Here is a 144,179-nt window from a genome sequence, read left to right as displayed (position 1 = left end):
TTGGTACCAGATGACTTACTAAAGATATTTGGGATCAAAGAATAATTTTGCAATTCTTGAACAGTTAAAAGTGCAGAACAAAAACATCCCATTCTGAGTATAAACTCCAAAGCCAAGGATTTGTATGACATTGGTCTGTCCATTATTTTAATGATGGTGCTAACCCCTCCACTAATATCATCACCAGTCATTTTTAGTCTCGCATTCCTAAAGGGACATTGTTGTGGTAAAGTGACTCATGTATAATTTTACTAGGTTTGTAAGCAGAGATGCCTAATCATCAAAAAGGTTGATGATGTAACCTTGTCACCAATCAATTTTTGCACCAAAAATAATGTTTTAAAACTGTCACAATAATGTGCATTGTGGTAGAATCAGTATCTATTGGAGACTAGCTTTCTTGGTGGCCATTTTGGTGACCACTGAGTCGGAAATTTCAGAATAGGTCATTTCTGGCTGTTCCATGAAGTTAACCCATCTGAAAGCTCCCTGACAGGAAAGTGGTGGCCTTTTAACAAAAAGAACATAGAGTCTGAAAAAAACCCTCAAAATTCTTAATTGTAAACATGAGAAAAGCAGATCAAAAATTGAGAATAAATGTAAGAATTCCTCAGCCTGAGCTTTGCATTAATGGCTATTGAGAACAATTGGGCATTTTCAATGTTCCAGTGCACTCCTGGCCCATGCTTAAATTAGCAACCACTGCCTAGGTCAGGATAATACCCCTTGGATCATTTAATCATGTCTTATAACCATCTTTTACTTGACTTTTAGTCACTGTCAGTTTAATCCAATAACAACTTTAGTTGTTCTAAAATTGAATATAGAACTCTGAGCGCACTGCTGTTTTTAACTGTTCCAGCAGGACTGAGACCTCCCTAAGGAGAAGGTCTCACAGCGAATTGGTGTTGGTTGCAGTCTAAGATGAAGAGCCAATTTGATGCCCCAGAGTTGATTGCGCATCATGAAGTCACAATGTTATGACATGCATCAATACCACTGTTATATTTACATGGCAGAAGTCGATCTCCTCAAGTTAACAGATGATCCATTTTTAAGTACATATTGCTTGTGTGGGGCTGGTAATACCGGATGCTTCAGCATCATCTAAATTGCAAAGCAACACAATTACTATCACTGTGCATACGCTTGTGCAATGCACAATATCATTGTATGTGCGTGTCTATGTGTGTGTGCATGGATGTGGATCGATGCATCTGTGCTGTAGTGGCAATCCTCTGCAATTCAGAGGAAGGAGTATTATCTGGACAGCACAAGTGAGCTATAACTACGATATTAACCTGATGGGTTGAGATTCATGCTAGATACAGTCATGATGATCATAAGAGGCCCTGCATATAGTGTTAGTCAACAGGAACTTTGGAATAGCTGCAGGCCAAGTGATTCTATTAAATGCAGCACTATCAAACATTGCCTAGAATATCCGGTTTTGATTATTATAATCACTTTATAAACCATATATTAATTCATTCATCAACTTCATCTGCTTCCCATATCCTTAGTGTGATAGGAAAGTTATCCAAATGGAGGTGTAAAATTAATAATTTAATAATTATCAAATTAATAATTTAGTAATCATTAACACTTAATAATTAACTTAATAATTGTATTAGCTCTTTACAATGATGTAGATTTATTTATGACATCCTAAAATAGGTTGAAATTCTGCTAATGATTTATTTATCAAATAAGTAATTTGATAGGGAGAAGAAAATAAGCACAGGAATTGAAATAGTCGGCCTGATTTTTCTATTTTCTCATAAATTTCAACATCGACTTTAAAAAACAAGTTCTGGAACAGTGACACTGCAACTTATCTTTTTGAAACAGGAAGTGTTACTTTTTTAATAGCTGTATATGTTGAACTTGAAATATAATCAGGATGATTTGCAATAACTGATGATACAAGTTAAAACAACTGCTACTGCTTTTACTTTATGGGAAGGGAGTGTAACTGGGGATGGTCTATCTTGATATTTTTAATTAGATACTTTAGCTAAATTAATCGCAAAAAATGTCATCCCCTGTATTCTGAATGGCTTTTCTGAAGCTAACTTAAAGCATAATTACAGAGGTTTACTGCAAAATGTTAAATCGTGATGTGGTTGTTTCAGAAGATTCTTAGAATTATGAAGTGTGCTGTCATGCCACATTCACAAATTGCCAGGTTAGAAACCTTGCACCAGCTCGATCAGTCCAAGGTGGGCAAAGGGTCTAGGGCATTATTGGATTGTCTTTCTGACCTTTATTTCTGGAGATTTAAGTTCAATTCTAGTTGTTTGACAGAAATCACTGTTTACTTGAGATGATAAAGATGTGAAGTAGATCCTATCTGTCTCTATTCAGTATAGATAGCACAGAGCAGTTTTTGTGCTGCTGGACTCTGTGAGTTGGCCTAAAGCAGCATGTGAATGAAATTGGTGCCCAAAATAATGTGCCAGTGTCTTTAGGTTTCATATTCCATCTACTATAAACAGTGGCAGCAGTGAAGAAAAAGCCAGAAAGAACTAATAAAGAAAAATGGGTACCAGCAGCCCAGCTATTCTGAGCCCTTTTTCCTTGCAATGCAGCTTGCCCTCATGCAAATGCAAGTTTTAAAAAAAGGTTCTGATCATTTTCTCCAACCCAAACTTTGAAGAGTCATAGAGGAGTCACAGTAGGTCCTGATAAATTGTTACACAACTAACTTGGAGAAGACAGTTGAGGTGGAGGTGTCCATGACCTTTGGCCCCACTGACTTTACTTCAACACTTCCATTATTTGCACTGGAAGGAAAGGAAAGTCTGAAGCCATGTCTGACATCTCTGATCATAACCCTCCCCCTCCCCCCCCCCCCCATCTTTAAGTCAAGTTATTGGAAATTGCTCTATTTACTGTGGCAAATGACAACTGAAGTATGAGTTGATTTGACTCCTGTTTACTTCTATAAATGAGATTATAAACAGGTTGGTCTATGGGTGACTTCTGTGGGGAAGCTTGTAATTAGAGGTTACATCTCTCTTTTTCTTTCTCTCCTTGATTATATGGCTACTTTGTTTAGAATTATTTTCTGTGAAGTTGTTTTATATATTTTAGGATTTATTTTAAATTATGACAATTTTATTATTTTATTTCTGGAGTATCTATTTTCTTTTTGTCTCAGATACTTGAGCCCCGATTTTAACTCGGAGTGGGAATCGAGCAGACGGGAGCCAAGGCAAAAGCCAAAACTCCCCTAAGCTCGGCAGCGTGACGTTCAGGAGATTTTAACTCCCGGGCCTCATCTAAATGTCCACGGTCAATTTCCTGCCCAGAACTGGTGGGATGCGGCTGCTGGCCCACAGGCTGGAGCTGAAGGTTGGGCGGCAAGAGGCCGCCAGCTAGAACCGAAGGAACGGCACTCGTTCCTCCCGCCTCATTTGCAATGGATTTTTGATATGGGCATGGCCATTCTGCTCTGTATCCCTCTTTAGGGATTCCCAAGAAATCTCTGAAGACTGCAACGGGTGCAGAAGGCTGGTGTAACAGATCTTTGCCTCTTTTTCCAATGCTTTGTACTTGGGAACTGAGTGTTTCTTAGACACACAACTGAACAGAATCAGAGACCCAAGAAGTTTAATAGCCAGGTAAGCCAGAATCTTGCACTAAGCCTATCGCAATACAATGTTACAAGTTTTGTCTGTTACAAGCTGGAATGAAGAATAATTGAAACCTAAACAATGCTGTATGATTGGTTCAGTTTGTATATGACTGACAGTTCCTTTTTAAATTTGAAGAATGGGATATTCAACATCCAGGAAATCCTGGCAACTGTTTCCTAGGATATAAAAATAGGGATTCTGTTGGAATCAGGAGTCAGTTTGAAATGTCTGAGAAGGACCCTGTCAGTTTGAAACTCCTGAAAGAGAAAGGAAATTGGTTTGAATTTCCAAGAAACAGTTTACATTAATTAGACTCCCACAGTGGTGAGAAATTCAATGGAAAGAAACGCTATCACCTAAAACCCATCTACAAAGGGTTAGTTTACTTCTTAAAGTTGTGATCCTTTTCTTATTCGGTTCACTCGAGGAGATAGGTGGAAGGATATCTTCTGTAAATATATAACTATATGATATGGCTATTACTTATTTGCTTGTTCATCTTTTGTCAAATAAATGTGCTTAATATTTTAAACTTAAATCTAGGCCTGATGTGATGCTCTACTGCTTTCAAAGACTGGAGTGAGATCTTATTGGAAGCATAAGATAAGTACAGTATCTAAAAGAAATGACCAGACAGCATCTGCTGTTCAGTTGCTGGGCACATTACCGAAAGTAGATCTCAAGGCACAGATAGGCACTTAAAGGTTTGAAGAATTGGGACGAATGATAATGATCTAAGATACGAGAGCCAAAGTAATCTAGAGTAAACAGGTTAGAAAAGACCCAAAAACTTAGCAGGGTGTGTTTTTAAGTCAATACGATACAAAAAGACCCCTCTGCTATCACACTACAAATAGCGTCATTGTTCTCCATTACGTTTACCTGGTAGAATGCCTCACAAGACAATTGCCTAGCCAACAATTCCCCTTTCAAAGCGTCTGGTCATTAAGGTTTCTGCTTTGTGCAAAAAGAGGGTAATGACAACATTAATACTAGGCTTTCAAATTCCTGCTGAATTATATGTACATATAAATACAGCATTATTTTCTGTTTTCAAACAAAATATGTTATTTGATGAAATGATCTAGCACCAACTTTAGACAGAATTTTTGGAGCACAGCTTATTACAGATAATGGGGGCAATTTTAATTCATACCCGCCTGAGCGGGTTCTATGACGGGCGGGTGATCCCCTCTTCAAGCTTACTGCCCAAGTGGTGAAGGTGAAAATGATTCCCCATGAGTCTGTGTTAAATAAATATATATCCTCCTCAGGACTTCGATCAACACACTTCTGAGGAGAAGTAGTATCCAAGTGCAAAAATGACTATAATTTTACACTACCACAAATATGAGGTTTTCTGTTACAATTGCACCTAAACAACAAAATACCCAGAAGGTGTAGAAATGAATTATAGTTTCACTGATTCTACTAAATGGTTATTTTAAGAGCTAGGAATAGAAGAAAAGACCTTGGAGAGTTTTCTTCTTGGTAGTCATCCCAATTTTAAGAGAAGTGCTTGCAATCATGTAGTGAAAAATTTGCAGTGAATTTATAAACAGCTGTACAGCTGTAGACAACAGTCTTTTGGAATGTAAATTGTTACTTTAATCATAATAACAGAGTTAGGGCTCAAGACTTTTCTGCGTATTGTTTTGTAATCAGTGACAATGAAGACAATCATATTGCAGGTGCCCAGATCTAGGGCTCACTCTCATTGCTGACCAGAACCCCAGCGCATTTGCAATATTGGAAAACTGAGATTTGGCACTTCAAAGAGCAACAAAGATATTTTGAGAGTTCTAGAAAACATAAGATAAGGCAAAGTAGTTTACCAAGCTTTCAAAACTTTCTGATCACAGACACATCACAGAACTATTTCTCAATTCCATATATGCTGGTTGACTGCTACAGATAAAGCAATTTAATATTTTTTTCTGCCAACATCTTCCCTATTGACACAACATTAATTGAGATATTTTGCAGAAGGATGAGTCACTGACTTTTAAGAAACAGAACTGATGCATCACCCCAGAACTCAGTACCTTGGAAGAATTAAAGGCCTTTTCAAGTGTTTTCAATTAAGTGTCAGAAAAGTTAACACAGTATGTATGTGCTTGTATATATGTGCATGTCTGTGTGTGTGTTCATGCAGATATATATGTGTGTTGAGCATTAGTATGATTTTTCTTCTGCATGTTTCCCACACAAATGTGTGGTGAAAACCAAACAATTTGAAAAAGTATGCCATATGTCATCAGACAGTGCAATCTACTCACCTTCTGAGTTCAAGGGAGTGTTCTGGGCCTCATTATTACTCAAAGGTGCTTTATAGCAAATCATTCCTTACTACTGTTTGTTCTTATAGACATATTAGCAAAATATGAATAGTAAGGTGTGGGGTCTACAAGAGGAGAAAAGGAGGAAGAAAATAATAAAAGGTAAAGTTTCAAAAGTGTATTTTCATGAAACTTACTCATTCCAGTGATTATCAGCAATGAATATGTCTGCTACTTTAATCTGGATTTTTTAGGCAGTCAACCTTCTTGCTTTAAGTGCAGCAGCCCTTTAAGAGCTGCTGTGCTTCAGATTCCCTGCCCTCCTTCCCCACACACCCCAGATGAATTAGTGTTCCCTGCTTGTAAAGAACATACAGGTCCTCCTGAGTTCCCTCTCACGTCTTTTTTTGAGGGGGGGTAAGGTACATATTATTTTATTTCTATTTCTTTTCATATTTTGTGCTGTCCTTTTGCAATCAATGGGGGTTAAATTGGTTAACCCCTGAATCTAGATGCAGGCACATGGTGCGCGATTAACCTGCGCCCGGTGGTTCCGACGCAGGCAGCACGTGAGATTTGTGCTGCCTGGTCATTTACCTTATTGTAGCGCAGCAGCCAGGCCTGTCTGCGATGTTCTCACCAGCTTCGCACTTCTCACCAGCAGGGGAACCCAGATATCACGTGAGTTGCTCACACCTCTTAAAGGCAGCCTGCACCTCTTAAAGGCAGTTTGCACCTCTTATGTGCAAAATATAAGAAATGGGTCCGCGCAGAGTCTGAACGGAGATCAGACATCGCATATGTAAAACACAGATGCAGGTCCTGTCCCTAAACTGATGAGTTATGCTAAAACATTGAAAAAAGATTGCGCACTACTAAATCCCACATCCTCCAATCTACATGCCAGGCCTCACCAACCTGCCGATCTGAGTTTGTACCAGGCCTGTGAGAAAGCGTGCACCAAGGTTCTATGCTGATGCACTGGAGTCCTTAATGCAAGAGATGGAGAGAAGGAGGGGTATCCTATATCTGCAGGGGGACAAGAGGCCCTCCAGACATATGCTCAAGAGGCAGTGGGAGGCAATAGGGGAAAAAGTCAATGCCAGGCGCATAGCACCATAAACATAGATGCAGTGCAGGAAGAAGTTCAATGCTTTGACACAAGTGGTCAAGGTGAGTGAGGGCAACTGTCAAGTGACATCACCTACCAACCGCACCACTAGCCACATCCACTGCTCCATGCACTACACCCCTCAACACCCACTTACCAACAAACTTTTTCAATCACTACTCAACTCTTCCAATCAGATGCTTCCTCTCACCCTCACCATTACCACTGTTGCAAGCTGCACACCCACAACTCACAGGTCACACATACTGGCAGTTATTTAACCATGACAGACACATCACCCAAACATCCTGCAAATTACACCGACACGCCCCACTTTCTCGCAGGAGAAGGTGGTGCATAATAGGAGCCAGCAAGCGGCAGTGGCATTTAGCCCTCAAGCTTGTTCCTCCATTCAATGAGATCATGGTTGATCTGTGACCTATCTCCATATACTCGCCTTAGCCCCATATTCCTTAATATCCTTGGTTAACAAAAATCTATCAATCTCAGTTTTAAAATTAACAATTGAGCTAGCATCAACTGCCGCTTGCAGAAGAGCATTCCAAGCTTCTACCACTCTTTGCGTGCAGAAGTATTCCCTAACTTCTCTCCTGCAAATCCTGGCTCTAAATGTTAGGCTATGTCCCCTAGTCCTAGTATTGAAGTGTAGGAGACCTCCAAAAACAGGTATAAATGCATCAGCAGCCAGAAGCAATAATCCAGCAACTAACCTGTAAATCAAATGCATGGTCCCTTTAAATAACACTGGTGGGGGGTCCTCCAGGTTGTCTACGATATGTTCAGCTGGTCGTGGTTAAGACAATGTGTTGGCTGGAGCATTGATTGCCAAAGTGGCACCTATTCCTTTAAATCAGCGTTGCACACTGATCTAACGCATATTCTCCTTACTTTTCATGCCGCCAATGTTCGTTATCTGTGCCCGTGCGAGCCCCTTTACCAAGATGGCATCCAACGCACATCACGTTAGAAGTGTGCGCGCGCATTCCGGACGCCATTTTGGGACCTCAGGAGGCCACGTACACGGCCCAATTTCTAGCCCAATATTTTGTGGCTGAGAAGGCAATACTTGTGACATTAAATCATTGATATTTCAGTGCTGTTTTAACGTTTGCGGTTCACAGAGATAGACAGGAGGGATAGAGAGATCATTTACCTCTTTCTTTCCCTCCTATCCACAACAGTCATCTATATTAAAACAATGGTGTAAAATCAACAAAGTGTTAAGAAAACTGCAAGGCCTGGAGCCGGGAAAGGGGCGGGGGTCGAATCACGGACGGGAAACCCGGAAGTATGGGTTTCCCGGATGTCCTTATGATTTTGATGTAAAGACGTCTTTTTTTTTGTCGGTTTGCACTCCAACAGGCCAGCCTGATTGACAGGTTAGTCTCAGTCGGACAGGAGCAGAGCAAGGAAGAGGATGTCTTCAGGTAAGTGTTCAGGTACATCTTAGATTGTATGGATGGGGGGTGGGGTGGGGGCATGGGTGAGCATAGGGGCATCAGAGGGCATGGGGGTATCGGCAGGCATGGGGCATTGGGGGGCACAGGACATCGGCGGGCACGGGGGTCACCGAGGGGCATGGGGGTCACCGGGGGGGGGGGAGGTCGGGATCGGGGGTCATCGCGAGGGTAGCGATCGTTGTGGGGGGGGTCGCTGCAGGTAGACTTGTTGGGCCTGGGGAAAGCACTCCTGCTCCTCCGGGCCCACAAGCTGTGCTTAAAGGCACTTGCCTGCAGTTTCGGGCCTTCTCGCCTCCTCTTACGTGAAGGAGAAGGCCCGAGAATCGCGAAACCTTTCAAAATGGAGGCCCGCAGCCTCCTTGAAAGGTTTAAGTGACCAACCCGCCTCCTGAGAGAGGGTTGGTTGCCCAACCCTTGTCCCGCCCCAGTGAAAACCAGAAATGGGCGTGTTGGAGGTAGGTTGGAGGTGGGTCTGAAATTGTTGCAATTTTCAATGCCCCCCTGCCCCCAACCCACCCGTTTTTCCCATTTAAAATCCTGCCCCAAGTGACTTACTCTTATCTGCCACTATTGCACCATAATAGGCCACTAGGAAGTATGCAGTGGTCTACATTACTGATTGTTCCTCCTTTTCTATGAGGGAGCATCTCCACCTGGCCCCTGCCCCCACTAAATGTCTTCCCACAATGCCACTGCTGAGAACCTATGTAAGGAATCAAGCTCAATCTAAGTCCGACCATTCTTTGGCACAACATATTTGAGCACCAATGTGCTGCCCTGCTGTGGCATCCTATAACACACCAAAATAACTTCTAATCATAAGCTTTGGGACTGTCTTCATTTCTTCCTTCTGAAGCTCTTTGAAGGTGATTAGAACTGGGGGAAATTTTCTTCCTACAGGTTCCCATACTGCTTGCTTAATCTGTATATTTAAAAAAGGAAAAAAGTAACTTTCTTAACCAAACACAACTTTCAGTAGGTTAAAGTCAAAGATCACATCTTCCTCAAAAATATTCCCACCTAAAATGCTCTTCTCCGCTCATGTTCTCAATTGAATGTGGGCTAATACTGTGTTTTAGGTTGGGGCTGTTCCACCGGAGTGAATCTGGGGGGTTGGTACAGATTGGACTTTGATGTTCATGTCTCAATTTCCCAGACATCATTATGACTCCACAATAATAATAATTATTACAATCATATAATAAGACCTGTGATTTATTGGACAGGAAGGACACAATTAATTAAATATTAAGGCAAGTGCCCCATAAGTGCTCATCATTTACATAGAAACATAGAAAATAGGAGCAAGAGTAGGCCATTCGGCCCTTCGGGCCTGCTCTGCCATTCAAAATGATCATGGCTGATCGTCTAACTCAGTACCCTGTTCCCGCTTTTTCCTCATATCCCTTGATCCCTTTAGCATTAAGAAATATATCTATCTCAAATATATATATTTTGACCCATTGGCAGATTTATTTTCAGCACAGAGATCCAGAGGGCTGGAGTTTCAAAACAAAAGCAGACAAGGATCCAAAGGGTGGTTTAGTTTGACCTTTGACTTCTTCTGTAGGTAAACAAATTGGATTAAATTACCTAAAATCAGTCTTGGGGTGGTGTGTCAATCAAATTCTTTTAAACATCCTCTAAAACAAAAGGAGGAACTTAAGGCTGGGTATTTAATATCAAATAAGAATTATGCTATTGTTTTTGATTTCCTGCTAATAGCTCAGACAACCTGAAAATTTTGGACCTCCTGACACCACCCCCCTCTCCCCACAGCAGCCAGGGCAACTAAGGAGCAGGTATGGCTTTTCCCTTGTATACCATTATTACTATGATGTGGAGATGCCGGTGATGGACTGGGGTTGACAATTGTAAACAATTTTACAACACCAAGTTATAGTCCAGCAATTTTATTTTAAATTCACAAGCTTTCGGAGGCTTCCTCCTTCCTCAGGTGAACGATTTCACATCGTTCACCTGAGGAAGGAGGAAGCCTCCGAAAGCTTGTGAATTTAAAATAAAATTGCTGGACTATAACTTGGTGTTGTAAAATTGTTTATCATTATTACTATGGGGAGGAAGAGCAGCACAGGTTGGAGGTAAGGAGAATCAGGCAGCCTGTCAGAAGAAAGCAGCTCACCAGATATTACCCCCTCAAATGATTTACAGGCAGCACAGGTCCTCTCTGAGGAGCTCTGCTTCAGAAGAGTTGGCTTCTCAAAAGCTGCAATAAGGTATCTCTGTGACCTGCTGCATGAAGATCTCAAGTCACGCTCATCTGCCAGCACAGCTCTACCTGTGGCAATAAAGGTCACTACTGCCCTCAACTTTTATGGCTCAGGCTCCTTTCAGGCAGCTCCGGGAGATCTCTGCAACATTTCAGGGTACATGAGGGCATGCATATACCAGGTCATGGATGCCCTCTACAGCAGAGCATCCCACTTCATAAGTTTTGGTATCCACACTTCCCCAAGGTAAAGGGTGCCACTGCAAGCTAAGTATAAGCATAGTGCTCTGAAAGGGAAGGCTGGAGTCCGGGCATGTGCCGCAGTCCTGAGAAATGGCCGTATCAGGCAGATGGACACTAGCCACCACTATTCCACTGGTCCCTGGATCTGTGGTTACACTCATCAGTGGCTGTCTGGTCTAATGGCAGCTATCAGAACCTGAAAGCCCTAAGCAACGGTCTGGAAGCTGCAATCAATGCTGTGCTCCAATCTTTTCCCTACTGCCTCCAGAGCTACTGTCTGTGCTTCCATGGAGGTGGAGGCACCGACTGGTCCCTAACTGCTATTTTGCTGTGGATCTGCTGCCGATTTCAGTACAGCTGATTTTTGCTGCATTGGTGCCTGTAAGGAAGATAAAGGTTCTGTAATGTTTCAGCAAAGGAGAGCTGTAATCACACCTGTCAGTTCCTATACATCCTGGGAGATTGTCCTCAGTGCCTGCACTTAGGTATGATGTTCCTCAAGCATCTTTCTTTTCAGGTGAGTACCCATGAATTCTGGGTTCCACAAATCCAATGTCATAGGCAACCTTCTCCTCAGTCTCCACTGGGAAAGGAGCACACCCACCCCACTTCCCACTCCTCTAGTCCCTCATGCTTGGTGGATCACTAATTCCTCACTAACACCATCTAATACCCCCCCTCCCCTCCGGGTGAAGACCTCTGAGCTGGTGCCTGCGAAAGTGGAAACAAGTGCTGCAAATGGTAAGTTGGTGGGAGTTGGGGCAGAGGAAGATGGACTAACAAGAAACAGCTGCAAATGGTGAATGGGCTGATCTGCCTCCTCATCATCATCATCACTGCCACATGCTATAAAAGAGAAAATACTCCCTAAGTCCTTCTCCTCCTCCTCATCATTATCATCTTCCTTCAGTTGTGGCTCTGTTGCTATGGTGGATCTGCAGGAAAGGATGGTAAGAATGGGTGCGCATTATTCCCTCGGGATTAAGCAGACATAGAAAAGGGGTGGATGGTTGTGTCTGTGTGGTGCTTTAGAGGACTACCTGGTGCTCAGTTACTAACCTGATATTGGCAAGATGCCACCAACCTTGCCATCCGTCCCAGCAATAGTTGAGTAAGTGCCCACGAGCTGCAGGGACGTCCTCAAAAGGGGTGAAGGAGCTCCTTTCCATTGCCCTGCCTTTGATGGGCATTGTGCAGTAATTTCTCCTGTAAATAGATAAGTAAATGAGAGTAAGGCTGTCAGTTGAGGAGTGTGCGCCGAGTGGCATGGGGGAGGTGAAGTAAGAGATGTAAGGGTATGGTGTTAAGATGGAGGAAGAGATTTTTGGGTTGTGCAAGACACTTCTTGTGTGTTAATAGAACCGTGTACCCATAATGCAGGATAGGGAGTTAGAGGCACCCTTAACCAGAATGTAGTGTGAAGGGTTCATTGTGTAAGTGTGTAGTTAGTGTGTTACCTTTCCAGCTCCCTCCAGGTGGCATAACTGACAGTCCTGGCAGGCTTGGTGAAGCGTGCACCCAGGAGTATTTACCAACTACCCTCAATCAAAAGGCTTGGAGGTCTGCATCAGTGAATTTCTGTGTTCTTCTCTTGGATGGCACCTTAGTGGTCATAATTCTGTCCAAGTATAATCAAAATCTTAGTGAGACATACAGTGAAGTAATTTGAGAGAAAAATGAAGAGTGAATCACTGTTGCTGTTTTACCTGCTTGTCCCCAGAGTGCTGCTGGACAATGCTTTTTAAAAGCTTTCCTGGAGGTTCAGTTGCTTATACCATTTTGCACCGATGGGTATGCAAATAGGCTTGCCCAGGAAACTTGTGTGTAATCTCCCTCTATTGGCTACCAGCGGGTGCAGCCATTTTCTTAAATCACATCTAGTCTATAGCATCAGGAAAGTTGCAAACTTACAACTTGGCGTTTCATCAGAGTTTATACATTGACAATTTATAATTAACTCCACAGATGTGAGGGTGTTAAGATGGAAGAGGAGATTTTTGGGTTGTGTCACAGAAGCTAAGTTACTCACTTCAAAAGTTCTGAAGTTATCACATAAAAATTCCAAAGGTATGGCAATGAATGAAAAGTTTACTTAGAGGAAATGATTCACTATATCAATTCCTCCTCAGGGCCCTGGGCTAAACAATACTCATATCACATTAGTCATTATTTATGAGCTGCCGTAAGCTGAAAGAAGCTCTGAATATGTTTTTCAGACTGGTCTGGATTTATTTAGAATGGTTACTTTTAGATTAATTTAGAGAACACCTGCTTTGATAGCACAGCACACTGGTGCTCCCATATGTTGTGCCATGCAATGGTTTATCAGGGTCAGACCCGTAATTCCACATATTATTAGTCCCTGGCCCAGCCATTTGAGAGAAGCACAGAACAAAAGGTCAGAATGTTCCTTAGAGTGAGGGCGGGAAATTCAATGTGATAAAGGCTCACTCTTGCACGTTCACTGGTGTTCAACTCAAAATTGGTATTAGCAATCGGGCGATTGTTTGGCTGCCCTCTTGATCAGGGAATTTTGTTGAGGCCTAAAGTGGAAGAAAAATAAAATTGAGTCGACTCCACGGATGACAGCTAATCAGAGTCCTGTGCTAAGTTACATTGACCAGTTAGTTTCCCAACTCCGTTACTGGTCTGTGCCGAGTTACTTAATATTAGTTGGGCTGGTGGTAGGGATGCTTTAATTGACCTCAGTGTTTCTGGTTTGGAGAGGGGGAAAAACAGCCAGGGTTTCTGCCTCTTTCGCTATCCAGTGGCTCCCTGCTGCAAATGCAGGTGTGCGCACGTGAAGACAGGATTTGGCTTGGTAACGATACTCCTCATGGGAATATAGCTTGCCAAAAATCACTGTCAAGGCTCAGACATGGATAATGGAGGGCAACTGACAATCAAGGAACTTTTAACACTTTGGGGTATGGGGGGGAAGAAAAATGGTAGAGGGAAAATAAAGAAAGAAAATTGGGAACCACCACAAAAAAATTTACCCCCAATCTTCACCCCCAATTTTCTGGAGGTGAACAAGTTAATGCCTCCATTAAAGTAGTAGACTACGGAATTTATAATGAACCCATTAATGTCAAAATTGTTTGACTAAGCAAGGAACCTTATCTGCTACCAGCACATATCAGATAATTACAGGCACGCTACCTATAATTTTCAGTCCGCAGATTTCCAATAGGCACCAGCAGTAGACAACGGAGTAGATTTTAACTTTTGGAGGGCCGAACGGCGGAGTGCGTCAGCTGCCCGCTCGTTACATCAATGAAGAGGCCAGAGCCCTTTTAAGGTCCGAACCCGATTTAAATAGAACCGACGAGCTGCGGGCACCAAAAGGGCGTTTTGATGCAACTCCCTGGATTTGGGCTGGTGCAGTATTGGGTGGCCTGGAGTCCGCTTGGCCTACAGTGAGCTAAATGCGGGGTGGGGGTTGGGGGGTGGTGAAGGGGGTGGAATCGCAATTGTTGAGTGGGGGAAGCCTGAAGTCACAGCGACCCAGATTATTTGTGTTGGACCTGTTTGGGGGACAGGAGAAGAATTCCTGCTCCTCCTGTCCCCAGAAAAATAATTTAAAACATACCTTTTTGGTGCCTCTTCGGTTGTACCACCAGTAAAACTGGTCAGAACACGCACAATGCACACTGATCTGTCCTAAAATGCTAATACGAGCCCTATACATGGCATAAGACCACGATTTGCATATTAAAAGGGGCCTACCTCTTGAAACAGGCAGGTGCTTCGGCTGTCCGGTGGTCGATCGCTGACATGATGGCAGCAGCCAGACTGTTGGCGTTAACGGGGCAGTAAGTCGACCAACCCCATTTTGAGTCTGTTACCATCCCGTTAATGCCGATTTTGGTGAATTAAAATCAGCCCCAACATCTTCAGAGATAGTTTAGAGGAGTGCAGAATCTGCTTATGAGATTTCTGAAAATCATGAGATTCTGGTAATTTGTCAAGTTTTAGATGAAAATAGGTAGAATTTTAAAATCTGGGAATCTGTGATAATTTATAAAATCTAATAACGAAGAACCTTATTCATTTTACATTTACTTGAACAATTTGCGCAATTGTCCATAGAGCATTGGAAAGAAGTTTTCTAATGTGAACATCAAGATTATGGGGGTGAAATTGGGCCATTTCGTGCCCGTTTTTTAGGTGCTACGCGGCCAACTAAGCCTCAAAGGGGATCCGAGATACGTGCTCACACTTCTGACGGAAAGTGCGCAGGTCGCCATCTTGATCAAGGGTTTGTGCCCGCGCCTAATGACCACTGGTAGCACGTACAGTAGGGAGATTACGACGTGAATCTGTGTGCAACCCTGATTTATAGGGACCGCTGCCATTTTGGAACTCCACACTCCATCCAAAGCACTATTTTAACCTCACACTGCTGAACATGACTTAAAGGGCATGAAAGACCCCCACCAGCGGTATTTAAAGGGATCATGCAGGAGTTACAGGTTAGTTGCTGGATTATTTCTTCTGGCTGCTGGTGTTTTTGGAGGTTTCCTATACTTGGATAAAGTTTCAATACTCTACAGGGAGTGGGCTGGCTGGCTGACAGGCAACAGCAAGGACACTGGTCGAGAGGCAGGTGTGAGAGCTGTCATCCTGAGAAAGGATAACAGGTTTATGTTCCATGGAGCCACGGCCACTTGCTGCCTCCTGTTATGCGCCACCTTCTCCTGCAAGAAAGAGTGTGTCAGTGAATGTCCTGCAAGATGTTTGGGTGATATGGCTGCCATGGTTGAATAGCTACCAGCGTATGTGAACTGTGAGTTGTGGGTGTGAGGCTTAAAACAGTGCTAAGTGTGTGAGGGTGAGATAAAGCATATGATTTGAAAGGTTGGATACTGACTGAAAGAGATTGTTGGTAGGTGGGTCATGGAGGTGTAGTGAATTGAGCAATGGATGAGGCTAGTGCTGCAGTTGGTACAATATGCCACTTGAAGCTTGAACTCACTCACCTTGACAACTCGTGTTAAATCATTGAACTTCTTCCTGCGCTGCATCCATGTTCTTGGAGCTATGCACCTGGCATATACCTTCTCCCCTACTTCCTTCCACCGACTCTTGAGCATATGTCTGGAGGGCCTCCTGCCCTCCTGCGGATACATAATGCCCCTCCTTCTCTCCACCTCTTGCACCAAGACCTCCAGAGAACCTTGGTGCACTCTCTCTCCCAGACGCAGCCATTCTTCAAAGTACCACAGCATAGATTCGGTTTTGAAACGACTCCCACCACTTCTTGCAGCCACAATGCACCTCCTCTTTAAGAGGTGCAGGCTGCCTTTAAGAAGCACAAGCCACTCACGATATCAGGGCCCCCTGCTGATGCGTGCAGCCAATCAACAGCGCAGGTAGTGCTGGCTGCACGCAGCAATCATTTAAATCATCAGGCATTGCAAATGTAATTTGCTGCCTGCATTGCAACGACCGGGCGCAGGTTAATCATGTACATGCTTGTTTTCAGGGATCATCCAATGTAACATCCTACATAGCAAAGCATGTCCATGTTACCAGAAATGAGAGAAATTCCTCATATATCATGAAGGGTTTCACCTGAAACATGAGCCTGTCTTTTCTCTTGAGATGCTGATCAACCTGCTGTGTATTTCCAGTTTTTTTTAAGTTTATATTTCGTATTTCCAGCACTTGTTGTTTTCTTTTAGTGTCCTTAACACAGAGTTGTTTATTAGGTGCCTTTTAATCTTTTTTAGAACTCTGCAACTACAATCAACCCGCCTCACTGATCGTAAATTGTTACTCATCAGATCACACTTGTGGTAACTTTTATGAACTGATGACTAAATGTGATTTCCTGTTAACTGAGTGAATTATAAACTAGGCCTGACAGATGCCAGGCATAAAACTAAAAAATCCCAGCAAGTGCCGCAAATATGAAATAAAAACAGAAAATGATGGTAATACTGAAAATAGATGAGTTTGCTTCGATGAATACTTCGTGACTGACAATTAATTAGAGAGTGAGACCATCATTTGCCGACACCCAAGCCTGGATTTTCCAATATCGGTGAAATTTTGACCCGATTGATTAGAAGGCGATTTTAGATCTCCTGAAATTGAAGTGTACTGTTTGCACTCAATTTTCCAAGATTAACTTATTAACAACATTTTCCATAGGTCCAGTAGCAGATTTAGACAGATGCAAAGAACACACCAGAGGTGTAATGGAAAATTGTATGCAAGTGGAATTTAAAAGGGAGGTGGTAGAATAGAGTGACAGAAATTCTGAAAGCTTTTGGAAGGCTCAAAAGGCATCTCACCCCATTAGCAGCCTTTTCCAAGTTGGGGGTGGGGGGAAGCTAAGGAGCAACAGGCAAAAATGAAGGTAAGGGAAAATCAAGGTTCAGGCATGAGTCTGCAGACAAGTGATGGTGCAGCTCAGAATCCAACCCTCTTGTTTGATGACAGCTGAAGTGGAGATGGTGCTGTACGAGATGGTGTGGAGTGCTACTTTGCTATTCCATGCCACTGTGCCCATAGGTCAGTACTGTGCTCATAACTCAGAGGCCATGGGTTTAAATCCCACCATGGAAATTGATTTCAAGAAATCTGGTAATTTGTGTGTTGTTACCAAGAAAAAACTTAACGGCCTGCATGTAACACCAGTCCTACACCATGTAGTTGACTCAATGCAACATGAACAAATATTTTTTTAAATCCTTGGCTGTGAAGTGCTTTGGGACATCCTGAAGAAGCTGTGATCAAACTGCACACTGCTCTAGTCAGACTGTATTTGAGTACTGTGCCCGAGTCTGGTCACTGAAAGAAGAGGGAAACATTCAAGCACTGGAGACAGTGCAGAGAAAAGCCACGAAGCTAGTATAAAAGGTCTGAGTTATGAGGAAAGACTGGGGAAACTTGGGGTTTTCTATCTGGAAAGCAGGAATCTGAGAGGTGATCGTATAGAGGTATAGTAGTTAACAGAATAGAAATTCAATTGTGAGAGTAAGACAAGGGGAGACAAGTTCAAACTAGTAAAAGGTAAATTTAGATCTGATGTATTCAAGCTCTTCTTCACACAATGGGTGATCAATACATGGAATGGACATCCTGATAGAGTTGTGGAGACATAACCCTGGAAAGTTGGGAAACAATAGGATGTTGCAGTGGGGCGACTGTAGGGTCTTGCTTGATAGATGAATTAAGATGGCCTTCCTCATCCATAATTATCTTGTGATTGTGTGTTACAAATTTAAGTTCTTTCTTTTCTTTAAACCACACAGAAAAAGTAAACCTTGAGCATCATTTCAAAATAAAAAGGGGGATGGTGTGGTCAACAATGTCAAAGGTTGCAGACAGGTCGAGAAGGAAGAGGAGGGATAGTTTACCATCATCACAGTCACATAGGATGTCATTTGTGACTCTGATAAGGGCCGTTTCATGACTGTGACTGGGGTGGAAACCTGATTGGAGGGATTCAAACATGGAGTCGCGGGAAAGTTGGGCACGGATTTGGGAGGTGACAATATGTTCAAGGACTTTGGAGAGGAAAGGGAGGTTGGAGATGGGGCAGTATTTGCAAGGATTGAGGGGTCAACGGTGGGTTTTTTGAGGAGGGGAGAGATGACAGCAGATTTGAAGAGGAGGGAGACAGTACCTGAGGAGAGGGAACTTTTAACAATATCAGCTAACATGGGGGCCAGGAAGGGAAGTTGGGTGGTCAGCAGTTTAGTGGGAATAGGGTCGAGGGAGCAGGCGGTGGGTCTCAAGGTAAAAATGAGCTAGGATAGATTATAATATTATGAGTTGAATGGTCTTTCTCATTCTGTGATCCTATGAAGTGAGCAAATTAGGTAAGTGAGGGCTGGTCTTCCCACTCACTTAATTATCCTGTTGATATATTGGAAGAATTCTTTAGAGAAGAATTTGGAGACAGATTGGTGAATGCAGCCATTTAGATGGGGTTCAGTTTGGAAGAACTGATCTGCTTCTTTGTAAACAAATATTTTTCTATGTTCTCAACTAACTAAGAGTAAACTCAATCAGTGCCGGTTTACAAAGTTGAACCACGGTTAAGTCTAGCCTGGGTAAATCCTTATCCAGATTAATTATTGCAGTGTTAAATAAGTTAAAATTCCAACATTCCCCTATGTGCTGAAGGCAGTGATTTATGCTGGGATATGGTTCCAAGAATGCAACAAGCCTTTGATACCTCACTCAAGTGATGATTCTTCATTCATAAGCCTACACGATGAGCATTGTTAGGCTATTTTACCATGGGGGACATCATAGCGAATTTCAGTCCCGTCCTCAACTGATGTTTGTATATAAAACCTTCTAGCATAAGACAACGACACTGGGTCATTTTTTTCCTTTTCCAAAGCCATTAAACTGAGATCAATCATTGTGCATCACCATTACACATCAGCTAACTCAGCACATAACAGGGATTGGGCCCGAGACCTTTCCAGCTCACTACTAAACCACATGCCTCTTTAAGTGGCAGTTATCTTACACATTTAAGCACCTGAAAAGATTCAGCAGGCATGTCAGCTGAATTTGAATGTTACACTTAAATTATAAAAAATCAAACTTTTCAGCATTTTTACCAATTTGCTATTTATTTCTTCATTTGACATCATATATTATATATTTGACATCAAATATATAATAATGTGACACAACTAACTTTGTTTCAGTTGCTACCATTCACTGAAAGAACCTGATTTTCTCTTTTCTGGAGTCAGCAGACTAAACATTCAGATTTAAACTTGCTCTGATAGACAATATATACATTAACAGCATCAGAATTCAATTGTAAATATAAAATGTTATATTATTCTGGAATCTTTTTAATGAAAATTTATTTAGACTTTTCCCTGTGAACATACCAACAGAACTGTGACTATTTTACATATATTTTAAAAGAACAGAAAGCAACTAATAAGCTTTTCAATAAAATTATTTCAAAAGGACATTGCATATTATTCAATGTAAACACATTTCCCATTGTTAGAAAGACATTTAAATGAACCAATACCAGCCAATTCCTAGTAATCCCTGTTTGGTTCTATGCAGTTTTTATGGCTGCATATAATCCAGGTCACTAATTTGTGATTTTCGTGGAAAAATGAATGGATTCACCTTTTCCCAAAGCATTGGTATAAATGCCAGAATCCCATGGAATTTGACTTATTCTGTAACCGTAAACTAGTGGCCCTGCATATAATGATTCCAATATATAATTAAAGCATATCATGATTTCTGCATATGTGAAATTTGTTGATTTATGGTCTGTTGCAGATAAAAATATGGACAGCGTGACAGATGGTTAATTAGTGAAGAATGTCCCATTAAATATATTTGTCAGGAGCTCTCCTGGAAAAAGAGGAAAAAGGAGAGGAGGGTATGTATATAATTGTCAGTGAAATCATTAAAGATCAAACATAAGCAGAATTACCAAAGTAAAATGAGCTTTGTGATATATTAGTCTGAGCACAAAAGTACCTTTCTAATCAAATAACTGTTTTTGACAAAGGACTGGACAGCAAACATTAAAGTCTCAAATGCACCAAAGGTCAATTTATCAAATCTAAAAATATCTTCAATAATGATCTCGTAAAAGGGTCATGTAAGTATAAATAACATAACTTGTTGAATGCCTTCAGTAAAATGTCAATATATTCCTTAAACTGTTACAAATGTTTATTCAAAAATCAAAGCAACAGCAAAGCATATTGAAACATTTTGCAATAAAATAGAATTACTGTAAATGTATGTCCAGTAATAAAAGAGATAAAAAATACTTCATAAAAATTTGAGGTCTATTGTGCATATTATGATATTTTACACAAGATACCTCAATCAGAATGTGGATTTCCTTTCTAGGACCTAGATTATGCATCCAAAAGGTCTGAGCAGGGATAGCATTTCCCTAAACACTCTCACTGGAAAATTTATCAGGCAATGAAACCTGTGATTGCAGTGCACTGAATGAGTGAGGGTGTTGATGTAACATTTGCCAACAACACAGTTACAACAAGATGGCATGAAGTCATCATATTTAAATATGTTACAATACTATCAGGGCAGGAGGAAAAATGAATATCAATTCAATAACCTCATGTTGATAAATAAAAATAAAGTTGATGGCTTAGAGGAAACAAAATGTAGCAACAAACACTCCAAGTTGCCTTCTTTGTTTTCACTTACTGCTTTGCCCTCTCTAACTTTACATTCAATCCTTACTATCTGTTTGTTGGCAATTAGAAGGTAGACAAGGATAATGACCTCAAGCAACAGAGCACTAATCACTGAGGGCAGGTGATCCCTGACCCAAACAGCCCAGTCCACTGCAGATTATTGAACAAAGCCCAATACATATAGTCATGTAATCAAACTCATTATTGTGAAGGACATATTAAGATTAGGCCTATGGTTATAATTCTGTGACCACAAAAGATTATTATAAAAAATCACTGAATATATGACTTTCTGACAGTTGTAATTGTTGGTCAGGTAACTGAGAAATATGTATTACATAAAACACCTCCAAATATTGACTATAATGGATTTTGTTAAATACAGCAAGAAGAAATCTTCAGAATACTGTATACTGGATTGTTGCACCTACTTGGAAATGGCTGTGGGAATTGTCTTCACAGGCTCTGGGCCAGCAAAGAGCCAGATACAGAGCTCTGCCCTCTGCTATAAAGACACCTGCTGCTAACATGCACCATAGAGCTGACACAGCCAATGGCAGTACTGTTTAGCTGCAGCCTTATCTTTGCACGTGGGGATTCTTTTCCCTTTATTCTTGTCTCATTTCCTAATCTGCTATCTCTTCATAGAACCATAGAAGTTTGCAGTCCAGAAGAAGGCTTTTCAGCCCAGTGTGTCTGTGCTGGCTCTTTTCTAGAACAATCCAAATCTGATTTGGCAGCATCGCTCTCTCCCCACAGCCTTGTATCCTCCTCTGTTTAAATATTTATCCAACTTCTCTTAAAAAATACAGTGGCCTAGGAATTTGTTTAGGCCAGTTTTTAGGTGGCAAATGGGCGCAAGAAACGACCCCTGCACTCAAAGATGGAGCAATGTGAAAAATTGGTTCTCAGGCTTCATCACAAGCAGCTCTTCCTACCGGAGAAGCAAACTTCAGGTCGCCTGCCTCGCCGGCAGTGGCCCCGGGGGGGGGGGAGGGAAGAACAGGAAGGCGGCCAATCATGGACTGGTCATGATCCTCAGGAGGGCTGTGGAGCCAGGAGAAGTGCTTCTGTTCCTCCTGACTCCAAAGGAAACTTTTTTAAAACCAATTTTTAAAAACTTACCTTTCGGTGGCAGCCGCTGAAGAATCCTGAGTGGGCCAGGCCCCTTCAGTGTCTTTCCATTAAGTCTGTACTCCATTCCTTGTTTCTTCTCCCAAAATGTATTACCTCATGCTTATCTACATTAAACTGCATTTACCACCTGTCTGCCCATTCCGCTAACCTATGTGTTCGTTAAGTCTTTTACAGTATTCTTATTTGTGAAAACTACTTTTGTGATCAGAAAAGGCAAGGAGTGGGTTGAGATGCCTTTTGAACTTTTTAGCATTTGGTCGCCATCCCTTTAAATTTCACTGACACACAGACCTTGATTTTTACTGGGAGGCGCGATCGGGACAGGGGGGTTTGGGGCAGGAGGGAAACCCCAATGGGTAGCTCAGCGTGAGGCCATGAGTCATTTTAACTCAAGAGCCTCATTTAAGTATTCCAGTACTGTTCCCTGCCCAAAACTGACAGGATTGACGTCAGGGCCGGCAGGCGGGAGTGGGAAAGTGACGTAAGAGCCTTAGGATGCTGGGGACCCAAAGGAACGGTCCTCAGCATAACCTCAGTGCTGAGCAAGGGCTTTGGCAGCCTATACTAGTGCGCAGAGAGAGAGGACGGGCTGGGGCTGGGGAGGCCCATGGACTTTTTGCAGGGTCTGGGGGGAACACTCCTTATCCTTCTAGCCCACAAGGAGTTCCTAGAAAATTCACTTTAAAAAAACTTGTCTGGGCCTCTTCTGGCCTCCCGCCGTGAGTCGGCTGTCAGGTTCCACACAGTGCGGGCCTCCCCCTTATTTCATGTTAAAATCACGTTGCGGCACCAATGATGTCATTGGGCCGCGAATTTTGAATTTAAAGTAGGCCCCCGCCTGCTGTAGTGGGACCTTCAGCCGACTTGAAAGCTGACGAAGATTAAATGGTGCTGAGCGGGAACGGAGTGTCCTCAGGCCTGTAAGCTGACTCAGCCTAATTTTAACCCCTCCCATGCTCCATTCTCACTGGGCTAGGGAGGCTTAAAATCGAGGCCATAATTTTCCTTTCCCACCACTAGTGTGCTCTTTACGTAGAATCTACAGCACAGGAACAGGCCATTCAGCCCAATGTTCATACTATGCCACTGATTATATGCCGCAGAGCTTTCTCCCATTCAAATTAACTCTTTCCACCCTGTCCCCCGAATCACTCTATTCCCTTTTCCCTCATGTATGCATCAAGCATCGCCTTAAATGTATCAATGTTATTTCAAATACTCCACGTTCTCACCACTCTCTGTGTAAAGAAATTCCTCCTAAATTCTTTACTTAATCTGTCAGTGGCTATCTTATATTTTGCCCCCTTGCTCTGGACTCACCCACAAGTGGAAACAGTTGCTCTGCATCCACCCGATCAAACCCCTTCACAATTTTATAAGACCTCTATTATGGCCCCAGCCTGCTCAATCCTTCCTGATAGTTGCATCCTCTCAATTCTGGTAAGATCCCTGTATATCTTTTCTGCACTTTCTGCAGTGCTTCAATATCGTTTTTGTAATATGGAGACCAGAAATGCACAGTACTCCAAATGTAGTCTAACCAAAGTTCCAAATAAATTTAACATCAGCTCCCAGCTTTTGTATTCTATTCCTCTAGAAATGGACCCTGGAACTTTGTTTGCAATCTATATGGCCTTATCAACTTGTGTTGCTACTCTTTGCTCCTTTGCTCCTGATCTTTTTGCTCCTTTATCCCATTTAGTTTCTTACACTCCACGGGATAATTGGGTTCCTTTTTCCTTCTACCAAAATGAATCACCTCACACTTCACTATATTGAAATTCACTTGCCATTTATCCATCCACTTAGCAAGCATGTTTATATCTTCCTGTATTTTGGTGCAGTCCACATTATTAGATATGCCCCCCAATTCGACAGAGTGGCCTAGAAATTTGATGGTGCAGTGCCAGTTTTTCAGGTGCTAAATGGCACCTAAGCGTCCATTATGGCAGGCATGAAGCACTCGCTCCTTACGAGTCAGAAGTGTGTTGTCCAGTATAGTGGTATAGGCAAAAACAAGGCTACCAGGGCCCGCATTTATTTGAGGCCCAGTGTATAAATTAGGTTTTCCTGAATGCAGCCGTCGCCGGGCTTTTTCTTTATTAATATTAGTTACTTTAAGTTCCTCACTCTCATTAGACCCTTGGTTCCCTACTATTTCTGGTATGTTTTTTGTGTCTTCTACTGTGAAAACAGATACAAAATATTTGTTTAACATCTCTGCCACTTCCTTATTCCCTATTATAATTTTTCCTGTCTCAGCCTCTAAGAACCCTCATTTACTTTCGCTACTCTCTTCCTTTTTACATACTTGTAGAAGCTCTTACAATCTGTTTTTATATTTCTTGCTAGTTTACTCTTTTTATTCTATTTTCTCCCTTTTTATCAATTTTTTGGTCATCCTTTGCTGGTTTCTAAAACTCTCCCAATCCTCAGGCTTACTACTCTTCTTGGCAACATTATAAGCCTCTTCTTTTAATCTAATACTATCCTTAACTTCTTTATGTGGAGATGCCGGTGATGGACTGGGGTTGACAATTGTAAACAATTTTACAACACCAAGTTATAGTCCAGCAATTTTATTTTAAATTCACAAGCTTTCGGAGATTCTCAACATTTACCTGAGGAAGGAGAGAATCTCCGAAAGCTTGTGAATTTAAAATAAAATTGCTGGACTATAACTTGGTGTTGTAAAATTGTTTACAATTAACTTCTTTAGTTAGCCACAGAGTTAGTCATGTGGGGTCATTATGGGGAACAAAGGCATAAAAAACGGCAGCAATCAAAGGAATCGTAAAAAGGCAAGGAGAGTCAAGACTCGTGATGCACAACAATCATTATCAAAGATTAAACCATTAAGTGATATCAGGAAACATAACTTATAACAGTTACTGTTATACAGCACTGCTAAATATTTAGGCCCTGAAATTCCACTGTATAAACGCTTAATGCATCCATCTGAATTTCCTCTCGCTCCTATTTTAGTGGATGTATTAACCCATTTATGTTAAGTAGTGGAGAGAAATTTTAGATGAATATTAGAACCCCAAAGGACCCCACAGGACCATGGTAATTCATTATGTGAGGTTGCAGTATAGAGCTGTGACATGTGATTGGACAGCCGTGACATCAGGGCCACATTCTTTCAGTAATGATTGGTTTACAGCTAGAATCCATGTGGCAACAATCCATCATATTACAAAGTAAACTTCACTCAGAAACTGAGGGAACAATTCCTTCCATTCAGAGGAGTTAGCGGATGATATTCCTTATTTACATCCCTGATGGGATAAAAGTAGAATAATTCTTTGCTCTGTGGAGACAGTTATGTGTCATTACTTCACTTCATTTAGTGTGGGATCCTGATGGCTTGTTTTCTTCATGCTTTAGATGAAATGAAAGTTTAGGACTCTAATCCTAAAATATAACTGTTAGTTGGGACAGTTTTTCTGTTTTCCACTACAGACTGAGCACTACTACACAGCTTTACATGCTGGATTCAATAATTATAAAATTGTCCAGGTAGGTAATGAGGGGGAAAAGACAAAGTCTTAGGTCTGATTACAAAATAAATGTACAATATCAGAATGATTTCCCTCAAAAAGTTGACTTTCTAATCTGTTAAATAAAAGGCTAATTTTATTGTGCAACTAAGCATTGTAGTCTCTTAGTTTGTCCTTACATTTGTTTGTTTAAAATTAAGATCTATGACAGTCAATGTATCTCACTATACCAGGTTTCAGCTATGCAACTGCTGGAATGTCAGAAAACATAATTTCATTTGATTTGTGAAGAACGTAACACCTCCAACCCTCCAAAATTATACAAAATAAAAAAATCTGTGTGTCTTTAAAATACATTCATTGCTGTGCATAAGAAATACAATTTCTATCCTAAAACATAATTATGTATCCCATCAAGCAAAGCTTCAGCCACTTGGCTAAAAAGCGATTGCTGTGGGAAGCACAGACCTTGTATCTGTAAGACAAAGGGAGCCAACATTCCACAGGCAATGATAACATTAATATTGCCGAGGCAGTTAGGTCTGACGAGATTAAGTCTGACATCAGGCAAAGTGATTGGGAAAATTGCAGAGACAATAGAAGTGTGAAACAGACACATTGAAGACCAATTGTCAGAAACAGATAACAGAAGTCCCAAGGCGTTATCAAAAGCTCAGGACATCAACACAGACTAGTCCTATTATGTTAATTGCAGGAGCTTTGTTCAGATAATTATGATGTGGAGATGCCGGTGATGGACTGGGGTGGACAAATGTAAGGAATCTTACAACACCAGGTTATAGTCCAACAGTTTTATTTGAAAAGCACAAGCTTTCGGAGCTTACCTCCTTCGTCAGGTGAGTGAGGGATCACTCACTGACCTGACAAAGGAGGTAAGCTCCGAAAGCTTGTGATTTTCAAATAAAACTGGTGGACTATAACCTGGTGTTGTAAGATTCCTTACATTCAGATAATTAGGTAACCTTCGTGACTGGCATACACAGGATGAGACATCTTAAATGTCTGCCTCTAAACAATCCAAATTAAGATTGTGGAGCAAAAACAGGACACACAGGGGCATGCCTAGACAGAAAGATAAGGGCATGTCCCTCCCCATAAGCTAGATAGAATTGACAACAGTTGACCCATAGAAAAGGTGTCTGACAACAGTTAAGACCATAGAAAGATGTCTGGAACAATGGGCACCCTGGGGGGAAGATGTCCGGAACAGATGACATCATGGGGCTAATGTCGTTAAGCTACTAAAAGCAAATATGCTTCATAAAGATATATGAACTGGAGCATTGTCCCACTAAAAGTTAGAAACTTCTCGGGACGGCGGAGGTCCATATACCCTATGAACCAGGTCTGATCAGCTTGACATCTCCTAGGGACAGCAGGTTGTACAATCCATGTTTACTTGATATAACTGTATTAGAACATTGTTTTATAAATACTTGTTGTTTGGTATAACTGCATTAGAATGTTGTTCTTGTGTCTATAATAAAACTTACATGTTTGGTCACATTCGGGCCTGAATCATCGTGGAAGTTATTATTAAGAAGGATTAACAACCCTTGGCAGCATTAATGATAACATACTTCCAACACCGTGCTATAGGTAGAGCTTAAGCTAAGCAGAGTCCACAGACAGGACAATAAACTTGCAAAGTCTGTGTCCCTAGAGTTGGTCACACAGAGCATGGGGCCACAGCAGCATCATATAGGTCACAATATGACCCAACATCTCCTAAATAATGTCCTCAGGACTCTCAGGTCGCATATCAGAAACAAACCCATTTAAACATTTTACAGTGTATCCTAACCTTCCATTTAAAAAAAGCAATAACATTTTTAAAAGTTCAACGCTAAAACCATCTACGAGACTCCACTTTGGCCATCTCGTGGTAAACAGCTGGCTATTACATCAGGGTGAGGCCTGGGCATTGTGACAAAGTTCATGGCACAGTGTATCAGTGGGCATATTCGTTCATGATCTTTCAAAGCTTCTGATAAATGTTTCACTTCTTCACTAAGTTTCCTTATTTCCCTTTTTAGAGCAGTGTTTTCCTGTTCCAGCCCTTCGTATTCCTGTGAAAAAAAAACAAGTCTTAAAGAAGGGGAACTCAAACCCATTAAAAAAACATGGGTAAGCACAAGAATATTTATCATTAAAATCAGTTTCAACAAATTCGAACATTACAATGTTGGAATCCCAAATGAGAGGACTTTGGATTCAAAACCCATACTGGACTGTGATTCAAACTCACCTTCCTTCAGTGAATGGGTTTTACAAGTGAACTGCTGGACTTGTGTAATGTTTGAAGGAAATCAGGAAGGGGACAGAAATTAGCAGAAGCATACCAACCTTTAGCTAATCATAAAGTTCCATTGAAATGTGGGCCATCTAGGCAATCACAGGAGGAGGAAGAAGCATGGAGGGAGATAACAATCTGGGGGGGGGGGGGGAACTGTGTAGGCTAAAAGGGGAACAGATAAAAATAATGGAATAAGCAGTTTCACAGGACTGAAACCTTTTCCAATTTCTGAGTCATGCTTTTTGAATCCACACTTATAAACAGGCCAATTGGTTTGTTCGGAGTCAAATTTCCTTGGCCTTTCCACCTGACCGCACTGTAACTCTGGTGAGAGTCTGTTGGAATGAGTCAGAAAATGCCAGGACCTGGATATTAGAGGAGGCAGAGCCAGAATTTCCTCCACTGGGAATTCCAGCTTCCCAGGCCCATAATGGGCCTGACATAAGACTAGACGGCAGTATGTCCAGTCACATGATGCATACCTCCCTCCAGAATGGCAGAAATGGGTTCCACTGGGTGGATGGGCGGGGGGGACCTCCTGGTCAGGGAAGCCACTTGCACCCCAGAAGATGGGGGACATTTTTTTAAACAAAAGTTAGTTTAGCATTGGCCCTCTTGCACAGGGGGCTGCAAATGGGGTCTTGGAGATCTGACTCAGAGCCGTCCTCCCCAGGTAACTGGCAGGCAGTTTCCAGCACCATAGAGCAGGCAGGTGTCCATAGTGATACGGGCGCCCACTAGCCCATGTTAATAAGGTGCCCTCTCACTGACCCACAAACTCCGGCAGTTTCAGAGCTGGGTAGCATCAGTGGGTACGACCCTGGCATAACTGCCATGATTGGGGCCTGTGGATTTTCAGCCACTTAATGTCCAGATCTATCATTATTTAACTATACTTTTTATAGATTAGGTGTTAATCATACACAGATACAAAGCATGAAGTCAAGTATCTTCTGATGACAGAATATTAAGGATTTTCTTCCCTTACAAAGCTTCCCTGGCCTTCATTCCTCCTGCAGTGAGAGAATGACTTATTCCCAGTCTACTGCCCATGCTGTTCTGGCTAGCTGGCAGAAGGTGCAGAAGAGGACCCCAACTGAAACCTCACCCCCAGCCCATTTAACTAATGTTCTGTATGAAATGAATATAACAGAAGCCTCTTAACTGCAACACTCCATGCCAAGAAATGACATTACCATTATTCAATCAAACCCAATACACAAAGACCCTACAATGGATGGGGATTCTGGAAGTACCTAAACAAAGATCCCACTAATACACTAGCTGATGTGCAATATAATTAGGTATATTTTACCTGCGCTACATGGAATTGGTCCATGCACATAGAGGACCACAGACAATTCAGACCTAAAAGTCACATTAACATAGAAGCTGACACAGTGCACGCTTCTGCCCTCGTCTTTCAATTTTTGTCCACATGGGTAATATTTTAAATTCCAGAATTTTGTACAGCTGTGAAGATCATGCTAAATGCTTCAAACAAAGGTTATATAACTATGGATAAGAATGAGTGCTTTCAATATAGTACATGTTCTGTGAATGGGCAAACAAAGCCGGGGACATTCTTGCAACAGGATATTCCTCCCTACAGGAAGAGTTGAGACAAAGGAACTCCTATAAATCAATGGGTTTCTTATAAGCATGAGGAGGGGGAAGGGGAGAAGTCAGGGGACCACATATGATTACAGGTTGTAAATATCCCTCTCATTGTAATCCTTTAAGCTTTTCTTAAAATACATCTCTCCAGTAAATGTAGTAACATGAGTGCAAGAATGTTACGATTCTATTGCTTTTTCTTAAGAAAATCTATCCTTAGTGATGAAAAAATCTTAAAATTAGAAAATTTAGCCTCATTATCAATGCTGTACCTTCCAGCAATACCAGAGTGTGAGGGTGGCATTTCTGGAAGATACACCTAGCAGGATATATTTTCCACTCACCATCACTGGCGGTGGGGGGGTGGGGGAGGTGCGCAGAGGGGCAGCCAGTGAAAGATCTGATGGAGATCAATCTTGTCAACTTCTGTTTGAGAGCCAAAGGAACCCTTAACAACAGGTCAGAGATTCATTTTAATATTGAACCCAATTGTAACGAATGCATATTAGCACATGCACAATTCCCGATGATGCTCGCTGGGAATACATTGTGTTCATCTGTATAAAACAGGCTTGGGGGCGGGCACATTCTGGGATGACAGGGAGACAGCACTTAATGTTGGATCCCCTGTTTTCAGAGGAATCGAAGAAGGTGGTATTTTTGTAGCTTTGTGTTGGGAGTTATTTTCAGTGTTTACTTTTATCAATTTATTTTTTGAGGTTTTGGCCAAGGTTTTTGCCTGCCAGAACTTTAATTGCTGCAATTCTTAAAATGGGAATTGCAGTGGGGATTTCTCTCTTTTTTTTGTTTTATTTGGAATACATTTCTTCAATCAGCACCTCCAAAGCTGCACCAGAAATAAAGGGGCTCTAACTATTTGTTTAGCCATGATACCTTCTCCAAGTAGCAACAATTAAACAGCTCTCACAGCTGCTATGCTGCAGCTGGACACTATTTCTTGTTCCCCATTCCATCCCCTCTCCCCCTGCGATGCTGACAGCTAGCATCCACAGGCAGGCCCAAGCCTGGACTCACCAGGAACAGTTAATGATCTCAACTTCAGAAAACCCTGTGAGGTTGGCCTAGTGCAATACCAGCAAGTGCAAAATTCACTCTTCTATGGTCTTGCTGCTTTAGTGCCTATGCTATGCAGTGAAGTTATTTTACCAGAGCATAGAGAGTTCCTAAACAGAATAGATGTGCACTGTATAGCATATTATTAGAGGTTACCATAAGCTACCAGGGATTACTAGTTAAGAAGTCATCAATGTCGAACAGTTGTTTTCCACAGCACCAACTAGAAAACTCTTAATTGTCAATTTGTGATTCTATTGCAAGGTTAACATAATTTCCCTGAAAAGTTTCACTTTCTAATATGACAATGCCAGTAAAAATTAACAACTTTTCTTCTTTGCATTCGCAATTAGATCACCTTGTCTCTGGTGGTGGGGAACCTCATTCACGGGCAGTGCAAATTGAAAAACCACAGGCAGCACTGACAGCGGGTGTGATTTCCTGCTGCAAGTATGTACTCAGAAGATTTCCCCCCACATGTCAATATCTATCGGTAATATGCCAACAAGGATCTCAAACCCACCTTCAGAAGAGCATTTAGAACTGGGCCAGTATTAATTCTATTTTCTGCATCATCTACTTTATGGTCTAGGTTTCCATAATTTGCTCCACGAATTACAAAGTTCTGTGCTGCTGACTTGCATTTGCTGAAAATGGAGTTGAATCTGTCCACTCATTTCACTTAGCACCCACAGTAACTGCCAGAGAAAGATTAGTATACTAAAAATATATATCTTATGTGGCTCACCCCCAACACTCCAAAGAAAAAACAATGCATGGAGCTGAAAACATGTGGGCCAGTTAGTTACTCTGGGATTGTATCCGTCGGTGACCTCCGTTAGTATGCAGTGGGCAGCAGGTGCCCACGCCACTAGGTGAGCATCTTGGGTGCCTGCCTGCCCCAGAAGACCATAAAATGCAGCGTTGGTGGTCAGGCAGGGGTTGTCAGCTTTCCACCCCCCCCCCACCCTGCCCCACCACCAATCCCGAGAAATCTCAAGACTGTGTCTTGAGCTGGCCCCTTGCTAACAACCAGCTAACGTTCACCGAAAACCCACTTACCAACTCCCACATAACCACACTGTGCGTGGAACTATCAAAGAGCACACAGCAGTTTTCCACAATGCCAAGTCCCAGAAGAGTAAACTAATTGTTATTAAAACTAATCTAAATAAAATAGTAAAATTAATCATTGTGTATTACAAGAAAGATGCACAATGGGACTTGGTGCTTTACTGAAAAATACCCACCAGTGAGTCAGGGAGTCAGGCCTGCATAGAATCATAAAATAGAATCATAGAACCATTACAGCATAGAAGGAGGCCATTTGGCCCATCGAGCATGTGCCAGCTCTTTGTAAGAGCAATCCAGTTAGTCCCATTCCCCTGCTCTTTCCCCATAGCCCTTCAAATACTTATCCAAATATTGAAGCTTGTTGAGAATAAGCATAACTCACTTATGGTTCATGCACATGTGTTATGACCCATGTTACTTCGTGGTATACCAAAAAATAAACCACAGAGTCCTGTTATGTGTCTTCAATTAGTCAAATTATAACAGATAAAAAGACAGTTGTGCACAAGAGAGAATGAAAAGAACGTGGCTGCTGAGGCCAAATGCAGTGCCCATTCTGTCACCTCGGCTCAGTCACCTAAGACAGTAGAGACCAGGGATTGACCCTGGAAACTTCTGGTCTGCATGGATTAGCACTTACCCACCATACTTCCTGGACAAGAGTAGAGAATATGTATAACATCAATAAAGACCTCAAGTGCAAACAACCATATCAACAAAAACAAAAACTATAGAAGGTCGCAATCATTCTTAAAAATAGTTGTTTAGAAATACGCCAACTTTTAGTTCAGCAAAAAATGTTTATACAAAGATGAAGGAAGAGGATGACATGAAATCGCATTGGTAATTTGTAGGGTTTTTGTAAGGGGGAACAGTCTGTTTGCACAAACATCTAGCAGTAAACATAGAAACATAGAAAATAGGAGCAAGAGTAGGCCATTTGGCCCTTCGGGCCTGCTCCGCCATTCAAAATGATCATGGATGATCGTCTAACTCAGTAACCTGTTACCGCTTTTTCCCCATTTCCCTTGATTCCTTTAGCATTAAGAAATATATCTATCTGCTTCTTGAATACATCTAATGATTTGGCCTCCACTGCCTGCTGTGGTAGAGAATTCCACAGGTTCACCGCCCTCTTGAGTGAAGAAATTTCTCCTAATTTCGGTTCTAAATGGCATACCCCGTATCCTGAGACTGTGACCCCTCGTTCTGGACTCCCCAGCCATCGGGAACATCCTCCCTGCATGTAGTCTGTCTAGTCCTGTTAGAATTTTATATGTTTCGATGAGATCACCTCTCATTCTTCTAAACTCTAGTGAATATAGGCCAAGTCGACCCAATCCCTCCTCATACGTCAGTCCTGCCATCCCAGGAATCAGACTGGTAAACATTCGTTGCACTCCCTCCATGGCAAGGACATCCTTCCTCAGATAAGGAGACCAAAACGGTACACAATGCTCCAGATGTAGTCTCACCAAGGCCCTGTATAACTGCAGTAAGATATCCCTGTTCCTGTACTCAAATCCTCTTGCAATGAAGGCCAACATACCATTCGCCTTCCTAACTGCTTGCTGCACCTGAATGCTTGCTTTCAGCGACTGGTGTACAAGGACACCCAGGTCTCGTTGCACCTCTCCTTTTCCCAATCTATCACCATTCAGATAATCTGCCTTTCTGTTTTTACAACCAAAGTGGATAACCTCACATTTATCCATGTTATACTGCATCTGCCATGTTCTTGCCCACTCACCCAACTTGTCTAAATCACATTGGAGCCTCTTTGCATCCTCCTCACAGCTCACATTTCACCCCAGCTTTGTGTCGTCTGCAAACTTGGAAATGTTACATTTAGTTCCCTCATCCAAATCATTGATATATATTGTGAATAGCTGGGGCCCAAGCACTGATCCCTGAGGTACCCCACGAGTCACTGCCTGCCACCCGGAAAAATACCCGTTTATTCCTACTCTCTGTTTCCTGTCTGTCAACCAATTCTCAATCCATGCCAGTATATTCCCCCCAATCCCATGTGCTTTAATTTTGCATACAAACCTCTTGTGTGGGACCTTATCAAAAGCCTTCTGAAAATCCAAATACACCACATGCACTGGTTCTCCCCTATCTATTCTACTAGCTACATCCTCAAAAAACTCCAGTAGATTTGTTAAGCATGATTTCCCTTTCATAAACCCATGCTGACTTTGTCCAATCCCATTAATGCCTTCCAAGTGTTCTGTTATCACATCTTTTATAATAACTCTAGCATTTTCCCCACTACTGATGTTAGGCTAACTGGTCTGTAATTCCCTGTTTTTTCTCCCTCCTTTTTTAAATAGTGGGATTACATTTGCCACCCTCCAATCGTAGGAACTGTTTGAGAGTCTATAGAATTTTGGAAGATGATCACCAATGCATCCAATATTTCCAGGGCCACTTCCTTCAGTACTCTGGGATGTAGATTATCAGGCCCTGGGGATTTGTCAGCCTTTAGCCCCATTAATTTCCCTAGCACTATTTTTTTACTAATACTGGTTTCCTTCAGTTCCTCTCTCTCACTAGACCCTTGGTTCCCTAACATTTCTGGCAGGTTATTTGTGTCCTCCTTTGAGAAGGCAGAACCCAAGTATGTGTTTAATTGTTCTGCCATTTCTTTGTCCCCCATTATAATTTCCCCCATTTCTGACTGTAAGGGACCTACATTTGTCTTCACTAATCTTTTTCTCTTGACATATTTATAGACACTTTTACAGTTAGTTTATATGTTCCCTGCTAGTTTACTCTCATACTCTATTTTTCCCCTCTTAATCAATCTCTTTGTCCTCCTTTGCTGAATTCTGAACTGCTCCCAATCTTCAGGCTTGCCGCTTTTTCTGGCAATTTTATATGTCTCCTCTTTGGATCTAATACTATCCCTAATTTCTTTTGTAAGCCACGGTTGAGCCACCTTTCCTGTTTTATTTTTGTGCCAGACAGGAATGAATAGTTGTTGTAATTCCTGCACACGTTCTTTAAATATTAGCCATTGCCTATCCACTGTCATCCCTTTTAGTAAAGTTCCCCAATCTATCATAGCCAACTCGTACCTCATACTTTCGTAATTTCCTTTATTTAGATTCAGGACCCTAGTTTTGGATTCAACTACTTCACTCTCCATCTTAATGAGAAATTCTATCATGTTATGGTCGCTCTTCCCTAAGGGACCCCGCACAACAAGATTGTTAATTAATCCTTTCTCATTGCACAATACCCTGTCTAGAATTGCCTGTTCTCTAGTTGGTTCCTCAATGTATTGGTCTAGAAAACCATCAGGTACACACTCCAGGAATTTCTCCCCCACAGTATTATTGCTAATTTGGTTTGACCAATCTATATGTAGATTAAAGTCACCCATGATTATAATTGTACCCTTCTTGCATGCGTCTCTAATTTCCTGTTTAATGCCCTCCCCTACATCTCAACTACTGTTTGGGGACCTATAAACAACCCCTACCAACGTTTTCTGCCCCTTGGTATTTCTTAGCTCCACCCATACAGATTCCACATCGTGATTTTCCGAGCCAATATCCTTCCTCACTGTTGCATTGATTTCCTCCTTTACTACCAACGCTACCCCACCTCCTTTCCCTTTTTGCCTGTCCTTCCTAAACATTGAATACCCCTGGATGTTCAGGTCCCATCCTTGGTCACCCTGCAGTCATGCCTCCGTAATTGCAACTATATCATAACCGTCAATATCTATCTGCCCTGTTAATTCATCTACCTTATTGCGAATGCTCCACGCATTAAGACACAATGCCTTTAGACTTGCCTTTTTAAGATTGCTAGTCATCTTAGTTTTATTTTGCACAATGGCCCTATTTGTTTTTCACCCTTGTTTTCTCTGCCTTCCACTATTGCTTCTTCCCTTTCTGTCTTTTGTTTCTATCCTTGTTTCCCCCTCCTCTGTCTCCCTGCTCAGGTTCCCATCCCCCTGCCATTCTAGTTTAATCCTTCCCCTACAGCAATAGCAAACACCCCCGCGAGGACATCGGTCCCGGTCCTGCTCGGGTGTAACCTGTCTCGCTTGTTCAGGTCCCAACCTTCCCCAGAACTGGTCCAAATGTTACAGGAATCTAAATCCCTCCCTCCTACACCATCCCTGCAGCCATGTATTCATCTGGTCTATTCTCCTGTTCCTATGCTCACTAGCATGTGGCACTGGTAGTAATCCTGAGATCACTACCTTTGAGGTCCTGCTTTTTAATTTATCTCCTAACTCTTTAAATTCACCTTGCAGGACCTCATCTCTTTTTTTTACCTATGTCGTTGGTACCGATATGGACCACGACTACTGGCTGTTCACCCTCCCCCTCCAGAATGCCCTGCAGCCGCTCCGTGACATCCTTGACCCTAGCACCAGGGAGGCAACATACCATCCTGGAGTCATGTTTGCAGCCGCAGAAACACCTATCTGGTCCCCTTACAATTGAATCCCCTATCACTATAGCCCTACCAATCTTATTCCTCCCCTCCTGTGCAGCAGAGCCACCCGTGGTGCCACAAACTTGGCTCTTGCTGCTTTCCCCTGATAAGCTATCTCCTCCAACAGTATCCAAAGCGGTATATCTGTTTAAGAGGGAGATGGCCCCAGGGGACTCCTGCTCTACCTGCCTAGTCCTTTTACTCTGCCTGGCAGTCACCCATTTCCTTTCTGCCTGCATAATCTTTACCTGCGGTGTGACCACCTCACTGAACGTGCTATCCACGATAATCTCAGCATCGTGGATGCTCCACAGTGAATCCACCAGCAGCTCCAGCTCTGAAATGTGGTTAGCCATCAGCTGCAGCTGGACACACTTCCTGCACACATGGTCGCCAGGGACACCTGTAGGGTCCATAACTTCCCACATAGTGCAGGAGGAGCATATCACGGGACTCTGCTTTTACACTGCGCTCACCTCTTGGACTCTCCTCCCGCTCTCGGACTCTCCTTATACACTACACTCACCTCTCGGACTCTCCTCCCACTCTCGGACTCTCCTTTTACACTGCGCTCACCTCTCTTGCCCTTCGTCCTCTTTAATATGTTTCTGTGTAGTAGTGCCCTTTGTCCTCTAATATATTTTCTCAAATCCTTTCAATGTTTGATTACTTGGTCTTTACTTCTTGCTATTCTACATAATGAATCAGAGAAAACCATCTACAGTATTGCATAGAGATGCATAAGGAACAATTGGCCGTTTATCCATGTAGCTTTAGAGAAACTGGCCATTTGCCCCACAAGGAGCAAGAAATGGCTGTTTCAACCAAATACCATTAAAGGAGCATTCATCATGAATGCTGATCTGAGAGAGATGGCCCACTACTGCAAAATATGGAGACTTAACCCAAGTGCCAAAAGAACAGTTGAAAGCTGTTTTCATCTAAACTCACAATGGCCAACAAACAGCTCAACATCTTCCTGAATGGACACAAGTTGGATAATGATGCAAAGCCTGTGTATCTAGGTGCCACACAGGACTGTACCTTGACTTTCAAGGAATGGTTTACCAAGTCCTCGCTGAAAATAAAGACAAGAAATAACTTGATCAGCTGGTTCAACCTGGGGAGCCAATGCATAGACACTAGGAAAATCTGGGCTTGCATTGTGTTATGTTGTAGCAGATTATTGCTCAATGGTGTGACTCAGCTCTTCTCACACAGGACTAGTAGATACTTAGCTGAATAAAACCATGTATATAATAGGTACTATGAGACCAACCAACTAATCTAGCTCAGTTGCCAGTCCTGTCCAACATTACCCCTCCTGACATCAGGCGACAGGTTGCCTTGCAGAATCTGCTCAAGATGTAAGACATGCCACATCTACCCCTGTTTAAAGATGTGTTTAAACCACCAAGCCACTGCCTTAGTTCAAGGCACCCCTTTTGGCCAATTCCTCTAAGAAACCTAGAGGACACCTCCAGGTGGTATACTAGCTGGTAAGAACAAGCTTCAAACATAACGATGCCTATTTACTAACAGATCCAACAGCCCAGTCACCTTGTTTTGACCTTCCATGCCTTCTGTAGTTAAAGTTTAATCACTTCAAATGTGGAATGATCAGACATGCTGTAAATGACTATAAATAAGGTTTTTGTGACTCCCCCTTTTGCTGCTTTGGCCAGTTAGAAGATGTAGGTCACAGATGCTGGTTGCACCCATTGGCAAGAGCTGTCTGGTTCCCTAATGAGCTTGCACAATGTCCTTCACCCATCTATTCAATGGTTAGAACTATTAGACTAACACAGATGACTTGGCAGTCTATGTAAATGCAATTGCAATAAATAAATAAATCCCATTTACTTCATAAAGAAGGAGTCAGCATTATCATATTCATCTAGTTCATTCTTCTACAATCCAGATCAATGAAGCTATCCTAATTTTTGATTTAGATTGTCTTATCCTCCAATTCTACATTGCTGTTCTAAACCTAGACCTCACTTCTATAACAATTAAAGCATATTTTGAAGTTAGCCAACCATGAACTGCATTAACTGTTCTGGGTATCAGTTTATTTCTCTGTTATTCAACTCTTTTCATGAATCTATCCATAATAGGATTTTGCTACATATATCACACACTCCTTATTTGGGCATCATTATTCTATGACCCACCTGCAGCTACACAGTTCTACTACTAGATGGAACTTCAGAAGTTGGAGATCCCTATGCTTATACCTACAGTATCAACTAATGCATTCTGAGGGATATTTATTTTGTCCTGACTTTCCATAGGTAAAGTAATAGGAGATCCAACAGCATAATTAAACGTTTTACATCCGCCATTTACACCTTTTAAGATGTCAAAACTCAGAACATTACAAGTCTACAGACAAAAATGACCAATTAGCTGAAATTAGAACTTATTTGTTAAATAACCAAATATTAAATTAACTAAATATAAAAAAATAAAAAGCAGTTTGATTCAGTTGCTATTTAGCAATGAGAAACGAGTAAGTAGCAGAAAATTAAATAAGCAAATTGTTACTGATGGATGGGAATTTAATAGTAGTAGTATGCTTGAAGACCAGAACTGCCTCATAAATATGATATAGCTAACAAGTTTCCTACCCAGATTAGTATTTAGTACTCCTTGCTATTTCATTCAATCTATTAACTGCTGAATTACATCGTATTGTGTTTTAATTCTTCCCATTTTTTCACATAGCCGCAACTCCAGTTTCATAGAGATAATATTTTCAGAGCATTTATCTACATAAAAAGATAATTTGACATTCCTTTTATTCACTCAGCTTATACAAATCCTTCCCATTGCTTCTTCAGTCCTAACACACAATTTTTTAATAAATAGGGGAATGTAGAGGAACTACATTCATAACCTTCAACTTTTTGTGCTTTTGTCCCTACAACAAAAGAGTTTCTGATTATTTTAATTGTAGCATTTCATTCAAATATTTTAATACATATGAATATAATTTGGGCCTGGTACGTTATTTACATTTAATGTATCCAACCACCTATTTTGTGTGATTTGTACAAGGGCTCTGCTGGATGCTCCAGAACTTGTTCAGTAACTTGGAACTATTCATACAGTCGCCATTAGTTAAAAATTTGTCCTTCAAGGCAAGGGATGTCAGCACTGGGAAATGGAAAATATTGTAATTTCAGACACCCAATATCGGCATCAAGGTCAACACAATAAGCTGCAATGTAACTTTGTTCAAACAATGGCGCTTTAATCCCAACCTGAAAATGGCATCCCCTGCTGCACCAGTATGACATTGTCCTTTTCCACAGAAGCCTCATGGTCTCTTGAGATTGTCAATAGTATCATTTGTGTGTGCTATGGGCTTATATAGAACAGGAACTAGGTAGAGACTTCCCAATCTTATTTCATGTAAGACTCTCATACACTAAGCGGACTTTCAGCCTCTCAGTCTAACTCGGGTCCTGGAAAAGACAGTGTGCGAACCCACAGCATCTCGAAGTTTGCCATCGCAAACTCATTTAGAAAAAAAATAACTCCACCTTGGTTAGGAGCACAAGAACCTCTCTTTTTGACACAATTTAATGCATGATCTCTGATATACTTTGTTTTTGAATCCCTCTTTAGTACTCAAGTCATTGAAACATCGTCACTATATCATCAGTTGAAACATCTTGGGACCTCCAAGACAACATGACAAAGAGCATATATACTCTATACAGAATCATTTCTAACCATAGACTCAGCATTAGACATAAAGGTTCTTCATATTACAGAATAAAATTGGAATAATTGAAACACATGGTGCAAAATATATAACAATGTAAGAAGTTTTGTCTGATTGAAATATTTTTAAATTAAATCCAAGCAGAGGTTTCAAGGATGGCTGGTATGAGAAGTAAAGGTTGCCACATTGCAGATTACGAGGAACTTTACTTTGCATCTAACCCATGCTTTATCTTACCTGGAAGTGATTGATACCGATATTGGGTACAAAAAAAGAGGAAAAAGATCCCATCATCAGTGCAGGCCACCCTCACTTTGATAAGCACACAATTCTAAGAAATTGTACACATTTTTAAAATCCAAATGGCAGTCATAAGAAGAAAGGCCAACTATTTAGATATGATTGTACAACACATGTCACCACAACTCCAGTTAACTTGTTAACATCTTACTGCCACACAGAATACTTAACTATTGAAGGGTTTTTTCAATTTTAGAAAAATACTTATAGAGCAGAAGAAATGAATCAGAAAAGTCAAAAATCTTCTCACAAGGAAACAGAAGGTGTAAAGAACCCATGGTAAAAGGTCAGATACACTGTAATTGTATTAAATCTAGAAAGAGTACATACAAAAGAATGTGAAGCGGGAAAGAATGTGAAATATGGCTAAAGTTCCAGTAGACCATATTTGCCACAAAATTATGTTTTAAATGCTATCTAGGTAGAATATTTAAAAAGTTATCCCCAGCATCATTTATTGCTATGAAGATAATTAAGTTTTCAAAGTTAAAAAAATTCAGGAAAGTTGCTGAACACTGTTCTTCACCCATAGTTTCCTGTCGATCACAAATACAGAAATCAGTAGTGAACAACAATGATTAGCAAAGTGAATGAACTAATCACAAGCTCTTGAAATGCACCTTTCTAGTGAAAATCTGGGCTTTTTCTAATAGGTGGAGCTAGAATTAACTTCTTATTGTATTATTTAAATTTTTGGATTGTTTTCTGATCGAGGCGTGGGGTCATGGAACACTTTGCCTTTTATTCAGAGTGTCAGCATCAAAACACTCCCGGGTCAGGTAGAGTATAGTTAGATGTAGAGTAAAGCTTTCTGATCTATGCCCAAAGTTCAGATGAGCAACCAGTACAACACCAGCATGACATTTTTCATTCCTCACACCAACCATCCATGTAGCATTTTTGAGTGACCGACAGGTTACTATCAAATTAGGGCCTGATTTGCATTTTGGATTTATGCTACTAGGAACTGGGTTGAGACTGATCAAACTCATTTCAGGTACGACCCTTACAGTCAGCAGACAGCAACTTTCACCTCATTGATCAATACTGGATTCAAACTCAGGGCCTTGAGTGAAAGGACAACATGTTAACTATCAACCTTAGTCCCCTAAAGAATGTTCTATTTTACAGGTAGTTTAACTTTTTTCTCTATATGCCTAAAAAATATTCAAAACAAAATGTGGGACATTTTAAAGCTTTAAATTTTGGAACACATGGTGAGTTTTTTTTCGGTCTTCAAGTTTTTCTTGTTGGCATGGTGAAAAAAAACGATGACTTTAGGACAAGCCTTTTGTATCATGTTTTGGGCATTTTAATTAACTGCTCCTAGTAACTAGGATACTATGTTGCGATTGAATGAAAGAGCTATGAAAATGTATCTAAAATAACCACATCTATAGTTGGGATAGGTCAAGGCCAACTAAAATACACAGACACTAAACTAACAATCTCGGGGTTTGTTACTCAGCACCATGTCTCAGTGAGCTGGACATAGCTCGATTTTGTCTTGCTACAATTTGCATTTAATTCTCCCCTACAGACATTTACATAATTTGTAAGTCTACAGTCACAGTCCATACAAATCAGATGTGAGTAATTTCCCCACATGGTGTAAAGGAATTTTTTTGAGCAAGTTCCAGTTTTGTCATTGGATTAGTCAGTAATAATGAACCCAGTTAATTGGATTGAAATACACATTTAATTTGAAGCAGCATTTTAGCTTCAGGCTTTCAATTCCGATGGGAGCACACTCGAATAATTACCGAACGGCCAGGGGTCTCAAAGAATCTGGCATTTTTATTGTAGGTTACTTATCTCACAGGATCTCAAAATGCAACAAACGCAAATTAATTCCTCCGTATCACAATATTTATCGTTTTGTCTAATCGTACTGCGTTTTAGTTTTTATTGCATAACTTTATTCGCATAGATACTATGCCACCAAGGGGTTAAAATTCAATTATCCTACCACTGCCGGATCCGTTTCTCAGCGTTTTACCTCGTGTAGTTTATCTGCTTTCTGTGTCTGTTTCTTCCGACTCCTTTGCGCAGCAATTCTGTTTTTTTCTCTTCTTCGAAGTTTCTTGTCATCGCCTCCAAGATCCTAGCGTTCAAATACAAGGTTTTGATTTGAAAACTTGCTTTACAATCCGCGGTGATAATCGGTCAGCGCAGTGCAGAATAACCATTACATATAGATTGAAATATGTTTTCTACTGACCTGTGATCCTCGGTCTGTACCGCTGTCGTCCGTTGGACTATATACGATTAAGTTTGCAGAATTTAACTCAGACATGACACACAGATAACTACATATACGTATATACACACACAACACACACACAACAGTAGCCGACTGCAAAAGAAAACTCGAGAGTTCAGAATAGCTTGCTGTCAAAAGGCCGGATTTCCCATTGAACTGGTGTATGGGTCTGGAGTCATCTATTGAGGCAGATATTTAACATGCCGATTGCCATCGATCATTGATCTCACGTAACCTTTTTGTTTGTGATGCAACTGTAAAACTAAAAGCAGTTTTGAGAGTTTCACTTTGTCAGAAAGAATTTTCTTCTTGGAATGCGCTTGCCAACTTTCAGTAAGTCACGTGTCGTGCCTTAAATTCAAGTAAGAAGGAATCTCAAAAAAGCCAGTCTGTCACATAGAATCTCCACTGGGTAACCTGTCGACAGTTGAAGGACCCATGGCCAGGTCAGGTTTTGACTGCTTTCAATGCTTAAAAATAACAAGAGAAGGCTATTACTGTTATTGGTCTAACTCACGACCCTCCCAAATATGGCCAAATAGAAACTGCCTTTTGATCAAAAATGTTATTGTTATATTTTCGATTAAAATTCCAGCTAACCACGGCGCCTGGGTCAATTGGAAACAATTGAAAATAATCGGATTTGGGCATGGTTTCAGACTCACAGAAAAACTACGTTCCTTGGAAACAGTGAAGGATCGACATAGATGGAACGCATACTGCCAGCAATGTAGAATAAGCTACATAACTGCTTTTACAGGACTGGAACCTGTGCCCCATTCAACAGGACATTCGCGTCACTTTCACTGTAACTAACTTCAACTCAAACCAACCATGATTGGTTTATTTACATTTTGTGAATTACACGATTTTCCCTTTCCCCATTTGTTTTGCGTGTATGAAAAAGTTTAACTGCGTTCAATTGCTGATATTTACAGGAAAATGTCAACTTAACGTGCATTCCCATTCATTTTATGACAAATTGCACAAAATGCTGTACAGCTTTGCCGCGTAGCGGTAATTTATTAAAACCATGTCGTGGGCGTGTTCACAGCTACAACCCTATCACACTGAACCGCCCGTTATCACAGAGGAAATCCTGAAATGAGGCGAGTCATTGAGTGAGGCACTCGGGCTTCATTTGGAGAATGAAAAGTGACACAGCATTAACGGTAATCTTAGTGTTTGACAGTGGAAGCCTTACTCGACCAAATATGAACTTCAGCAGACCAATGAGTTCTTGTACCTATCCTAATTATTCTCAGAATTTAATTGTGGTGAATAAGATTTCTGCTGTAACTTCAGCAGAAGACCTGGCGAAACTGGGCTTGGGTGTACAGGGCACATTTTCAAAATTTGCAGATGACACAAAACTTGGAAGTGTAGTAAACAGTGAGAGGAGTAGTAATAGACTTCAAGAGGTCATAAACAGGCTGGTGGAATGGGAGGACACATGGCAGACAAAATTTAATGCAGAGAAGTGCGAAGTGATACATTTTGGCAGGAAGAATGAGGCGAGGCAATATAAACTAAATGGTACAATTCTAAAGGGGGGTGCAGAAAGACTTGGGGGTATTTGTGCACAAATCTTTGAAGGTGGCAGGACAGGTTGAGAAAGTGGTTAAAAAAGCATATGGGATCCTGGGCTTTATAAATAGAGGCATAGAGTACAAAAGCAAGGAAGTTATGTTGAAACTGTCTAAAACACTGGTTCAGCCACAACTGGAGTATTGTGTCCAATTCTGGGCACCACACTTTAGGAAGGATGTGAAGGCCTTCAAGAGGGTGCAGAAAAGATTTGCTAGAATGATTGCAGGAATGAGGGACTTCAGTTACATGGATAGACTGGAGAAGCTGGGGTTGTTCTTCTTAGAGCAGAGAAGGTTGAGAGGAGATTTGATAGACGTGTCCAAAATCATGAAGGGTTTAGATAAAGTAAATAAAGAGAAACTGTTCCTATTGGCGGAAGGGTCGAGAACCAGAGATCATAGATTTAAGGTGATTAGCGAAAGAACCAACGGCGACGTGAGGAAAAACTTTTTTATGCAACGAGAGATTATGATCTGGAATGCGCTGCCTGAAAGGGTGATGGAAGCAGATTCAATCATGGCTTTCAAAACGGAATTGGATAATTAATTGAAGGGAAAAAATATGCAGGGCTATGGGGAAAGAGCGGGGGGAATGGGACTAACCTGATTGCTCTTACAAAGAACAGGCATGGGCTTGATGGGACGAATGGCCTCCTTCTGTGCTGTAATGATTCTATGATTCTAAGATACTAGTGGGGTCAACTATATGACTGCTTTCAAGGACTGTAGCCTGGAATGGTTATTTCACAGGACTGAACACTCATATAGCATCATTATACTACGCATGTTGTGCAGTTTCAAAGTGGTTCAGTCTTGTCAATGACAGAAAATGTGCAGGAGAACCAAAACAAAACCAACTGCTGTTCAAGTTTCCACTTAGATGCACGATCACATCCAAGAGGCAATTTTACATTGTTTGGGCCTCGTGTCCGCTGCAATGAAAGATATACCCAGAAACTGTAGCTTGTCTTTTCACTTTCAGACGCTGACTGGCCTGCTGTGCTCTTCCTGCAATTTCTGGTTTTATTGTTGTGCACTTGTAACTGGTACAAAACAAGTTTTTTTTAAACAAGTTTCAACAGACTGTCTTTATCTTTCCAATATTAATGAAGTCTTGCTGGCTCTTCACCCATATTAAAAGTTTCACCAACATTTGAATGCCAGTTAAGCAGGCTGCTCCACAAGCAAGTAAGCAGAATAACCCCATGCTGCTGGTGTACACAGCTCTAATATAAAAATAGAAAAAGCTGGAGATACTCAGTAGATCAGGCAGCACCTGTGGAGAGAGAAACACAGTTAATGTTTCAGGTCAATGTTCTTTTGTCAGAACTCATTTACCACAAGGAGTAGTTGAGACAAATACATTAGATGTATTTAAGGGGAAGCTAGATAAGCACGCGAGGGAGAAAGGAATAGAGGGGTATGCTGATAGGGAGGGAGGGAGGAGGCTCATGTGGAACATAAATGCCGGCAGAGACCAGTTGGGCCAAATGGCCTGTTTCTGTGCTATAGATTCAATGTATAACTCATCAACCTGAAATGTTAATTCTGTTTCTCTCTCCACAGATGCTGCCTGACCTGCTGGGTATTTCCATCTTTTTCTGTTTTTATTTCAGATTTCCAGCATCAGCAGTATTTTGCTTTTGTATTTGGCTCTAAAGGAGGTACTGGTGTTAAAGCAATACCTGTAATATAACGATGACACTAAAGGCATACCATGAAATGGGTGTGTTAGAAAGAACCCAGTGCCTTCCAACTTTATGTTGGGTTGGGCATGAAATATGGATCAATATAACAACAAAGATGTGATCAAAACAAAGGAATTTTTTGCAAACACCTACAAAAAACTATAAATGTTGGAAATCTGAAACTTAAACAGAAACTGCTGAAAACATACAGGTGAATCAGCATCTATGTAAAGAACAGATAAGTTAATGTTTAGGGTTTAACTTCATCAGAACTAAAAAAAAGATTAAAAATTAACAAGCATTTAAATAGAAGCAGAACAAGAGGGAGGGAGAGGCAAAATAAAAACACCAGAGGAAGTATTGGTGGAATGACCTGTAGTTTGCTTTAACAGAACACAATGTGTAGATGGCTAAGAAACATAAAATAATTTAAAGATGCAAGAGAAAAATGAACATATGAATAGCTGAGGCAGTGGGAGTTAACTCAAGTGTAAAATTGAAACAGAAGCTCACAAGATATGCTGGGGAGCAATGGTCCAAAGAGAATAGAAGCAGGCCAGTACCAAAGGTGCAGTCTCCTCTGCCAGTACTGTGTTCTGACAAAGCCTCCCCTCCCTGACACCAACAGTCCCATCCTACATCACCAGCATCCCATGTCAGATAGAAAATGGATAGAAAGCTGTTCAAGTCATTTTTAAAGCCAGAGGGTACCCAGGAGAAAGATGAGGCATTATTCCTCAAGCCTTTGTTGAGCTTCATTGGAACATTGTTGAAAGCCAAAAATTAAGAAATGAGAACAAGAGTGGGATGGGAAATTAGAATGATGAGCAATACGGAGCTCAGGGTCACACTTGCAGACACATGTATCTTTAATAGCTCACTAGTCTGGGACTGTTCCCTTAGGCTGGAAGGAGGCTAATGTAGTTCCAATCTTTAAAAGGGAAGGGAAGACGGATCCATGTAACTATAGGCCCATTAGCTTGACGTCAATAATAGGGAAGATGCTTGAGGGAATCATTAGGGATGCACAATATGACTACTTGGACAGGGAAGGACATACCAGGGAAACCCAACATGGCTTCCGAAAAAGCAGGTCCTGTCTTACTAATTTGATTGTATTTTTTTGGTTTCTATGGACATATTTCATTAAGATAGTGGATGATATCTACCCAGACTTTCAAAAAGCTTTTGATAAGCCTCACGAGGCTTCTCTACAAGATTGAAGCTTCAGGTGTTAGTGGCAATCTACTGCGATGGATTGAGAACTGGCTGAAAGTCCATAGGCAGAAAATGGTTGTAGATGGAGTTGGATCAGCTTGGAGACCAGTTATCAGTGGTGTCCCACAGTGATTGGTGTTATGGCCGTTGCTATGTGCTATTTTCATTGGTGTTCTAGATGTACATGTTGTGGGAAAGATATGGCAGTTTGCAGATGATACAAAGATATTTGCAAGAGGCAGAACTGTAGACAAGGCTAAAATACTACAAGCGGATCTAGATGCACTGGGGGATTGGGACCGTGATTGGCTTAAAAAGTGCAGTGTTATGCATGTTGGCAGGGCAAATGCTGAACATACCCTTCAGGGAAAAGAACTAACGCCGATGGTGAAATTAAGAGATTTAGTGCGTAGATCTCCAAAGGTCCATGACCAATACCGTGAAGCAGTAGCTAGAGCGAAGAGGGTGTATTTACAGGACAATTCACTATAAAACAAAGAATACTATTTTGTCCTTGTATAAGACCTTAGTTAGGCCTCAGTTAGAATACTTTCCAGTTTTGGTCGCCTGACATGATGGGTGATATTGAGACTTTAGAAAGGGTGCAGAGGAGGGCCACAACATTCATTCCCAGTGTAAAGCATCTTAGCTACCAAGATAGGCTCAAAGAGCTGGGTCTCTACACTTTAGAGAAGTGTAGCCTTAAGGGCTGATTTGATCGAGGTTCAAAAGATAATGAAGGGATTAGATTGTGTTTATGTAGACAAATTGTTTCAACTAGATAGGTTAGGGAAAAGCAGGGGTCACAATCTCAAATTGTGTAAAGGCAGAACTAGGTTAAATGTTATGAGATGGTTCTTTTCCCAGAGAATAGTGGACCTTGGAACAGGCCGTCGACTCTTACGGTGAACGATGATTCCCTTCAAGCGAGAGTTGGACCTGTTTCTGGCTGAGGAAGAGATCACCTCATACAAGAGGTATGTACTGTATAACATTAATCAGGGCCAGAGAGATCTCCTGGACTAGTTTTGATGGCCTAAAAGGGTCAGAGAGGGATTTTCCAGATTTTGTTTCTCCCCTAATTCGCCTGGGTTTTTATCTGGTTTTCTCCTTTCCCAGAGATTAGTTGGCTCCTGGGTGGAGAGTGTATGTCGTGTGATGCACAAAGCATTACAATTATATGGTACAACCTGGATGGACTAGTAGTGGGCAAAGGGTACTGTTACAACTCAACCAGGTAAAACTATATAATCTACCGGCATACTGGTAACCTGCCTGTTGCTTATCCATGCAGGACCATACCTAGTAACGCACTGGCTTGCAGGGTTATCTGGAGCCAACTGGGAAAAATGCAAACCCCATGACAGGCCTACCCCTCCAGGTTCCATGAGTAAGCCACCTAAATGCTGGAGGGAAGACATTCCTGCCTACTAGAAAAGAACATTCCACTTCTCCTTCAAGGGAGTAATAACTAGTCATCCCTCTTGTGCTCCTATAAAATAGACAACCTGAAATTGGGATAAAGTTTATTTCCCACTCCACTCAGTTTCTGATTTAAGCTGCAGCAAGTGGATAGCACCAAATGCAGGCCTCAATGTCTCTAGGACAGAAAATAAAAAAAGTGAGTTGAAATGGGGCAGCACATAGCATCTCGTAGTGGCTAACTGGGACACAGGCACGCATTTCACCTGCACAGCACTGGCCAGGCAAACTTTGAGACCATGGAGTGGGTAAAATGGTACGAAAGAAAGAGCATACAAGTCTCAAGGCAAACAAAAAATGTTCAAAAGTATTTTTTTGTTAAGTTTTCCCTTGACGAGAATCTTTAGAAGTTGTGCTTGGAAGTAACTGGAGAAACCAGAAATTCTTAGCTAAGCATGTCTGTCCCTAATTATCACCCGTGTCTGTCGACAGTTCAAAAAGGTAAACATTCTAATTGGTGACACCCCTGAGACACAGTGGGGTAGCCGGAGAGACAATGAGTGTCTTTCATCATTCCAAATTGAGTTCTTTTTCAAACTAAAAAACACATGAATTGAATTTGAAAGCAGACAGAAAGCCTCTAGTTATCACATGTGTTTCATTGGTAGTTAGAAAATGTAAACAGTCTAATTAAGACAGAGATTGGGGTGGGGTGGGGTGGGGAGACAGAAAAAGGAAGATGATGTGGGAGGAGGTGATGGGGGAATAAGAATGGAGCAGCCGGAGGTGTAAGAGGAGGAGGAGAAAGTGGGGGGGGGGGGGGGGGAGATGGGGGTGGAGTTTGGGGAAACGGGAGGGGGAGGAGACAGAGATGATCAAAAAGAGAAAGATGGAGGGTGACACAGACACAGCAACTCTTCACAGCTTAATTTGAATGTTCATTCCCAAATAAAAATGAGTTGAATATTTAAAGCAAACAAGGCTCTAATTATCACCTTTTTCATTGCTAGTAATTAGAAAGTTTACCTTTTGTTATAGTTGTGAGACAGAAACTTGAAAGAGAGATGTATGTATATTCAGGAATCAATCACAGAACGCCAAATTCAGTGTTTAAAGAGATCCCTTAGAAAGTCACAATCCAATGCTGCCATACATGGGGGGATAGATACACTACCCAATGTTGTCAGACCGATGCCCTTCCTCTCCCTGCAGAATCCCCCAGACTCCTCCTCCACAGTGATGTCAGAACAAAGTACCTATCCTAAGCTGCCAAACCCCCACAGTACCCACTGTAGCATTGTCAAACTCCAGGACCCCCACCCAATTCTGCCAAACCACAGGACCATTCTTCAGTGCTACTTAAGTCCAGGATCATTCCCCGGTGCTACCAAAGCCAGAACCACCCCCCAGGGCTCCCAAAGTACAGTAGTGCCACTAAGTGCAGGCAAACTCTGCTCCCCCTCCCCAATACTGATAAACATTAGCTATCTTATTATAGCTAAGCATACAAAGCAAGTTGTCTATTCTTAGCTATAAAAATGGTAAGGGTCAAAATATAATTCATTGATTTCCCATGGCATTGCACATGAAGAGTTAGCATAGGAACAGGAGAAGGCCATTCAGCCCCTTGAGCCTGTTTCACCATTCAATTAGATCCTGGCTGACCTGTATCTTAACTCCATCTACCTGCCTTAGTACTGTAACCCTTAATACCCATGCCTAACAAAAATCTTTCAATCTCAGTTTTGAAATTTTCAATTGACCGAACCTCAACAGCTTTTTGGGGGAAGAGAGTAACTGGTTTCCACTACCCTTTGTGTGAAGAAGTGCTCCCTGACATCACCCATGAACAACCTAACTCTAATTTTAAGGTTATGCCCCGTTGTTCTGGACTCCCCTGCCAGAAGAAATAGTTTCTCTTTATCTACCCTATCAACTACTTTAATCATCTTAAACACCTCAATTAGATCACCCTTAATCTTCAATACCCAAGGGAATATGAGCCTAGTCTATGCAACTTGTCCTCATAATTTAGCCCTTTAAGCCCCTGTATCATTCTGGTGACTTTGCACTGCACACCCTCCAAGGCCAATATATCCTTCCTGAGGTGCGGTACCCAGAACTGAACGCAGTACTCTAAATGGGGTCTAACTAGAGCTTTATATAACTGTAACATAACTTCCAACCCTTTGTATTCCATCCCCCTTGAGACAAAAGCCTACATTCCATTAGTGTTTTAAATTATTTTTTGTACCTGTGCACTAGCTATTAGTGATTTCTGTACTTGGACCCTTAAATCTCCCTGTTCCTCCACAGTTTCTACCTTCTTACCATTTAGAAAATACTCTGATCTATCTTTCTTAGGTCCAAAGTGGATGACCTCACACTTTCCCACATTGAATTCCATCTGCCATGGTTTTGCCCACTCTTAAATCTATCAATGTCCGTTTGCAACTTTCTGCTCCCATCTACACTATTTACTGTGCCACCTAACTTGGTGTCATCAGCAAACTTGGATATATGGGTCTCCATTCCTTCATCTAAGTCATTTATAAACATAGTGAAAAGCTGAGGCCCCTGTACAGCTCCCTGGGGGACACCACTAGTCATATCCTGACAATTTAAGTACATACACATTATCCCTATTCTCTGTCTCCTACCTCCTAACCAATTCCCTACCCATGTCAATAGGTTGCCTCGAATTCCAGGCGCTCTCATTTTTGTAAACAATCTCTTATGTTAAGACCCAGTTTAGTTTTCAGGTGAAACAGGGGTACAGGCCTGATGATTGGACCAGGGTATACAGACATAATTCAGTTCCAATTTTAAAGTCATTGACTTTGTTTCTATTTTTATATTCCCATTATAAATTCTTATAGCTAAATTTATAATGGAAATTGCCTATGGAAACTTGTCATGATGTAATTACACTTTCTGTCAGTAACCCTCCTGCTATGCACTACTTGGAATCAGCACTATTGTTTTAAAACAGCCTATTCTCTGACACCTTGAGCTATGCCATAGATTTATTAGTATATAATTAAAAGTCTGGTGTCCAGCCACATCTATCACACTTCATGTAACACCTGCAAAGTGTGCTCACATTTGCATACGACTGGCTCAAATAACTACTATGTTAAGTTACTATGCTAATTCACTAAAATATAGAAAAGTAGGAAAATCTACCAATCACAAACCACCAACACACACAAAACCAGGCACTTTTTTTCTCCCTGAAGCTACCAATCAGGAGTTAGGAATCATAGCAAAAGAAACCAAATTCTCATTTTTTTCCCCAGTTTTTTTTTAGCCACCATGTTGTCTCCGCAGCCAGCTATGAACTAAATAAATATGTAGAATTCATAACATACAAATACATAACTGGCATTAAATATTTACTTGCTCAAGTCCTGCTGACGTCCATCCAATACATTTTGCCTTCAGAGGCCAACCTTTTCTATCGGTCTCGAGTGGGACTCAAGTTTCCTGGACATTGCATTTTTCAGTTGGATGGTCCCTCCCAATATTTTGCAGGCCTGTGTGCACGCATGGCCTCAGTGCCTACTCCTTCCCCACCTGCCCAGATTCCCTGTATGCTGTTCCCCTGTGGAGGTCAGCATTGTCCTCCTGGCATGTCCATTTTTCTTTTCTGGAGGGCAGAGCTAGCATGCTAGAGTAAGCAGTGTAGATGAAAACATAAAATTGCAAAGGGATATTGATAGATTAGGTGAATGGGCAAAACTGTGGCAGATGGAATTCAATGCAGACAAATGTGAGGTCATCCACTTTGGATCAAAAAAGGATAGAACAGGGTACTTTCTAAATGGTAAAAAGTTAAAAACAGTGGATGTCCAAAGGGACTTAGGGGTTCAGGTACATAGATCATTGAAGTGTCATGAACAGGTGCAGAAAATAATCAAGAAGGCTAATGGAATGCTGGCCTTTATATCTAGAGGACTGGAATACAAGGGGGCAGAAGTTATGCCTGTTATACAAAACCCTGGTTAGACCGCACCTGGAGTACTGTGAGCAGTTCTGGGCACCGCAACTTAGGAAGGACATATTGGCCTTGGAGGGAGTGCAGCGTAGGTTTACTAGAATGATACCCGGACTTCAAGGGTTAAGTTACGAGGAGAGATTACACAAATTGGGGTTGTATTTTCTAGAGTTTCCAAGGTTATGGGGTGATCTGATCGAAGTTTATAAGATATTAAGGGGATCGGATAGGGTGGATAGAGAGAAACTATTTCCACTGGTTGGGGATTCTAGGAGTATGGGGCACAGTCTAAAAATTAGAGCCAGACCTTTCAGGAGCGAGATTAGAAAACATTTCTACACACAAAGGGTTGTAGAAGTTTGGAACTCTCTTCCGCAAATGGCAATTGATACTAGCTCAATTGCTAAATTTAAATGAGAGATGGATAGCTTTTTGGCAACCAAAGGTATTAAGGGATATGGGCCAAAGGCAGGTATATGGAGTTAGATCACAGAACAGCCATGATCTTATCAAATGGCGGAGCAGGCACGAGGGGCTGAATGGCCTACTCCTGTTCCTATGTCAGTCTGAGAGTCAGAAAAATTAACATACTGGCAATTTCAGATACCAAGAAAAACCATCAGCTTGGTATGGGGTTTGACATCTCAGCACACTGCAGCAAAATAAACTTGACAGGAGCAGCTCGGATGAGTTTCCCATCAGCAAATCGACCCCACTGCCTGTTTCTACTGGCAAACTCAGCTCTTAACATGGCATGTTAACCTAACTACCACAATAGATACTTTGGATATACATAATTTGTTTCAAAGTATATATTTATTGTTTTACAAGTATTCTCAATCCCTTTCAATGTTCTCACCTCAACCAAAAGTACTTCCATAGCCCAGACTCCTTTCTTTACCCCTCCAAAACTCACATTCCCCAGTACACCCATACCCAGACTGCAGCCTGCCTGCTAGTGTTCCTGTGGGCCATGTTCAGTGGGCCCAGGCCCAAAATGCAACCCTTGTCTCTATGGGCTTCCAGGCCTCAGACTCCGCAATTTCCAAATCTCATTTCCCCCTTTTCCTCACCAATTACTTTCAGGTTCACCTCCTCTCCCCTTCAGGCTAACTCCAGACCCCTCTGCTTCCTCCCAGTCTGTTTCTCACCACCCAACCATAATGCCTGGAGCTGATTGAGGTGAGGTGGGCCTATACTCTCCGGAGTTTAGAAGAATGAGAGGTGATCTCATTGAAACATGTAAGATTCTAAGAGGGCTTGACAGGGTAGATGCTTAGAGGATGTTTCCCCTCGCTGGAGAGTCTAGAACTAGGGGACATGGTCAGACATTTAAGACTGAATTGAAGAGGAATTTCTTCACTCAGAGGGTCATGAATATTTGGAAATCTCCACCCCAGAGGGCTGTGGATGCTCAGTCATTGAGTATATTCAAGACTGACATCGATAGATTTTTGGACTCTAAGGGAATCGGGTGGGTAAGTGGAGTTGAGGTCGTAGATCAGCCATGATCTTATTGAATGGCGGAGCAGGCTCGCGGGGCTGCATGGCCTAGTCCTATTTCTTATGTTCTTATGATTCAAATTGGCTCCAGTTTTGCTGCTTACCTCAAGCTTTATAAGAGATAAGGTATTGACTACATCCATAAAGGAATATATGTTAGAGACAGAAAAGTTCGTAGACATAGAGGGAAGGAAATACTTACAGAAAGGACAAAAGCAAGGGTTTGGGAACATAAAGTGTGGAAACTAGTGGTTAGAAAAGAGTGGAAGAGAGAGGGACACAGAAAAAAGCAAAAAGAATTACAGAAAGATATTTCATATTTTCTTATTCTGTATAAAATATCTTGGATTGCAGTTATGCACCGAATCTCACATTTTATTAGAAATGCAAAATTATATTTTTTAAAAAGCCAGTTATTGACCTGGAGCCTGAAATTTACTGATCTCTAATTGACTGATCTCTAATTGACCTGAGCAATTTTCAAGCAGTTATGATTACTTGGATTCTCATAGGGAGTACTTGTAGCATTGGCCTTGAAAGGGACAGGTCAGGTTGGCACCAAAACATCACAACCTGTCACAGACTCCAGAATACCCAAGAGCAATGCCACAGGAGGTCTATTGTGGAAGACATTTTGTATTATATGCTACAATGTTCTTGTTATAAAGCATTGTTCCCTCTGATGCCATGGAAAATTGGCTAGCTTTTTAAAAAGCTATAGATTTGCACAGTATAGTTTTTTCCTTAAATTTATTTAAAATCACAAAAAAAGATGCAAAAATACAAAAGACATTGGATATATACAATTTTTGATCTTTACAATATTTAACAACAATCAATGGGTACAAAGGTGTGCCACATTTTTTATTAAATAAACCTTAATAGACATAACACAGCAGATATGAGTTAGAAAATAGCAATTCACTGCATGTTACATTTTATACTGTACATTTATATTAAAATTTTTCATTGTTTGGTTTTTCCATACCACATTTATACAATCTTACTTTAACTGAATCTTTATTTGCTGGATGTGAAGTAACTGGTACATAATCACAATGTACACTACACTAGAACAGAATATTGGATAGGTTCAGTTAAAAGTGAACAAATTGACAAAGCAGAGAAAAAAATAAAAAATCATAGAAACAAAAACTAAACCATTTTGTGCACTTTAAAAAAATCTTATCTGTAGGATTTTGTTGTCTTAAAATAGAAACTGATCTCTATAACATGAAACAGAATTAAGTCATAGATTTCTGAAATACAAAAAACTTAAAGAACAAGTTAAACTCAAAATTTAAACCAAGACCTAAGCCTAATACCTCCTGCATATGTGGAATAAGGTGGCAAATGTATTAACTTGTATGTACTTAGACAATTATTCCAACAATTTAATTTTCCATTTTGTTTTCTCTCACTTTTAGACCCCTCCTCAGTGCCGTGCACTATTACCTAATTAATATGAACATTCCTTTGCCGATATTCTAACCACTTGCAAACTGAGGTACATTTTGCCTAACTTACAATGAACTTCTCTAGAAACACTGTTTAAAAACGCAACCGTATGTTATGTACAGAAATGTACAAGTTGTCTGTTGCCACTGAATATTTGGGAAGTTTACTGGCTGAGATGCAGTCTTCGCTTTGGGTATTTTTGATTAACAGAAGAATTTACTTTTCTCTTCCGTGAACTACGATTCTTCAGCAATTTTTTTTTATCAGACTCTATGGGAGTGACATCTGTTTTTCCAACTGGAAGAGCTTGCCCTTTGTTATTTTGGAAGCATATTTCTGTGTCGGTCGAGAAGATTGCCTTATTTGTGTGGGATTGCTTCATAACAGGCACGAGACTTAGAGTTTGCAAAAGTCCCTTGGCTTTCTCCATAAATGTTGGTAAATGCTTGGGGAACAAAAAGACATGGTTATTAGTACTATTACATCACAATTATTTTTACACCTACAAGAACTGCATAAAAAAGCTGTAGATTATAGAAAATGTTTTAATGATAAAAGCATTAACATCTTCAGACTTGACAAAATGATCAATTACCCATCGGTCATATAGTTGTAAACCTATGGCTATAGCATTAACTTGCTTTTAAACTTTCCCAAAATTAACCACAGTCCAATTCTAAATTGTAATCTACGCCCCCAACTTCATCAATTATCCTACCTTCCTGAAGGCACTTAATCCTCACTGGGTACAGTTGCATAGGCGTTAGTCACATTGGGCAACAATGGCAAGGCAGTATTTATTGCCCATCCCTAGTTGTCCTGGGGACACTGAGAGTCAACCACGTGGTGTGGGGCTGGAGTCAAGTGTAGGCCAGACTGGACAGCAGTCTGCTTTCCCCGAGCGAGAGTAGTGAACCAGTTGGGTTTTTACAACAATCTGGCAGCTTTCATGGTTAATTTGTGGTGCTAACCATCGCAGCCAAACGTAATCCTATCTACATGTGCTCACCTCCAGCAGCAGCCACTGAACATTGGCCAGCAGTAGTAATCCATGCCAGTTTATTAACCCATTGATATTGAGGCCAATTAATGCACCCCAGCTGTGGTGCTAGTCTACTTTACTTTTTATATTTTTCCAGCTTTTCACTTCAGTCTAGCAGAAACCATCTTTTGAAACAAGCCTATTTAGGAAGCTTCACAACATTGGTACTCAATTCTTGCCACTGTAACAGACTTCAATAATGACACATTATTTTACTATCCAACTCCAGTCACTGGGTGGAGCTGTACACAGGTACAGTTATTCTTGGTTTCTTAACATTACCACCTAGTGGCTGAAATTAGGTAAATATTTGTGTTAGTTCTTTTTAAATAGATATGAACATCTAACTGCTGGCAAAAGTTATGTACTGCAGCAAAGGAAGGATTGATTCTTAATCCAAACCAGAATGTAGATCCTGGACTCAGACAATCAATTAATAGACACACCTAATTTGGAAGGTTTTTGTTTGCTACATCCACTGGATGGATAGATAGATAGATACATACATACATACATACATAGTTACATCACTGGACAGATGTAGGTGGCCACTTTAAATAATTCTCAACTATCCATTTCATTTTAAGACAATTTAAGCTGCCTAATGCACATGCTTTTAATAGTGCAGTATTGTAATTAGCCAAGAACAGTGTACTAGAGATGGAATTAGACTACCACCGTGGGTGAGTCTAAGACATCACAAACCAGCCTAGAGGCAGGAGGACTTGTCCAAAGTTGTCTAAAACAAAGTGCTCATAAACAGTTCCTCTAAAGGCTCCAGTTGAGATCTAATAGTTCAAAAAAAAATTGAAGCTCCTGAAATTTGTTAAGATGAACTGCTGATTGAGCTTCCTCTCAACAGGTAGCTCTTATAAGCCTGTGCTCTAAATAATAAAAGATATACAGGTCCTACAATTGCAAATGGATTGTGATGGATAGATACTTAGTGAAAATCTTGGGATGATGAGAAGCCAAAAAGTGTGCCATTGGTCAGGATGGCAAGAGCAGATAGTTTCTTTTCAAACAATCCCGTTTCTCAAGTTTTCCTGAAGAACTGGCTCCAATTGCTGGAGTCAGTTCTGCCTGCATCCGACATGGCAAAGTTACAAGATCATGGCAAGGCAAGAGGCATTTGTGGTGCCCATCAGTACTTCAATGTTCAAAATATTTGATGACAAAGTATCTTGATAGATTTTGAACATGGCACACTATTCAAAAATTTCAAACATTCAAAAATATGAAACTTCAAAATTAACCAAGGTAGCAAGTACTGTACAGCCATGGTAAGAAACATATACAAAATAACATGGATGAATACATTAACTGTAAAATGTGGCTGAGGTGCAGGAAAATTACACCACTTGGGAGAGAAAAAAATTTTGTTCCTCTATCCGGTTAAACTCTACATGGCATGCAGTAAACAAAATCATGCATCACAAACAAGGCCACTGATTTGCAGTTTGGCATCATGGGATACCATCCTCAAAACATTGGTAGAAATCTCAATAGAATTTTCCTGTTCAGTCACCAAAGCCAATTATAATATGGAACGAATTGCAGAATCTGATTACCAAATTACAGGTAAAAATGAAAATGAAATTTGCATTAGGCAATTACCATAAAATAGTGACCTTGATCATGATTCTCCAATGTCTTCAAGGGGCAATTGTTTCTCATACTTCTTCCCCTCAAAATAGCAAAATTTAGCTGTTTCAAGTAAATCCATTGGTGTGTGGAGAAAATTAGGGAAAAAGAATTAAAAATATACAGATTGCTCTGGAATGCTTACCTTCATAACATCACTCATATCTTGAGAAATATTTGATGCAATTCTCACTAACTGTGCCTCCTTGGATGCTAATAAAAAATGTATATGCAAAATACATTAGTTTAAAAATGTTATATACGTTAAGTACCAAAATAAGTTGACAATCACAGTGCTTCAGGATTTTTCTAAGAGAAGGCAACTGCTCAGCAGACCCAAGTCTCAAGTGCAAATCCTTCCACAAAACACATTATATACTTTATGCAACTGTTTAATCTTCTGAGTAAGTAGTCCCCAAAGATAATCAAGCAGAACTCCATAATTATCTATCTAGCCCTTTGGTATTTATTATCCACCAATTTCTTCAGTTTACACATTGTTTTTTGTGCTAAAATTTGACATTTTAAAATTACATCTAAATTAAAATTAAGCGCTCAAAAACCGCTCAAACTGTGCAAACAAATGCTCACTACACAATTGACAAAGATCAGAGTCAACATTGTTACTGTACAATGAGCTAAGTTAACTTAAAGTGTAGCAATTTTTTTAAAAATGACTGCACTATCACTATTTTCAAAAAGGGCTCCCTACAGGGAAGAGCAATAAAATGGAGAACCAACATTTGCCCCTACTGCCCCTATTTCTCATCTACACAACATCATCCGAAAAAACATCAGTTTCCACACGTACGCTGACAATACTTCTACCACACCATCTCCTCTCTCGACCCCTCTACTGCCTCTGATTTGTCACGCTGCTTGTCTGCCATCCAGTATTGGATGAGCAGAAATTTCCTCCAATTAAATATTGGGAAGACCAAAGCCATCGTCTTCAGTCCCCGCCACAAACTCCTTTTCCTAGCCACCAACTTCATTCCTCTCCGATCACTGTCTGAGGCTGAATCAGACCATTTGCAACCTTGGCGGCCAATTTGACCCTAAGCTGAGCTTCCGATCCCATATCCCCTCCATCACTAAGACCGCATACTTCCACCTCCGTTACATTGCCTGTTTCCGTTCCTGCCTCAGCTTATCTGCTGCTGAAACCCTCATCCATGTTGTTGTTACCTCTAGACTCAACTATTCCAATGCTCTCCTGACCGGCCTCCCACCTTCTGTAAACTGGAGCTCATCCAAAACTCTATTGTCCCTATCCTAATTCGCACCAAGTCCCGTTATTTCATCAGCCCTGTGCTCACTGACCTACATTGGCTCTCGGCCCAGCAACGCCTCGATTTTAAAATTCTCATCCTTGTTTTCAAATCCCTCCATGACCTTGCCCATCTCCATCTCTGTAACCTCCTCCAACCTTACAACCCTCTGAGATCTCTGTGCTTCTCCAATTCTGGCCTCTTGCGTATTCCCAATTTTCTTCATTCCAACATTGCTGGCCGTGCCTTCAGCTGCCTAGGCTTTAAGCTCTGGAATTCCCTCCCTAAACCTCTCCGCCTCTCCTCCTTTACGGCGCTCTGTAAAGCCTACCTCTTTGACCAAGCTTTTGGTTACCTGTCCTAATATCTCCTTATGTGGCTCAGTGTCAAATTTTGTTTGATAATGTTCCTGTGAAGCACCTTACGATGTATTACTGTGTTTATGGTGCTAAATAAATGAAAGTAGTTGTTGTTGGAATTTTTGATTTCAGCTCCATTGCATAGGGAGGTGCTGGGTGATGGCCAAGCATTTTTCCCCTCCCAAAGGAATGAAGGAAAATCAACTATCCGTTGTAGCTGGCTAAGAAAAGCAAAAGCAAAGGCAGTGCCCTGAGAAGCAGGCAATCCATCACACTTTCTAGGTTATGAATGGTGCATGGTCCCAGGTGGACCTTAGAGAAGAGCAAAAGAAAGGAGAAAAGCAGAACACCCATCCACAAAGGCAGCTACTGTCCATTTTTAATTTTACCCAATAAAACAATATTCAAATATAATATCTAATGGGTTGTGGTTTAGTGGGTAGCACAGTAACTGGAGAAGGCATTTGGAGCCTGAAAAAAATAAACTAATTGCTTACATGCTTACCTTGTTCTGATTGGATCTCTAGTTTCATTTGGGAGTTTACTACAGGCTGATAAAGCTTCTGCACACAATGAAATATGTCATGTATTAAAATCATTAATAAAACTAAAAATATAAGCAGTTAAAACATTTAAATATTAATTATTGAAGTAATTCCTCTCCAGTAGCTCAATTTTAAGCTTCTGCAGGTTGAATAATAGAGTGGTCTAGATTGAAGACCTTTCAATCATTCATACCAGTTAACAGGAATCACAGAATCTCACAGCATAGGAGGCCATTTGGCTCATGGTGCTTTAGCTGGCTCTCTGAATGAGCTTTCAACTTAGTCCCTTCCTGTAACTCTTGCTCATACCCTCTTAGATTTAAAAAAAAAATCTTTATCCACTTTCCTTTTAAAAGCTATTACAGATTCAGCTTTCTTCACTGTTTCTGGTAAGGCATTCTATGTGCCAGCAACTTTCTGCATTAGAAATGTTCTCCTAACTCTTCCCTTTAGTATCACGTGTAACAGCAGGAAGTGGACTGCATCAGTTTTCCCTCCCATAAAAGCAAAGTGCTCTTAATTACAAGATGGTCAACCTAATGGCTAAAACTATGCAAATAAATCAGAGTGACAGCCAGCTTCACCATAACTTGTGGCCACATGTCTGGGAAAACGCTTTAAGAATTAAGCTACGTGGCTATCTTGGGTTTCTTTAACGGAAATCAGAATGTAGCCATTTGAAGAAGTGAACTAATTCACTATAAAATCCTACATAAACCCTCAAGATAAGCCCACATTTTCATTATGTCAGAAATCAGCAAATAGATGTGAACAGTGTAAGAAGGTTCCAATACAAATAAAAGACAATTTGGAAAACTTAAATGAAAATAGCACACAGACGATATCTACTTAAGCCAAATAAATTTTAGATACTTTGTTTTAGATCTAAGGATAAATACTTATACCTTCCTTAGGAACACTTACAAAAGGTTCAGTTCTAATTAAGCATCTATACCCCAAACATTAATCTATCTTTTCTCTTAAATTCAAATTTCCAGCATTTAGTGTTTTTTTTTAAAGTCAATGTATTTATATTGGCCTCCAGTGCCAAAATAGGATACTACGAATACTGTAATTTGTTACTGACTTGATAGCGCTGCCTAGGTTAAGTGGCAATGTTGAGTCTGGAGGACTGGCCCCTTTTACTATAGGCATACCCACCCTTCATTGTGGAAGGGAATTACTGTATATTCAACACTTAAAGCAGTTCTCCCATCATTTGTTTCAATAGTGTGCAGTTGAATTTATTTATCAAGTACAGTAGAAGTTAATTGCTGGCACATATAAAGCTTACTATCCAACACATTTGCAACAAACCGGATTAAATGAATTGCAACACAAAAGATACAACAAAATGTAAACATACTAGTGATTCCCTTTCTGCTTTCATAGTCCTAGCAACATGTCCAACAATCTTCCTGGGAAGCTGTTTACGCTTTGAGGCCGTCTCTTTAATACATTCATCCAAATCATCATCTAAACTCTTTATGTCATTACCTGAAAATAAAATTGTGATTCAAAGACATTTAGTAAAAAGATATCGTACTCTTTTCCTAGATACAAGGTAACACTTTTGGAATTGGTGAACTAGCCTGTTGAAATTAGTTTCTACAGAGACATAATGAATACCAAGTCCTCAAAAATAATTTTTGCCTAGCATACAATTTTAATAATGTAATAATGTACAGAGGGGTTAAGATTAGAGAGGTCGATAGCGGCCTCTTGATCTTCTATAAGCAGAATTGAATCAAGGAGTAACAGATTCAGTTTAGTTGGAAGTATGAATCAGGAAGAAAGAAAAATAATTAACGTAAGCTATCATGGTGGAACCTAATTCAACATTTGCCTTACAAAATAATTCTAAACCATTTAAATACATTTAGCTACCACATGGAAACTCAGATTCAGCTATATTAGTAATTTTCTGCTGCTAGATGTTGATGTCCCATTTTGTAGTTTCTTTACTGTTAAAATATATAAAAAGCACACTACCTACACAGCAATAGTAAACTTTGTATATAGCCCAGTTACATAGAATTTACAGCCGAGAAACAGGCCATTCGGCCCAACTGATCTCTGCTAATGTTTATGCTTCACACGAGCCTCCTCCCACCCTACTTCATCTAACCCTATTTGTATATCCTTCTATTCCTTTCTCCCTCACATACTTATCTAGCTTCCCCTTAAATGCATCTATGCTATTCACCTCAACTACTCCAAGTACTAGCAAGTTCCACATTCTAACCACTCTCTGGGCAAAGAAGTTTCTCCTGAATTCTTTATTGGATTTATTAGTGACTATCTTATATTTATGGCCCCTAGTTTTGGACTTCCCTACAAGTGGCAACATCTTCTCTACATCTATCCTATCAAACCCCTTCATAATTTTAAAGTCCTCTATTAGGTCACCCCTCAGCCTTCTCTTTTCTGGAGAAAAGAGCCGCAGCCTATTCAAATCTCGCGCCGGCCTTGGGCTAGAGTAGAAAAGTGACCCAGGTGGGAGGATGTGTAAGCCGGGTATCTGAAAACTGAGGGGATGGAAGCAGATAGGCAGAGGTTGGAGCCTGAGAGTGAAATATCAATCAATAAATCAGCATTAATGTTACTCAACATTTAAATATTCAATAAATTAAAATAAACAACAATGAAATTTATATTCAACTAAATGTAAATTGTATTCATTGAGCATTTAAAGTGTAAATTAATTATGAATATATATTTATAAATTTAATATTTGAATTACAAATTTACAGTATATTTATGTTGTAAATTATATTTAAATATTCAATTACAGTAAGTATATCAATATAAATTTAAATAAAAAATTATACCTTTAAATTGATTTAAATTAATGCTATTGCTATTAAATTTATATTAATTGATTAATATTTATACTAGAATATTTTAAATCATTAAGTGCTTGATGGCAAAAATAAATTTTAATATTGTAAATGTTAATCACAAAATCAGTTTCCAAGTATTATAATGTAGTAAAATAACTGCAAATCTAAATATTAAACTTTAATATATAAAGAACCATGTTTTTAAGTAGAAAATGCTAATTTTTTCCCTCAAGTTTCCACAATATAATTAAATCCCAGATATATTACTTAGAATAGTTTATTTATCTAATTATTCAACTCTTGTATGGGTCAGGGTGTTCTTGCAGTTGGTTTTCATTTTCTATCAATTATTGTACCAAAAATATCAACATTATTTAGAACCTTGGTTAGACCACACTTAGAGTACCGTGCAGAGTTTGGTCTCCATATTACAAAAAGGATATAGACGCACCGGAGAAGATGCAAAAAAGATTTACATAGTTGTAACCTCTCAGTTCTGATATCGTCTATCAGGAAAGATTGAACATGCTGGGGCTCTTTTCTCTAGAAAAGAGAAGGCCAAGGGGTAACCTAAAAAAGAGGTTTCTAAGATTATGAAAGGGCAGAAGTAGGGAAGATGTTTCCACTTGTGGAGGTGTCCAAAACTAGGGGCCATAAATATAAGATAGTCAGTAATAAATCCAATAAAGAATTCAGGAGAAACTTCTTTATCCAAAGAGTGGTAAGAACGTGGAACGCGCTACCACAAGGAGTAGTTGAGGCAAAAAACATAGATGCCTTTAAGGGGAACACAGGAACAGGAGTAGGCCATTCAGCCCCTCGTGCCTGCTCCGCCATTTGATAAGATCATGGCTGATCTGTGATCTAACTCCATATACCTGCCTTTGGCCCATATCCCTTAATACCTTTGGTTGCCAAAAAGCTATCTATCTCACATTTAAATTTAGCAATTGAGCTAGTATCAATTGCCGTTTGCGGAAGACTTCTACAACCCTTTGTGTGTAGAAATGTTTTCTAATCTTGCTCCTGAAAGGTCTGGCTCTAATTTTTAGACTGTGCCCCCTACTCCTAAAATCCCCAACCAGCGGAAATAGTTTCTCTCTATCCACCCTATCCGTTCCCCTTAATATCTTATAAACTTCGATCAGATCACCCCATAACCTTCGAAACTCTAGAAAATACAACCCCAATTTGTGTAATCTCTCCTCGTAACTTAATCCTTGAAGTCCGGGTATCATTCTAGCAAACCTACGCTGAACTCCCTCCAAGGCCAGTATGTCCTTCGAAGGTGCGGTGCCCAGAACTGCTCACAGTACTCCAGCTGCGGTCTAACCAGGGTTTTGTATAGCTGCAGCATCACTTCTGCCCCCTTGTACTCTAGTCCTCTAGATATAAAGGCCAGCATTCCATTAGCCTTATTGATTATTTTCTGCACCTGTTCATGACACTTCAATGATCTATGTACCTGAACCCCTAAGTCCCTTTGGACATCCACTGTTTTTAACTTTTTACCATTTAGAAAGTACCCTGTTCTATCCTTTTTTGATCCAAAGTGGATGACCTCACATTTGTCTACATTGAATTCCATTTGCCACAGTTTTGCCCATTCACCTAATCTATCAATATCCCTTTGTAATTTTATGTTTTCATCTACTGCTTACAATGCCACCAATCTTTGTGTCATCGGCAAACTTAGATATGAGACTTTCTATGCCTTCATCTAAGTCGTCAATAAATATTGTGAATAATTGAGGCCCCAAGACAGATCCCTGCGGGACTCCACTAGTCACATCCTGCCAATATGAGTACCTACCCATTATCCCTACTCTCTGTCGCCTTTCGCTCAGCCAACTTCCTAACCAAGTCTGTACTTTTCCCTCGATTCCATGGGCTTCTATCTTAGCTAACAGTCTCTTATGTGGGACTTTATCAAATGCCTTCTGGAAGTCCATATAAATAACATCCATTGACATTCCCCTGTCCACTACTTTAGTCACCTCTTCAAAAAATTCAATCAGGTTTGTCAGGCACGACCTACCTTTCACAAATCCACGCTGGCTCTCTCTGATTAACTGAAAATTCTCGAGATGTTCAGTCATCCTATCCTTAATTATAGACTCCAGCATTTTCCCCACAACAGATGTTAGGCTAACTGGTCTATAATTCCCCGGTTTCCCTCTCTCTCCTTTCTTAAAAAGCGGAAGCTAGATAAGTTCATGAGCGGTAAAGGAATAGAAGGATATGCAGATAGACTGAGATGGAGTGGGGTGGGACGAAGCTGCTGTAATGCATAAACGCCAGCATAGACCTGTTGGGCCGAATGGCCTGTTCCTGTGCTGAAAATTCGATGCATTAATTTTTATTTAAAAAGAAACAATTTGTTGACGGTCATTGTGGGATTTATCTTTGTTTTTCCAATATCGTAACAGTTTTAGATATTGTAGGAAGGTAACGTTTTAATGCTTTTAACTGGGCTGTGCTTTCAGGATCGCGCTAAGTTGCAGCGACATTCGCTCTGACTGTTACTCCTTGATTATCAATCAGGGATCATTTAATCTTTTACATTGACACGCCTGATAGATTTAATTGCTAGTTAGAATGGGGCAGGGTCGTGAAAGGTTCTAGCTTTTCAATGCCTGGCACCCAGTTTTGTTTGCGCTTTAATGTAGTTTTGTGATGGTGAAAGAGTTAAACCCAGTAGATATTTGAAGACTGTGAGGAAATTAAGTGTTCACGAAGTGGTGGCAGATGGGCTGTCCTTGGGGGGCAGAGGGTGAATGCACCACCTGATGCCATACTGAGCCATTTTGGGTGAGGACAGGGCACCCTAAGAGTCAAATGGCCTGGCGGGACTCATGAAGCATGGCCACATGGGCAAGGAATCAGAGGGTAGCTGGCATCTGCGGCACCCATACCCAAGCAAGTGTCAACATCTTTTTTTTGGGGGTGTGGGGGCTTGGAAGAGAGAGGCAGAAAATCTTTCTTTGGGAGGGAGTGATTTGTAAAAATTTTTTGTAAATGCCAAAAATTCTAGACTTACTGCCCTGGATGTATTTGCACCCATGTCGCACTTGGTTGATAAATATTGGCCGGGATACCAGAGAGAACTCCCTAGCTCGTCTTCAAATAGTGCCGTGGGATCTTTTACATTCACCTGAGGGGGCAGACGGGGCTTCGGTTTAACCTCTCATCCACTCAAAGCACTCCCACGTTTCACCCGTTGCCCCACTCTCAACCAGTACCCGCAATGCTGCCTTCTCTCCAGGTGGCTGTGTCTGCCTCTGCACAGGTGCAAGTGGTGGGGATGCTCAGAGGTGTCATGAGCCACGTGTGCAATGGCTTTCCCTTGTCCCTGAGGAGCCAGCCCTTAAGGGTGCTCAGTGCTTGGAAGAGGGGCGGGATGTTAGATTCCCTCAGAATGAAGGAATCGAGGCAGCTGCCAGGGAATCTGGTGCACACGTGAAGGAATCTTTTATGGTGGTCACAAACGAGATGAGCATCGATGGAATGATACCCATTTCTGTCGATGAACAGTCCTGGCTCGTGTGGAGGTGCTCTGATTGCTATATGGGTGCAATCGGTTACACCCTGTACCCATGGGAAGCCAGCCACAGATTGGAATCCAACTGTCCTCTCCGTCTGGCTGAGGTTGTCCATGGGGAAGGTGACATATTGCGAGGCCCTACGGAACAAGCCGTCGGTGATCTGCCTTATGCACTTGTGTGCAGACGACAGAGACCCAGGTGATGTCCCTGGTAGCATGCTGGAATGATCCGGAGGCGAAGAAGTTGAGGGCATTGGTCACTTTAACTGCGACGGGTAATGAGATGCCGCTCGACTCAGCCGGGAGCAGCTCGGCATGAGGGAGGCTGCAGATGTCTGCGACCACCTAGCGACTCACTCGGAGCCTCTGTACGCACTGCTCCTCAGAGGTCCAGAATGCTGAGCCTTGGTCTGTAGACCCTGTGGCAAGGGTAGTGCCTCCTGCAACGTCGCTCTCTCTGTTGTTGCCCTCTGTGCTCTTGTGCGGGTGCCTGTGGCGCAGCACTGTGTTGTGGAGCTCCAAGTGGCAGAAGTGCATGCCATGCCTGGCGAGGCTGGTGATGTTGTTCGTCCTCGGATGTAATGGTGAATGCAGCCATGGTGTCCCCCCTGCCCATCCCCCATCCTGATGGTGTCAGCTTGAGGGGGTCTGAAAAGTTGGTAAATATGTGTCAACAGAACAATGCTGAGTGGAAACTAAGAATTTTCAGTGTAAACACAAAGATCTCCCAGCCAAAAGTTTGTCTGAAAGAAATGACTGCCCTGCTGCAATAACTCATCTTTTATCTGTCAAACAAGCATTTCAATGTCCAACTGGCTGCTGGCTGAAACACACCACCTAAAACTTGGAGTATTTCCCACAGCACGGCAAACATGCTGAGGCCGAATGAAAATCGGTTCCCTGCCTCAATGACAATGAAATTAACTAGTTCAAATACTTAAAGATCTAACTAACTGTTAAGTATCATCCTGCTAGCTTTAATTGCCAGTGGGACTTCCATATTAGTGAGGCACGGGCGCACACAGACGCATCTGCGGGGAACCCAGAAGTTGGCAGGTTGGAGCTGGCTTCTGAACACGCTCGGGATTACAGTTACAAAAGTTCTCTATTCAACCTCCAGGTCTTGTTACATTTATCTAGATATTGGGCAGCTAAAAGGAATTTAAGACTGGTTAAGGCCCATTAAAAACAAAGATGAACTCATACAGAAGAATTTTGATCAGATTGCAAAGGAAAGTTTTGGTGTCTCCTGACAAAGCGCACAACATCTGCATTACCACTTCATTTCCACTAAATACTTTGATGATGATCTAGAAATTGAAAATAAAATTAAACTGAATTTATTTGGTTCCATACCATATCTCAGCTCCTTTTCTTCAGTGACTTCTTGCCATAACATCCCATTGACAAGGATATTCTCCTGAATAGCAGTTTCAAATATCTGCAAAAAAAGTTATGGCATATATTCAAAGTCGAAAAATTTCACTATATAGGCCCAGAATTTTCTGAAAGAATAATGGCGTGCGAACGACACATGCCATTATTAATGTACAAATCAGCCAACTACATGTAGTGAGGAAGAGATACCCCGTGAATTGTGAATCACAAGTTGCTGGCCGATTTGCGCCACTCCGCCATTAGCTTTGTAAAAACAGCATCTCACCGCAACCTCCCCAATTTTCATGAAGTTGCTGCATTTGCACATTAATTGCCCATTAAACTTGCCACAGAAAGTTAAGTCTAGTAATTAAGCATAAGTACGTGATTAACATAATTGTTAATGATTGCCAATCAACCTTTCTTGCCCAAAAAGTGAATAATTAAAAGTGTGGAGGCTCATTCCTTCAGGTCGTGAATTGTTGGAGATGTTTTAAATGTCAAATTTTAAATTTTTTCTCTTACTTTTCCTTTGTCTTTTTTTTCCTGTCTCCTTTAATCCAATCTCTTTCCCTCTCTTCACTTCTCTTTCTGTATCCGATTTGACATTGCATTCACCCACTAATTCATCCTCCTCCTTAATCCTGTTTGTCTCATTGTTCACCAAAGTCCCAGATGCCCTCGCCGTTATCAGCTCACACTGCCAGCAACTTTGTGGGCAAAAAAAAATGTAAAAACTTACACGTGCACAAACAAGTCTAACTAATGGCGCATGCCACAAGATGCCCTGCTCCATTGGGCATGCAATTGGCAAATGAATTTCAATATTGATAAGTGTGCGCTATTACATTTTGGAAGGAAGAATAAGGGAGCCACATACTGCTTGGATATAAGAATCTACATGGGGTAGAGGAGCAGTGGGACCTGGGGTACAGATACAAAAATCACTAAAAGTAGTGAAGCGGGTTAATAAGGCCATAAAAAAAGCAAACCAAGTACTGGGGTTCATTTCTAGAGGGATAGAATTGAAAAGCAGAGAAGTTTATGTTAAACTTGTATAGAACCTTGGTTAGACCCACTTGTAGTACTGTGCACAGTTCTGGTCTCTATATTATAAAAAGGATATAGAGGCACTGGAGAAGGTGCAAAAAAGATTCACAAGGGTGATACCAGAACTGAGAGGATATATGTATCAGGAAAACCAACTGAACAGGCTGGGGCTCTTTTCTCTAGAAAAGAGAAGGCTGAGGGGTGACCTGATGGAGGTCTTTAAGATTATGAAAGGGTTGGATAGGGTAGACGTAGAGATGTTTCCACTTGCGGGGAGACCAGAACCAGGGGCCATAAATATAAGAAAGTCACTAATTCAGGAGAAACTTCTTTACCCAGAGAGTGGTTAGAATGTGAACCTGGCTATCATAAGGAGTAGTTGAGGCGATTAGCATTGATGCATTTAAGGAAAAGCTAGATAAACACATCAGGGAGAAAGGAATAGAAGGATATGCTGATAGAGTTAGATGAAGAGGGAGGGAGGAGGCTCGTGGTAGAGCATAAACATGGGCATGGATCTGTTCGGCCGAATGGCCTGTTTCTGTGCTGTACATTCTATGTAAAAAAAAAATCTGGGCCATAGTTAGGTCACAGGCAGAGTTTATTGCTTTCTTTTGGCATAATCAAACTGATTTTGAAATCATGTGTGTCTGGTGCTTCAACCTGCTGCATTACAGAAATTTCTCTCAAATTCCTGATGCTGTCAAGAGAAGCACTAAGCAGAGGCTGAGATTAGATGAGCAGAAACTTAGAAGGCCATCCTAAGCCTCCTACTAGATTAAAGCCACCCCCAAAAAATAAATGGCCTTATAAATTAACATTGCATTCAAATTGCTCGACAACACTTTCTCCCTCTTCTCTCCCACCCAACAGTACAATGGTCCCTTATAACACTCCTCCCTCTTCTTTGCCCCCAAAGGGTCCATGAAGACACCACCTCCATGACAATATGTCCCCTATAAATATTCCCGTTTCTTTTCCACCCCGGGCTCAGTCCATTACAACATCTCATCTCTCTTCTTCTCCTCCCTCCCCACCCTCCCACACACAGGTCCCTGAGAACACCCCTCCCCCCTCACCCCTTTCAGGCAGTGAGTTCCAGACCCCCACCACCCTCTGGGTGAAAAATTTCTCAATTCCCCTCTAATCCTTCTACCAATTACTTTAAATCTATGCCCCCTGGTTACTGACCTGTCTGCTAAGAGAAATAGGTCCTTCTATCTAGGCCCCTCATAATTTTATACACCTCAATTAAATCTTCCCTCAACCTCCATTGTTCCAAAGAAAACCACCCCAGCCTATCCAATCTTTCCTCATAACTAAAATTCTCCAGTCCTGGCAACATCCTCATAGATCTCCTCTGTACCCTCTTTCGTGCAATCACATCTTTCCTGTAATGGGGTGACCAGAATTATACACAGTACTCCAACTGTGGCCTAACTACAGTTCCAGCATAACCTCCCTTTATATTCTATGCCTCGGCTAATAAAGGAAAGTATCCCGTATGCCTTCTTAACCACCTTATCTACCTGTCCTGCTACTTTCAGGGATCTGTGAACATGCACTCCAAGGTCCCTCTGTTCCTCTACACTTCTCAGTATCCAACCATTTATTGTGAATTCCTTTGCCTTGTTTGCCCTCCCCAACTGCATTACCTCACACTTCTCTGCATTGAATTCCATTTGCCACTTTTCTGCCCATCTGACCAGTCCATGGATATCTTCCTGCAGTCTACAGCTTTCTTCCTCACCATCAACCAGACGGCCAATTTTCATATCATGCGCAAACTTCTTAATCATGCCCCTAATTTAAGTCTAAATCATTGATACGTGCTACAAAAAACAAGGGATCTAGTACTGAGCCCCGCAGAACCCCACTGGAAACAGCCTTCCAGTCACAAAAACACCCGTCGACCATTACCCTTTGCTTCCTGCCATTGTGCCAATTTTGGATCCAACTTTCAATTTCCCTTGGATCCTATGAGCTTTTACTTTTCTGACCAGTCTGCCGTGTGGGATCTTGTCAAAAGCCTTGCCAAAATCCATGTGGACTACATCAAACACACTACCCTTATCGACCCTCCATGTTGCCTCCTCAAAAAATTCAATCAAGTTAGTCAGACACGGACCTTCCCTTAACAAATCCATGCTGACTATCCTTGATCAATCTGTGCCATTCTAAATGATGATCAATATTGTCCCTCAGAATATTTTCCCAATAATTTGCACACCATTTAGGTTAGGCTGACTGGTCTGTAATTACTTGGTCTATCCCTTTCTCCCTTTTTAAACAACAGTATAACATTAGCAGTCCTCCAGTACCATGCCTGTAGCCAGAGAGGATTGGAAAATGATGGTCAAAGCCACCGCTATTTCCACCCTTGCTTCTCTTAACAGCCTGGGATACGTTTCATCCGGGCCTGGCGATTTATCTACTTTCAGAGATGCTAACCTCTTAATATTTCCTCTTACACTATGTTTATCCCATCCAATATTTCACACTCCTCCTCCATAACTACAATGTCTGCATCGTCCCCCTCTTTTGTGAAGAGGGACTCAAAGTATTCATTAAGAATCATACCGCCTACATACACAGGTTATCTTTTTGGTCTTTAATAGGCACTACTCTTTACTTAGTTATCCTCTTGCTCTTTACGTATTTATAAAACATCTTTGAGTTTTCCTTGCCAATATCTTTTTTTCACACCCTCTCTTTGCTTTCCTAATTTCTTTTTTTAATTTCACCCCTACACTTTCTATACTCCTCTAGGCTTTCTGCAGTATTGAGCTCTTGGTGTCTGATATAAGCTTCCCTTTTTTGCCTTATCCTACCCTGTATGCTCCTTAACATCCAGGAGCTCTAGATTTGGGAGTCCCACTTTTTTCTTTGTGGGAACATATTTGCTCTGAACCCTCACTATCTCGGTCTTGAATGCCTCCTACTGCTCTGACATTGATTTACCTTCAAGTAGCTGTTTGCATCTCAGCTTAGTAAAATTGACCTTTCTCCAATTGAGAACTTTTATTTCTTGTCTATCTTTGTCCTATTCCATAACTACACCAGACCTAACTGAATTATGATCACTACCACCAAAATGCGCTCCCACTGATACCCCTTCCATCTGATCTCCATATTATGGAAAAAATATAGAGGCATTGGAGAAGATGCAAAAAAAGATTCACAGGGATGATACCAGAACTGAGAGGATATATTTATCAGGAGAGGCTGAACAGGCTGGGGCTCTTTTCTCTAGAAAAGAGAAAGCTGCGGGGTGTCCCCTATTCGCAGCGTTAATAACTCACCCGCCAAACCTCCCGTTCTCCCTCCAGCGGTACTTTTTCCAGCCGTTTCTGCAGCGGCTCCGAGAAACGCTCGAGGGCGTGGAGAACCGCACGCTTGGAGCAGCAGTGAACCCGCCCGCCCAGCGGCTCCATACTTCAGTTTAATTCAATTATAAACAACCAAGTCGCGAGCCCAGTTTGCCGCCGCTTTTTGGGGGTCGTTTCCGTTTAGGCCTACATCCGTCGGAATCATTATTCGACAGTTTCGGGTAGAAACACACACCATAGCAACAGTTCCGCCTAGACTGAGATCAGATGTATTAGTTAACGAATGTACATCTCCCTTAAAACAAGTAGTAGAGCTCAGTCTATTATTGTTTGATGAAAGTAAATCCAGAAGTTTATTTGCGGATGAGATCAAAATAACACATCAGAATATAAAACGACGATATCCAAGAACGCTTGCTAATCATTAAATACCGATTAGTTTCTGACCCGGACGTGCGTCAGTTTTAGTAGTCCGGGCATCATGAGCGGATTCATCGATTGTCACTGTCATCTGGCAGCGCTGGATTTCCTCACAGTAAGGGCTAGGTCTTGGGCTACGGGCCCCCCACTCACAGCAAAAGCGATGTCTTCTCGAAGTGTCAGTGATTACGGCGTTACGTAGTGTAATATTTTCAGACCTGCGCTTCCTCCCGCCAGAGCAGAGGGCCCCAGGTTTTATTCCCGGTCTGTGCTGCATCAGGGTGGTGGTGGGGGCACCACAGTTGGCCTCAGCACCCCTATTTCAGGGAGGGGAAAATCAGCCAGGGTTCCTGCTCCTGGTCATTATTCTGCAACTCCTGTTAGAAGTTGTTCCCAGTAGATGTAAAAGGAAAGTAAAGCAAGGAAGTTATGCTAAACCTTTATAAATCACTGGTTAGGCCCCAGCTGGAGTATTATGTCCAATTCTGGGCACCACACTTTAGGAAGGACGTCAAAGTCTTAGAGAGGGCGGAGGAGATTTACTAGAATGGTGCCAAGGATGCGGGACCTCAGTTACATGGAGAGGTTAGAAAAGTTGGGGCTGTTCTTAAAGCAGAGAAGGTTAGGGGAGATTTAATAGAGGTGTTCAAAACTATGAAAGATTTTGATAGAGTAAATAAGGAGCAACTGTTTCCAGTTGCAGAAGGGTCAGTAACTTGACTCAGATTTAAGGTAAATATCAAAAGTACCAGGGGCGAGGTGAGGAGAAATGTTTTTACGTAGCGAGTTGTTATGATCTCAAACACACTGCCTGAAAGGGTGGTGGAAGCAGATTCAATCATAACTTTCAAAAGGGAATTGGATAAATATTTGAAGGGGAAAATTTGCAGGGCTATGGGGAAAGGGACTAATTGGGTAGCTCTTTCAAAGAGCTGATGTAGGCACAATGGGCTGACTGGCTTCTGTCCTGTACCATTCTATGATTCTTTGAGATGTTGGGCAAGGGCAGGATTAGGCTGGGCAGTGATTCTCCCTTTGGTTGAATAGCGTGTGCACATTTACCATCCGGATCACCCATGAACAATGATCGCTTGGGTGTGGTAGTGTGCCCTAGCAAGGCATCAATGTCTTGAGAGGGAGAAATGAAATCTGCCAGTTTTCCTTTTTTTTCCACTAGATATTATAGTTATCCACTCAGTGCCCTTAAAACACATCCTTCATGGTCTGGCCTTGGCAATACTGCATTTTATTTTAAAATCATCCTGGTTTATATTTCTGTGTGGAATTTTGGATTCTTAAATAATACAGATTGAGACTTAATCTCAATTTTCACTCCCAGGCAAAACATGCCTGTTGAAGCCAGTGCTAAGACATTATTTTCATGTCCTTTAATTTCTTTTTGAGACCCTTAATAGGTCTGTAGATAAATGCTCTCCCTGGTGCACCATTGAGTCATTTAGAGCAGAAAGTCCCAAGTTTGATTCCCCGTCAGTTCCGAGTTAGCTGATCTAGTCCAAAAGTAGTAGTTGAGTGTTACAGCTGGTCTCAGGGCCTGCACATTAGAGAAATGATAATCAGCCAGGATTCCTGTTTCTAATTGCAATCCAGAGATTCCTGGTGAAAAGTGCATGTGGATGAATACAGAATCAGGCTCAGTTGTGACCCCCACAGTGAATAGTCCATTGAAGCTTAATGTCTGCACCACTCAAAATGAAGTGTGGCCATTTGGATAGAACCATACTGCAGCAAGACTCTTACAACTGCAGTCTGCTTGGTTTAAAGATGGCCGATAGTTCTAGCAGCTTTTGTTTTTTAAACTAAATTTGTAAATAATGATAAATCCCTCCTTTCAAGTCACATTTTGATGAATACTAAAACTCACATCTTCTTAATATAGATTGTAACCCAATCCTCTCCCCTCCCTCTATAAAAATTCTGGAAGTTAGCAATTATATGGAATGTCAGTTACTCATTGGACACTAGATGGATTAGTGGGTTAGCACATTCATAGAATGAGAGGACCCTGAAATTTCCTGGGGGTTCTCCTGGTCTCTTGATGAAACTCTGGCAGGAGACTGTCAGACCTCCAGAGAACCAGTGTAAACAATGACCATTTACGCCATTTTCCTTGGGGTTCCACTGGTCTGCTGGAGTTACCGTAGGACATAGGGAGAACCAGCATGCTGGGTACTTTCAGCATGAGAATGTTATGTCACAAAGCAGGCTATTCAGCCCATCAAGTCTGCACTGGTGTTTTTTTCCATATAAGCCATCTGGTGTAAATCAATTGTCCTGCTTACTCCCCATACCCTTTAATATTGCTCTTTTCAAGCAACTATCTAATTCCCTTTTAAAAGAATTTATGGTCTCTACTTCAAAAACCGTTTTTGGCAGAAAATTCGACATTCCAACCACCCACTATGTAAAGACTTTTTTCTAATCTCCTCTTGATTCTTTTTGTGATTTTCTAAAATTTGTGTCCTCTCGTTAGCATGTCGCATACAATGATGACAATCTATCACTATTTACTTTATATCCCTTCATAATCTCGAAGATCTCGATCATGTCACCGCTTCAGTTCCAGTGAAAAAGCCTTAACTATTTAAGTATCTTCATAACTGTAAACCCTTATCCCTCAAAACATCCTAGTGAATCCTGTTGGACCCAGAATTTACCTTCAAACCCCATATCCTATCCATCACCAAGACTGCTTATTTCTGTTTTTGCAACATTGCTTATTCCTGCCGCAACTCACCCCTCTACTGTTGAAAACCCCCGTCTGCGCTGTTGTCACCTCTAGACTTAATTATTCCAATATCCTCCTTGTTGGTCTCCCATCCTCTCATCTTTCATAAACTTCAACTTGTCCAAAACTCAGCCAGTCAAATCCGATCCCGCACTACATCCCAATCACCGATAATCTCCGTCTTTGTTGACCTACATTGGCTCCCTGTTCCCCCTCAAATTAAGTTCAGAATCAGCCTTATCCTTATTTTCAAATCCTTCTGTGGTCTCCCTACTTCTGCAGTCTCCTCCAACCTTATATCCCATTTTACATCCTTCAGTTCTCTGACTCTGGCCTTTTCTGTGTGCAGCCTCCCTTCATCCCACCTTTGGTTACTGAGCCTCCAGCCACCTTGGCCCTTCTTCTGGAGCTCCCTCCTGCTTCTCCACTTCTCTCTCCACCTTTAAAAACCTCTCAAAACCTATCTATTTGACCAAGCTTTCAGTTACCTCTACTGATCTTTCCACCCATGGCTCAGCGTTCATTTGCCTAAGTATTTTATTTGTGAAACACTTTGGGACATTTTTTATATTTATTGCACCAAATAAATGCAAGTTTCTGTTGATGTTGAATCTGTGTTGCACTTTTTCATTGCTTTTATATCCTTTCTATAGTAAGGTGCCCAAAACAGTGCACAGTACTCCAACTGCAACCTAAGGGCTTGTGCAAGTTCAACATCACCTCCTTGTTTTTGCATTCTGTGCTTCTAGGTACAAAACCAAGTATTCTGTTTGTCTTTTTTATGGCCTTTCCTACTTGCATTACCACCTTTAATGTGTTGTGTATCTGCACACCAAGGTCCGTCTGCTCTTTCACTGCATTTAAAATCTTACTATTTAAAGTGTATTTCTTTTCCTTGTAAGAACATAACATAGGGATCCTACCTCTAACTTAACTATCCTCTTACCACTAAAAGCTGCTGAAGGTGGCTTTGTACTGACAGCAAGCAGTCTCATAGGTCAGATCGAAGGAGCTTGAAGGCTGCATTTGGCCAGCAGGTGGCATCTTTGATGCCGATGTCCTATCAAATGTTTTTTGAAAATCCACATAAACCTCATCCACTGCATTTTCTTTTTCTATTCTTACTGTTATTTCTTCAAAAGAATCTATACCATTGGTCAAACATGACCTGCCTTTTGGAAATTGGTACTGATTGGTTTTGAGTCTCCAAACACTTATGTAATTTCCTCCTGTATTATAGGCCTTAGTAGTTTACCAGCAACTGAAGTAAGACTAACTGGTTTGTAAGTTTCTGGTTTACCCCTTCTCCTTTTTTGAAAAGGAAAATCACATTTGCCCCAATTCGGTCCTTTGGCACAATTTTTCTTTCACAGAATTTTAGTCAGTGTCTCTGCTATTTCTTCCCTAGTTTCCCTCATGGATTCTTAGATATAAACCATTGGGTTCCAGTGATTTGTCCACCTTAAGTTTGCATAACTTCTTTAATACCATCTCTCTTTGAATAATAACCTGCACTAACTGTTCTAGTGGTTCTGCAATCCCAATAACCACCTGCTCTGAAAACTGAGGCAAAGTATTCATTTAGTATCTCCACCATTCCCTCAATCTCTATTACTAGCTTGCCTCCCTCATCTCTTAACAGTCCTACCCCTAACTTAACTATCCTCTTACTGCTAATGTGCCCATAGAAAGGCTTTTTTTTGCTATATTTCTTTGACACTCCCTCTTAGCTTTTCTAACCTTCCTACATTGTTGATAATTTGCCCTGGCCTTTTTATTTTCTGTCCTATAAGCACTAAATACTTGTTTTTAGTTTCAAATTTGTTCTAGTTTCCCTTTTCATTCCTGATACCACAGCCTTTGATACTCTCTCCTTTTCCTTACTGCTTACTCTTTCTATTTAATCTGAGCAAGGTCCCTTTTTATCTCATTTATAATTTGCATTTTTCAGTTAATTATCCTTGACTCCGACTTATTTTTCCTTCCCTATTCTTACACTGCACCTATTTATATTGTGGTCACTTCTTCCCAAATGTCCCCCTACTTTAAGGTCACCTACTTGCTCTGCCAGAAACAGGTCAAGTAGTGGTCCCTTACTTGTTCAAGGAGAAACATATTGACTGAGAAAACAATCGTGAATACATTGCAAAAAACACAGTCCCTCTACCACCACAAACGTTTTCTTATTCCAGTTGATTTTTTGGTTAATTAATATCTCCTTTGATTAATTATAACTGTATTGATAATATAATTTGTCTATAAATCTCATCCTCAATTTCCTTTGATGGTCTGTAATATTTTTCAAGTAGCTATTCCTCAGCTCAATTTCTCTATATAAGTCCTCATGTTCAAGTGCTAATTAATGCTGCTACTTTTCTTCCCTTTGTTCCTTCTCTATCCCTCCTGAAAATTTTATGCTGAAGCATATTTAAATGTCATTCCTGGCCCAGTTGAAGTGATATTTCAGTTACTGCTGTTATGTCGTGGTTTATTATTTTAATTCCCTAATTATGATTCTTATATGCTGTGCATTAATGTACATACATTTTAGTTTGGGTTCTCTTGGATTTACAATGTTTCCTTTTTTTATCTTTCCATGTTCTGATCTTTTTTTACCGCCTTGTCCTGTATAACTTCTTTCAATCTTTTTACCTAAAGCTTACTTTGCCTTCCAAGCCGTGCTCTGTATTCTGTTGCATTACTCCTTAGAGACGTCCTTTCATACCTGGGTTTAAATACAGTCCAGATTGGTGGGATGAAAGTCTTCTCTCTTTGCTGCTTGTATGGATTCTGCATGAAATGATTTTGGGCAATCTCAACTCAATTCCTAATAAGCATAAGACCAAAGTGCAAAAATTGCCCACAATTTGATGCAAGTTTGCATTAAACAGACCTGCCAAGGGTTGTTTTAACAGATCCAATCTTAGGCATCTTAGGTCCCAGGACAGCAGGTCAGGAACTGCCACTCCCTCAGATGCCTCACATAGTTAAATAGTCTCTCAGCACTCGCTGTCACACACAAACAGAGGGCACTTAGGTAAGGTTCCAGAGGGCTTCAGCGACTCCTGCTGGAAGTATCCCTGTGTGCACATTAAGTGATGATCAGGCTTAGCTGTGATGCTGTTGAAGTTGAGAAGCCTGCCGATATTCACAGTCCAAGATCACACATGAATAATGACCATTTGGGTACCAGAGGGAGATGGGAGCCCATGGAACCATATCCCAGAAAAAAGTAGTTGCCTTTTAAGAAGAGAGAGGAGACAATTTGCAGAGAAAATTGGTGGAAAAATGACATCCTTTAATCTGATAAATGGAAAAAAAACTCTATAAATCAATAAAAAAACACTCTGCAAGATTGAGTGCATATCGCCTCTGGTAACAGGGAATGTTCTCTGATAATGTTGTGATTAAGCTTTAAATGGATTGTTTATCCATCTTTGCTTTATTCTGGAATCTACAGGATTTTAAAAAAAGTTAAAATGTCATGGACAGGTGCAGAAAATAATCAAAGAGCCTAATGGAATGCTGGCCTTTATATCTAGAGGACTAGAAGTTATGCTACAGCTATATAAAGCCCTGGTTAGACCACACCTGGAGTACTGTGTTCAGTTCTGGGCACCGCACATTAGGAAGGATATATTGGCCTTGGAGGGAGGGCAGTGTACATTTACTAGAATGATACCTGGACTCCAAGGGTTAAATTACGAGGAGAGATTAAGGTGTGATTTGATCGAAGTTTTCAAGATATTATGGGGAACTGATAGGGTAGATAGAGAGAAACTATTTCCGCTGGTTGGGGAGTCTAGAACTTGGGAACATAGCCTAAAAATTAGAGCCAGGACTTTCAGGAGTGAAGTTAGGAAACACTTCTACACGCAAAGGGTGGTAGAAGTGTGGAACTCTCTTCAGCAAATGGCACTAACTCAATTGTTAATTTTAAATCTGAGATGGATAGGTTTTTGTTAACCAAAGGTATTTAGGGACATGGGGCTATGGCAGATACATGGAGTTAGGTCACAGATCAGCCATGATCTCATTGAATGGCGGAATAGGCTCGAGGGGTCAGATGGCCTACTCCTTTTCCTATGTTCCTTCCTATATTCCTAAGTTTTAATGGGTAACTTCGCAAACAACCTTCCCCAGAAAGTTGCTAACAAATAACTTAACAGAATTACATTTGATGAGTCAATTGAAATTTTCAAGATGAAAATAGATAGATTTTTGATAGATAAAGGTATCAAGGATATGGAGCAAAGGCGGGTAAATGGAGTTGATGTATAGAATAAATATAAATATTTGTTAATTTAATGCTTTAGTTCTAATCCCCTATTCCCTTTTTCGTGCATTTTAAGTTTTTATCAAATCACATTTAGACTTTTTCAGTTTCCTCACAAAATCTATGAGGTTTAAAGCGTTTGTGTGAGGGCCAGCAAATATGTAAAATCTGTCGCGACAGTAAGAGAATTTCCGGCTAGGGTTAACGAACCCTTTGACAGATTTACACTGTGTAAACACAAAGAATTATCTTTTTCATAAAGTATCCTCAACTTATTAGCAAGTTATCCATCTGCTGCCCTAAAGTTAATGCATATCAGAGTGTCTTCATTCAACATTGTTGTTACTGTAGTGTGTATTCACAGACAAAATATTTTGCACAATGTTGTTTGTGTATGGAAAAATAATGCTTTTATATATCTATTTTCATGCTCCCATTTGCTATTGATAAGAGCACTAGAGGGCAGTATATACACACTTTCGTGGAGGACCACATGCTCAGTTTGAATGATATAGGGCCTTTCACAACATCTAATTGTTTCTTAAAAGAATCTAGTGCCACCACTCCACCTAGTAACCCGATCTGGCTATTGATCACCCTCTGCGTAAAGAAATATTTTCTGATACCTGTCCTAAATTTGTCAATCACAATTCTGAACCTGTACCCTCTTGCCGTACTCCCCTGGCATATCTGAAAGTATTATTTCTGGTTAATTTTATCCGTTAAATATCTTGTGTAACTCCATAAGGTCTTTTCTGTGATGTCTCTTTTCGAAGTCAAACAGCTCTATCTTATCAAGTCGTTCTTCATAGCTCTTTGCTTTGGTACCAGGTTTTAAACTTGTCGCTTTTCTCTGCTCTGAATAGCAGGTGTCCCAGCACATCTGGGGCACACCACGTAATACCTCCCCATTGCGACATAACTGCTCTTATGACTACCCTCTGCTTCCTTCTCTTTAGACAGTTATTAATCCATGTCTATGCCTCAGTCTTGATACCTATTGACCTTAGTTTGTAAAGGAGTTGCTCGTATGGTGTTGAAAAGTTGAGGTACACTACATGACACTGCATCCCCCTTCCCCCTGTCAATTTGGGATGTTACCTCCTCACAAGTCCACAAGGCTAGTCAGGCAAAATCTACCCCTCTAAAGCCATGTTGGCTATCATTTGTTAGATTATTTTCATATATTGATTCCATTATTTTCCAGTTATTGAAATCAGACTAATGGGTCTGTAGATGCCAAATATGGTCAATGTTTTCCTTTTGAATATGGGAACTACGTTTGCCTGTTTTTAATTGGTTTAACCTCCCCAGGATGATTTTCACATGCTGCAGCACCTAACTTGGCTCTCAATGAAAAAATTTATATATTTTTTAATACAACTGCATTCATTTTGTGCAAAATATTGCATTTATTAATAAATAGATGTTATAACAATATTATTGCTCTTTTACAGTATTTTGGGAACTTGGTAGAGTGACCTCACTGGTTCTAAACCTGTAATGTGCCTTCAGTCATAAAATGTAGTACACTGTCAGCTTGTTGCCAGCTTGGCTCAGTTGGTAGCAATCTCACTTCTCAGTCAGAAGGTTGAGAGTTCAAGCCTCACGACAGAATTGAGTACATAATCGAGACTGACACTTCAGTGCAGCCCGTTGGAAGTGCTGTGGTCTTTACTTTAAGATGAGACTTAAAATCAAGGTGGGCATAAAAAGTTGCATGGGAGCAGAGTTCTCTTGGTGTCATGGCCAAGATTTCCCTTTCAACCAACAATACCAAGAAACTGATAAAATGATTGTTTATCTCAGTGGTGTCTGTGCGCAAATTGACTGCTATGTTTGCCTACAAAACAACAGTAACTGTACTTCAAAAAAAATTATTATTTGGCTGTGAAATGATTTGGGATGTCCTGAGGATGTGAAAGATCCTATATAAATGTAAGTTCTTTAACGTATAGAGGGAAAGCTACAAATATATTTCTTGTGAAATCCCTCACAATGCTGCTTATTGTATTAAGCAAAATGACCTGTAAACTGATTTCAACTGACATATCTAGTTTTGTAATGGTTATCAACTCATAGTCTAAACATACTTTGGGTAATTTTTTTTTTACCTTGTTCAAACAGAGGGATGCAACACTGTTCAACTTTTGGCACCCAGTTTCAATATTAGACCATCCCACGTCAGGTGTTACATGGATCACGTGCAAAGTAAAGCGCTCCCTCTCTCTTCCCCTCTCTCTCTCTCTCTCTCTCTCCCCCCTCTCCCCCCTCTCTCTCTCCTCTGCCATAGCCCTAACCTCAAAAGAATTACCCAGTACTGCACCAATGTGATTATTTCCATTTCATATACTGACCATCCTGATGAGACCACCAATTCATGCACAGTTTTACTCATGTGCATTAGAAACTGTACTGATGCCATCCAGACTCGTTTCACACAGGATTCTTACAGCCTGGAGAAAGAAGAGGCTTTTGTCCCATCAGTATGGGTTGTATTTAAACTCAAGTCCCAGAGATGAAAGGACAGAATTCAGAGACTAATTCACTATACCACCGAGTGCCACACATAGTACTCTAACTCTATTTTAATTGGTAATTCAAGAGCTGAATAGTTTTTGGAGCCAGTCATGATTTTCTGTCTGCAGGCGTATGATCCTTTAGAAGTGTAATGTCCTGATGTTGACCTCTCTGAGGCCAGACTGTCAACTGTGACACCTTTGAAAGGATACATGCAAGACACAAGTCTTTTTAATTCTATAGATGTGTTAGATTGTCTGGAAAGATGCTATACCTCCATAATGGCATTCAGTAGAAGTAAAATATACAACATAGTTCATATATGAAGACTGCTGTCGGTAACGACCAACAATATTTTAAATTTACTTAATTATCTTGGTTAAACTAACTTTGGTAAAGTCATTATTAGGCTATTAACATCATTACTGACATTGTTACTTTTATTTTAGGATATTGATGCAGTGATAGAGCAAGCTAAGAAGGTACAGTGTTAATTTATTTCAATTAATCAATTCTTAGATTAAATAAAACACAAAGAAAGACATGTTCATTTGCACATAAGCATCAAAGAACAAGTATTCCTAAATTGGCACTGCTGGTATTACAGTTACTAATAGTTGTCAGAAATTTCCTCCGAGCTTCTCCTGTTCACCGCTGTAACTTCTCTGGAAATGCAGTAGAAATCCCATTTACACGCATAACGGGCTTCCACCACATTTCCGGCAAAATTATGGCAGTGGAGCGTGAGCAGCTCTGAGGAAATTCCCAGCTTATGATTTAATACAACAACGTGCTATATATGAATATTACCCCATCTGGACCAACATTTTCAATGTGGACTATTTGATGAGACTGCAACCACGTGTTTCTGCCCAAGTGCAGTCTGACCCTGTTTCACTGACAGCTCATTGTACAGTAAACAATGCAATAGGCTCATTATCATAGCTGTCACTCCAGCAGATAAGGAGAAAATTGTGACAAGCTGGTTTAGCACCTGAGCTGGTATGTTACCGTGCCTGTTGAATGTGCAGTCTTTAATTAGAGCTGGGCAGCAGTGTTTCTATTTTGGATTACATCTTGCTTGCATACAAACAGCTGTTGCTGATGTGAATATGGTTGTCACTTATAGCATTTTTTGTTCTTTACAGGCTGGACTTCTAGCTCTTGTGGCAGTAGCAGAGCATTCTGGAGAATTTGAAAGGCTAATGGAGCTTTCAGGCATGTATGTATATCTTGTCTTTTACACATTTATTTGTACAATGTCCAAACCCTAAAGCCTCCCTGATAATTCAGTGGATAAAGGTATCATGTGATGTGGTACTGAGTCATATTAACTAGGCAGGTCTTAGGTTTCATCCCTAGTCTGTACTGAATAACTGACTTCAGCTGAGATTTAGCAGAGGTGTTACTTTTGGCCTCATTATGGCTGGGCTAGGAACGAGAAAAAGAAATCAGCCAACACTCCTGCATTTGATCGCTATCCAGTGACCCCCTAAAGGAAACCATGCGTATGGACATTGGACGAGGCTGAGATTAAGCTTGGTTCCCCTAAGCCAGATGCTCCATCGACACTCACAGGAAGAATGGTCGCTTAAATGAGGAACTAGAGGATTGTGCCATCCATGGAACCCAGCGAAGAAAATCTCCAAATTTTCCTGTTTCCTTCATGCGCATACTCATTTCTTTTAAACTTGTATTGGATGCCACTGTGTGATGCATACCTGTTCCTGTAAATTCAGATTTTGATTTAGAGCTGTCTGAATGTGCAAATGTCTGTTTTGAAGTGTTCACTGCTTTGATTTTTAAAGGGAGGTGAAGAAAAACTTTAGTCAAAAACTGTCAATAAAAGTGACAGTTGTGTTCCATGGTGGCAGTATGTATGTCTCTACAGTTATAGAAGACAGCCACAATTTCTTTTTTAAAGGATTGAGGTGCCCAGATTAAACTAGCAACAAGTAATTTAATCTGCTCAAAATATGCTCCTGATTTTAAAGACCAAAATAACCTGACACGGAACCATTTGGGCATCAGTTAGATAGTGCTCAGACCATACCTGAAGGAAATCACTTGTGCTAATGATTCATGGTGAACATATATCTTTACTATAAGTGAGCCATTGCTGGAAACTACATCTTCAGGGTTGATATTGCAGCATAATTGCTTCCACAACCTCATCTGAATGTGGCCTCCTGTGCAACACTCCTTCCTTCGCCCCTACCTTTGGTGGCCATGCTTTCAGCCACCTAGGCCCCATGCTCTAAACTTCCCTCCCTAAACCTCTCCACCTTCATCTCCTCCTTTACAATTCTCCTTAAATTCCACCTCTTTGACCAAGCTTTTGGTCATCCTATCTAAAATCTTCTTCTTTGTCTGAGTGCCCTTTATAAATTACACCTCTGTAAATCACCTTGGGACTTTTTATTTACTGTAAAGGTGCAATATAAATACAAGTTGTTGTTGCAATATTCAGTTTCCTTGTCATCAAATGTTTTAATGGAATGGCGCAAAATTTTATTTACATGTTGTTCTTAACAAATTCTGTAAAAATTCAAATAAACTGCAAATCTATCAGCATGATTTAAATTCTTGTTCTGCTTTTCAAACTGACTTATCAAAACAGGTCAAGGCTATATCATGTGATTTAATAATAAGTAACATAAGAGTACCACAAGGGCAAAATGACCTGCTTGATAGAAGAAAAGTTACACTATTTCATTTGGAGATCCAAGTATAATGTGTCATCCTCTTGAGCTCCATCATGGCGAGTCCACTCCATTTGGAACAAAGGCGGATATTTAGGAATAAGCTAGCTTAGAGATTGTGAATCAAATTTTATGAGAAGGCTATTGAAACTTATAGCCCATGTCAGCGATTTCAAAGGTAATAACTTTTTGGCAAAAACCTCAGTACTTTTTTTCAATTTTCTCCCTTCTGTTTTTTAAGGTGTTGACACTTTTGGATATTATTCTTTAGGGTACTCTTGTCTTGGTGTTGGCAGCTCTTTTGATTCAATGGCCACTCTTCAGAGATGAGTCTTGACAGTGACTATTCAAAGGCTATTAAACCATTGGGGACATCGCAGAAGGGCTGAATCCTCTTCTTGTTGTGTAAATGAAAATCGGGCGGTTTCTATAACAGGTGGCCGATTGCAATGCCAGTTTTATGCCTGGACGTCAAGTTGAAAATCTACCCTGATATTTGCAAAACTTGCATTTTCTAGAAGTAGTCACTTGTTAGAGATCAGGAGGACATGGCATAGCTAATTTCTACCCCTCTCCCAGGAAGGAGAAAATTAGCTATGATTCTTGCTCCTCAGGGCAATTGTAGTGCTTCCACCATTGTTCTGGCTGAGATGGCCTAACAACACAAACCATAAATTCCAGCTGGTATTATCCTGGTCTGTTTGGCTCAGTATCACATCATATGGTACATTTACCTACAGAATCATTAAGATGCACAGTGCTCTTAAAGGACTTTTGGTTGGAATGTTGACAGCAGAAATTTTTCTTCAATAAAATAAATTATGGAGTAACTAGTACATGTTAGTTTACAATTTAGTGGTGTGGTTTTCCAGTACCAGTTGGTACAGGTATTCATCATTTTCTGTCTCCCAATATTAATGACTAATATGTCTGTTCTGTTTGCTTTCATAGTTCCTCGCCATCCTGTGTTATCATCAATCCCACGTCTATCTAATTGTCTCACCTAATATCACAAATACTTTTAAATGTTCTTTTATTGTTATTTGGTCTCATAGCTCTTCCCCACCTTGTGTTATCACCAATCCCACATTTTTATACAAGGCACCTATCTAATTGTCTCCCTCAATATCACAAATACTTTTAATTGTTTTTTTTATTCTTATTTGATCTCTCAGCTCCTCCCCACCCTGTGTTTTCTCTAATTGCACATTTTTATACAGCATCCTTTCTAATTGTCTCCCCTAAAACATAAAAACTCTTAATTACTCTTTTATTGTTGTTTGCTCAATTTGCAGAGATAACTGTAGATTCGAGCTCCTTTGCTTTGATGATGCTAGTTTCTAACTGGTCTAGAGAGAACGGCCCATATTGGTCATGTCTGAACTTGAATGATGCTATGGCACACTGATTAGAAATACCAAACATATATAATTACTGTCAACAAATCCAGTCACTGAATCCATAAAGTTTGCAAATGCAATCTAGAAGCATACTGGGCCCTGGCCAGGGGATAGAAAATTGTTCCTTTGACTTCAGACAAGAAGGAAATTTACTAAAGTTGTAAGTCTGGCAGAATATTTTTGTATTATCCTGGTAGGTTAGTACTTCCCTAATATAATCTGTGTATTATGATTGTATTTCACAATTTGGCCTACTCTAGTTTGAACAGAAGCAGAGAGCTTTATAATGGAATGGGTAAAAGCACTGTGTGATGTGTATTGAGTTTTACATACAAGGAAGCAAGATTTAATTTCTGATTTGTGGTGAGTCATTGATTTAAGCCAGTGGGATCACCGCAATTGGCTTCGGTCTTCCCAGGGTATGAAGGAAAAGCCTGATCCGCCATCCAGTGACTCCTGCTGGAAGAGTATGCATGTATAGATATTGGGAGTAGACAGTATCAGAGTAAACTCCATTCTGGTGCCTCACATCTGTCAAGTAAACTGCTGACACTCATTGATTAATGATGCACATGAAGAATGATTTTGATGGGATGCTGGTGCTCACGGAACTGTACCCAGTATGAATCACTGCCTTTCAAAGGAGAAAAACAGTAGTCTTGAGCAAGCAGACTCAAAGGTCTTGAACTAACTTGTGTTTGAGAAAAACATTTGATCATTTGCCCCATGGCTGTATCTTTTTTGGCAATTTTTCATTTTATTTGTTTGAAGGACCTTCAGCTGTAATTTTTTAGGATAGAATGTTCTTTTGATAAAATGAGTGATAGTGCAGCTGAAGCACATATCCTTTTGACCAGTATAAGGTAATTTTTATCCTGTACCGCTTGGACATCTGTGGTATCGATCTATTTTGTGGTTGCTAACATCAGTGATCAGTGTTTTGGACAGTTCGTTCTCAATTCCTCCCAGTCCTGCTCCACCCATATGCTGTGGTATGCACATTTTGTAAAGTTACATGTAGATTCGCACTCCTTTGATATGAAGATGCTACTTTCTCACCACCGTGGAGGAAACCACCCATATATTCCTGCCAGAGCTTGCACAGTATTGACTGATGTGTGGAAATATTTAAACTTGTACAGACATGACAAGATAAACATTGCAAACAGATCTATTCACACAATCCATGTTGTTTGAAAATGTAATCCAGAAGCATATGTCAAAATAATGTTGCAAGAAAGTGAAGCACTTATACTACACCAAGCAGGCTTTTGACACCAAAATCAAATCATGCAGACATATCATTAATCAATCTTACTTTTTAGGTGGATAGGGTATGACCTGTAGATTTCTGGTATTTGATGGATTTTAAATGTTTATGGCACCCAACACATATCAAATGGCTGACCTCAAACAGATAGCTTGCAACATTATGAGACTGCAAACTCCCATGCATTAACATCTCAGAAACATGAGGGAATCGCTGATGAAATTAACTTGTAAGTAAAGGCGAACAACAGCACTCTGTGATACTGGGTAAGCAATGCTTGTGTAGCCTGATACAACTGTTGAAAGAAAAATGGTGTTTAAACAGCCTAAACCATAACAGCCCCAGTAAAGTGAACTAAATGCAGGTTATGTCATAATGAAGATTTCATGACTGAAAACAGTGTAGAAAAGCAATATAGCGCTCCTTCCATGTACCATCTTTGCTTCCCCCTTATGTAGCTTATACTTCTTATTCTTAAAATAACTTTTAATATTTATTTTCAGGTACTCTGGGTTTGTGCTACCATGTCTTGGTGTTCATCCAGTGCAAGGAAATCCACCACAAGAACAACGTAGTGCCACTCTTCAGGTAATCTCAAGGCAAAATTCCAAAATCAGTGTCATGTTCCAAGATTTTTGCCTAATTGACATAGGACGAATTTTAGGCTAATTTATATAAAGGTGCTGTATTTAGTTAGTCACATGCTAACTGGGAATATGGATTAGATTCATCAGCCAATCATTGGCTTCATTGTGTACCATCTACAGGATGCACTACAGCAACTCGCCAAGGCTTCTTCGACAGCACCTCCCAAACCCACAACCTCTACCACCTAGAAGGACAAGGGCAGCAGGCACATGGGAACAACACCACCTGCATGTTCCCCTCCAAGTCACACACCATCCCGACTTGGAATTATGTCGACGTTCCTTCATCGTCGCTGGGTTAAAATCCTGGAACTCCCTACCCAACAGCACTGTGGGAGAACTTTCACCACACGGACTGCAGGGGTTCAAGAAGGCGGCTCACCACCACCTTCTCAAGGGCAATTAGGGATGGGCAATAAATGCTGGCCTTGCCAGCGACACCCACGTCCCATGAACGAATAAAAAAAAAGCCAGGACTAGATAAAGTGACTAACAGAATGGTGTTTCTCACATGCCATATCAATTTAATGATGTGGAGATGCCGGTGATGGACTGGGGTTGACAATTGTAAACAATTTTACAACACCAAGTTATAGTCCAGCAATTTTATTTTAAATTCACAAGCTTTCGGAGGCTTCCTCCTTCCTCAGGTGAACGTTCACCTGAGGAAGGAGGTAGCCTCCGAAAGCTTGTGAATTTAAAATAAAATTGCTGGACTATAACTTGGTGTTGTAAAATTGTTTACAAATATCAATTTAAGACAGTGGGTTCATTTGCATATTCCAGAGAGGAAATTAGATGTGATGTTAGAATGGTTTCCAGTTATTGAGCTCAGTAGAAATTTTAGGTAAACACGCTGTGTAGATGCCATGGAGGAATGGTTTCTGATTTGAGTTAGTAGTTTTTATTGGCAGCTCAACAAACCAATCCCTAACATAGCTGGGGCAGAGTTAGAGGTCATGTTTTTGGCTTCTTTTCTAGCTGGAACAAAAACAGTCTGCTCAAGTTTGGATTGGAAATGGTCAGGGAGGCAAAGAGATTTTGCTCTCTAGTCAGCCTGTGAGAGATAGAGAATCTCATGGCTGAGATACGAACACCTATGTTCTTTGAGAGAAAGGTTAGTGCCAGCAAATTTCAGAGATTGCTATTCTGAAAAGTGGATTTAGACCATTGAAAGAGATAGAGTGGCTTGCTTTGTTGTTTTGCATGTTCCAAGGAGCAATATGAAATAGGTTGAATCTCACTGAAAAATGTATTCTGTTCAGTTCTATATTTGTTGTAAAATAAACCAGTATCTTGGTTTATAATTGGCCTCATGTCATTAGAATGTTTATCAGCCCACCTTCTGGAAGATAGGTGAAATGCATGTGAGGGCATGTACGAGATTGCAGGAGTCTTGTTGTTACAGCTCCCTGAGTCATATAACGGAAAAGGTAAACTCCTGGTCGTAGGGGGCACAGGGTGTGCTTATTGGAGTGTCCACTGATGGCGATCCCAAGAATAATTAGTACAGACCCAAAATTTGTAACAGTCAGTTAATATACAGAAAGGGGCAGTAGCTAAATATTCAAGGTTATGCACAAATTAATTTTAAAATAACAGTATTTGACCTACCTGTTAGCAAAATTCTATTAATATAAGCAAACATTTTCTAAAACCAATATAGTTTTCTACTCTTTGGTGAGAATAATTGTGTTTTTCTTTGGTCATCTCTTTCAGAAACATGTATTGGTCTCATCAGTTTATTTTGGCTTGTTTTCTTTCTCTTTATTAATCATTTTCTCTCCTCCAGGATTTGCAGGCTGCACTTCCACTAATAGAAAAATATAAAGAATGTTTGCTGGCAATTGGAGAGGTAATGTACAATTCAACATTTCAAATATTCTACTCTACTCTTGGAATATAAATCTTGGTTACAAGGAAATCACACAATCATGTTGTATCCACTAGCAGTGAATTGTCTGACTGAAATGAGGTTAGGTGATGTCACTATTAAAAACCACCATGTTACTGCACCAACGGTGCTGTGCATTGCTGCCCCCAAAAAAACAAAATGTATAGAGGATACGTGAGTGAGTTACGCAGGCCTGACTCACTGGTGGTTTACTTTTATATAATATCAACGTGCATTTATATGACGCCTTTAAAGTGGAGAAAACGTCCCATGTAATCCCATTGTGTAACTTTTATATCCCTGTAATTTTAGCGATTTGAGTTGAGTTAGTTTTTAAAAATTTGAGAGTCCTTTCAGAAAATAATATTTTGGGATACAGTGTATGAGTAATTTGAGACATGTCATGTGGTAAGTGTAGCATGCTTGGGAGGAAAAAGGTGACTTTGGACCTATGGTTCCCAATGCTCTCCACCATTGGGGTTTTCCGCGTGTCATTTCTGGGTCTGTTGTAGACTAATTGATAGAGATTGATTGCAATGATTAGTCAACAACTCTATTATCATTGTATCACGTGACTACCAGGATAGTAGAAGGCGAACTAGATGGATATTGGTCTTTTTTCGTCTCACTGTTCCTATGAAAGTAATGCAATGGCGTACCCACTGGATGTTTCACTGTGCCTGATCATGATGGATGGGGTCAGTTCATGGGTTAGGATTAGGGTGTGTACATTTTGCACACCTCCCCAGCCATTCACTCATTAACTTCTCAAGGATCAAAACAGCAATTCCCAAACACAACTCGGTTATAATGTCCTCTTCTTCTGCTTGTCCTTTTAAAATTTTTTTCATTCTTTTCTGTCTCTATTTTTCTCTCTCTCTTAATCCACTTTCTTTCCCTCTCTATATTCCACTTTCTGTCTCTCTATATTTTGTTTCACTTTAATTCACCCATTCAACTTCTTCATCTTTCATTCTGTTTCTTTCTCTGTCCTTTTCTTTCATTGGTCAGGGAGATAAGCCATTGGCCACAGTCACATCTATGGTCCAGATGTGACATTGACATCGATGCGCCGTTATCGTTCCAGCAATATGCGGCCTAAATATAGTACAACGTCTGTGGTGAGCATAAAAGTCCAATTAACGCCCTTTGCCGCCAAACCGCCATTGTAGCAACATCTAGCCCATTAAATTTAATAGTTCTGTTGTTAAAAAGAAACTATTGGCTTTGAGACGAATCAGAGAGACAAATTTTCTGGCTTCATTAGTTAAAGTATATAAGCCCTTAAACTGCCCAATTTCAGTCTGGAGTATTATCCAAATAACAAAATAATCTAAAAATAATACATTTGGAAACTAAAAATAATACACACACAAAGCTGCATCTGGCAAAGTAATCCCAAAATATTTTTAATACTGAATTATTAGAGCAGATTTTTTCTTGCAAAAAAATTCATAGAATCATATAGCACAGAAGGAGGCCATTAGGCCCATCGTGCCTGTGCCGGCTCTTTGAAAGAGCAAAATAATCCCACTACCCTGCCCTTTCCCCATAGTGCTGCAAATTTTTCCCATTCAAGTATATATCCAATTCCATTTTGAAAGTTACTATTGAACCTGCTTCCACCACCCTTTCAGGCAGTGCATTCCAGATCATAACAACTCGCTGCGAAAAAAAAGTCTCCTCTTCTGCCCTCTGATTCGTTTGCCAATTATCTTAAATCTATGTCCACTGGTTACTAGCCCTCCTGCCAGTGGAAACAGTTTCTCCTTCAAAGCCCATTATAATTTTGAACACCTCTATTAAATCTTCCCTTAACCTTCTCCACTCTAAGAAGAACAATTCCAGTTTCTTTAGTCTCTCCACATAACTGAAGTTCTTAATCCGTGGTATCATTCTGGTAAATCTCCTTTGCACCCTCTCAAAGGCCTTGACATCCTTCCAAAAGTGTGGTGCCCAGAATTGGATATAATATTTAACAGCTTTATCAACTTTTATATATATTTATATATGTGAACCCCCAGGTCTCTCCGTTCCTGCACCCCCTTTTAGTTTACATTGCCTCTCCTCATTCTTCCTTCCAAAATGCCTCACATTCTTTTATTCAACAGCGCAAAGTATTATTTTGTGCTGCTAAAAAAAATTAAGAACATTTAAACTTCCATTGTCCTTTTGCATTGGTGCATTGAAGTTATATCAATGCAATGAGCAGGAAATGGTTCGCACAGCTTGGTATGAAAGAGAAAACCTCCTCTTGGTTGACAAAGAAACAATAACATTAAAAAATAAATCAACTGGAACCATTGCCATTGTCGTATGTAAGTTTTAAAAAAAATATATGAATGTTACAGAGGTAGTTGAGTGTGTGTAATTTTTTGGGGTCAAAGCTTAACATCTATTAAAATTATGGTTGTGACGTTTTAGGTGTTGTACTAATGTAGCCTCAGCCACCTCAATGTTGCACTGCTGCACAATATGACGTTGATCATCAGTGGTAAAGATCTTTAGAGCATGACTTCTATTAAATCTATTAGAAAAAGTTTGTTTGTATGTTTATAATGCTACTCTAGTTTGCCAGGTTGTTGCCTAGCAACCACAAAAAAGTGCTAATGAATCACTGAGGAACAAGATTTTTGAGTGTACAGTCATCCAGTGAGAAAAACTCGTGGTGTTGAGAGTCCTCCACTGGGGGGCAGCTGGTTAATGGTTGCGTAAGATCAGCCTTTTAGAGATTCCAATGGATTTTAAACACCAGCAAAACCCATTACTGCAGTGGAACCATCAATGTTGGTTTTCATTGCATTCCTATGTTAAGTATGATAACAACAGATCTGAAAAATGCTAGATTTAGCATGTCGTAAATGGTTGTATAAAAATCCCAATGTCAACAATTCTATAGTAGCTCCTACTCCTGTGTTAATTGCAGCAATGTTGAGCCATGAATCATCTCCAAGTCAAAATTGCACAAAAGCTCCATTTGTTCAGATCACAAATATTAACAATGGAGGAAGTAAGCCAAAAAGAATGTGATAAAATAGCTCATTCTACTGACAGTCCAAACAAACATTAATAATTGACCACAAGTAAAAATGAAATCGTCAATATTAGCTTTTAACAAATCACCTTTACTCAAGACCTCTACACATAACTGCTCCAGTGATAACCATCTGAATTCAGCTTGTTACATTTGCCGCAATGGTGCTGTTATAAAGATCAACATTCTTAAGACTTGAAAAAAAGACTTACTGCATTGTATGGGTTTAAAAGAATAAGGGTGGGGTTAGGGAGTAACATAAAAGAAATTCTTGGTCCCAGATATACTTACTCAGGAATGAATATGGCAGTGTTTTTTTTTCCAACGTTTATTTTACTAGGCTTGAAACCATTTTCTGTAGCTATCAGCAGTGTTAGTGCACTTACTGCTGACCTGGTAATATCTGTATTAAGTGATGAACAAATTTAAGTTTAAAACTGACAAAAAAAATGCAGTTGATCAGGATATTAGTTGCATTGTACATACATCTGAATCAAACAGCTTGGCTGTTTGTTTGGCTTTTATAATCAACAGCACACAAACCCAAACACTTATCCATTGAGTCATCCATTTTTCACAGTAAATAAAGCTTCTGAATGTTCTGATTTCACCATCAATCAGACAATTAAATAATTTAAAGTCTGAGTGTAAGAAAGTTGTTTGTACAACACCAATTTAAAAAAAACAGGATATGAACACCTAAGTGAGCCATGCGTACAACAATTTTTTAACATTTTAAACACCAGCAAAACCCATTACTGCAGTGGAACCATCAATGTTGGTTTTCATTGCATTCCTATGTTAAGTATGATACAACAGATCTGAAAAATGCTCGATTTAGCATGTCGTAAATGGTTGTATAAAAATCCCAATGTCAACAATTCTATAGTAGCTCCTACTCCTGTGTTAATTGCAGCAATGTTGAGCCATGAATCATCTCCAAGTGTTTGGGTTTGTGTGCTGTTGATTATAAAAGCCAAACAAACAGCCAGCTGTTTGATTCAGATGTATGTACAATGCAACTAATATCCTGATCAACTGCATTTTTTTTGTCAGTTTTAATCCATTGTTAATATTTGTGATCTGAACAAATGGAGCTTTTGTGCAATTTTGACTTGGAGATGATTCATGGCTCAACATTGCTGCAATGTTAAAATATTGTATTTCATTCTAAAATGTAGTAGGGTTACTGTCAATACATTAGTTGATGCCTTCATTCTAAAATGTAGTAGGGTTACTGTCAATACATTAGTTGATGCCTTCAACTAATGTATTGACAGTAACCCTACTACATTTGTTCAAAACTTCCAGGCAGTTATGATAAAGCAGGGATATGAACAAGGTCAATTATTGAAAATTTTCAGATCCAGTATGAGAAGGAATATTGGACCATAAAGTAACTTTTGTAAGCAATCTTCACCTACAACACCAACTTACATTTGTATTGTGTATTTAACGTGAGGGAGTGGTTGAGCAAATTAGGATCTGCAAACATACCATGGTGGATGGCAGTTGGGAGTTTGAGGGTGCCTAAAAATATATTCACAGGATGGGCAAAGGTAGTTGCACGGATGACTAAACCTCTAAATTGTAAAGCCTGCTGTAAAGAGAAGCCACATAGATATTAATGGACTGAAAATAATATTTCTAATTTTATGTTGATATAGAAGATCAATATGTAAAATCTGAGAATGTAATTGTGTACCAAAAAGTCTCTCATGTTGGCCTCTGATTTTATTCAAGGTTGGATTGGATTTCACCCCACGATTTGCCAACACTGAGGCACAGAAGAATGAACAGAGAAAGGTCTTCGTTGAACAGATTGAAATTGCAAAGCAGCTGGATTTACCTTTGTAATGTAAAACCTCTTTTCTATGTGAATTGGGAGATGGGTGTAGGAAAGTCCAAGCTACTTGCCATCTATGTATGGCAACAAGAAATGGTTTTACAGGCTGGCAGTTAGATTTAATCAGCTATTTGATACTATATCTATCTAGTATAATAGTACCTTGAGACAAACTACCTATATGTTCTCCCAAAACTCGCCCATCCATTTTGTTTACAGCTGTTAGTAATAATTGTACAGTATTTAAGTTGCAATTGCAATTTCCTTTGGGCAGGTACATAATATAAGCACATCTTAGAATCTGTATAATAAAATCCTTTACAGCAGGATGGCAAATAGTCTGTGGCCCCATAATTCCTGGCTTGAGGGAGGGCGGAAATCGGGATTTGCACCTTTGCGGGACCGTGATTTTCTGACACAGCCAATTCACGCTGAGATTCCACTAGATAAACGCTGCGATGGTAGTGCAGGCTGACGAAGCACGGGATGACATCACCTATCCTGAATGCCAGGACTTCTGCCTTCTCATCCACCCGTGAAAATATACGCCATGGTTTAAAAGGTGCATTTCGCCAGGACCCATTCATCAAAGCAGAAGTACTTTGTTAAAGGGACACTGCTCGCTGAGATTGCTTATAGAGACTTTCGGCTGAATCTTGGGACTCACAGCACATATTGGAAAAACAAATTCACTGTTATATTCAGGAATCCTTCCCCTACACAGGATCTCTGTCTCAGGATGCTGTGCTTCATTCCTTTAAGACCTTCCTTAAAACCTACCTCTTTAAGCAACCTTCTAGTCACCCCTCCTAATACCTTCTTTGGCTAGGTGTCAATTTTTGTCTGATTACACTTCTGTGAAGTGCCTTGGGACGTTTTTCTACGTTAAAGATGCTATATAAATGCAAATTGTCGTTGTCCAGTCATGAAGCTTTGAGAATCTCTGTTCATGATGCAGACAGATCTGCAATCAAGGTCAACAGCAAGGACAGCTCTCACTGGCACAGAAAGCGACCACTGCTCTCAACTTTTATGCTACAGACTCATTCCAGGAAGCCACAGGAGACTTGGGTCAGATTAGCCAATTTTCTGTGCGATCCTCTATATCAGGCAAGTCACTAATGCCCTTTTGACAGGGCAGTTCAATTTACACAATTTGACTGTTCACTTACGCAGATGATTGAGAAAACCATCAAATTTTACAGAATTGCTGAACTCCTCAGGGTTGTCGGGGCTATTGATCGCACACATGTGGCATCAAGTGCTCCAAATGTAAATCCCTATATTTATATGGACCGCAAAGTCTTACAAATGTGCAGCAAATTTGTGATGTCAGGCACAACTCCTTGCACATGAATTCATAATATGCTAGAAACTGCCATGATGCTTTTATATTTTGTCAGTGCAGTGTCTGAACTCTTTCAACAGCAGAGGCAAGGGCCAGGATGGCTGCAGGGTGACAAGAGATATCCGCTACTCCCATGGCTCATGACACCTCTTCATAGACCACCACTGCTGCAAAGGAGCACTAAAATGCAACATATGTGAAGACAAGGATCAGTATTGAGCAAGCCATTGGGATGCTCAAAGGAAGGTTCCAGTGTCTGGATAGGTCTGAGAGTGACTGGCAGTATGCGCCCAGCATCGTTTCGCGAATTGTGGTAGCATGTTGTGTGCTTCACAACTTTCTCATCAAGAAAGGACTGATGATAGATGCCCCACAGAATATCAGACAGGCTGAAGTTGACCCTGCTGATGCTGTAGACCTTACCCATGATGAACAGGAAGCAGGTGTAATGACACTGGCTGTTAGACACCTCAGAGACAGACTATTCAAGACACATTCTCAGATGAATAGAACACTATTATTTGCAAGTTTCAGCCCGTTATAGATCTGTTTCCTCTCAAACGTTTAATGGTCTAGTCAAAATCTTGTTCCTCAGAGCTAGCTATCGCACCCTAATCCTGAGCCATAACATCAGCACATAACCTGTTCCCCGTTGTCATACAAGAGAACCAAACATCAAGCAATCCTTACATCAAATATTGAAGTGATTTATTACAACGCTTTACAAAAACATCATTTGATTCTGTCACAGTGGACACCCCCTATGACCATGTGATTTTGGGCCTGGGCAACTGCAAAAAATTATGAGCCTCTTGGGATGGAATTGTCCCTTCTCTCAAGGCCCCCAAGTCCTGGGATGCACTGTAGGGTGTTTTGGAGTTGTTCTCACCCTATTGATCGGTGCACATATCTGGTCCCCGGTATAGCCAAGGAACACTTATACCTCACGGATCGGGGGTTCAGGAAAACGGGACTTATGCTAACGCACCCGGTGATGGATCACATAGCTGAATAGCACAGAGAACACACAAACTCGGTGTTTGAATTGAATTGGAATGTTGGTTTTATTATACCGTCAACACAAAGAAAATAACGATAAAAATGGTCCTACACAGTACACTGAGTTACACACACCCACTACAGTACTTTATCCCGCTAAACTAAGAGGTTGGTGGGGACCCTGGAGACATCTATCACACACACACACACACACACACACACACACACACGTATGGTCGAGGCTCACCAATCCTTTGTACACGCAGGTCTGGCTGACCGGTTCTCACACGTATGGTTCGTTGGTTTCGCTGGAAGCTGCTCTCCTCCCTGGAGAGCACGGGTGAAAAAAATAGAAAGAAGAGCAAACCAAGAGGAGCAGAACAAGAAACAGCAAAAGCAAGACTGCAAAACAAGAGGGAGAGGGATTTTGAGCTTCCACTTATATACCCCTCTCTTACAATGGTCTTCGTCACTTAAATGAGGCACTTCCATGCCTGTTTAAACATTCTTACAAAGTCCTTAAGAATCTTTGATGGCTTTTGATGGTCTCTCACCATGTTGCAATTGCTTCTCTCGATGGGCCATTGTTCATTCCAATTTGTTGAGCACTTGCCACACAAGGCTCCATTTGTATCCAAGGTCCGAGGAGTTGATTGGTTTTGCTTTAAAACAAAGACATGGCCCCACCATGTCTGGAGCAGTTGCCTCTCTCAATGGCCAACTGCCTCTCGAATTAGTGCTGAGTGTTGACCACCTGCTGTAGGTTTTGCATTAAAACAGAGACATGTCTGAAGCAGTAATTTTTTTTTTATTCGTTCACGGGATGTGGGCGTCGCTGGCGAGGCCAGCATTTATTGCCCATCCCTAATTGCCCTTGAGAAGGTGGTGGTGAGCCGCCTTCTTGAACCGCTGCAGTCTGAGTGGTGACGGTTCTCCCACAGTGCTGTTAGGAAGGGAGTTCCAGGATTTTGACCCAGTGACAATGAAGGAACGGCGATATATTTCCAAGTCGGGATGGTATGTGACTTGGAGGGGAACGTGCAGGTGGTGTTGTTCCCATGTACCTGCTGCCCTTGTCCTTCTAGGTGGTAGAGGTCGCGGGTTTGGGAGGTGCTGTCGAAGAAGCCTTGGCGAGTTGCTGCAGTGCATCCTGTGGATGGTACACACTGCAGCCACAGTGCGCCGGTGGTGAAGGGAGTGAATGTTTAGGGTGGTGGATGGGGTGCCAATCAAGCGGGCTGCTTTATCTTGGATGGTGTCGAGCTTCTTGAGTGTTGTTGGAGCTGCACTCATCCAGGCAAGTGGAGAGTATTCCATCACACTCCTGACTTGTGCCTTGTAGATGGTGGAAAGGCTTTGGGGAGTCAGGAGGTGAGTCACTCGCCGCAGAATACCCAGCCTCTGACCTGCTCTTGTAGCCACAGTATTTATATGGCTGGTCCAGTTAAGTTTCTGGTCAATGGTGACCCCCAGGATGTTGATGGTGGGGGATTCGGCGATGGTAATGCTGTTGAATGTCAAGGGGAGGTGGTTAGACTCTCTCTTGTTGGAGATGGTCATTGCCTGGCACTTATCTGGCGCGAATGTTACTTGCCACTTATGAGCCCAAGCCTGGATGTTGTCCAGGTCTTGCTGCATGCGGGCTCGGACTGCTTCATTATTTGAGGGGTTGCGAATGGAACTGAACACTGTGCAATCATCAGCAAACATCCCAATTTCTGACCTTATGATGGAGGGAAGGTCATTGATGAAGCAGCTGAAGATGGTTGGGCCTAGGACACTGCCCTGAGGAACTCCTGCAGCAATGTCCTGGGGCTGAGATGATTGGCCTCCAACAACCACTACCATCTTCCTTTGTGCTAGGTATGACTCCAGCCACTGGAGAGTTTTCCCCTTGATTCCCATTGACCTCAATTTTACGAGGGCTCCTTGGTGCCACACTCGGTCAAATGCTGCCTTGATGTCAAGGGCAGTCACTCTCACCTCACCTCTGGAATTCAGCTCTTTTGTCCATGTTTGGACCAAGGCTGTAATGAGGTCTGGAGCTGAGTGGTCCTGGTGGAACCCAAACTGAGCATTGGTGAGCAGGTTATTGGTGAGTAAGTGCCGCTTGATAGCACTGTCGACGACACCTTCCATCACTTTGCTGATGATTGAGAGTAGACTGATGGGGCGGTAATTGGCCGGATTGGATTTGTCCTGCTTTTTGTGGACAGGACATACCTGGGCAATTTTCCACATTGTCGGGTAGATGCCAATTTTGTAGCTGTACTGGAACAGCTTGGCTAGAGGCACAGCTAGTTCTGGAGCACAAGTCTTCAGCACTACAGCTGGAATGTTGTCGGGGCCCATAGCCTTTGCTGTATCCAGTGCACTCAGCCGTTTCTTGATATCACGTGGAGTGAATCGAATTGGCCGAAGACTGGCTTCCGTGATGGTGGGGATATCGGGAGGAGGCCGAGATGGATCATCCACTCAGCACTTCTGGCTGAAGATGGTTGCAAACGCTTCAGCCTTGTCTTTTGCACTCACGTGCTGGACTCCGCCATCATTGAGGATGGGGATGTTTGCAGAGCCTCCTCCTCCCGTTAGTTGTTTAATTGTCCACCACCATTCACGACTGGATGTGGCAGGACTGCAGAGCTTTGATCTGATCCGTTGGTTGTGGAATCGCTTAGCTCTGTCTATAGCATGTTGCTTCCACTGTTTAGCATGCATGTAGTCCTGAGTTGTAGCTTCACCAGGTTGGCACCTCATTTTTCGGTACGCCTGGTGCTGCTCCTGGCATGCTCTTCTACACTCCTCATTGAACCAGGGTTGATCCCCTGGCTTGATGGTAACGGTAGAGTGAGGAATATGCCAGGCCATGAGGTTACAGATTGTGCTGGAATACAATTCTGCTGCTGCTGATGGCGCACAGCACCTCATGGATGCCCAGTTTTGAGCTGCTAGATCTGTTCTGAATCTATTCCATTTAGCACGGTGGTAGTGCCACACAACACGTTGGATGGTGTCGGTGGTAGTGCCACACAACACGTTGGATGGTGTCCCCAGTGCGAAGACGGGACTTCATCTCCACGAGGACTGTGCGGTGGTCACTCCTACCAATACTGTCGTGGACAGGTGCATTTGCGACAGGTAGATTGGTGAGGATGAGGTCAAGTAAGTTTTTCCCTCGTGTTGGTTCACTCACCACCTGCCGCAGGCCCAGTCTAGCAGCTATGTCCTTCAGGACTCGGCCAGCTCGGTCAGTAGTGGTGCTACTGAGCCACTCTTGGTGATGGACATTGAAGTCCCCCACCCAGAGTACATTTTGTGCCCTTGCTACCCTCAGTGCTTCCTCCAAGTGGTGCTCAACATGGAGGAGGACTGATTCATCAGCTGAGGGAGGACGGTAGGTGGTGATCAGCAGGATGCTTCCTTGCCCATGTTTGACCTGATGCCATGAGACTTCATGGGGTCCAGAGTCAATGTTGAGGACTCCCAGGGCCACTCCCTCCTGACTGTATATCACTGTACCGCCACCTCTGATGGGTCTGTCCTGCCGGTGGGACAGGACATACCCAGGGATGGTGATGGAAGAGTCTGGAACATTGGCTGAAAGGTATGATTCTGTAAGTATGGCTATGTCAGGCTGTTGCATGACTCGTCTGTGGGACAGCTCTTCCAATTTTGGCACAAGTCCCCAGATGTTAGTAAGGAGGACCTTGCAGGGTCGACTGGGCTTGGTTTGCCGTTGTCGTGTCCGGTGCCAAGTGGTCCGATGCCGGGTGGTCCGTCCGGTTTTATTCTTATTATGACTTTTCGTAGTGAGATTTTACAACTGAGTGGCTTGCTAGGCCATTTCAGAGGGCAATTAAGAATCAACCACATTGCTGTGGGTCTGGAGTCACATATAGGCCAGACCGGGTAAGGACGGCAGGTTTCCTTCCCTAAAGGACATTAGTGAACCAGATGGGTTTTTACGACAATCCAGTAGTTTCATGGCCATCATTGCTGATACTAGTATTTTAATTCCAGATTTTTATTTAATTAATTGAATTTAAATTCGCCAGCTGCCGTGGCGGGATTTGAACTCATGACTCTGGATTTTAGTCCAGGCCTCTGGATTACTAGTCCAGTAACATAACCACTATTCTCCCACATTCCACTGTGTGTGTTGTTGATTCGTCTGGTGACCTCTCACCTATCCTTCCATCTTAGGATTTTGGTCAATGGCCAAAGTTTTACATACTCAGGGAAAAGGTGGAATTCCCAGAATTCTTACAGCACATGAAATAGGTTGACTTTGTGTCTTGGATTCCTCGGCAGGGCCTAGACCTGCAAAGGTGAAGGCTTCTGTGGGGAGCTGATGGAGTGCTCCTCTGTGCTGCTGCTGTGAGGGAACGCAGCTTCTTAGGCGCACATACCAGCTTCTCTACTGGTACTGGGAGCAGGATTCTGGTTACCAGCGATCAGTGGGAGAAAAGACCTCACCGAATTGGAAAGATCCCTGGGAGAGATTCAACCAAATATCCTTTAGTCCCTTTGAGATGCTTTGCATCTTCTGTGCACATATTGTAATGGCATGGAAACAAAGAGGGAGAAACCTAAGGGTGCCTCCTGCTTCATTTTCCACAGGGAATGCAGGCTGGATGCCCATCATACTAATTCATTACGCTCAGTTTACACCAATACAGGTGTTGGTGAATCAATGACAATTCAATCCTTCTGTGTCTGCAGACACCGTGCACTGAGAAAGCATTGACATTGGAAAGTAGTCACTAGTCCCTTGGGGCAGTCACTAACATTGGTGCTGATCCAGTGCTCAATGTACTTGTTTCTTTCTTGAAGATCAGAGAGGTAATTTTGACTTTGGGAGATAGTGTACAATGTGCGATATCAGATCAGCTGCCATTATACATCGCTCCCATAATCGGGAGAGATTTATGATGGGTGGCTGATCCGATATCACCTGTTTTACACTATTGTCCAGAGTCAAAATTACCCCCAGGTGTTCACTTCAGACTACCGCCTCCAAAGTAGTGGTGTCATCAGCACAAGGGAAAGCTTAGTGCACCACTGTAAAATCTTTTAATTTACTTGGTGGTGTCTCCTGCCATGCATTAATATACATCTTATCTCCAGGACCTAATAGTTTCCACCCCAGAGTATTAAAAGAATGAGATGAGTAAATTGCAGATACGGTAGTAATAATTTTCCAAAGCTCTATTGATTTGGAAGAGACTGTTAGCAAAAATGAAAGCACGTGGAATTGGAGGCAACCTATTGACATTGGTAGGGAATTGGTTAGGCGGTAGGAAACGGAGAATAGGGATAATGGGTATGACTAGAGGTGCCCCTCGGGGATCTGTACATGGGCCACAACTTTTCACCAAATTTATCAATGACTTAGATAAAGCAATAGAGAGCCTTATATCCAAGTTTGCTGATGACACTAAGTTAGCTGGCACAGTAAGTCGTGTAGATGAGAGCAGAAAGTTGCAAAGGGACATTGATAGATTAAGTGAGTGGACAAAACCGCAGCAGATGGAGTTCAGCGTGGGGAAGTGTGAGGTCATCCACTTTGGACCCAACAAAGATAAATCAGAGTATTTTCTAAATGATGAGAAGCTAGGAATGGGAGGAGCAGAGAGATTTAGGGGTCCATCTATAGAAATCACTAAAAACTAGTAGACAGGTACAAAAAATAATTTAAAAGGCTAATGGAATGTTAGCTTTTATCTCAATACAAAGGGATGGAAGTTACGCTACAGTTGTATAAAGCTCTGGTTAGACCACTTCTAGAATATTACGTTCAGTTCTGGGCACCGTACCTCAGGAAGGATATATTGACCTTGGAGGGGATGCAGCCCAGATTCACTAGAATGATACCAAGTCCAAAAGGTTTAAATTATGAGGACAGGTTGCATAGACTAGGCTTGTATTCTTTTGAGTATAGAAGATTGAGGGGTGATTTAATCGAGGTGTTTAAAATGATAAAAGGATTTGATAGGGTAGATAAAGAGAAACTATTTCCTCTGGTGAGGGAAACCAGAAAAAGGGAGCATAATTTTAAAATTAGAGCCAGGTGATTCAGGAGTGAAATCAGAAAACACTTCTTCACACAGAGGGTAGTAGAAATCAGGAACTCTTTTCCCTCAAAAGGCTGTGGATACCAGCTCAATTGAAGCTTTCAAGACTCAGATCAATAGATTTTTATTAGGTAAGAGTATCAAGGGATATAGAGCAAAGGTAAATGGGGTCGAGGTACAGATCAGCCATCATCAAATTGAATGGTGGAACAGGCTCAGGCTGAATGGCCTACTTTTGTTCCTATGTCCCTCTCTCACAGGCCATAGTGCTAATATTATTCAACATCAGTGTAATGGTAGTAAAATTTTGTCCATAACATCTGGTGCAGTGTAGATATTCCCCACCATCCGTGTTGGTAGAGTTTCGGAGGCAAGCTGGTTTGGCTTTTTTTAGGAACTTAGCCTGCTTGAAAACTGCTGCACTGAAGTGTCATTGTAAAGTTCTATTTTTATGTGTGATTCTTTTTGGTCATTGATGTGTTTGAAAAGATTTGTGTCTGCATTGACAGTCTTATGTTGCCAAGTTAAATCTCAATAGTTCTGTTTTCAATCATAATGGTATACTGTTTTATTTTAATTATGAGTGTCTACAGATCCTGCTAAATTGGCTATAACTTGTAGTCCATCCATAATTGGAAATTCCTGAGGACACAACTTGCATTGTCTTTTGTCAATGTTTAATTAAATGACAGGCACAGAACGTATAAGCACAAACTTAAAGAACATTACTGTGGGGTGTGGGAGTAATTTCAACGTTACAGGATGTTGCGTACAGGTGCAATACTGACATTTCTCAGCTTGGACTCCTTGTAATGAACACCCAGGTGCTGATTTCTGGAATGTGCTGTGGAGAATTTTAAGGACAGTCATCACTGAAGTTAGTGGAACTATTTTCAACTCTGTGTGTGTGTGTAGACTCTAAACAATTGGAGGGACTCCTCAGCAAGGGGGTAGAGGAGGTAGATCAAAAATGCAAAAATCTATTACCAGATCGAAATTTTTTTAAGTTCTCTTTCTTTATTTTCAAAATACCTAGCTGTAACAGGGCTAAAAGTACTGCTGCAATGATTAGAAAATTGAAACAGCCTAACATATCAGATTTTTAGCTGGAGATCACCATTTAAAATTTATTCTAATGGGTCATTCAGTATATTGCTTGCATTGTATTGTGCTAATCATTTGTTTTTTTCTTTATAGAAATGTACATTCTCGCTCTGCTGGTCGTCCAACCATTAATCTTCTGAAGGAACAAGGTTTAAAATTTAAATTTCTTGTTTTCAGTTTTATAAGTTTCACATGCACACAAAATATTAAACAGAGATTTATATAAAACCAAGTATAGTTGTCACTTTTTTGTTACATCACTCATTTTCTTTCCATTTAATTTCATCCAGTCTTTTCTTGTTCTTTCCCATTTCTCTGCCAAGAGCAGTACGTATTGTTATTTAGCCCTCTTGCCAAAGCTGTGGCATCTTTTTCCAGATACAAGTGCTAAATTTATGTGTGAGATAATAGAGCACTTGGTACCTCTTCCATAAAGCTTGCCCTCCATGACATCATTGCTATCCAAATACTGAAACTGAATTAGTTGCCAAGCTCAACACTGTTTCGCTCATGTTGGGTAACAGAATGACATCTTGTATTGGATCACCAACATCCAGTGCCATAGAGTGGAGGGATACAGGTTTAATCCCAACTGTACTGACTTCCTGATCTTAGCTGCACTGTTCAGACAGGCAAACAATGGACAAAAATCAAGGATGAACTATTGCTGTATCTCCTGAAAGCCAGCTGAGAGTGGAATTTGCAGAGACATTAAAGTTGGCTGCAGTTGATGCATAAAACAGAGGAGGCATACCCTCTCAGAAAGAAGCAATTGTCCTGCTTCTAATTTGTTTAATATAATGTATACCATATGTAATTGTTAACATTTTTTGCCATGCTTGAGAGTTATCTTGTTTACTACTTTAAGTCACTGTTACCAAGTTACTTGTATAGCCTTTGGATATGTCACATAGCATGAAGGTCATTTTAATGTGTAGAAACAAAAATATTTTTGATGTCACATGACAGGAAGGGGGGATATTATCAGAAATAATACATTTTTACCAAAAGATAGCATAAGTATTCTGTATAGCTGTGGCTGGAAGTATTGTACAAGGCTGCAGCAGACAAATGATGTCATAAACTGCAACAGCAAAGCCAAACAGTTCAGTCAGTCAAACCCCATACCTTTTGAACACTTTCTAAAATTTTATTTTAAAGAATATACTTAGGTTTTTAAAAAATCTTTTCAGAGTTATCCCACTGAATTTGTACTGTCAGAATCCACATATTTGATTACTACCATTAACTGTCACCATTATGGTTGTCCAGTTTGACCATGTACATCATGTGACAGCAAGATGGATCACTTTAAAATATAGGATTCTAACAGGGTCAGCAGTCAGAAAGAGAGAGTTTTAATGAGAACTAATGTTCTGCTTCACGGAGGTATAGCATTTGTCCATATGTTAAGTATAGGCCAATGATGATGCCGATGTCTTCAGTGCAACTCAACTGAACTTACAGCCCTGTTGGGTTTTTTTAGCTTGTTAATGCTTATGTTATTTTTCTTCTTTTCCTCCTCTTCGCTCCTAAAGGTGCTGACTGTCGCAGGGGTACAGGGGTATCAGCAGCCATGAGCAACTTTGTCCGAGGGGCGATTCTTTGTATGTCAGCCTACACAGTGGTGCTGGCACGCTACTTGACCGTGAAGAAAATTACAGCTGAGCCTGATCCTGTCTTCACCTGACCTGCACAATATGCACTTTCCAGCAGGGATCACTGAGTCAGGAGCAGGAACCCTGGCTGATATTTTCCCTCCCTAGCCCAGAGGTGCTGAGGGCAATTGCAGCATCTCAATTGCTGCCACAGCTGAGATTAGCCAAGACAGCATAAAAAAGGAATCAAACCTGGGATTTCTAATCTGTTTGGCTCAGTACAGTACAAGCAGTGCCATTACTCACTAGGATGTAAAAGGTGGTTTGAGTTGTTTAGCGGCTGTTCTTTTTTGGCATCATTGTGCCTTATTCATTAGAAATTGAAGATAATGAATGATGTAGGTGGTGAGATGATAATTGTCTCGAGTTGCTAAGATTCTTCCTATTCATCTCCAGATAACCCTTTAAGCCATATCTAATGGTTATGATGGTCCTAATTGGACAAGTACCAGCAAAATTTCCAGTATAAGCTGCAAATAAATCCTGTGGTTTTCACCAGTTCAATGCTGGCAGTGCCACTACAGATACTGGAGCTTCTTAAACTTTCGCTCTGCTATCCTGCACCTAAGATCTCTGGTCTTAGATAAGTGGGGTATGCCCATAGGGAAGAGAGTGTACCCTCCAGATTGGGCAAACATAAGCTCTACATATATGGATTCCTCAGTTTGGTTTAGCATGGTGTTTGTTTTCTAGACATGTGACTAACCTGAAAAAAAATGTATTACTATATATCATTACGCGGTAAAGCGAAATTCTTTTGTTTTTCTAGGAGCTCATAAAGTGCTGCTTCATGCTTTTGATGGAAAACCCTCCGTGGCTATGGAAGGGGTGAAAGCTGGATTTTTCTTTTCAATTCCACCATCCATTATAAGAAGCGAGCAGGTTAGACCAAATAAAATAATGTTCACTGAACATGTACGTGCTAGGCATGCAGCAGTCACATTGATTAATGCAATGAAAATCATTTTGAAGGTCCAGAACTTTATTGCTAAGTTTAAGGTACGGTATTTGTGAAAAACAAAGTCCAAGATGCTTCTGCAGCTGTCAGTTTGCTCAACCACTCCCTCACCTCCACCTTTGATGCCCTTGTTTGCAGCAAAGCCTTTACTCTCTCTTGCTCTGGTTGCCCCCCCCAAGTATGGCCCCTGTCTTCGCTGCCTCAAGTCCAAGGAGCGCAGGTTTGAGCATATCTGGTGCACAACTGACTTAGCCATCCATCATTTGAACTGCATCAAGTGCTATCGGACCTCATTCTCTTCTGTCGAAACATCATTCCAGAATGAACCTGGAGAGCAAAGATAACTCCGGCTTCTTTTCTCCACTACCAATCGTCTCCTTAAACCTTTCTCTTCTGCCTCCTCTGCCTCACCTCTGACAATAAATGCGAGGAGTACATGGACTTCTTTGTCACTAAGATTCTCTGCTGCTATCCTCCCCCCTCCTTTCCCTTTCACTTTCCCATCAAACCAAACATTCTCACAGGCTCACCCCTGCCCTAGCCCTGAACCCTAGTCTCTGTATTTCTCTCCTATCTCCCTTCATGCCCTCTTCGACCTTATCTTGTCCATGAGACCCAACCCCTGCTCTCTTGACTCCTTTCGTACTAAACTGCTGATCACCCAACTTCCCTTCCTGGCCCCCATGTTGGTTGACATTATAAATGTTCTCCCCTTCCCTTTCAAAGCCACTCGTCATCAATCCCTCCTCAATACACCCACTCTCGACCCGTCTGTCCTTCTAAACAACTGCCCCATATTCAGCCTTCCTTTCTTCTCTAGTTCTTGAACATGTTGTCATTTCCCATATCCAGGTTTAGCTTTCCCGCAACTCCCTGTTTGAATCTCTCCAATCAGATTTCTTCCCCCTCCACAACACCAAAATGGCCCTAACCAAAATCACAAATGACATCCTCTGTGACTGTGGTGCTTCATCCCTCCCCGTCCTCCATCACCTCTCTGCAGGTTTTGACACGGTCGACTAAACCATTCCCCTCCAATGCCTCTCCTCCGTTGTCCAGTCAGTCGGACTACTATCGTTTGCTTCCATTCTTTCCTCTCTGATTGTAGCCAGAGCATTTCCACCAATGATTTCTCTTCCACTGCCTGCACTGCAACCTCCAGTGTCCTCCAAGGATCTATCCTTAATTCCCTCCTCTTCCTCATCTACATGTTGCAGGTCTACAACCCCTCCACTGCTTCTGTATTGTCAGACTGCTTGTCTGACATCCAATCTTGGATGTGTCGATTCCATCCCCCTCCTCAGCCACTCCAGTCAGGCTCATTGTTCGCAACCTTGGCAACCAGAGAAATTCTTCCACCAGGCAAGGACAGAATCAGGCTTAGTGGTGATAACCCCTTAGTTGATAACCTGGCAATACCCACTGTTTGGCTCATATATGAAATGTGATCATATGGATAAGGTACTGAAGGGCTGCTGCCACTGATGGGACTCTACCACAGCAAGATGATTACATCCTTAAAACTAGGAGAGCAGAAGATTGCAGAGGGCGAAGAGAAAATGAATAAACTAGTCATGTAGGTTAGTCAGCACATATGTAAAACTTAGATGTTGATGTTCAGTATTCATTTTCACCAATTTTCAGAGTCAAATCTTGCTACCACAAGCCTGTGGGACAGACAAAGTAGTTTTGCCACAGGGGATTTTTCTTGAGGCAATTATCTTTAACTATTACAATGGGCCAGAAATTGCGCAGAGCGGCGAGACAATGCTCTCCTGCGAATTAAATTAACGAAAATACTTACTACGGGCTCTGTGGCGTCAAATTGCTTGAATTTGAACTTTAAAAAAATTGTGCGCTATCAACTCAGCCTCTGAGCAGCGTGAGTTGCCGCGCGGCTGAAAAAGTGTTTGAGGAGAAGACACGCCACAAAATCTGTCAGGAGGAGAATTCATACCCACAGATTCAGGCTGCATTATACAAGCAGGCAAGCAGACATCATTCATTTAAAGTTAGTATGTCATTGTAAATAAAAATCTAAATGTTATTAATAAAAAGCCAAAGAAATAATTGAATTAAAGAAACAGAAGGGAAAAGTTTTTTTTTAAATTTTTTTTAAATTTTTTTTTAAAGTATTTTTTTAATGAACAAAAACTATTAACATAAGGAGTAACATGAGACTCCACATTTTTAAAAGTTAATTTTTAGTTGTTTGGCAGTTATTAAGACTTACTGTGCTGTTGAAATTTAGTTTAGACCTGGTATTTTTAAGCGTACCTGTTTGGTGGCGTAATTAGTTACTTTCCAGCTGGGCAGATAAGCAAGTTAGCTCTTTTTCGATGATTTCTCTGATTGCAGCGTGCGATGGCCCTTTAGTTCGAAGCTGTCATATGCCAGCGAACCACTAAGAGCAAGTTCCGGATTTGCGCGTTTCACCGCTTCTTCAAGGAACTTGCTTCTTCAATTCGCCACTAAAAACGAAGAGCGCTGTTGAGCTCCTCCATTATTTCGGGAGTGATTTCTGGCCCATTGAGTTGTTTTCTGTGGACTTAAAAGATTTTGAAAGATGTTGTTTAATCTAACTTTTCTGACCAATTTTCGATCAGTGTAATCTGCAGACTAACTCATTTTCATATTGTTTTTCCCAAGAAGCAGAAATTGGTGAAGCAGCTGCCACTTGAGTTTATATGCCTGGAGACAGACTCTCCTGCATTAGGGCCAGAAAAACAGGTAAACCTTTTAATTCTATGTGCAATTGTCTCCCTCAAATCAAAGAAGGATATTATGGAGGAGGTCAATCCTGAAGTGGTTTAGAGCAAGGTGACCAATATGAAGCATAAAAGGAAAATTTTAGATAACTTTGTTAGGCTGAAGGAAGACTAGGCGCCAGAGCCCGACGGGATACACCCTTGGATCCTTTTAGAGCTGAGAGAAGTAACTGCAGAGGCCCTAGAAATTATATTTCAGGGCTCTATTGACTGCGGATGGCTGCCGGAGGACTGGAAAGTGGCTAATGTAGTACCCATTTTTAAAAAAGACAAAGCTAATCCGGGTAATTAAGGGCCAGTTAGCTTAACATTTGTGGTGGGGAAAATTTTAGATTCTTTAATTAAGCATAAAATTATAATGTATCTAGATAAAGAGAAAGTAGTTAGAAGTAGCCAGCACAGAATTCAAAAGGAACGACTATGCTTGACAAGCCTCATTGAGGATGTAACAGACATGGTAAATGGAGGAAATGCAGTGGATGTGGTGTACAAGGACATTGGATGGGAAATTATTCGAGAAGATTAAGGGTGGATAGAATCTGGATTAAAAATTGTCTAGAAGGAAGGAAAGAGAGAGTAGGAGTTAAGGACAGTTTTTCAGAGAGATTGGCAGCGACTCGTGGTGTTCCACAGTATTTAATTCTGGGGCCACTTCTGTTCACTGTGTTGATCATTGATTTTATTATAGGTCTAGAGGGAGTGGTGTTGAAATTTGAAGATGATACCATAGTAGGAGGTATAGTTATTTCTTTAGAAGACCAAAGGAAACTGCAAATATATATTAGTAAGATGGGAGATTGTGCTAAAAATAGCAGATGAAATTCAGTGTCAGTAAGTGTAAGGTGATGCATTTTGGTAAAAAAACAGCTGTCATTATACTCTGAATAGAAACAGACTCCGAGCTGTGGAAGAGCAGAGAGGTTTGGGGGTACAGGTTCACAGGATGCAGCACCACAGATTGATAAGGCTGATTTTTTTTAAAAAGCTTCTCAAATTCTAGGTTTTATCACAAGAGGATTAGAATATAAAAGCCAACAGATAATGATGAGCCTACATAAAACCTTAACAAGATCTCAGTTAGAGTAATGTGTGCAGTATTGGGCTCCACACCATAGAAGGGTGTTCAGGCTTTAGAGAGGGTACAATGCAGATTCACTAGGATGCTGCCTGGTATGAGGAAATAAAGATACAAAGAGATACTTTTAAAAATTAGGCCTTTTTTCATTAGAACAATGAAGATTATGTGGCAACAAAATAGAAGTATTTAAAATAATGAAAGGATGAGACAGAGTAAATAGAAGCAGACTGTTTTCAGTGGTTGAGGGGTCAAGAACAAGTGGCCATAGATACAAGATTAAATGTAAGAGATTTAGAATAGAGGGCAGGGGAAACTTCTTTACAGAGTTGTGAGGCCATGAAATTAATTTGCAGGGTTATTGGTTGAGGCAAAAATTATGTCAATATTCAAGATTAAATTGGATAGGTGGATGAAGGAAAAGGGGTTGAAGGGATATGGGATCAAGGTGGATAAATATCATTAGAACTATTTGGTCACGTGGAGGGTAAATGGAGTGGTTGGGACAAATGACATGTTTCCATTTTGCAGTGTATAGCTACTTTATGTATTCGAGTTCTTCTAGCAAAGCCATTGCATGCAAAATCCAAGACAAATAGTAGAGTTGGTCAGGGGACCTTAGTCAGCCGTCATATTGGCCTTCCAAAATGACATGAGTGAGGAGATGCTGCATTCCTCAAGTAGCTACATATTGTTGTTCCTTTTTTAATGTTTATTTATAAGAATTTTGTAGGAATAAAACAGTAACAATTACAGATGTCAAGATGCTAACTATAAATACAAATCCAAAAAGGATGAATCAGAAGCACTCTGGGAGATAAAGAATACCATAGAGCCCAACATGCAAAAATAAGGTTTGTAGAAAACAGGAGAGAGAGCCTGAAAGAAAAAGAAGAAACACAATAGCTGTTGACTAAAATAGTGCAAATAAAATCCAATCACGACAAATAGAAGAAAACTCAAAATAAATAAGCGCTGATGGATCTTCTGTAGAGTGTTTTGGGGTTGTTCTCACTCTATTGATCGGTGCAGATATCTGGTCCCCGATCTAGCCAAGGAACACTTATACCTCACGGATCGGGGTTCAAGAAAACAGGACTTATGCTAACGCACCCGGTGATGGATCACGTAGCCAAATAGCACAGAGAACACACAAACTCGGTGTTTGAATTGAATTGGAATGTTGGTTTTACTATACCGTCCACACGAAGAAAATAACAATAAAAACGGTCCTACACAGTACATTGAGTTACACACACCCACTACAGTACTTTATCCCGCTAAACTAAGAGGTTGGTGGGGTTGTTTACTTCAGACTAATTAAATAGGAGGGAACTCTGATGAATCCATTACTAATAGAAAAGAACAGGTAGTTGGTGTATGTTTTTTTTAAACTTTCCATCTAATCTGTTGCAGATCCTCCCTCCATTTATATATTTTTCCCTGCCTCATGCCACACAGATTTTTCTAAGTTATTGAAGTGTGTTCAGTCTTTAATTGAGACACAATTGAAGCTAAGTAGATAGGTTTTCCTTTGGGAATTCCTCGCCCTCAGGGAGCTGGAGAATGAGCAGAAGTCTACAACCATGACTACAGAAAGGTGCACCTGCGACATAGAAGTTCTTAGCAGGCACATTCCTATCCAAGAAACCGAATGTTTGGATCATGCCACAGTTATTTGGACATGTCTGAGGAACTGTGTCTTTACTGCTTTCGCTTCACCAAGGATGCGGTTGTGGAAATTTGCCGTCTTATACATCCAGACCTCCAAACCTCCTCCACAACCAGAACAGCTCTGTCCATGGTGGTGAAAATCGCAGTTGCCCTGAACTTCTGTGCCTCAGCTTTCAAGCTTCATCAGGTGAAATCTGTCATATCAGCTAGTCTGCAGTGCACCGCTGAATGCATCAGGTCAATGATGTACTGTTTGCCAGGGCCAATACAAATGGCCCTTTAATGTGCAGCAGCTGCTATTGTGTGGCTCAATCAGTGCTGGGTATGCTCCATCATTATTTAAATGAAGTGATCTTGGAAAATCCCAGGAGGTCCTCTTCCTACGCCAATGGTGCGAGATGCACTGCTACTGTGACTCTAGCAGAGAATCTTCCCATTTGTTCCCACCACTGCTGAAATAAGCCAACTTGACATTGCACAAGGATCAAATTTGGGGCCTTAATGGTCTGTATGCTTCAATTCTATACACAGTAATGCATTTATTAACTGAGAACTGGGATAATGGGTTTTTATAAAAAATGATTGTTAGTGTCACTGCAGGTTAAATTTACCTTCAAACTTACCTTTTGTGACTTTGACAAAAGCAAAGGGAAAGGTTTAAAGCATCTCTTTGAAAGAGCCTTATAGCTGACAACAAGCAGAAAGTTCCTCTTAAATTATTCATAGATTAATTGTTTGATTTGTTTCCTTCACTGCATCCAATAACTGCATTCTATTGTGGTGAAAGTCACTGAAACACATCTATTGCTGTTTTGCAGATGAGAAATGAGCCTAAGAACATATCCATCTCCTGTCAGTACATTGCACAGGTTAAAGGGCTTTCAGTGGAGAATGTCATGGAAGTGACAACACAGAATGCGTTCAAACTTTTCCCAAAACTTCAGAAATTCATCCGTCGATAACACAGATTATCTCTGCAACAAAAAGAAAAGTAACAAAAATGAGTAAGAATGATTTACTTCCTGGGAAAAAATGATTTTGAATGAATCTACCCCAAGTTTCTTTTTTCTTTACACAACTTAGATTTAGGTAAGAACCTTAAGTTCAATATAGCAGTTGTGTCAACTGTATGGAGTTCTGATTTACTTCACTTTACTTAAAAATGCACAAATTCATTAAAGCTAAGGTTAGAATTATTTTCAACATTCACTAATTTGCCGATCATTGGTGATTAAAAATAAACTGCAAATGCTGACAATCTAAACTAAATGCAAAAGAAGCTGGAAATCCACAATAGATCCATCATTATCTGAAAAGAGAAAAATAGGTTAACATTTGGGTGTAGACCATTCTACTGCAGAAAACTGTTTCATCTATCTTTGATAGGGGCACTTGTAATTTTCACAAGAGTACACATATCCTCTCCATCACCAAGACCGCCTACTTCCACCTCTGTAATATCACCCATCTCCGCCTCTGCCTCAGCCCATCGGCTGCTGAAACTCTCAACCATGGCTTTGTTACCTCCAGACTCGACTATTCTAATGCACACTTGGCTGGTCTCCCGTCTTCCACTCTCCGTAAACTTCAGCTCATCCAAAGTTCTGCTGCCCGTATCCTAACTCACACCAAATCCCATTCACCCATCACCCCTGTGCTCACTGACCTACATTGGCTCCCGGTCTGGCAATGCCTCAAATTTAAAATTCTCATCCTTGTGTTCAAATCCCTCCATGGCCTCACGCCTCCCTTTCTCTGTACCCTTCTCCAGTCCTACAAACATCCCTCTGAGATCTCTGTGCTCCTCCAATTCTGATCTCTTACGCAGCCCCAATTTCCATCGCCCCACCATTAGCGGCCATGCCGTCAGCTGCCTGGGCCCCAAATTCTGGAATTCCCTCCATAAACCTCTCTACCTCTCTCTCCTCATTTAAGACGCCCCTTAAACCTACCTCTTTAACCAATCTTTTGGTCACCGTCCAAATATCTCCTTATGTGGCTCGGTGACACATTTTGTTTGATAACACTCCTGTGAAGCGCCTTGGGATGTTTTACTACATTAAAGGCACTATATAAATGCAAGTTGTTGTTGCTTAAGGGAGAGGTTGTTAATCCTTTTTATAAACTATATAAAACAAAGTGACAAAATAGTCTGTTTTTCAATCATTAAAATGCTGATTGGTGGTAAAGCAGCACACCAAAGTTTAACTTTAAAGGCTTATCTATTTAGACTTTCAGATGAGACATTAAGTCGAGGCATCGTCTGCCTGCTCAGGTAAAAGATCCCATGGCACAATTCGAAGAAGTACAGGATTGTTGTCCCAGTGGCCTGGCCAACATTTATCCCTTTACTAAAACACCACCAAAAAACACTCTATGATCATTCAGCTCATTGTTGTTTATGGATCCTTGCTGTGTGCAAATTGGCTGCAGGTTTTGCTTATATAACAACAATGGCTGCACTTCAAAAGTAATTAATTGGCTGTAAAGTGCTCTGGGACATCCTGTGGTCATGAAAAGAACCAAATAAATGCAAGGTTTTTTTTCTTTAGATAGAGCTTCATGCTAAGCAGATTTAAATTATACCCAATGTCCACACTTCGGAGTGTGAAACACCTCTTTCAGATGTTTTCTAATAGGAGATTCACTGAAAACACTTTTTCTTTAATTACCAGGAGATTCAACTTGGTTTCTCCAATGATAATGGAAGAATATTAGTGAGACAGAACAGCTGCATCTCTGATAATTAGACAGTGAACATAGCATAGGCATGCCAACCCCTGTAACCTGTATGACAAACTCAACTTGCCGTGTCTGACCATGTTTGTGTTTGGCATGAGTCAAAACTTTGGGTGTATAGATGACGGCAAACACAAAATCTCACACCCAATATTTGCCCAATATTAATAGTTCTCGTTGTCATGGCACGCAGAATGAACAAATATTTCATTTTGACGGATTGCTTTCCCTTTTCACCTACAAGTTGTAAATATCATATTTCTCTTTGTTACCAAAAATACAAGTTAGCACTGTTTATATAGGGAGATTTAATTTACAGTGTAATGTGATGAGGAGATAAGTAATCATAGTTACTTACCAAATTACATGTGTCAGATAATGATCCAAAATTTGTTAACTACTTTTCAAAGATATCATATTCCCAGTTACTTTTAAAAAAATGCAACAAAGAGCAAGGCTTGGCTAAAATGAAAATAAAATGTATGTCTAGACTTGCAGATACCTAGCATGTGGGAAAGCCCCACACCAACATACTTCTTGTAATGTTCTGACAAAGCTTTACTGAGATTTTTGATTTTGAATTGTCATATATGTGAAACAACAGGCAGCAAAATTATCATCGAAATTAGAATACATACAATTTGATTTTCAAAAATATATTACAAATTTAACTTAATTATTCCACAGTAAGCATTCAGTAAAGGTGTTTATCCTTCTGTATGGATGTGTACATTGGTAGCACTGTAACAAATATTCAAAATTATAGTGCTATTTTAATGTTCATGCTTATAATATGGAAATCCTAAGAAATTATACAAGGATGATAAGGGTTAAACCCAAGAACAAGGTATTTGTTTGGCTTACATAAAGCTCCTTTTCTGGATTATAATTGGGATGTAAAAGTTAAAGACAGGAAAAACAAGGTGCTTGGCTTAATCTGTCACAGTCCTTAATTAAGCCAAATATTCAGATTGTGTAAATGGAATAATGCCTGGAGAAGGGTCACCCAGAGGATCAGAGTTGTTTTTCCCACAGACTTCAATGTGCCGAAACCCTTCATCACTCTCAAGAGACTAACTTGAGATAACACCAAGAAAGTCAAAGAGATGCAGATTTATTTCTTTTAATAAAGTAGAAAAATGTCTCATGACTTACAAAGTACAAATTGCAATTATGAGGGATCAGATGATCTATTATTTCAGCTTTGCTATTGTAGAGGTTAACTTTAGAAGTTCAATCGTGAAGTTCACCCAAGTTACAACTGAAAGCTAATGGTGAGAATTGTGTTTCAGCACGTTACAAAGATGTGTGCTTGCCTGTTTCGTTACTTGGAATTGTGCTCCAGTCTAAAGACCTTGGAGAAGGAGATGAAATCAGGCCCATTTTCTATCTATAATACATCATAGCTTCAATTTTAACTGGGGATTAGGGGTGAATGTCAGGCTCCCTCTGGCTCACCAAAGTGAGGCCCGGGCCATTTTAACTCCTGTGCCTCATTTAAATAAGTTAGGCCCGTCTCCCACCTGAAACTGGCATCAATGACAAGGTGCCAGTGGGCGAGCATAGCAGGAGGCTCCTGCCGGGGATTCACAGGAACAGTCCCTGATAAATAGAAATCATAAGGGTGCTCCAGAGGTGATTGCAGGGGGTGGGGGAGTCTGAGTCAGGGGAGGGCCAAGGTTTCCTTGTGGGGCCTGGAGTAGCTTACCTTTAAAGTAGCCTACCTTATCGGCCCCCTTCTGGGCCTACTTGTGCGTGACACCAGGCTTCCTTGGCAAGACCGGCATTGGGTGCCGAACACGCAACTGCACGTTAAAATCTAGTCAGGGTTCTATTGACATCATTGGACCCTGAATTTTGAATATTTATGAGGCCCACGCTCGTCTTCAGCGAGGATCTCACGCGCCTCCCAAATCCCTGGACTTAAAATTACAGCTGGCAAGAATGCAGCACCAAGCTGGAGGGCAGGACGCCACCTTTATTTTAATCCCCCCCCACCACCATTTTTGTCGGGGTTGGGGGGGTTAAAATCGGCCATCGTAAGTCATGCGTATGTGCAGAATTACTGTAAAGTAACATTCACTCTTCTGCATCATTATGCTTTCTCTGTCAAATTTTTCTGTTGTGATTAAACTTTCCTATTCTCTTTACTTACCTCTGATTGAGTCTTCCAAGGTAGGTACTGCTATTGTTCACTTACCTCTGAGACCTCCAAGCTGTGTCTTCAGGATAAGTGATGCTGTTCTCCACAGTACCACTCACATTTGAGCTCACCGCAGCTGCTTCTCTCTCTCCCCCCACAATCCCGTGCTGTGGTTCTCCCCCCATGACTCCTGGATACTTCCCTCCCTGCTGTGACTCAACCTCAGGTCCTGAAAACCATCCTCCCAGAGGTGAAAATAATGTTTCCAAGCTTTTCAGTATTTTAAAATACAGTATTGTTTTCAAAAGCACTGAGAAGAGCTGAAAATATGGAAGCTGGTTCCTGAGAACAGGCAGAAATGTGACTTTTGTGACTCAGGGTTGTCAGGGTTCGAGGTTGGGCCATGTCATGGGGGAGGGTCAGGTCTGATCACAGCAGGGAATTATGTTGTAGTGTCGGGGATCAGCTCATGGCGAAGCAATGGGAAGAGGAAATAAATTGTTCAATTTTCTCAGCAGCATTATATAAAATAAGTCCAAGAACCACAACTGATACATGCACACACGTGTGCGCCTGCTAGTAGATGGCACTATTAATCAGAGATTTTGCTGTTGCAAAACAATAGGGGATAACATCTGGGCCACTGACTTACAGTGGATGAAAAAGTCAGATTCCATTTTTTTTAAATGGTATTCCAGGATTGTTACTGATGTTTTGGGGATTGAATTCCACAACTCTGTCCATTATTCATCAGGTCGGGGAACCTCAAAGGGCCTCTGAGGAGACCACTCAAGGAGTGCTGGTTGCAGATATCCTTACCCTGCCAATAGGGTCAATAGGTCCAGATTCAGTTACCATTACATTTCCAAGGAGCAGTGCTTCAGGGGGCTGTGGTTCTCCAGAAAGGCTGTCACAGACTGTTTAGCCTCTTACAACAAGACCTGCAACCCACTCTCCCAGCTGGCCATGCATTCCCTATGGCAGTCTGCGTTTGCCTGTGACTATAGTCTTTAATTTTTCTGCCTCAGGCTCTTTTGAGGTTGCAGCAGGTGACATTGGTCACATTAGTCAGTCTGCAGTCCATGCTCGTATCAAGCAGGTTACTGATGTCCTCTTTGCCAAGGCAAACGATTTTATAGCATTTCCCATGGATTCCAGCATTCAGCAGGAAAGTGCTATACGCTTTCCTGCCAAAGTTTATGCAGTGATTGATTCAGCCCATGTCACCATTAGGACACCTCGCAATGAGCCAGCAGCCTTCATATACAGAAAAGGATATCACTCCATGAATGCTCAGCTGGTGAGTGATCACTGCCAGCAAATCATGCAGGTCTTGCCTGATTTCCTGGCAGCTGTCATGATACCTACACACAGCGCCAGTCCACTCCCCGCCCCCCCAACTCTTCGATCGAGCTCAACAAATCAGAGGCTGGCTGTTTGAGGACCAAGGGCTATCACACCTAGCTCTTAGAATGACACCTTGAGGTAACTCACGCTCACCTGCTGAATCGAGATACAACCAGAGACGATTGTGGTTGTCTGCTGCATTCTGCACAAATTTGCTGTGCAATGGGGACAGCTGATAGAGTCTGCACAGTAAGAAGATCTTCCACAATTTGATGGGTAAGACCACAATGATGGCCAGGATGGAGCAGAAGTAAGAGGGCAACAGCACCAGCCTAGCCTGTGGCCAGAACTCTTCGCCAGCAGTTGATTGATCTGCTCCTTCCCCTTACTCCACTCCCTACTGCCGCATTAACACTGCTCAATACAATGTCTCACAGCCATTAAATTCTGCAATAAAGAACTACCAACCCCTGATCAACTTTTGTATACATGACATCTGTCATTGCAGGCTCAGTTGCTACTATGGAACCACACACTGCAGACAAAGTTGCAAAGCCAAAAGCTGAGATTTTTTTAAAAAATGGCTGACAAAGGAGCCATAACATCATATTTTCATCCATCTGTTAACCCATAGTGCTTTTCTTAAGTGCTTTCTTGCCTATGTTACCATGCCCCCAGTGGCTTTAGCATGAATAGTGGAGGGCTGCTGTTGTTCAGTTGAGGACCCTTGAAATGCTCATGGTCAGTGACCTGTAGGAGTTCGGGCCTGGCTGCAGACTGTTGCGTCTCGGCTACTACCAGAGTAGTTTGACCCAGCTGGCTTTCTGGCACCATGGTGGACATTGATTGAGGGGATGGTGAGGGAGCAGATGTGTTGTCATCCTGAAAGTGGGCACCATGTGCCACTGCCGTTGTGCCACTGCAACTCCCTTGGGGCTCCGGCTCATCATTCCTACTGACCTGCAGGAGAGTGGAATGTAGGAAATCTGTGACACAATTAAAGCCCCTTTCCATGTCTTTTCCCAGCCTTTTGAAGGTGGTGGAGATGGTGAAACCCAGAGCCTCAGTGGCAGCAGTTTGAGCTTTAAAGCTGAAAGAGCTGGGGACACAGACTTCCAGTGTGAAGGCCCAGTTGCAGCATCCATAGAGGTGGCCACATGCTCCACGTTAGACTGCAGAGTGCCGATGCCTTGCGACAGAATGCCACACAAACTGGATGCAGACTCCTCCATACTCTTGGACATAGTGCAGCAGCTCCAATATCTCATACAATTGCAGGTGTGCAGAAAGCTGGGCCCCTAAAGTTGGTATCCCTGTCCTCTGCAGCAGAGCTAGAACTTGAGCTTGCCCTTTGACGAGCTGGCTCCTGGGCTGTCCTTTCCAATAGCCCCTGCTCCTATACACTTGTGGTCTGTGTTTCACCAGGTGCAGAACCCTCTAGCTCGTTATCCTATCTGGGGTGCCGATTTCTGTGCTGTTGCTTTGGAGGTATGGAGCAAGTGCTAGTGCTCCCTTGAGAAGATTGTGCCTTCCGAGTCATGTTCTGCAGGCTTCAGGTCATCAGATGGACCTAGAAAAAGGGAACAGGCCATGGGGCAGTATGGAATGGAAGGCTAGGCAGTAGCAGATGACTGACAACACTATGCAGCACCAGGTTACCACAGGATACTCAGTTCAGTCTACCTTCCCTCTAGCTGTAGCCATTACTGGTATGATCTTGACCACCTCCATCTCAATAGGAGCCGTGAGTTGTGCTTTAGAAAATCATAAGATTGATCTGCAATATTTGGATGGAAAGGTGGGGAAGATGTGGGGACATATTCATTTTTATAGTGCTCACAAATCCTGAGCAGTGAGTTGGGGGTGGTGTTACATCTCTTCAGGTCTGCATAGATGGTGGAAAGGAGGAATAGAATTTTTTTTGCAAAGAGATGGGTGTTTGGATGTTACAGGTATGCTTATATCATTACCCAGGCAAAGAGATTTTGGATGTTTCGAGATGGGTTGAGACAGTGCCAGTCCTTCCATTTTGGAATTGTTGAGTTTATAACCCAAAAGCCAACCAAATACTTTGTTGGACTGGAAGATATTGAGGAGAGAAGTGAAGTTGCTGATAAAAAGTAGTGTGTCACCTCCGTAGAGTTTTATGTTCTACCCGACCAGCTTGTATTCCATGGATGCAAAGGTTCTTCCCAAAATGCCGTAATTAGGGATTCTATGGACATAGCCATCAAGAGAAGAAATGGGTGGCAGCCCTGTCTGGTCCCTTGTTGAAGGACTGCGGAGGACATGTAATGATTTGTTCATACTGAAAGAAAGATTGATTTGCATTTATAAAGCAACTTGTTACATCTCTAGAAACATCTCAGAGTGAATTACTTTGTGGTGACTGTTGTAAGCAAACATGACAGCCATTTTCCACACAGAAAGATCCCACAAACAGTAATGAGATCCAGCCTACATCTTCTCACCCCAAACTCTCTGTTCCTCTGACCATGGCTTCTTATGCATCCCCCCTCCCTTTGTCCTACCATTGGTGGCCTTGCCTTCAGTTTCAGAGGCCTCACACTCTGGAATTCCGTCCCTAATTCCGTCCATCTCTCACCTCCCTCTCCTCCTTTATGACCCTCCTTAAAAAACCCATCTCTTTGACCAAGCTTTTAGTCACCCCTCCCAATATCTCCTTCTCTGGCTCTGCATCCATGTTTTTGATTACCCCTCTGTGAACTGCTGTGGGACATTTTTCTATGTTCAAGGCGCTGTATAAATGCAAGTTGTTGTTGGTGTTGAGATACATGTCTCAGTATTGGACTGGACTGCCAGCCTAGACTATGTACTGGAGTTGGGCTCCAATGTACAGTATTCTGACTCAGAGGAAAAAGTGCCACCAACTCACTGATACTGAAGGGTTGGAATAAACAATTTTAACCCACTATTTGAACATGTCCCTAAAGGCTATTTACATAAGGAGTAAGAAGCTCCATTCTACCCAGTAGAAGCCCCTTTCTGTGTTGAGGCAGACCACCAGGTTTATTGTGTTTGTGTTGTTACGGTGCTGCATCAGTTCTCATGTGAAGCCAGTCTAGTTGGAATTGACTATTCTAGGGACTACTTTGTCCAACCAGAAGGCCAGGATACTGTAAATGCAATTGAGCGGAAATATGGGCCTGTAGGATGTGCACATACTAGGACACTTATCTTTTTTGTGGATTAGGATAATTGTGGCAGAACTGAGGGACTCTGGACTGTGTGGTGGAAGAGCGAAAGAGCCTTATCAGCAGGGAGAGTCAATTCAGGTAGTAGGTTTTGATTGCTTTTCTGATTTTTATCATAATTCCAAAAGCAATCTGCAGTGTGGCAAAACCTCAGAGCCAAGTAGACACCATGGTGAATTTTACAAAACCTACCCAGTCCACAAGACCTACTCCTCAATTTGTGGAGCATCTCTAAGGTATATTGTAGGTACTCCCTTTCCTAACTGGTCTAACCATTGGTTGCTTTAGCTTGCCAAATATCTGCTCAATGAGGGCTCTGGTTTGTCCATGTATCTTGTTGTATCTACTCTCTGCTCAGTTATGGGGGTAGTGCAGAGGTGTCATTGGTCATGGTTGCACTCCATAACCCATATCTCTGAGCTGTTTTCTTCAAAGACCTGTATCTCAAGAGTTAAAGAATCATACATATCCCCTGGGAAAGTTGCACAGGTGTACATTATTTTGCACTGGGGGTTATGTATCAATTGCATTTGATGGAATAATAAGCTATTGCTCTTGCTATTTAGGTATATCATAGGGCTGTTTGCAGGTGCACAAATGTCTACATGCATATGGCCAACAATGGCTATTACCTTAAAGAATGCAGAAATTTAGGAAAATATTTAACTGCTTTTGGTAACTGCTAAAATGTGTTTAGGTGGGTGTATGGTGAAACAGTTGCCTCCTTAATGGAACAGTGCACAGGAAAGCAGTTGAGTCCTGTGATGTTCCCCCATGGGTGCCTTGAAGGATTCTGTGACATAAAATTTGACAGAAGTAATGACCTTTGTTGCCATGGGCAATATAGAGTAGATGCTTGACTGCCCCTGCAGATCTTTCTGAACCAGGTGGCGCATCTCAGTCCCAGTTTATCCTGTGAGGCCTGAACCTGATCATGCAGTGCTCCTCCATCAAGCCCAGGTAGCCGGTTCTGTTGCAATAGATCCACTGCCAGTGGTAGTTTGTTCTCCACATCATTCACCATAACTTTTTCATGACAGAACTCTAAAGCGGCCTCAAAAAGCACAATTTTTTTTTGAACTTTTCATAAATGTTTGTTAATCCATTTTTGAAAGGGTACTCAGAGTAGAGCTAAACTGTGGCGAATAGCACTTTCTATCAGAGCACAACCTTTAACTTACATCCACTTTTTCGCTAAAATTAGCAGACAGAAAATATAGGGGGAGACTTTCGGTTTGCGCACCGAACTGGCGTGATATTGGCGATGTGCCCGTGGCGTCCGCCTAATATGGCAGTCAGAAAGCCCACACCATTTTCAGGTTCGGGTTTCATTAACATTTTGTCGGCTAGCTGTGGGCACCAAATGGGCAGCCCGCTGCAGCTCACTAGTTTCCTGAGGCAGAAAATCGCTGGCTGGAGGACACAGCTGACCGGCAGGTAAGACATGTTAGGAGGGCCTGGGACCGCAAGATTTTTGTCGGGCCTGGAGGAGCACTCATAAAATGTACCTTTTTGGAGAGTCTCCAGCGATCCCTTTATGCACGCTCTGTTCATCTCTCTTTGAAAGTTGCAATTGGGGACCTACAACAGGCCCTGGTTTGCATAAACAGTTTCCTACCAAGTTTGGGCAGGAGTGCAGGGCATCCATTTAAAGGCTTACCTGAAAGTTGATTCAGGCGGGCAAGGTATCCAACAATTTTTCAGCTTAGAGGTCACCCGTTTTTCAGAGGAGAAAGAAGTGGCCAGCAGTTGAAAGTCTGCCTTTTCTTTAAAAAAGAAAGACATTTTCTCTCACTGCCCTGTGCTTTATATCATGGAAGCATTGATCTGAAAGTTTTAACTAATTTCCATCATTAATTAAAAAAAGTATAAAATCTCAAGCCATGATCCCACCTCTGTCCGGTTTGGACATAGCAAAATGCAGTAACCTTATGCTGTGCTTGAGACCATCTCAACAACAATCAAATGTGATTTGGCATCCAGCCCATTCCAGACAATAAGCGAGATTTCTTTCCCAAACAATAGATCACATGATATTAGCAGCTTACACATTGCCCATAGGGTTAGAAAGTGATAATGGAAGAGGGAAAAGAGTGTCATACAGGCTAGTTCAAGGAATCAAAAAGTGATCTTTTAAATTCCAGACAAATGACCAATTCCCCCCAACCTCCACCAATGGACATACAACAGGTTTCCAACCAAACTCCATCAGATGAGCCTTTCCACCAATACATGATGGTTCCTCAATTCATTACCATTGTGTTTTGGGGGGGAGGGTGGCGGTGTTAATTGTAGCCATGTGATTTATATCAATTAGTGTTAATTGTATTCAGGTGGTGCGTATCAATTGGGGACTCTCTTGTATCCATTTATATGAGAGCTTATCTAGGGTGTGGGTTGTGTTGATCTCTGTGAATAAAGGCTTGGAAGCAACTGAAGACCAGACTCTAGTATTCCATCGTTCACCATCTGTCTATCCAATTTGTAACGGGGGTGGGGGGAGGGGGTTGCTGGTAGAGAGAGAACGAGTCAAGTTCAGTGGTAGTTCTGAGATGGAGCATTGCCAAAATATTAAGAAGCTATTTGATGTTTCATCCACTGCCAAGCAGTAAACATATTCAGCATAGTATATTAAATATTCTAAACAGCTTGTTCTTTTAAATGCCCAGGAGCATTAATTTGTAACCCTATGTTAATCATAGAATCTTACAACACCGAAGGAGGCCATTCGGCCCAACATATCTGTGCCAGCTCTTTGAAAGAGCTATCCAATTAGTTCCACTTCCCTGCTCTTTCCCCACAGCCCTTCAAATTCCTCCTTTTCAAGTATATATCCAATTCCCTTTTGAAAGTTACTATTGAATCTGTTTCTACCACCCTTTCAGATGGTGCATTCCAGATTATAACAACTCGCTGCATAAAAAATTTTCTTCTTTTCTCCCCCAGGTTCTTTTGCCAATTATCTTAAATCTGTGTCCTCCAGTTAACAACCCTCCCGCCAGTGGAAACAGTTTCTCCCTATTTACTCTATCAAAACCTTTCATGATTTTGAACACCAAATCACCCCTAAACTTTCTCTGTTCTAAGGAGAACAATCGCTGCTTTTCCAGTCTCTCCACATAACAAAGTCCCTCATCCCTGGTACCATTCTGGTAAATCTCTTCTGCACCCTCTCCAAGGCCTTGACATCCTTCCTGGAGTGTGGTGCCCAGAATTGGACACAATACTGCAGCTGAGGCCTAACCAGTGATTTATAAAGGTTTAGCATAACTTCCTTGCTTTTGCACTCAATGCCTCTATTTATAAAGCTATGGATTCCCATATGCTTTTTTAACAGCCTTATCGATTTGTTTTGCCAACTTCAAGGATTTGTGTATGTGAACCCCCAGGTCTCTCTGTTCCTGCACCCCCTTCAAAATTCTGCCATTTAGTTTATATTATCCTCATTCTTCCTTCCAAAATGCATCACTTCACACTTCTCTACATTAAATTTCATCTGCCATCTGTCTACCCATTTCACCAGTATGTCTACATTCTCCTGAAATCTGCCACTATTCTCCTCACTGTTAACTACATTCCCCCTTCTCAGTATATTAAAAATGTGTAAAAACTCTGCATATATTATATATATATTTATGGTCTAGGATAACCATAAGATCAAATTCCTTTCTCTGATAGGGGTTCATATAGTCAGGCAGTGAAGCACTCAGTATGGGAGGACGGTCGAGCGTACAGGCTGTGAGGCACTTGGGATGAGTAGACCAGAGTGAAGGCAGGCAGCCAAGTCAGCAGACACGCTGGGAAGTTGTGTTCAGCTCCGTTCACTGCCTTGTTGAATGTACTTGTGGCCACAGCATCACAGAGTGAACTGAAATGAAACACAGTGAGTCCCAGCCACAACACTAGAACGAAGAAACAAACTGCAGGCCAGGCTGGAACACTTGAAGGTGGATTGGGAAGGACTTGGGTGGGTTGAGATGTGTGTGGGAGGGGGGTGAGGGAAAGGGAAAGGATCAGGCCAGGTCAGACTGCTGGGGATTGGGTCATTGGAACTTCAGCAAAATGTTAGTGCCAAAATGAAAAGGAAAGGCACTTGCCCATGCACTGCGAGCAATTAGAATGAACCACAGTATCAGTAAAAACACCGCCTACCTCAGTAATTCAAGCTCCAGGCAAATACTCCAAATTAAGCTGCAGCCTTCCAACACAGGTGCAGACCTCTGAAGGCAAAATCTATAACTGTACTAGTGCCAGTATCCATAGCTTAGTGGAATCTGAGAAGTTTGCTGGTGTGTTCCAAAAAAGTTTGACAACCACTAAGTTAAAAACTAAAAAGAACCCCACCCTGATCTCCCTGTCAAACAAGTTGGAACATTGATAGGTATGATTGTAGTTCCAAACCCAACAGACTTTCCATTTTAATGGTGGCAACCTCATTTCTGAACAGTATTATTAATGATTCTCCCATGGGGTTGTTCATGGTGAATCTGAGAACATGCCATTTTATCCTATGTAATGAAAAATGTATTATGAATTCTACTGATTAATGGTGATTGAATGTCAAATTGTGTTCTTATTGGTCCTAGGCCCCAACTACCTTTAGCTGCTTCATCAGTGGTCTTCCCTCTATCATGAGGTCAGAAATGAGGCTGATGATTGCATAGTATTCATCTCCATTCACAACTCCTCAGATAATGAAGCAGTCCATGCCAGCATACAGCAAGACCTGGACAACCTCCAGGCTTGGGCTGATAAGTGGCAAGTAACTTTCATGCCACAAAAGTACTAGGTATCGACCATCTGCAACAATGGAGAGCCTAACCACAACCCCTTGAAATTCAATGGCACTACCATTGCCGAGTCCCCCACCTTCAACATTCTGGGGGTCACCATTGACCAGAAACTCAACTGGACCAGCCACAACAATATTGTGGCTACTAGAGAAGGTCAGGGGCTGGCTACTCTGTGGTGAGTGGCTCACCTCCTGACTTTCCAAAGCCTCTCCACCTCCTACAAGGCACAAGTCCTACTCGTCCTACTGGTTATTCAGCTTTATTTTGCTACAGTTTGGTTCCTAGCCAGAAATTCACTCTGCTGGCCGTAATCCATTTCTCCACCGCTCCTGCATCTTATAGTGACCTCTAACTTCACCGCTATTTTTTTGCCCCGCGTTCGATTCTGCACACCTCCCAGCTCTTCATTCTGACCAAAATACCTCCAGCAGAGCGTCCTCCAATACTCTACCCTTCAAATAGCGTCTGGACTTACTTGCCGTCCACACCTGTCTCTGAACCTGGGCATCAGTTCATCGATGCTCCAAGCTGACTCCACCCTATCTACGTCAACTTTATCCCACCACTGGAACTTTGACTTTAACTTTGGACTCCCTCCTATTGTCTCCTCTCTAATCCCTGTTTATTACCAGCACATATCTATCCCAATCTTGCTATCTAACCATGCCTATGTAACTTGAGTTTCCGTGTCCATTCGTGTGCACGTTTTGGTTGCCACCCCGGACCCAAGCCCAACGCTTTTATTTCCCTTTTTTCTTCTTTTCTCTTTACCACTCCTAGGCCCCTCTTTCCTGTCACCAAGCATCCTTTCATTTCTCCCCTCTCGGGTACCCTGCCCCCCCTAAATCCCTACCCCAACCCTTCAGCACTCCTCGACCTTCCTATTCTCCTGCCTTCGTCCCAGGCTTGATTCCCTCAGATAAGCCTACAGCTTCCCTCTGGGCCTCTAGTGGCATCCTCCGAAAGGCCCATTGAGGCACTCGTCGCTGCCTCCTTACAAGCAACTACCCCAACTGCCCCATCCTACTCTCTCAGCTACCTTCTCGCCCAGTGCACCTGCTGGGGGCTAATCTTGCCAATCTCCTTCCCGTCCCACTGATCCCACCCAGCACTGACCGTGTGGACTATGTCAGCGGATCAGCTATCACCACCCCTCTCTGCATCTCCCTCCAGAATGTCCGTTCACTTGTGAACAGGGCCCTTGCCATCCATGAACTTATTGTGGATGTTTTCACTGACATCATGGCCTTGATGGAAACTTGGCTGACGGGTGATGATACATTCCCTCTTAATGAAGCCTCCCGCCTGGCTATACCTTCCACCACTTGCCACGCCAGACTGCCGTGGTGGCGGTGTGGCCCTTATTACCAAATCACACCTTGGTTTGTCCCTCTACTCCTCTGACACCGTCTCCTTCTTTGAGCATCTCACCTTGTTTCACCCCTCTCACCTCTCCTTTAAAATCCTCGTTCTCTACCACCCACCCAAGTACCACGCCAAGTTTCTCACGGAGATATCTTCACTACTTTCCTCCCTCAGCCTCTGCACCTAGCGACTTCTTATCCTTGGTGATTTCAACCTCCACCTCAACTCATCATGCTATCTCTCCTCTGAGTTCACTGCCCCCTGGAAAAAACTTTCCCCAAGTCACTTACAACTCTCTAGCCTTTGGCCCTCCATTCACCACAACATTTCTGCAGCTACCGATCGGCTCAGTCACACCCTCACCTACACCTTTTATGCCCTCGTCCATGTTAAAACCATTACTCTCTCTCACCCTGGTCGTTCCTCCTGGTATGGCCTTCATCTCCACTTCCTCAATGTTTATGGTGGACAATTGATTTAGCCACATAAAGCACTATTGGGTCCTGCTCTCCTCTGCCAAAATTGCTCATTATTCCAGGATCATCCTGGAATGCAAAGATAATCCCTTGTTTCTCTTCTCCACTACAAACCATCTTCTTAAGCCCCTTCCCCTGCTTCCTCCACTCTCAACTCCAACAAAAAATGCGAGGAGCTCATGGACTTCTTTGACACTAAGATTAAGACCATCCATTGAGCTGCCTCTGCCGCTTCCCTCCCTTCCCCAGTGCACCAAGTTAAACTTCCGCTATGATTCCCCGATACCCTAGCCCTGAACCTGCATCTTTCTCTAGTTTCTCTCCTATCTCCCCTCATGCCCTCTATGAGCTCAACTTGACCATGAGACCCATATCCGGCTCCCTCAACCCTATTCCCACTAAACTGCTGACCCACTCAACTTCCCTTCCTGGTCCCCATGTTAGCCACACATCCTCCTCCAACGTCTCTCCTCCATCGTCCAGCTGGGTGGGACTGCATTCGCCTGGTTCCATTCTTATCTATCCAGTCGTAGCCAGAGAATCACCTGCAGTGGCTTAGGGCCTAGGCAGCGGAAGGCACAGCCACCAATGGTGGAGCAATTAAAATTGGAGATGCGCAAGAGGCAAGAATTGGAGGAGTGCAGAGGTCTCGGATGGTTGTAAGGCTGGAGGAGGTTACAGAGATAGGGAGGGGTGAAGCCACGGAGGGATTTGCAAACAAGGATGAGAATTTTAAAATCGAGGTGTTCCCAGTCCAGGACCAATGTAGGTCAGCGAGCACAGGGGTGATGGGTGAATGGAACTTGGTGCAAGTTAAGATACGGCACAGCAGAGTTTTGGATGAGCTCAAGTTTATGGAGGGTGGAAGATGGGAGGCCGGCAAGGGGAGCATTGGAATAGTCAAGTCTAGAGATAACAAAAGCATGGACGAGGATTTCAGCAGCAGATGAAATGAGGCAGTGGCAGAGACCGGCGATATTACGGAGGTGTAATTAGGCGGTCTTGGTGATGGAGCGGATATGTGGTCAAAAGCTCATCTCAGGATCAAACAGGGCACTCAGGTTGCAAACGGTCTGGTTCCGCCTCAAACAGTGGCCAGGGAGAGGGATGGAGTCGGTGGCTAGGGAACGGAATTTGTGGCAGGGACCAAAGACAAGGACTTCGGTCTTCCCAATATTTAGTTGGAGGAGATTTTTGCTCATCCAGTACTGGATGTCGGACAAGCAGTGTGACAAATCAGAGACAGTGGAGGGGTCGAGGGAGGTGATGGTGAGGTAGAGCTGGGTGTTTTCAGATGATGTCGCTGAGGGGCAGCATTAGATGAGAAATAAGAGGGGGCCAAGGATAGATCCAGTGAGGCCAACAGGCAAGGATTCGGAGCAGGGAATACAATTCCAACATTTTGTCCTTCTGTATAGCTGACCAACACGGGAAACCATGCTACAAACGTAGATTTTCCTCCATATAGTGTGGTTTCCTACAGTCGGATGGGCTGTTCTGGAGTGACCTTGGAGCTGTGTTTGCAAAGGAGCCACTCCCATAAGTCATATCACCAGAACGTCCTAACAGGGAGGGGAATTTCAGGTAGGACTTCCTTTCTTCTATAACAAAATGGGAGAACTTTTAAGAAAAAAGTCCCCTCTCTGCACTTTAACAACAAATGTTTCATAATTACACAGAAAGTGGAAGTGCCTGGATTGCTCATTCAAATGGTGGTCGGGGAGCAGCTCCACGCCGAGCGATTAGCCTTTTTACGGCGCCCTCGGCGGGGCTGCGCCTCGAACCTTTCTTTTTTTTAAATCAAAAATTAGTCACATTCTTTACAGTCCTTGTGAAATCGGCCACGTCCGCTGAATCTTTGGCGGAGAGAAGGCCGGAAGCCCGGGCGCCATGGAAACCGCGGGGTTCGGCCCTCCCTCAATGGGGCTCTTTGTAGAAGGCGGTAAAGTAAAATAATCGAGTGCGTATTACCGCCAGCGAGGCAGGGCGGTGCGACGGGCTGTCATTTATGGTGGAGCAGAAAACAGCCATTTGTGAGCTCGGGTTGGAGGGGAGGGCGGGGCTGTCCATCGCCACCGTTACATCTCAGCCCAGGAATTTGTAAGTGATGAGTCAGTGTTCAAACTTTACACTCGGGTCACGTGAGCCTAAAGGTGCTTCGTGCAACCGGCGAGTGACGGGGTCGTATTTAAGCGCATTAAATGTAGGTGTCCCGCATAACAACGTCTATATTGTATAAGCCGATTGCCGTGAGTTTTCTGTGCCGAGCTTGACGCCGCTAACCCGATGAAAGGAGTAGTTTTGCTCATACATACTTGATGAGTTTAAATAATAATAAAACAAGTAGCCGCGCTTCAATCAACCCTCTGTCTTTTCATTGTATTCGCGGTTAATAATAGATGAAATCAAATAATTGCTTCTTTCCTTGAGCCCATTTAATGCACAATACCCTCCCCCCTACTTTTTTTGTCTGCCCTCTGGAGTATCCTAAAGACATTCAATTATATCAAAAGCAGCGTTTTTTGTGTGTTTAGGCCCCCTTTTTATGAGAAGAGGGTTTAGGGTGTAACTTTATTTTTAAAACAAATAAAAAAAACAAATAAGAGTCAAATAATAATTTTATTACAATGATCAAGGTTGCACTGTAGTCCCTGCGGTGCCCACCGGCCGCGGAAAGCCTCAAGCCTCAGGCAGACACACCCTTCCCCCACTATTGCTGTACGATTACACAGCTGCCAAGTTGCTCAATCACTCCCAAACCTTTGATATCCTTGTCCCCGTGAAACCTATACTCTCCTGGCCTATCCTGGCCATTCTCCTGATATGTCCCCCATCTTTGCTTCCTCAAGTTCAAGGGTCGCATGGCTGGTTTAGGCATGTTTCTCCAGATCTGTCTGGACTACATCATATGCTTTCGGAGGCTTTCTCCTTCGTCACTCACCCGACGAAGGAGATAGCCTCCGAAAGCTTGTGATTTTCAAATAAAACTGTTGGACTATAACCTGGTGTTGTAAGATTCCTTATATTTGTACACCCCAGTCCATCACCGGCATCTCCACATCATGGACTACATCAAGCAGAGGAAAGAAAGGAGGGGGTGGGTGGCAGGTGGTGGCAGTATTGATTCAGGAGAATATTGCAGTGCTGGAGGGAGAGGATATCCTGGAGGGGTCAAGGACAGAATCTATTTGGTTAGCGTTAAGAAACAATAGAGGTGCCATTACACTACTGGGGGTAGTCTATAGGCCATCAAGGAGCAAATTTGCAGGGAAATTACGGAGATGTGCATGAACCATAACAGTAGTGATAATGGGGGACTTCAATTATCCTAATATAGACTGGGATAGTAATAGTGTTAGGGGAAAAAGGGGGAGGAATTTTTGAAGCGTGTTCAGGAGAACTTTCTTGACCAGTATGTTTCCGGCCCAACGAGGAAGGAGGCATTGCTGGATCTGCTTCTGGGAAATGAGGTGGGCCAAATGGAGCAAGTGCTAGTGGGGGAACATTTAGGGAACAGTGATCATAGTATCATAAGGTTTAGATTAGCTATGGAAAAGGGGACGGACTACTCTAAAGTAAAAATACTCAATTGGAGGAGGGCCAATTTCAATGGGATGAGAATGGATCTGCTGCAGTCTGTGTGGTGAAAGTTCTCCCACAGTGCTGTTAGGTAGGGAGTTCCAGGATTTTGACCCAGCAACGATGAAGGAACGGCGATATATTTCCAAGTCGGGATGGTGTGTGACTTGGAGGGGAACGTGCAGGTGGTGTTGTTCCCATGTGCCTGCTGCTCTTGTCCTTCTAGGTGGTAGAGGTCACGGGTTTGGATGATAGGGAACCTAATATTCTTTTCCCAAAGTAAAAACACTAAACCAATCATAAAGGGGAACTGAATTGTGGTAGAGATCGAGGGTTTGGGAGGTGCTGTCGAAGAAACCTTGGTGAGTTGCTGCAGTGCATCCTGTAGATGGTACACACTGCAGCCACAGTACGCCAGTGGTGAAGGGAGTGAATGTTTAGGGTGGTGGATGGGGTACCAATCAAGCGGGCTGCTTTGTCCTGGATGGTGTCGAGCTTCTTGAGTGTTGTTGGAGCTGCACTCATCCAGGCAAGTGGAGAGTATTCCATCACACTCCTGACTTGTGCCTTGTAGATGGTGGAAAGACTTTGGGGAGTCAGGAGGTGAGTCAACGCCACAGAATACCCAGCCTCTGACCTGCTCTTGTAGCCACAGTATTTATGTGGCTGGTCCAGTTAAGTTTCTGGTCAATGGTAACCCCCAGGATGTTGATGGTGGGGGATTTGGCGATGGTAATGCCGTTGAATGTCAAGGGGAGGTTGTTAGACTCTCTCTTGTTGGAGATGGTCATTGCCTGGCACTTTTCTAGCGCGAATGTTACTTGCCACTTATCAGCTCAAGCCTGGATGTTGTCCAGGTCTTGCTGCATGCGGGCACGGACTGCTTCATTATCTGAGGGGTTGTGAATGGAACTGAACACTGTGCAATCATCAGCGAACATCCCCATTTCTGACCTTATGATGGAAGGAAGGTCATTGATGAAGCAGCTGAAGATGGTTGGGCCTAGGACACTGCCCTGAGGAACTCCTGCAGCAATGTCCTGGGGCTGAGATGATTGGCCTCCAACAACCATCATCCTTTGTGCAAGGTATGACTCTAGCCACTGGAGAGTTTTCCCCCTAATTCCCATTGACTTCAATTTTACTAGGGCTCCTTGGTGCCACATTCGGTCAAATGCTGCCTTGATGTCAAGGGCAGTTACTCTCACCTCACATCACCTCTGGAATTCAGCACTTTTGTCCATGTTTGGACCAAGGCTGTAATGAGGTCTGGAGTCGAGTGGTCCTGGCGGAACCCAAACTAAGCATCGGTGAGCAGGTTATTGGTGAGTAAGTGCTGCTTGATAGCATTGTCAACGACACCTTCCATCACTTTGCTGATGATTGAGAGTAGACTGATGGGGCGGTAATTGGCCGGATTGGATTTGTCCTGCTTTTTGTGAACAGGACATACCTGGGCAATTTTCCACATTGTCAGGTAAATGCCAGTGTTGTAGCTGTACTGGAACAGCTTGGCTAGAGGCGCGGCTAGTTCTGGAGCACAAGTCTTCAGCATTACAGCTGGGGTGTTGTTGGGGCCCATAGCTTAACTTAAAGTAGATAAGTCACCCGGTCCGGATGGGATGCATCCTAAGTTGCTGAGGGAAGTAAGGGTGGAAATTGCGGAGGTACTGGCCATAATCTTCCAATCATCCTTAGATACGGGGGTGGTGCCAGAGGACTGGAGAATTGCAAATGTTACACCCTTGTTCAAAAAAGGGTGTAAGGATAAACCCAACAATTACAGGCCAGTCAGTTTAAGCTCGGTGGTGGGAAACTTTTAGAAACGATAATCCGGGACAAAGTTAATAGTCACTTGGACAAGTGTGCATTAATTAAGGAAAGCCAGCACGAATTTGTTAAAGGCAAATTGTGTTTAACCAACTTGATTGAGTTTTTCGATGAGGTAACAGAGAGGATCGATAAGGGCAATGCGATTGATGTCATGTATATGGATTTCTAAAAGGCGTTTGATAAAGTGCCGCATAGTAGGCTTGTCATCAAAGTTAAAGCCCATGGAATAAAGGGGGCAGTGGCAGCATGGATACGAAATTGGCTAAGTAATAGGAAACCGAGATTTGTGGTGAACGGTTGTTTTTCAGACTGGAGGGAGGTATACTATGGTGTTCCCCAGGGTTGGCACGAGGACCATTGCTTTTTTTGATACATATTAATGACTTGGGCTTGGGTGTACAGAGCACAATTTCAAAATTTGCAGATGACATAAAACTTGGAAGTATAGTGAACAGTGAGGAGGATAGTGATAGGCTTCAAGAGGACATAGACAGGCTGCTGGAATGGGCGGACACGTGGCAGATGAAATTCAACGCAGAAAAGTGTGAAGTGATACATTTCGGTAGGAAGAACGAGGAGAGGCAATATAAACTAAAGTGTACAATACTAAAAGGGGTGCAGGAACAGAGAGATCTGGGGCTTAGGTGCACAAATCGTTGAAGGTGGCAGGGCAGGTTGAGAAAACGATTAAGAAAGCATACGGGATCCTGGGCTTTATAAATAGTAGCATGGAGTACAAAAGCAAGGAGGTTATGATGAACCTTTATAAAACACTAGTTCGGCCACAACTGGAGTATTGTGTCCAGTTCTGGGCACCGCACTTTTGGAAGGATGTGTAGGCCTTAGAGATGGCGCAGAAGAGATTTACTAGAATGATTCCAGAGATGAGGGACTTCAGTTGTGTGGATAGACTGGAGAAGCTGGGGTTGTTCTCCTTAGAGCAGAGACGGTTGCGAGGGGATTTGATAGAGATATTCAAAATCATGAAGGGTCTGGACAGAGTAGATAGAGAGAAACTGTTCCCATTGGTGGAGGGATCAAGAACCAGAGGACATAGATTTAAGGTGATTGTCAAAAGAACCAAAGGCAACATGAGAAAAAACTTTTTTACACAGCGAATGGTTGTGATCTGGAATGCACTCCCCAAGGCGGTGGTGGAGGCAGATTCAGTTGTGGCTTTCAAAAGGGAATTGTTTAAGTACTTGAAGGGAAAAAATTTGCAGGGCTACGGGGATAGGACGGGATGAGTGGGACTAGCTGGATTTCTCTTGCAGAGAGCTGGCATGGACTCGACCGGCGAATGGCCTCCTTCCATGCTGTAACCATTCTATGATTCTATGATTCATTATCGGGCCTCACTGCCAAAACTGCTCTGTACTCCAGGATCATTCTGGAGAGCAAAGATAACACCTGGTTTCTTTTCTCCACTACTAACTTCTTAAATCCCTCTCCCTGCCCCCCTCCACCCTTATGGACTTCCTTGTCACTAAGATTGAGTCCATCCGTTCAGTTGTCTGCTGCTTTCTCCTCTTGCCCACCAAGCCAAACCTCCCAGGCTCCCCCTCTGCACCCTAGCCCTGGACCCTACTTTTTCTTATATCTTCCCTCATGCCTTCTCTGATCGTGTCCATGTGACCCACCTAGTGCTCCTTTGACCCTGTTTCCACTAAACTGCATTGTAAATAGTTCCTTTTCCTCTGGTATTGACCCCCTGGTCCTTTCAAAACGTTCCTCCTCAAAAATCACACCCTCGCTCTTTTGATATTGCAAACTTCCGCTCCATTTCCAACCTCCCTTTCCTCTCCAAAGTCCTTGAACATGTGACCTCCCAAATCTGTGCCCAACTTTACCGCAATTCCATTTTTGAATTGCCAATCAGGTTTCTGCCCCTGCCACAGCACTGAAACAGCCCTAAACTCTCTATCCTTGGCCATCTGTTGCCATCCTTTGCTCTTTATCCATCAATCTCCTCTTTTCCACTGTTTAAGTTCCCCTGGCTCTAATAGTGGATTCATTTTAGCCCTAACTACAAGTTCAAGCTGCAAGTTGAAAGTTACCTGGACCCACTGCCCATCCCCCGACCATGCCTGCTCTTTGTTTTCATCAGTGAGCACTGGATCTTTGCTCAAATTTGGCTTCCAAATTCCTGGACTTCTTTGCGGTCGAAACCAGGCTACTCCATGGGACTGCTGTGACTCTGATCTGCTATTCAAATGCTTAAGTTTTAAGGCAACTTTGTCTAGTCTACAGCCCATTCCCCACCGCTGCTGTTACCTGCTGAGCTTATGACGATCCTACCGGGCCTACTGGTTTTTCTGTTTTATTTTGCTGCAGTGTGATTCCTGGCCAGAAATTCACACTGCTGGGCCATAGTCCATTCCTCCATCGCTTCTGGGTCAGTGATCTCCAACTTCGCCACTGCTTTTCTGCCCCATGATTGATTCCGCACACTTCCTGGCTCTTCATTCCCATGGAAATACCTCCAGCAGTGTGTCCTCCAATACTCTACCCTTCAAATAGTTTCTGGTCTCACTCGCCCTCCACACCTGTATCCAAACCTGGACATCAGTTGTCGATGCTCCAAGCTGACGCCACCCTATCTACGTCCCACCACTGGACCTCTGACTTTAACCTTGGACTGCCTCATATTGTCTCGTCTCTGTTCCCTGTTTATTACCAGGACATATCTATCCTAATCTTGCTATGTAACCACACCTATCCTTTCATTTCTCCCCTCTCAGGTACTCTGTCCCCCTAAAGTCCTCTTAGATAAGTCCACTGCTTTCCTCTATGCCTCCCTTGGCATCCTCCGAAGGGCCCATCGAGGCGGAAACTTGGCTGACGGGTAGTGATACCTACCCCCTTAATGACACCTCCTTGCCTGGCTATATCATCCACCACTTGTCCTGCCCAGTCTGCCACGGTGGTGGTGTGGCCCTTATCACCAAATCACACTTTGGTCTGTCCCCTTACACCTCTGGCATTTTTCTTCCTTTGAGCATCTCACCTTGTTTCACCCCTTTCATCTCTCCTTTAAAATCCTCGTTCTCTACCGCCCACCCAAATACCTCACCGAGATATCGTCACTGCTTTCTTCCCTCTGCTTCTGCACCGAGCAACTTCTCATCCTCGGTGATTTCAACCTCCATCTAAAATCATCATGCTCTCTCTCCTCTGAGTTTACTGTCCTCCTATCCTCCCTTAATCTCTCTCTCCATATAAACTTCCCTACCCATATGGCCATATTCACGGCCGCCCCCTCGACCTTGCCATCTCACGTGGCCTCTCTACACCCATCGTGTCAATCACGGATAAGGCCATCTCTGATCATTACCTTCTATCCCTCTCCATCCACATTCTCCCTCCCCCTCTCAACCCCACTTCCTTCTATGTCTGCCCCTGGAAAAAAACTCTCCCCCAAGTCACTTACAACGGCACTTTCAAATTCCCAACTCTCTAGCCTTTGGCGCTCCATTCACCATGTTATTTCTGCAGCTTCTGATCTGCTCAATCACACCCTCACCTCCACCTTTGATGCCCTTGTCCCCATTAAAACCATTACTCTCTTTCACCCTGGTCGTTCCCCCTGGACGGCCCTCATCTCCATTCCCTTATGTCCAAGGGACGCAGACCTGAATGTTTATGGCGGACAATCGGCTTAGCCATTCATCCCCAGGTCTGGCTGGACCACATAAAGCACTATCGGGTCCTGCTCTCCTCTGCCAAAACTGCTCACTATTCCAGGATCATCCTGGAATGCGGCATCTCTTCTCCACTACAAGCCATCTTCATAAACCCCTTTTCCCTGCTCCCCCACCCTCAACACTCCAATGAAAAGTGTGAGGAGCTCATGGAATTCTTTGTCACTAAGATTGAGACTATCCGTTTAGCTGCCTCTGCCGCTTCCCTCCCTTCCCCTAGCCCACCAAGCCAAACTTCCCCTATGGTTCCCCCCTCGCCTAGCCTTGAACTCACATCTTTCTCTAGTTTCCCTCCTATCTCCTCTCATCCCCTCTACGAGCTCATCTTGACCATGAAACCCACCTCCTGCTCCCTCGACCATATTCCTACTAAACTGCTGACCACCTAACTTCACCTTCCTGGCCCCCATGTTAGCTGATATTGTTAACGGTTCCCTCTCCTCAGGTACTGTCCCTCTCCCCTTCAAAACTGCCGTCATCCCAGAACCCTTCAAATACCCCAGCCTCGAACCCTCTGTCCTTGCAAACTACCGCCCCATCTCCAACCTCCCTTTCCTCTCCAAAGTCCTTGAATGTGTTGTCGCCTCCCAAATCCATGCCCATCTTTCCCGCAACTCCATGTTTGAATCCCTCCAATCAGGTTTCCACCCCGCCACAGTACTGAAACGGCCCTTATCAAAGTCACAAATGATATCCTATGTGACTGCGATGATGATAAACTATCCCTCCTCTTCCTTCTCAACCTGTCTGCAGCCTTCGACATGGTTGACCACACCATCCTCCTCCAACGTCTCTCCTCCGTTGTCCAGCTGGGTGGGACTGCGCTCGCCTGTCCAGTCTTATCTGTCCAGTCGTAGCCAGCGAATCACCTGCAATGGCTTCTCTTCCCGCTCCTGCACCGTTACCTCTGGAGTCCCCCAAGAATCTATTCTTGGCCCCCTCCTATTTCTCAAATACATGCTGCGCCTTGGTGACATCATCCAAAAACACAATGTCAGGTTCCACATGTACACTGACGACATCCAGCTCTATTTCACAACCACTTCCCTTGACCCCTCCACTGTCTCTCATTTGTCACATTACTTGTCCAACATCCAGTACTGGAGGAGCAAAAATTTTGTCCATCTAAGTATTGGGAAGACTGAAGCCATTGTCTTTGGTCCCCGCTACAAACTCCGTTCCCTAGCCCTCGACTCCATCCTTCTCCCTGCCCACTGTCTGAGGCTGAACCAGACCGTTTGCAACCTTGACGTCCTGTTTGACTCTGAGATGAGCTTCCGACCACACATCCACTCCATCACCAAGACTGCCTACTTCCACCTCTGTAACATCACCCATCTCCACCCATGCCTCAGCTCATCTGCTGCTGAAACACTTATCCATGCTTTTGTTACCTCCCGACTGAAATATCCCATTGGTCTCCTGGCTGGCCTCCCATCTTCCACCCTCCATAAACTTGAGCTCGTCTAAAACTCTGCTGCCCATATCCTAATTCGCACCAAGTCCCGTTCTCCCATCACCCCTGTGCTCGCTGACCTGCATTGGCTTCCGGCCTGGGAACACCTCGATTTTAAAATTCTCATCCTTGTTTTCAATTCCCTCCATGGCCTCGCCCCTCCCTATCTTTGTAACCTCCTCCAGCCCTACAACCCTCCGAGATCTCTGCGCTCCTTCAATTCTTGCCTCTTGCGTATCCCTAATGTTAATCGCACCAGCATTGGTGGCTGTGCCTTCAGCTGCCTTGGCTGTAAGCTCTGGAATTCCCTCCCTAAACCTCTCTGCATCTCTATCTCTCTCTCCTCCTTTAAGATGCTCCTTAAAACTTACCTCTTTGACCAAACTTTTGGTCATCTGTCCCAATACCTCCTTATGTGGCTCGGTGTGAAATTTTGATTGATAACACTCCTGTGAAGTGCCTTGGGACATTTTACTATGTTAAAGGCGCTATATAAATACAAGTTGTTGTTGTAAACAAAGTCACAAATGACATCCTCTGTAACTGTTATGCACTATCCCCCCTCGTCCTGCACAATTTCTCTGCTGCCTTTGATATGGTTGATCATAGCATCCTTGTCCAATGCCTCTCCTCCGTTGTCCAGCTAAGTGGGTCTGCCCTCATTTGCTTCCATTTTTACCTATCCAATTGTAGCTAGAGGACTGGCTTCTACTGCAATGGATTCTCTTCCTAGCCACACACCATTATCTCTGAAGTCCCCAAGGATCTATCCTTGGCCCCTTCCTCTTTCTCATCTACATGATGCCCATTAGTGACAACATCCGTAGACATGGGATTAGCTTTCGCATGTACCCTGATGACACCTCTCTCAATCTCTCCGCTGTGTTGTCAGAGTGCTTGTTCGACATCCAGTCTTGGATGAGTAACAGTTTTCTCCAGTTAAACACCGGGAAGACCAAAGTCATGTCTTCGGCTCCCACCACAAAATTTGTACCTTTGCAACCGTCTCCCCAGCCATTGACTTGGGTTGAACCAAACTGTTTGCACCTTTGGTGTACTATCTGATCCGAGATGAGCTTCTGATCCCATATCCTCTCCATCACAAAGATCACCTACTGTATCTCCGTAACATAGGCCACCTCCAACCTCCACCCCTGCCTTGGCCCATATGGATGGATACCCTCATCCATGCCTTTGTCACCTCCAAACTCAATTTTCCTAATGCTCTCCTGGCCGGTCTCCCATCTTCTAAGCTCTGTAAACATCAGCTGATCCAAAGCTCTGCTGCCCTTATCCTATCCTGTACCAAGTCCTGCTCACCCATCACCCCATCCTTGCTGACCTACATTGACCTCCACACTCTTAACGTCTTCAATATAAAATTCTTACTCTCTTGTTTTTAATCCCTTCACGGCCTTGACTCTGACTAAGTCTGTATCTTCCAGCCCTACAACCCCCCACCCCCCAAACACTCTGACTCTGACTTTTTGTGCATCCCCCTCTCTCTTCATCCCACCATTGGCGACAATACCTTCCGCCGTCTATGCCCCATGCTCTGGAATTCGGTCCCTAAACCTCTCCACCTCCCTCTCCTCCTTTAACATCCTCCTTAAAACCCATCTCTTCAACTAAGCCTATGGTCATTCCCCCCTCCTCCATTATCTCCTCCTTTGGCTTGGTGTCTATTTTTGTCTCATCATGCCTCTGTGGAACGCCTTTGGACATTTTTCTATGTTGAAATGCTGTATCAATGAAAGTGTTGATGTTGAATAGGTATGACACACCCAATGTCTCAAAATCATTTAAATTAATTCTGCCTTGGCTCTTCTCAGGCAAAGATAGTCAAAGGATATGGGGAACAGGCGGAAAGTGGAGTTGAGGCCAGAATCAGATCAGCCGTGATCTCATTGAATGGCAAAGCAGGCTCGAAGGGCCAAATGGCCTACCCCTGCTCCTATCTCTTATGTTCTTATGTTCTAAATTGAGCATCAAGTAAAATATCAAGCGTGCAATCCTTTCTTCATCAGGTCAATCAATGTTTAAATTGCTAAATATCCTTCAAATTAATACAGCACTTAGTTCTGGAGTCCTACAGAGTGAACTTGTATATTATTGATTAATATCCAGGATACTATATAGGTTCTGATGTTTTATGATATTTTACAACTCATATTTGTGCCTTCATGTAATAAAATGTCCCAAGCTGCTTTAAAGGGAAGTTGCAAGGTGAAAGTTGAGCATTAAGATGACTGAAGGTGTTTTGAGGATTTTGGTGGAGGTGAGAATGACGTGGGGTGGCTATTGTTTCAGAACTATAAGAAGCTGGTCTTGGTTGTAACTAATATGCCAGAAGCCAGCTCAAGGCTGACCAGCCCGCTGAGGTGTGTGTCAGCTGGTTCTGTCTCCTCAAAACCTACTTTTTTGACTGTGCTTTTGGTTATGTCTCCCGTTCTAATATTAATCATATTTTAATACTACCCGGTGTACATTTCTCCTCTGTGAAATACCTTGGGATGTCTTCCATAGTATAGATGCTGTATGGATGCAAGTTGCTGTCTGAGCAAGCACCTGGAGAGGCAGGTGGAAGCTTCGGTCAACCATCACAACTAAAAACATTTTCGGACAGCTGGTGCTGGTAATGGTTCTGCTGTTGCCATTTACAGTTCCTCTTTTGTTTCTTTACTTGTCCCATTGCCACCCCCTTTCGCCTTGCACCATTATTCCTTTTGTCATTTAATCACTCCTGTCCTCCACTCTATCAGAGACCTTACCTTTTGTTCTTTCCTCCCCTCCACCCCCCCCCCTTTTCCTGGTTCTGTACTTGCTTAAAAACTGTTAAATCTCAAACTTCTTCCAGTTCTGACGAAAGGTCAACAACCTGAAGCATTAACTCTGTGTCTCTCTTCACAGATACTGCCTGACTTGCTGAGTGTTTCCAGCATTTTCTGTTTTTATATCATATATTATATTAAAAACATTATCTGGTCATTTATCTCATTGCTGTTTGTGGGACCATGCTGCTATATTTGCCTGCATTTTAACAGTGACTACATTTCAAAATTATTTATTTGACTGTGAAGCGCTTGGGTTGTCCTGAGGACATGAAAGTTGCTATATAAATGCAAGTTCTTGCTTTCTTATTGCACCTTTGACAATTGTTGCTCACACAAATGGTTGCTTTGAAGTTATGTCAAAATAGTTACTGTTGCCTATGAAACCTATTTAATTAGTTTCCTAAAACTGACCAATCTGAAAATTGTCAGGCTGTGTTCGCAGGCATATAAACATTTTATCTACAATGTTGCCTTAAAATACAAGCATACAATCATAGTGGATCTCTTGTAGAATATCTGTGTGCTAGATTTACACATGCCTGCAAGATGTTAACAGTGTAAAGGGCACAACCTCAAACATGAGAGAACTGCATGTAACTAATTTTCCAAATTTTATTTCTATTCAGTCCACCTTTTTAGGTTTCCACATGCTGTGCACCATTGCCATATTGAAGGGCGGACAAGGCTATTTGAATGTGCATCTTGCACTGCCATCTAAGTACTGTAACACTGGGAATGGTATGTGTGTCAAAGGGAAAATGGAGAAGGAAATGAAACTTTTAAGAATCAAGTGACTGTTATATTTGCTGACATCAAAACATACCACGTTTGCTTGTATTCTAAAGAATGTTAAACAAGAAAAAGAGAAATGGCTGGTTGGAGTAAGTGACCAGTGACTGTTCAGTTTTGGAAATGTCGTGTCAAGATCCACCAGACTGAGCAGAAAAATAATAGCACCAGCCTCCTGATTAAACAAACATGACTCTGCTTCTATTTTAAGAATCTTCCACTGCCTCCCACAAGATTTGAGAATGCTGAATTCATGTGTATTGTTAGATGGTATCATAGTAGGCAAGCGCTCAAACTGTTACCAAAGTCATCAGAACCTTGACATTCCTGTAATTACTTTGAACTCTCTATCTGATCACTTATGCACTAGTAATCTTTAACCCCCAATGATGATAGCCAAAAACAGTTTTTTTAACAGTTTATGGAGGTTTCATAAAAGTTCTTGATAATTTTATTAATTTTGAATAATAATTTTTGAATTTGTTTAATTTAAGAAAGAAAGAACTTGTGTTTATGTAATGCTTTAGTACTCGGGATGCCCCAAAGCGCTTCGTAACCAATTAGTTACTTTTGAAGTGCTGCCACTGTTATGTCGGCAAATATGGCAGCAGATTTATGCAGAGCAAGGTCCTATGAACAGCCATTCTGATGAACGATTACACTTGAAACATTAACTTATCTGTTCTCTCCACCTACTGAGTATTACCAGCACTTTTTGTTTTTGTTTCAGATTTCCAGGATTTGCAGTGTTTTGCTTTTTAAAAAAAATGTAGCTTTTCTATAAAAGCTAGAATCCGCCTGCCCTTCCAAAACATTAATATAGGTAACGATAAGGTGCAAAAGACTGAGAACTAAAGGAATGGGTGCAGATAGTCCCCATCAAGGTAGCATTCTCATTTCAAAATTTAAAATGTTGGTTTGCACAGAGAAGACTCGCTATTGGTAGGCCTTAATTACTCACAGATCCGA

General features: G+C 41.9%; 3 protein-coding genes across 4 annotated transcripts; 1 reads left to right on the top strand and 2 right to left on the bottom strand.

Annotated features, from left to right (window-relative positions):
* Positions 1 to 27,345: 27,345 nt before the first annotated feature.
* On the bottom strand, positions 27,346 to 42,803 carry batf3 (basic leucine zipper transcription factor, ATF-like 3). The gene is made up of 3 exons (XM_067988325.1): positions 42,607 to 42,803; positions 42,385 to 42,489; positions 27,346 to 27,899 (listed from the first exon to the last, which is right to left on the bottom strand). Exons 1-3 carry the CDS (start codon positions 42,679 to 42,681, stop codon positions 27,687 to 27,689), a joined length of 393 nt encoding a protein of 130 aa, XP_067844426.1. The 5' UTR covers positions 42,682 to 42,803; the 3' UTR covers positions 27,346 to 27,686.
* Positions 42,804 to 54,908: 12,105 nt separating this feature from the next.
* Positions 54,909 to 72,931, bottom strand: nsl1 (NSL1 component of MIS12 kinetochore complex). The gene is made up of 6 exons (XM_067988936.1): positions 72,501 to 72,931; positions 68,128 to 68,212; positions 61,751 to 61,881; positions 60,345 to 60,402; positions 58,355 to 58,422; positions 54,909 to 55,968 (listed from the first exon to the last, which is right to left on the bottom strand). The coding sequence occupies exons 1-6, from the start codon at positions 72,630 to 72,632 to the stop codon at positions 55,687 to 55,689; spliced, it is 756 nt and encodes a 251-aa protein (XP_067845037.1). The 5' UTR covers positions 72,633 to 72,931; the 3' UTR covers positions 54,909 to 55,686.
* A 40-nt stretch (positions 72,932 to 72,971) lies between these two features.
* LOC137324531 (putative deoxyribonuclease TATDN3) lies at positions 72,972 to 124,822 on the top strand. Of its 2 annotated transcripts, none has more exons than XM_067988935.1 (10): positions 72,972 to 73,062; positions 82,939 to 82,971; positions 83,638 to 83,711; positions 88,365 to 88,449; positions 90,301 to 90,363; positions 95,180 to 95,289; positions 104,901 to 104,956; positions 107,235 to 107,347; positions 110,076 to 110,153; positions 113,759 to 124,822. In XM_067988935.1, the coding sequence occupies exons 1-10, from the start codon at positions 73,009 to 73,011 to the stop codon at positions 113,900 to 113,902; spliced, it is 810 nt and encodes a 269-aa protein (XP_067845036.1). In that variant the 5' UTR covers positions 72,972 to 73,008; the 3' UTR covers positions 113,903 to 124,822. The 2 variants fall into 2 exon arrangements, with proteins under 2 accessions (XP_067845036.1, XP_067845035.1); XM_067988934.1 differs by having other exon boundaries at positions 110,073 to 110,153.
* The last annotated feature ends 19,357 nt before the right edge of the window (positions 124,823 to 144,179 follow it).

The sequence above is a fragment of the Heptranchias perlo genome, chromosome 8, assembly GCF_035084215.1.
Source record: "Heptranchias perlo isolate sHepPer1 chromosome 8, sHepPer1.hap1, whole genome shotgun sequence".
In the NCBI taxonomy this organism is placed as follows: domain Eukaryota; kingdom Metazoa; phylum Chordata; class Chondrichthyes; order Hexanchiformes; family Hexanchidae; genus Heptranchias; species Heptranchias perlo.
Note: the sequence above shows the minus strand (reverse complement) of the source record. Positions and strands in the feature narration are given on the sequence as shown.

Coding starts and splice junctions, on each gene's coding strand:
- nsl1 (XM_067988936.1), bottom strand. CDS start 72,632: ATGGAGCCGCTGGGCGGGCGGGTTCACTGCTGCTCCAAGCGTGCGGTT. Junction 61,882..68,127: donor AGAAAAGGAGCTGAGATATG/GTATGGAACCAA, acceptor TTTTATTTTCAG/GTAATGACATAAAGAGTTTA. Junction 55,969..58,354: donor ATATGAGTGATGTTATGAAG/GTAAGCATTCCA, acceptor TTGTTCCCCAAG/CATTTACCAACATTTATGGA.
- batf3 (XM_067988325.1), bottom strand. CDS start 42,681: ATGTCTGAGTTAAATTCTGCAAACTTAATCGTATATAGTCCAACGGAC. Junction 42,490..42,606: donor GTACAGACCGAGGATCACAG/GTCAGTAGAAAA, acceptor TTTGAACGCTAG/GATCTTGGAGGCGATGACAA. Junction 27,900..42,384: donor AAGCAGATAAACTACACGAG/GTAAAACGCTGA, acceptor TTTTTTTCACAG/GAATACGAAGGGCTGGAACA.
- LOC137324531 (XM_067988934.1), top strand. CDS start 73,009: ATGAGCGGATTCATCGATTGTCACTGTCATCTGGCAGCGCTGGATTTC. Junction 83,712..88,364: donor CTAATGGAGCTTTCAGGCAT/GTATGTATATCT, acceptor ATTTATTTTCAG/GTACTCTGGGTTTGTGCTAC. Junction 88,450..90,300: donor AACGTAGTGCCACTCTTCAG/GTAATCTCAAGG, acceptor TCTCTCCTCCAG/GATTTGCAGGCTGCACTTCC.